At 42.5% G+C, this 124,402-nt stretch overlaps 1 protein-coding gene across 1 annotated transcript; it reads left to right on the top strand.

Moving 5' to 3' along the window:
• Nucleotides 1-32,361: 32,361 nt before the first annotated feature.
• PDZD2 (PDZ domain containing 2) lies at nucleotides 32,362-121,522 on the top strand. The gene is made up of 17 exons (XM_064271018.1): nucleotides 32,362-33,219; nucleotides 43,000-43,142; nucleotides 47,250-47,382; nucleotides 54,574-54,729; nucleotides 84,800-84,911; nucleotides 92,452-92,597; nucleotides 95,907-96,026; nucleotides 96,771-96,885; nucleotides 100,970-101,043; nucleotides 101,185-101,410; nucleotides 102,283-102,400; nucleotides 104,046-104,178; nucleotides 113,471-113,552; nucleotides 115,211-115,245; nucleotides 116,544-116,700; nucleotides 117,477-118,288; nucleotides 120,879-121,522. Exons 1-17 carry the CDS (start codon nucleotides 32,764-32,766, stop codon nucleotides 121,092-121,094), a joined length of 3,234 nt encoding a protein of 1,077 aa, XP_064127088.1. The 5' UTR covers nucleotides 32,362-32,763; the 3' UTR covers nucleotides 121,095-121,522.
• The last annotated feature ends 2,880 nt before the right edge of the window (nucleotides 121,523-124,402 follow it).

A 124,402-nucleotide genomic window follows, 5' to 3' on the forward strand; every position in this document is an offset into this window, starting at 1 on the left:
GGAAAACCCTTTTAGTTGTGCCGTTCGTAAATTCTGACAAAGGCAGAGAGTCACGTAAATTACCACCACACTGAAAAGGAGAACCTTTTCATCACCGCATAAAATAGCCCATTGTAATCATCCCCTCTCCTCACCCCCAGCCTCTGGTAACCACTGCTCTGTTCTCTGTCCTTATTGTTTTGCCTTTTCCAGAATGTATGTAGTCTGGCTTCTTTCACTTACAGTGCATTTGGGATTCATTCATGTTGTTTCATTTACCAGTAGTCCGTTCCTTTTTATTGTCGCGTAGAATTCCATTGCATAGACGTGGCAGAGTTGGTTTACCCATTCACTCTCTGAATGTGCTGTTACATTGGATAGTGGTCCGTGTAGCATCTCAGGAAAGATGGGTTTTCTCTCTTCTCAACCAAACAGCCTCCTGGACATAGAAGTTGTATATTGCGTGTGATCTCTGATCTTCAGTCAAGCTTGACTGTCATCTTTTAGTACCTGCTGAAGCTCAGGGAAAAAAAAAAAGAAATGTATAATATTCGTTCTGGAAAAGACAAAACTGTGGAGACTGTAAAAAAGATCAGTGGTTGCCAGGGGCTCAGGGCAAGAGGGAGAGGGATGAATAGGTTGAGCACAGGGTGTTTTTAGGGCTGTGAAGTTATTCTGTATGATACTGTAAAGGTGGCTCAAGACATTATGCACTATCAAGACCCATAAGACTGTAGAAAACAAAGAATGAACCCTAATGTGAACTAGGGACTTCAGTTAATAATAATATATCAATACTCATTCATCAGGTATAATAAATGCAGTATATGAATGGAATGTAAGACTTTCAGGAGAAACTGTATAGGGAGAAAGGGGATATGTGTGAATCTGTGCTTTCTGTACACTTTTTCTATAAATCAATAACTGTTCTAAAAAATAAAAGTCACTTAAGAAAAAATACAATATTTAGACAGGATGTATGTTTTATTTTTCTTTGCCTGCAACCATCAGCATTAGATTTTGCCTGTTACATACAGATTTTATTTCTATTTCTTATTACATTTTTTAAATGAGTTTAAACATCTCGTTTTTTGGGGGGAGGGGCTTGGTTTTTAAGAAAAATCTACTCAGCATCTCTAAAGGAAATCTGTCACTGTTTTAATATTATGACTTTTTAATTGAATTATAATTATTACAAAAACAGGGATGCCAGATTTTTTAATCTCTTACAAAGTACTGTTTTCAGTTTAAAACTGGACTTCCTCCACCAAGTGTCTGTGGTAATACTGTTGAGGTATCTATGCCAAGAGATATAGTTACATCATAAACACTGCACTCTGAAATTCAGGCTGGGTAGAGAAAGGGATATTACAGAAGCGGCAGTTTGAAAGAATTACATGATGGGAATGTCTGAATTTGTAACCTCTGTGTATCTTTGATTTATGATTTGGTATAAATAACATTTAAAGAAAACCTTCTTGGATTTCATAACTTTGGTTGAAAACTTGTAGGATGCTGATTACAGCATGGAGATTTACTTTAAAGATCCAAAACCAACTATTAGAGCCAGCTAAGTGAATTAGTTGTTTGCTTTTTAATGGGGACAACCTTAAATTATTGCATCCTTAACTACAGAAGAGTTGTTCAGATTGTGTCTAAAATGACAGTTTTAAAAAAAAAAAAGTTCTTGCAATTAGTTAATGGATTCTGCAGAAATTTTATTAAGAACACCAGATTCTGTGGCCTCACCTATTTACAAATAAAAGCAATTCCAATCAAAATCACAAAGTCTTATTTTGAAACTTGAACAAAGAAGCTAAAATTCATCTGGAAGCGGGAAAACTGAGTGAATAGCTAAGAAATTTTAATCAGGAGGGGTGTTTTCTCACCAGACAACAAACTATAAAGCTATGGTAATTTAAACAGTATAGCACAGGAATTGATGAATAGACCAATGGAACAGAGTAGGGAATCACAGGTAGGGTCGTAATACGTCAGGAATTTCATGTGTAAAATGAGGTATTTAAAAATTGACATGTCTGTTTAGTAAATGCCATTGAGATAACTAAAACTTTTAGGAAAAAAAGTATAAAGTTACCTACCTTAAACGCTGCACAAAAATAAATTCCAAATGGGATTAGGAGTTAAACATAAAAATGAAATCTGTGAAAGTATTAGAAGAAAACAGAACATTTTAATCCAAATGGTTTTGTCCAAATGCTTACCGCAGTACACGGACCATGGTAAACACTCATAGCAGCTATTATTATTTCTAAACCCCTTTCCTCACTTAACGATGATTCACATTTAGGAAATGTGACTCTATGTCTAAAAGTATTTTTGTAAAATTCTCTTGCATTTTGACAATTGTTTCCGCCTCTTTTTTTTTTTTTTTTTTAATGCTCTGAGTGCATTTTCTACCACTCCTTGTTACTGCTCAATGCATAACTTAAATGCCTTGACTGTTGACTTAAGAGTGTCCCTGGCAATATGCTGTACTCTCAAGGGGAGTGCACATCAGGGAGGCAGGGACAAGAGATTACAAAAGGGCTTTGACCCTGCTTAAGGTGTACATAGTCTTGTTGATCCACATGACCTACACATCATGTCATTAGAGAGCAATTTGAGAAAGTTTGATCAAGTGCCAAGTTGAGTTTAGCCAGCCCAGTGCTGGGCACTGAAGGATGCCTAAGACCAGAGCCCTGTAGAACTTCCAGACAGGACCTACCTCTCCAGAGGTAGACCAAGGAGCCCAACAGGTGGTAGATATATGTTCTGGAAACTTTCCCTTTCCTCTTTCTCTTCTGAGATGGGCCTTTTCCTAGCTGAGCCCATGCTCTGAGATCGGGGTGATTCCCATGTGAGCCTCCTGAATGCCTGAAGAGAAGGTTGGTTTGCTCAAGCGATAGCTGGTGTCTTAGCTACCTAGTACTGCCATAACACAAATACCACAAATGGTTGGTGGCTTTAAAAAACAAATTTATTTTCTCACAGTTCTCGAGGTTAGGAGTTCAAAATCAGGGTGTGGCTCTGGGGGAAGGGGTACCTCCTTGTCTATTTCAGCTCCTAGTGTTATTGTTGTTAGGTGTTGTCAAGTTGGTTCAGACTCATAGCAACCCTGTGCACAAGAGAATGAAGCACTGCCCGGTCCCGTGCCATCCTTACAATCATTGTTACACGTGAGCTCATTGTTGTAGCCACTGTGTCAGTCCACCTCCTTGAGGGTCTACCTTTTTTCCACTGACCCTGTACTTTGCCAAGCATGATGTCCTTCTCCAGGGACTGATCCCTCCTAACAACATGTCCAAATTATATAAGATGCAGTCTCGGCATCCTTGCTTCTAAGGAGCATTCTGGTTGTACTTCTTCCAAGACAGATTTGTTCATTCTTTTGGCAGCCCATGGTATATTCAATATTCTTTGTCAACACTACATTTCAAAAGCGTCAGTTCTCCTTCGGTCTTCTTATTCATCGTCCACCTTTCACAGGCGTACGATGCAATTGAAAATACCATGGCTTCGGTCAGGCGCACCTTAGTCTTCAAGGTGACATCTTTGCTGTTTAACACTTTAAAGAGGTCCTTTGCAGCAGATTTACCCAAGGCAATGCGTCTTTTGATTTCTGGGCTGTTGATTGTGGATCCAAGTAAAATGAAATCCTTGACAACTTCAGTCTTTCCTCCGTTTATCATGACATTGCTCATTGGTCCAGTTGTGAGGATTTTTGTTTTCTTTATGTTGAGGTGCAATCCATACTGAAGGCTGTGGTCTCTCATCTTCCCTAGTAAGTGCTTCAAGTCCTCTTCACTTTTCAGCAAGCAGCGTTGTGTTATCTGTATAACACAGGTTGTTAATGAGTCTTCCTCCAATCCTGATGTCCTATTCTTGTTCATATAGTCCAGCAGTTTCTCAGATTATTTGTTCAGCATACAGATTAAATAGGTATGGTGAAAGGATACAACCCTGACGCACACCTTTCCTGACTTTAAACCAATCAGTATCCCCTCGTTCTGTCCGAACAACTGTCTCTTGATCTATGTAAAGGTTCCTCATGAGCACAATTAAGTGTTCTGGAATTCTCATTCTTCACAATGTTATCCATAATTTGTTATGATCCACACAGTCGAATGCCTTTGCATAGTCAATAAAACACAGGTAACAAGGCCAGGGGCTGACTGTGGAACAGACCATCAGTTGCTCATATGCAAGCTCAAGCTGAAACTGAAGAATATCAGAGCAGGTCCACGAGAGCCAAAATATGACCTTGAGTATATCCTGCCTGAATTGAGAGACCATCTGAAGAACAGATTTGACTCATTGAACACTAGCAACCAAAGACCAGACAAGTTGTGGAGTGACATCAAGGACATCATACATGAAGAAAGCAAGAGGTCATTGAAAAGACAGGAAAGAAAGAAAAGACCAAGATGGGTGTCAGAGGAGATTCAGAAACTTGCTCAAGAATGTTGAGCAGCTAAAGCCAGAGGAAGAAATGAAAACAGCTGAACAGAAGATTTCAAAGGGTGGCTAGAGAAGACAAAGTAAACTATCATAATGACATGTGCAAAGACGTGGAGATAGAAAACCAAAAGGGAAGAACACGCTCGGCGTCTCTCAAGCTGAAAGAACTAAAGAAAAAATTCAAGCCTCGAGTTGCAATAGTGAAGGGTTCTATGGGGAAATTATTAAACGACGCAGGAAACATCAAAAGAAGATGGAAGGAATACACAGAGTCATTATACCAAAAAGAATTCGTCAATGTTCAACCATTTCAAGAGGTAGCATATGATCAGGAACCCATGGTACTGAAGGAAGAAGTCCAAGCTGCTCTGAAGGCATTGGCAAAAAACAAGGCTCCAGGAATTGACAGAATATCAATTGAGATGTTTCAACAAACAGATGCAGTGCTGGAGGTGCTTGTCTATGCCGAGAAATATGCAAGACAGCTTCCTGGCCAACTGACTGGAAGAGATCCGTATTTATGCCTTTTCCCAAGAAAGGTGATGCAACCGAATGTGGAAATTATAGAATGATATCATTAATATCACATGCAAGCAAAATTTTGCTGAAGATCATTCAAAAATGGCTGCAGTAGTATATCGACAGGGAACTGCCAGAAATTCAGGCTGGTTTCAGAAGAAGAGGTGGAACTAGGGATATCATTGCTGATGTCAGATGGATCCAGCTCCTAGTAGCTGCCAGCAATCCTTCTAGATGCCTGTGTCTCTGTTGTTCTGTCTTCCTCTTCTCCCTTCATATGGCTGTGTCCATTCTTCTCTCTTTATGACTCAGAAGTGATTAGATTTAGAACCCACCCTACTTGGGTATGACCTAATTAACAGAACAAAGAAAACCCTATTTCTAAACAGGATCATATTTACAGGTATAAACCAAAAAAAAACAAATCCATGCCATCGAGTCAATTCCAACTCATAGTGACCCTACAGGACAGGGTAGAACTGCCCCACAGAGTTTCCGAGGAGCACCTGTTGGATTTGAACTGCCAGCCTTTTGGTTACCAGCAGTGGCATATAACCATTATGCCACCAGGGTTTCATTTACAGGCATAAGGGCCAGGATTTCAGTACGTATTGGAGGAAGAGGGGACACAATTGAATCCGTAACAGACAGCCTCTTCCGAGACTGCACAGGAGTCAACTTTCCCGGAGCACGTGGGCCACAGCCCTGTGGCTGGCATCTAGTTGCTCAATATTTTCACCTCCTTTGTGTGGATCTCCATTCTCCCTTCACCAGCGGAGATTTTTATATATAGTTGCCATCTTTCCGTATGCAGATTAGCAGGCTTAGATACAGTCATTATTAACATTTTTCAAGCATTATAATTATGCACCTCTTGCCTTATATCTAAATGTCATTTAGTTCCTAACAACCACCTTTTTCAGATGAGGAGACTGAGGCAAAAAGAAAAGCAAGTAATTTGCTTTAAGTTCACACAACTGGTGAAAGAATGTGGCGTTAAACCCAGGTCAGCCAGCTCCCAAAAACTGCATACTGCTGGCTGTGTTGTTGTTAGTTGCCATTGAATTGATTCTGACTCCTGGCCACCCCACGTGTGCAGAGTACAACTGTGCTTCAAAGGGTTTTTAAGACTGCCTGTCTTCCGAGATATGTCTGGGTGGGTTTGAACCACCAGCCTTTTAGCTAGTAGTCAAATGCTTAACCGTTTGCACCACCCAGGGACTCCTTGTTGGGGCTAGCCCAGCCCATTACCCAGAAACCCTCATATCCTTCCTGAGGCACAGGGAGAACTCTGGAAGATCTTCCTGGCCAGAGTCCAACTAGTTCCTAAAACAGCAGCTGTACCGTCTCTTGTCCTTCTGTGTGGAGGAGGAAGGAGTCTTGGATGAGGAGTCTGGAAGGGCTCCCTGAGGCTTTTTCATCTCTACTCCCAAATTTTATCACTTGTAGACTGACCTACCTCACAACTTTGTAGTGGTCAGACAGTAATGATGATACTACTACTACTAATAGTCTTATGACTCTCCTAAGATATAAAGACTTAATACCAAAATAAGGTGTTAATAATGGCAGTGAAGGTACTAAACTTCTAATTTATCATTTATTCTTCCACTGGTACACTTTGCTTAACACTGTTCTCTTGATCTTTTCCCCTACACTCTCCTGTGTATAAGGCCTTGAGTAGCAAATCCAAATCTAATTGTAGAAGGATAGGAAATTAACCCTGTTTCATGAAGTCATCCATTAGAAATATTGGCATGTCTTAAAGGAGGTGTGAATGGGGACTCCTCCCTTCACAAGGGCTTTTAGGTGAGGCCTGGAAGTCCAAATGTCACTAAGTCTTCATTCTGTTATGTCTGTCCAGGCTTGGCTGACAAGATGGTGGCCCACTGTAGTGCTACAGGAAAATGAAAGCATGCTACCAAGTTAAAACATTTGTTCTGATCACCTGACTGATGCTGTAGGAGAAAGGACAAAGAGGAAACTGAGTCCATCCCAGAGTCAAAGGCCCTTTAAAAACCTGTGTGAAAACTGGACGGTAAACTTTGAAGTCTTTATTGGGTTCGTTTGCTTTTTAAGTAGCCTCTGAAGTATGTTTATTGAGGAGAGAGGCTGAAATGACAGCAGAGCTAATGCCCGTTGGCTCTTTGGCCCAGGAGAAAATGAACAATCACTGGGTGATTTGATCTCTGTGAAGTTCACTGTACCACAGGGTCTCACAGATCACAGCAGAGGCTTCCTGGGGATCATGTAGCTAAAGGCAGGAATGGGGTCAACTTCAAATGTATTACTGAAAATCAGTAAATAACACAATTATGTAAACATTTTCCCTCTGAAACAGAATTGTTTGAGAACCTCGAAGCAGATATAGAACGGGGGGACATGTTGGTTTTCTTACAATTAAGATACCAAATTTCTCTCTCAGATGAATGATTCTGGACACCGTGGTGGTTTTATCCATTGTATGGTTTTAAATGATTTTCCCCATGTTTCCTAGGATTGCCGTAACAAATTACCACAAAGTAAGTGGCTTAAAACAACAGAAATGTATTGTTTCACACTTCTGGAGGCTGGGGTCTGAAATCAAGGTGTCAACAGAGCTGTGCCCTCTCTCTTTGAAGGCTCTAAGGTAGATCGTTTCTTGCCCATTCCCAGTTTCTGGTGATTGCCAGCACTCTCTGGCATTCCTTGGCTTGTGGCAGCATAACTCCCATCTCTGCCGCTGTCTTCATATGGCGTTCTCCTTGGGCGTCTCTTCTCTGTATCTCTTCGGTGAGGACACCAGTTATATTGGATTAAGGACTCACCCTCCTCCACTGTGACCTCATGTTAACTACGATAACTACATCTGCAACAACCATATCTCCAAATACGGTCACATTCTGAGGTACTAGAAAGGACATGAACTTTGAGGGACGCTGTTCTCTCCAGTATACCCCACTTGGTAATATCTTGTTTTACTGTGCCCATAACGGACACTGGTGATTCAGATTAATGAGGAACTTAATGGTGACGGTTCTCTACATTCTCCTTACGGTGATCTTCAACAGATCTTTCCATTACTTTCATCTCATCAAAATTCGTACATGATGAATGTCTCTTGTTCAGTCCAGATTTGGCTGCTTTTTATTGGTGTAAAGTGATGGTATTGCTGTTGCTAACCAAAAGGTCAGCAGTTCGGATCCACCAGCCACTCCTTGGAAACCCTATGGGGCAGTTCTACCCTGTCCTATAGGGTCGCTATGAGTCAGAATTGACTCATCAGCAATGGGAGAACAGCAAATCGCACCTGGAAATCTCTCTCATCTTGTTGTTTAGATACCAGACATCATAATTTAAAAAATCAGGAGATTTTACAGAATTCAAAATGTGAAAATTCCAAACATCCAAGCAGATTGCTTTTGTTTGTTTCTGTTTGGCATGCCACTGTTGTTGTCGTTAGGTACCATCAAGTTGATTCCAACTCATTATGACCCTATGTACAACAGAACGAAACACTGCCTGGTCCTGTGCCATCCTCACAATTACTGCTATGCTGGAGCCCATCCTTGCAGCCACTGGGTCAGTCCATCTCGTTTGGATGCCATAGGTAATTTTTCTCTGTATCTGTAAAATACACATTTAATCCCCAAACCAAAGGATGTGTGTTATTTAAATTTTAGTTAGCAAATCATGTTTGTTCTAATGGATTCATCTGAAATAAATGAGACAGCATGCGTGTCTTGTGAAACAGGGATGATGAAATTTGTCTTCATATTTTTGAAGATTGAATCCAAAGGGGTTTTCAAAACGCTCACTTTAATAAAGCTTCTAAAATAATGTAGTTACTTAAGTCACTTGTTATGCAACCATACAAAACATGATAAAATTATTTTAAACAGGTCTTAGAGGTTTTGTAAGATTATGTATTATTGTGATATAAGTTTAAGAGTCAAAAATGTTTGGAAAAGCTAGAGAAAAAGCAGGAAGCTTTCTAAGACTATGTGGTCAGTTTGAACCAGAGTTAGAGTTATAGTCAAATCCCTGGCCTCAGGGCCTTAAACAAAGTGTTAACCTATACCTGCACTGCTGTCCGCTCCACTAAACCCAGACCTCACCCCCGTTTCCTCCTAGCCTTGCTGACCAAAGGACCTTCTCAGATCTTGGCGGGGCGGGAAACAAGTGAGAGTTTTCCATTGTGGACCGAAGACCACTGTTAAACCGGTTGCCGTCAGGTTGATTCCAACTCTTGGTTCTATTCTTCAGAATAGAACTGCACTCCATTGAGTGTTCAGTGGCTGATTTTCTGAAGTAGATCAGCAGGCCTTTCTTCTGAGGTGCCTCTGGATGGACTCAAACTACTGACCGTTTCATTAGCAGCCAAGCTTATTAACCATTTATACTGCCCAGGAACTCCACAGACCACAAGTACTCCCTGAGGAGAACCTTGCCAGTCCACATTCACTCTTAAGGCCCACTTGCCCCCTTTTATACGTTTTTTGAAATACGCTGTGCTTCTCTTGGAACTTTTTCACACTTTTAATTAATTTGGGTTGACTGTGAGCTCTGTGAGGGCAAGGACTGCCTGCCTTATTCCTTGTGCCACAATGGGAAACTCTCACGTTTCCCCCCACAAGATTCAAGAAGGTCCTCTGATCAAATGCTTATGTTTCTCCCCCTTTCCAAAGCATATTCTCCCTGGTGTGCAGTTCAAGAAATGACTTTTAGGGGTGATTGTTTTTCTAGGCGGCCCATGGCTCTGATTTTGGTTTTGGATGTTTTCCGTTTAAATAGAAGGGTTCCAAGTCTAGTATGTGCCTTCTGCCAGTTATTTCCTGATGAGAACACTTGGTAATGAAGTGAGTTCCTAATATTCTAAGACCCACTCATAACCCAAACACCCGCACCTGCTTGCAGCTCTGAAGCCAGCTGTATAAAAACAGAAGGCTGGCTGTTCATGCTGGGTGTGTTTTCTCCCAGGGATGAAAGCCTTTGTCTGCAGAGACTATCTCTAGACAGTTCAATGTGGATGATCTCATGGCATTATAATATGTTGCCACATTTAATATTAAAACAACCAAGCATTTGGAATGCCTCCCTCTGAAAAGGGAAAGAGACCTTCTCAAGGGGGCAGTGGGACCAAAAGGGAGCAACTGTTATCCAGATATTTGTAATAAATGGAGGAGAGGTAAGAGAGCAGTCCTCCAGGCTGCTGGATCAGAGTGTCTGAGTGGTGGATGTTGGGAGAAGTGGGGTCTCTCAGATACACTGGGACCTGACTTATTTGTGGTAGTTGCTTATGTCATGTGAGCAGCCTGCATATTTCACAGAACATTCAGGAGTCAGCTGATCTCACAGCCAGGCTGGAATGGGCAGCCTCCCAGACTCCACCCTGAATCCTGGGGCAATCCAGGGCCTCAGGGACCTTCCTCTGAGTTCAGGTCAGGCCAGAAAGTTTGCAATTATTCTGGGAGCTGGAGAGTCAGACCCTGGCCAGATGGACGCGAAAGCAAAATAAAAGGCCACCGTTGTTATGTGTTTTTTAAGAGACAACTGTCTTATCCCTCTCTGGCTGAGAGCAGGGCCTACGATGGACTTTATTCTGTTTATTATCTCCACTAGCCTGATCCCCCAACACACACACACAGGAGTATGTACACAAAAGTATGTGTGTACACATGTGCACATGCAGATGCACACGTACACAAATGCAAAAAACATACACAGACACACACACACACACCCATGCATGCACACCCTTCTCAGCACAATGACTTAGATTCCTGCCACCCTTGAGATGCGTTTTTGCCTCAAGGAGTCTCCAGAAACTCTGTCTCTAAGACCTATTTCCCTCCCTTTCCCGATCTTTAGTTTTGGAATCCATTCCTGACTCTCTACCTATCCCCATGAACTTGACTTTTCTGGAGATTCCTCTTCCCAGACACAACTACGGTTACCTCCACCCCATTCCCACCTTGAATCAGCCCTGACCACTCCCCTCTGAGTTCCCCTTCCCAGGATCCCAACCCGGACAAGAGGCACAGACAAGTTTATCCAGCTGACCAGTGATCACCTAGCATTTTAAAAGGGAAAGGAACTAACATTTACTGACATTTACTACCTGCAAGATGGAACTAGCTGTCTCAGCCGATGGTTTCAAATAATCCTCCAACAACCCCATAGGTAGATGAAGAGGCTGGAGAGAGTAGTCTATAAGGTTGTGTCCTGCCCAAGGGCCCCAGAGACAGTGCCCAGAGCTGAACCAAGGGTAATCTTACTCCAAATAGCTATACTCAGGTGAATTTTTATGAAGCTCTTGGAATTCAATAAAGAGAATTCTCAGAAACACCCAATCAGAAGAAGCTCTTTGCTCTCGGTTTTCTCTGCCCTCAGCCAACAATTTAAAGGAAACTTAGTGAATATCCTTCATCCAAGCTTGACTTCTCACAAATGCCTCTGTCAGCATCTTTTATATCTAGATTAGCTGAATCATCTCCATTCCTGGCTGGCCTTTCTCTTCTTTCTTTGTTTCTTTTTTTTTGGCTACTGTTTTTTCCCAGCCAATTTTTTGGGGAAAATGTTTCATTATTCTCATTACATTGCCTCTTTTCACATGGGATTCTCCAGGGAGTAGAAGCTGAGCTGGAGCTAAGAGTGCAAAAGGTTTGCTGGGGATACCACCTGTGAAGGGAAAGGGAGAAGGAGGGCTGGGCAGGGCTGGCTGGCAGACCCTGATAACCACCTTACAGAGTGTGTCAGTGTCAGCCCAACAAGAGCTCTGAGCAAAGGTCGTCCATTAGAGGAGCCCTCTTCCGTCACTTCTGATGCCCTGTTCTTCTTCATATAGTTAGGCATCTTGGATTATTTGCTCAGCATATGGATTGAATAAGTATGGTCAAAAGATACAACCCTTATGCACACCGTTCCTGATTTTAAACCATGTAGTATCCCCTTATTCTGTTCAAATGACTGCCTCTTGGTCTCTGCACAGATTCCTCATGGGCGCAATTAAGTGTTCTAGAATTCAAGGGAAACTGTCAATGAGATAGGCTGACACAAAAGCCACAACAGTGGACTCAAACATACCAACGATCATGAAGACAGCATAGGACCAGGCAACGTTTCATTCTTGTTGTACGTAAAGTCGCCATGAGTTGAAGCCAACTTTGTGTCAACAATAACAACAGCAGCACTGGGTGGAAATGACCAAGCCTATTACCCCTACCTTGTTCAGTCATTGGCCAGGTATCACCCTCCAAAGAGCATCACCTCAACTGAACAGCTGAGGTAGGCTGTGAGCTAACTACTGTCCTCTCCAACTGGGCGACAAGTCCTTTCTTGAAGGAGAATCTGAGTGGTACTTCTCTGCTGGCCACATGGCATAGGGATTTGGCTGCCTCTCTGTTCTGATTTCTGTCTGTCCATCACCACCTGACAGCACATTATCTTCCACAAGAATCCACAGGCACAATGGATACAGTCTTAAGAAGCCTCTTGGCTTACAGCCAGGTGAGCACAGACTGCACACCACCATTGCAGAAGGAGAGGTCTCCAGGGTACAGTAATGCTTGAGAAAGGCTGGCAGAGTGTGGAGAGAAAGGCAAGGCGACCGAGCACCTGGGTACACCTGAGGGGAGAGGCAATGTTGGGAGTGCATGTCACGTGTTTGCCATTTCTTTTGGCTTTAGCTGAGCTGGGGGCCCAGATTCATTCCGTAGTCCTCTGATTCTAGGTAATCTGAGCAAGATGACCCCTAGCATTGCCTTCAGTTTTCCACAAGTTTGATAGATGGAATAGTGCAGTGGCTACTTCAACCCACACACTGAGGAACCGTCCCCAACCAAACCAAACTCCTTGAGGTCAAGTTTATTCCAACTCATGGTCACCCCACCCCACCCACTCCCAAATACTCACCGGTCTAGGCCTGCCTGGCAAATACCTCTTGTTTTCCTCCAGCCCTTTTCTTATGGGTGTGGGGCAAATTCTGGGTGTTAACATACCACTAAGGTGGAATCCCTTATGATGTTAATATAGGGAGAGGCCTTTCAGGCACTTTATTGACCTCTTTTGACTGTTAGAAGTTGCAGCCCTTTTTTTTTTAATCCAGATCTGGTCCTCACATTCCATTGCCCTGTAGTCAGTTCAACTCATAGAAACCCTATATGATAGAGTAGAACTGCCCCCTTAGGATTTCCGGGGCTGTAATTATAAAAAAAAAAAAAAAAATTTTTTTTTTTTAAATCTGTATGAATAAAGTGTTAAAAGGCAAAGATATCACCTTGAAGACTAAGGTGCACCTGACCCAAGCCATGATATTTTCAGTTACCTCATATGCATGTGAAAGCTGGATAGTGAATAAGGAAGACTGAAGAAGAATTGATGCCTTTGAATTAATGGTGTTGGCAAAGAATATTGAACATACCATGGACTGTGAGAAGAATAAACAAATCTGTCTTGGAAAAAGTATAGCCAGAATGCTCCTTAGAAGTGAGAATGATGAGGCTTCCTTCTGCTCACTTGAGACGTATTATCAGGAGAGCCCAGTCCCTGGAGAAAGACATCATGCTTCATAAAATAGAGGGCCAGTGAAAAAGAGGAAGACCCTCGACGAGATGGATTGACAAAGTGGCTGCAACAGTGGGCCTCACTGTGATTGTGAGGATGGCACAGGACCGGGCAGTGTTTTTTATTTTACACAGGGTTGCTGTGAATCGGAATCTACTTGACGGCACCTAACAACAATATGGAAGCAGACTGCCGCATCTTTCTCTCGTAGAGCAGTTGGTAGGTTCAAATCACCAACCTTTCGGTTAGCAGCAGAACTCTTAACCACTGTACCACCTTGGTCTTAACATAGGGCTCCTTAGTCTTAACATGAGTATGAGTCTTTGCTGTAAAGAATCCCAAGGTCATTGCCAGTGTGTGTTTGTAGCCAGACAGATGGCAATTTGAATCCCAGTTCAATCTTTTCTAACTCTGACCTTGGGCAAATTAATCTCTCTTAGCATGAATTTTTTTTATCTCTAAGATATGGATCATAATATTTACCTTAATAAGGTTGTTTTAGATTGAAATGAGGTGATGTGTATGAAGCATTTAGCACAATGCTTAGCTTACAGTGACAACTTAATACCGATACGTTCTCCCCTTGTCTATGATAACTCATGTTAGTGTGGGGGGCTTCTAATATAAAACCAAACCCTTAGCCGTCGAGTGAGTTTTGGCTCATAGCAACCCTATAGTACAGAGTAAAACTGCCCCATAGGGTTTCCAAGGCTATAATCTTTATGGAAGCAGACTGCCACATCTTTCTTCCCTGGAGCAGCTGGTGGGTTCAAACCACCGACCTTTTAGTTAGCAGCCTAGTGCTTAACCACTGCACCACCAGGACTCCTTCCTTCTAATGTAAACACACCAATAAAAAGCAAGCTTTGCATTTTTATCAACTTTTATGCTGATGTACCCATTAATTTAGCATTTCCTTAATGCTTTACTTGAAGTTATTAAAAATATCCCAGTAGATAAATTCAGATGCCTCTGCATTTCTATTATCTGAGCATAAATAAAAACCAGGGGGCATGGAGGTATTTGGTGACATTCAACCATGTCACAGTTACAACAGACACATGAAGAATGTCCCTGATGGAAGCCAAGATTTCAAAGTTGTTCTGTCCACATTTGTAAGGACTTGGCTAGGTTTTTAGGCCAAGGCTCTGTTGATTTGGCTCTGTTGAAATTGAAGTCTCTGAACCAAGAAGGGTCCTAGTGGATCATGAAGATGGATAAGCAACAGGGAAAATACCCAACAAACCCAGCTTCTAAGGAGAGCACAGTTGACTTGGGGAGGAAGTTCAAAAAATTTAGCATGTCAGTCTGCTTGAACCATAATGGGTTATGGGACCTGTCCAGCCCAACAGTGCTTGGCAGAGTCTTTAAAAAGAAATAAAAACAAAAAAGAAAATCAGATTAAAAAAAAAAAATTCTAGGACACTGGATAGAGGAGATTCGGGGGAAGAGCAATGCATGACGTTTGCCAGAGCATGTTGACAGGGATTGTCATTTGCAGTTATCTTCTTTCTGCTGACTTTAAAAACAGTGAAAGAAAGTCGGAAAAGAAGCCCACTATTTTGATGGAAGCTGTTTTGACGTAAGTGAAACCAGGCTTGGAACGAAGTAGGGGCAAGCTCTGGCCCAGGCAATGGAACAGACACTGGAAGAATTGAGGCGAGCTGGGAAATTGTTTCAAGATGGAGCTGGATCCACTTGAAAGAGGAGGGAACTGGAGGGTACAGACATTCTGTCAATGTTTGAATTAGTGTATGAAAGGCATCACGTGGACGCACGACGTCTCCCTTCTTCTAGAATCCCCTCTGGAGAAGGGAAGGGGGTGGCTGGCTCTCGAAGGAAGTACTTTATGAGCCTGAGAATTACTCGCTCTTTGTGAACTCTCTGATTTCAGATTTGGCTGGTTTGGGGGACCATCTAGTTGACTCTGACTCATGGTAACTCCATGTGTGTCAGAGTAGAACTGTGCTTCATAGGGTTTTTAGTGGCCGATTTTCAAAAGTAGATCACCAGGCTTTTCATCCGAGGTGCCTCTGGGTGGACTCGAATCTTCAACCTTTCAGTTAGCAACGTAGCATGTTAACCACTTCAACCACCCAGGGTAGAGACTCTGGTTTTGGGAAAGAGGGGCAGAAAGGAAGAATGTATGTTGCTAACTTCAGTAGCTCCCGGGGCTTTCACTGTAGGGCCATATGGGAGATGTGGCAGGGACAATAGGAACTCAGCTCTCGGGTCGTCTTCGACACATTTTTCAGGGCTTGGTGACCCTGAGGTTAGAAAATAAATTGAACGTAGTCTTTAGGACATGGTCTAGCTTCTGTTATCCTTGAGCTTTGATCACAGCCTCTTCTTAGGCAAGGCCAAGCGCAATACCGTGTGTGGACCTCACAGGACAGGCCACAGGAGATGCTCCTGGCAGGGCTTGGGGTTGGACATCAAGCAAGACTCGTACTGTCGTACTGTGGGGGCTTGTGTGTTGCTGTGATGCTGGAAGCTATGCTATCGGTATTCAGATACCAGCAGGGTCACCAATGGAGGACAGGTTTCAGCTGAGCTTCCAGACTAAGACAGACTAGGAAGAAGAACCCGGCCGTCTACTTCTGAAAAGCATTAGCCAGTGAAAACGTTATGAATACCAGCGGAACATCGTCTGATATAGTGCTGGAAGATGAGCCCCCCAGGTGGGAAGGCACTCAAAAGACGACTGGGAGCTGCCTCCTAAAAGTAGAGTCGACCTTAATGACGTGGATGGAGTAAAGCTTTCGCGACCTTCATTTGCTGATGTGGCACGACTCAAAATGAGAAGAAACAGCTGCAAGCATCCATTAATAATTGGAACCTGGAATGTACGAAGTATGAATCTAGGAAAATTGGAAATTGTCAAAAATGAAATGGAATGCATAAACATTGATATCCTAGGCATTAGTGACCTGAAATGGGCTGGTATTGGCCATTTTGAATCAGACAATCATATAGTCTACTAAGCTGGGAATGACAACTCGAAGAGGAATGGTGTTGCATTAATTATCAAAAAGAACGTTTCAAGATCTATCCTGAAGTACAACGCTACCAGTGATAGGATAATATCCATATTCCTACAAGGAAGACCAGTTAATGTGACTATTATTCGAATTTACGCACCAACCACTAGGGCCAAAGATGAAGAAATAGAAGATTTTTATCAGCTGCTGCTGTCTGAAATTAATCGAACATGCAATCAAGATGCATTGATAATTACTGGCGATTGGAATGTGAAAGTTGGAAACAAAGAAGGATCAGTAGTTGGAAAATATGGCCTTGGTGATAGAAACAATGACGGAGATTGAATGAGAGAATTTTGCAAGACCAACGACTTCTTCATTGCAAATACCTTCTTTCACCAACATAAACGGCAACTATACACATGGACCTCGCTAGATGGAACACACAGAAATCAAATTGACTACATCTGTGGAAAGAGACGATGGAAAAGCTCAATATCATCAGTCAGAACAAGGCCAGGGGCCGACTGTGGAACAGACCATCAACTGCTCCTATGCAAGTTCAAGCTGAAACTGAAGAATATCAGAGCAAGTCCACGAGAGCCAAAATAGGACCTTGAGTATATCCTACCTGAATTTAGAGACCATCTGAGGAACAGGTTTGACGCATTGAACACTAGTGACAGAAGACCAGACGAGTTGTGGAATGACATCAAGGACGTCATCCATGAAGAAAGCAAGAGGTCACTGAAAAGACAGGAAAGAAAGAAAAGACCAAGATGGATGTCAGAGGAGACTCTGAAACTTGCCCTTAAGTGTCGAGCAGCTAAGCAAAAGGAAGAATTGGTGAAGTAAAAGAACTGAACAGAAGATTTCAAAGGGCCTCTTGAGAAGACAAAGTAAAGTGTTATAATGACATGTGCAAAGAGCTGGAGATGGAAAACCAAAAGGGAAGAACACGCTGGGTGTTTCTCAAGCTGAAACAACTGAAGAAAAAATTCAGGCCTCGAGTTGCAATAGTGAAGGATTCCATGGGGAAAATATTAAATGACGCAGGAAGCATCAAAAGAAGATGGAAGGAATACACAGAGTCATTATACCAAAAAGAATTAGTCGATATTCAACCATTTCAAGAGGTGGCATATGATCAGGAACCGATGGTACTGAAGGAAGAAGTCCAAGCTGCTCTGAAGGCATTGGTGAAAAACAAGGCTCTAGGAATTGATGGAATATCAATTGAGATGTTTCAACAAACAGATGCAGCGCTGGAGGTGCTTACTCATCTATGCCAAGAAATATGGAAGACAGCTTCTTGGCCAACTGACTGGATGAGATCCATATTTATGCCTATTCCCAAGAAAGGTGATCCAACTAAACGTGGAAATTATAGAACAATATCATTAATATCACACGCAAGCAAAATTTTGCTGAAGATCATTCAAAAACAGCTGCAGCAGTATATGGACAGGTAACTGTCAGAAATTCAGGCCAGTTTCAGAAGAGGATGTGGAACCAGGGATATCATTGCTGATGTCAGATGGATCGTGGCTGAAAGCAGAGAATACCAGAAGGATGTTTACCTGTGTTTTATTGACTATTCAAAGGCATTCCACTGTGTGGATCAAAACATTATGGATAACACTGCGAAGAATGGGAATTCCACAACTCTTAATTGTGCTCGTGAGCAACCTTTACATAGATCAAGAGGCAGTTGTTCAGACAAAACAAGAGGATACTGATTGGTTTAAAGTCAGGAAAGGTGTGCGGCAGGGTTGTATTCTTTCACCAAACGTATTTAATCTGTATGCTGAACAATAATACGAGAAGCTGGACTATATGAAGAAGAACGGGGCATCAGGATTGGAGGGAGATTCATTAACAGCCTGCGTTATGCAGATGACACAACCTTGCTTGCTGAAAGTGAAGAGGACTTGAAGCAATTACTAATGAAGATCAAAGACCACAGCCTTCTGTATGGATTGCACCTCAACATGAAGAAAACAAAAATCCTCACAACTGGACCAGTGAGCAACGTCGTGATAAACGGAGAAAAGGTTGAAGTTGTCAAGGATTTCATTTTACTTGGATCCACAATCAACAGCCATGGAAGCAGCAGTCAAGAAATCAAAAGATGCATTGCATTGGGCAAATCTGCTACAAAGGACCTCTTCAAAGTGTTGAAAAGCAAAGATGTCACCCTGAAGACTAAGGTGCGCCTAACCCAAGCTATGGTATTTTCAATCACATCATATGCATGTGAAAGCTGGGCAGTGAATAAGGAAGACTGAAGAAGAGTTGACGCTTTTGAATTGTGGTGTTGGCAAAGAATATTGAATATACCACGGACTGCCAAAAGAACGAATAAATCTGTCTTGGAAGAAGTGCGACCAGAGTGCTCCTTAGAGACAAGGATGGCGAAACTGCATCTTACATACTTTGGACATGTTGTCAGGAGGGATCAGTCCCTGGAGAAGGACATCATGCTTGGCAGAGTACAGGGTCAGCGGAAAAGAGGAAAACCCTCAATGAGGTGGATTGACACAGTGGGTACAACAATGAGCTCAAGCATAACAACAATTATAAGTATGGCGCAGGACTGGGCAGTGTTTCGTTCTGTAGTGCATAGGGTCGCTATGAGTCGGAACCATCTCGATGGCACCTAACAACAACAACGGCAACATGCCCTGGAAATCTGTATCTCAGGCCTGGCCAGCCTTCAGCTCTCAGGGGCAAGTCGTAGCAGAATACCTCTGTGGTGGGAAATAAGTGTCTTTGGCTGGTTTAGGGAACTGGGCATAGGGGAGGTATGGAAACTTCATTAACACATGATCCAGCCAAAAGAAGTACAGGAGAGACTCCGGAGCCACTAGATTCTGGTATTGTGTCCTGGATAAAAACATGGAGAAAATGAGATGTACAGTAACATGAATATATCAGTGTATAAAATGTATATTACTGAGGGCAGTGGTGATTCAGGGGTAGAGTTCTCACCTTTCATGTGGGATAAAACCAAAAAAAAACCAAACCCGTTGTGGTCGAGTTGATTACGACTCATAGCAACTTTTCAGGACAGAGTAGAACTGCCCCATAGAATTTCCAAGGAGCAGCTGGTGAATTCCAACTGCCGACTTTTTGATTAGAAGCTGAGCTCTTAACCACGCGGGATACCAGGTTTCAATTCCTGCCCAGCACACCTCAAGCGCACCTACCACTTTTCTGTCAGTGGAGGCTCGAGTGGTGCTGTGATGGTGAACAGGCTTAGTGGAATTTCTAGACTAAGCTGGACTGGAAGAAAGGCCTGGCAATCTGCTTCTGAAAATCAGCCAATGAAAACCCTATGGATCACAACGGTCTGATCCTATTGTGCATGGGGTTGCCATGAGTTGGGGGCCAACTTGATGGCAGCCAACAACAGCATATACTATGACCTTAGCATGATGTTTGGAAACTGTTAGTGTTAGTGTTAATGGGGAAAGGTTTCCTTTTGAAGTGGAGCTGGTTTTTGGTAAGGTTGAAACAGCTGGAAGAATATAGGAGACAAAGTGGGAGACATCTTCTCCATTGAAGTGTGCTCACATAAGCAAACTTCCTGATCTGGAATGATTGGTGAGGGTCTCTGTGAGTCAGATGACTTGACGGCAATGAGTTAGAGAATAGATGGTATCACAACAGTTAATCACTCATCTGCTAACCAGAAAGTTGGCAGTTCAAACCCACCTAATGGCACCATGGGAAAAAAACCTCACAATCTGCTTCTGTAAAGATTATAGCCTAGAAAACCCTACAGGGCAGTTCTGCTCTGCCCCGTGGGGTCACTATGAGTCAGAATCGCCTCCACCACACCTAAAAATAGTGACAGCAACAGAAAATGAGTGAGATTCTTGCAGGGCTCTGAGGGCTATCTCCTCAGGCTAATTGGACATGGTGTGAAGGAAAGTGAGAAAGATATCATCAAAAGGGCATGTTTGCACAAATCAAAATTTTGTAGGGGTAAATGGTAGAGAGAATGCAGAGGAGGGAGTTAAAGTCTGGTGACCAAGAGCCTTGTAGAAAGGAGCCACTTGTAAGAAGCAACACGCAGAAGGTCACGTCTTGTATGATTCCATTCATACCACGTATCCAGAAAAGGCAGAGCTATCGGAACAGGAAGTAAATTGGTAGTTGCTTTGGGGCTGGGGGGTGAGAACAGGGACCAGCTGTGAGTGGGCAAGAGGTACCCTCTTGGGGTTATGAAAATGTTCTAAAACTGACTTACGCTGTTGGTTGCACAACTTGGTAAGTTTACTAAAAATCATTGAGTTGTATATTTGAAATGGGTGAACTATTTACATGCAAAATATGCCTCCATAAAGTTTTTTAAAAAACAAAATATTTCTTTTAATAGAAGGAATCTTCTCATTAACCATTCATTTATTGTGGTACTTATTATGTGCCAGCAGGAGGATACCCCCCCCAAAAAAAGGTTTAAAGGACTTAAGTGCACAATTTTCAAAGAAGACAAATCACTGCTAAGAAGTTTGACCTGACTAGTCATCCCTGACTTGCAAACTAAAATGAGGTTGCTTTTGACTATCCAAAAAAAAAAAAAAAGATTGCTGTCAAGTCAATCCCGACTCAGAGCGACCCTGTAGGACACAGTACAACTGCCCCATAGGTTTTCCAAGGCTGCAAATCTTTTTTTTTTTTTTTTTAATAATTTTTATGGTGCTTAAGTTTACAAATTAAGTCAGTCTGTCACATAAAAACTTACATACACCTTGCTACTTTTTTTTTGTCACATAAAAACTTACATACACCTTGCTACATACTCCCAATTACTCTCCCCCTAATGAGACAGCCCACTCCCTCCCTCCACTCTCTCTTTTCATATCCATTTCACCAGCTTCTAACCCCCTTTACGTTCTCGTCTCCCCTCCAGGCAGGAGATACCAACATAGTCTCAAGTGTCCACCTGACACTCCAACCCATTGTCCAATCCAATCCATGTCTGAAGAGTTGGCTTCAGGAATGGTTCCTGTCCTGGGCCAACAGAAAGTCTGGGGGCCATGTCCACTGGGGCCCTTCTAGTTTCAGTCAGACCATTAAGTCTGGTCTTTTTATGAGAATTTGGGGTCTGCATCCCACTGCTCTCCTGCTCCCTTAGGGGTTCTCTGTTGTGTTCCCTGTTAGGGCAGTCATCAGTTGTAGCCGGGCACCATCTAGTTCTTCTGGTCTCAGGATGATGTAGTCTCTGGTTCATGTGGCTCTTTCTGTCTCTTGGGCTCATAATTACATTGTGTCCTTGGTATTCTTCATTCTCCTTTGATCCAGGTGGGTTGAGACTCACTGATGCATCTTAGATGGCTGCTTGCTAGCGTTTAAGACCCCAGACGCCACTCTTCAAAGTGGGATGCAGAATATTTTCTTAATAGATTTTATTATTCCAATTGACTTAGATGTGCCCTGAAACCATGGTCTCCAAACCGCTGCCCCTGCTACGGTGGCCTTTGAAGCATTCTGTTTATTCAGGAAACTTCTTTGCTTTTGGTTTAGTCCTGTTGTGCTGACCTCCCCTGTATTGTGTGTTGTCTTTCCCTTCACCTAAAGTAGTTCTTATCTACTATCTAATTCGTGAATACTCTTCTCCCTCCTCCCTCTCTTAACCACAAAAGAGTGCTTTCTTCTCAGTTTGAACTGTTTCTCAAGTTCTGATAATAGTGGTCTTATACACTATTTGTCCTTTTGTAACTGACTAATTTCACTCAGCATAATGCCTTCCGGTTCCTCCATGTTATGAAATGTTTCACAGATTCCTCACTGTTCTTTATCGATGTGTAGTATTCCATTGTGTGAATATACCATAATTTATTTATCCATTCATCCGTTGATGGACACCTTGGTTGCTTCCATCTTTTTGCTGTTGTAAACAGTGCTGCAGTAAACATGGGTGTGCATATATCTGTTCGTGTGAAGACTCTTATTTCTCTAGGATATATTCCAAGGAGTGGGATTGCTGGGTGGTATGGTAGTTCTATTTCTAGCTTTTTAAGGAAGCGCCAAATCGATTTCCAAAGGGGTTGTACCATTTCACATTCCCACCCAAGGCTGCAAATCCTTATGGAAGCAGATTGCCAGTCTTTCTCCCGTGGAGTGGCTGATGGGTTCAAACCACCAACCTTCTGGTTAACAACTGAGCACTTTAACCACTGAACCATCAGGGCCCCTTTTCTGAAGACAAACTCCTGCCTGGTCTCCCTGCTTCTACACTTGCTCAACCACAGTCTATTCTCAACACAGAAATAAAGGATCCTTTTAAAAATACAGCATATACCATGTTATTCCTCTGTTCAAAACACTTCAACAGCTCCTCTTTTCACACAAAAATCTTTCCAACAACCCACAAGGCTTTGCATGATCTGTTCTCCTGCTAGCTCTCTAGCCTCATTTCCTATTACTCTCCTCCTCCCTCACGCCCCTCCAGCCAGAAAAGCCTCTTTGCTAGTCCCCACTCATACCAGGCATCTTCCAGTTTACCACTTTTACACTGGTTGTTCCCCTCTGTCCAGAATGTTCTTCACCCAGACAGCTGCATGGTCAATTCTTTCACCTTCTTTAAGTCTTTGCTTCATGTATTCTTCCCAGTGAGGTTTTCTTGGCCACAGCATATAAATTTCAATTTAGAGGGAGCCCTGGGGTGCTGACCAAAGAGGTCAGCAGTTCAAATCTACCAGCCGTTCCTTTGAAACCCTATGGGGCAGTTCTACTCTGTCCTACAGGGCCACTATGAGTCGGGATCGACTCGACAACAGTGCATTTGATTTTTTGATTCTGATTGTTATAAAAGCCCTGATAGCGCAGCAGTTAAGTGCTCAGCTGCTAACTGAAAGGTCAGGAATTCGAACCCACCAGCCACTCCGCAGGAGAAAGGTACAGAGGTCTGCTTCCTTAAAGATTACAGCTTGAAAACCTTATGGGCAGTTCTACTCTGCCCTGTAGGGTTGCTATGAATTATTTATCATCTGCATTCCCCTGAGACACTGTAAACTCAACAAAGACAAGGATCTTTGTTTTATTCACTGCTGTATCCCGTGAGTCACTGGGTGATACAAAAACGGTTAAGCACTGGCCTACTAGCCGAAAGGTTGGCAGTTCAAACCTACCCAGAGGCACCTCAGAAGACAGGCCTGGTGACCTGGCTTCCAAAGGTCGCAGCCTCAAAAGCTCTATGGAGCATAGTTCTACTCTGTACACCTGGGGTCGTCATGAGTTAGAATTGACTCAACGGCAACTAGGAACAACAACTATATCCCAAGTGTTAGAACAGTGCCTGGTATATAGTAGGTATTCATTAGCTTTTTGTTGAATTGATTTATTTTTTTATTTATAATGAGCAAGCAGCCATTTTATGAACAAAAAAATAGCATCATGCCCTGAGCAAAATCGTGAAACAAGTTCATTGTATGTTGTCTGATGCTCATCAATTCCCCGAGAAGGTGAGATTGACTTATTCATGTATAGCAAAGTCTGACTTTACCAGCACCCCTGGTTTCCCCCAGGGAGAACGTGACCAGTATCATCAGGACGCATTGGCAAAGCTTTGTGGCCGGAGTTCTGCTTTGATTCTGTGTAGATTGCAGGTTGATCTCATTGTTTATAAGAAACTCTGATGTACTCACAGTAATTTAATGAAGAAATACAATCATTTGCAACTAGAAGCCTGCAAGTTCGCTTTTTAGGGCCTGTCTCTCTGCAGTATGCTTTATAAGGTCAGTTCTCATCATTGATCAGACATTTACTACTTCATTTGGCTCCTGAATTCCTATTTCCAAAAGGCGTGGGAGCTTTGAAAAGCTTTTATTGATCCCTGCAGAAATGAGGCACATGAAAACCTTTGAGGAAAAATGAAATTTTGTGTAAACTTATTGCTATATGACAGAAAGGACCATACTTCCTTTTTTTTTTTTTTTTTTTCCTATTTAGCTATATTAGAGTTGAAAATGTGTGGTGCATCCTAGTGTAGAGATGCTTTGCTATGGAGGTTGTGAATTTAAGCCAATCTTGTTAATTTAAGATATGAACTTTGAAGATACATGTGAAAATCAGTGACACCCTGTTGCGTGGAAGTCCACATCGTTTTTTTCCATTGAACATATGATTAGCGGCTTTTCTGTCCATTGTTCTGCCTGTCTCCCACCCCGTTACAGCCAGAAGCTCTTAAAACCAAAAATTCTTTGTCATTGCGTCGATTTCAACTCATAGCAACCCTATAGGACGGAGTAGAACTGCCGCATAGGGTTTCTAAGGAGCGGCCGTGGATTAGAACTGCCAGCCTTTTGGTTATCAGCCAAGCTCTTAACCATTGCACCACCAGGGTTCACTAGAAGCTCTTAGCAAGAAACAAAAAGAAAACCAGAAAGGTTATCACAGCCAATGATTGCAGGAGATGGAATTAAAACAGGGAAATGGTATAAGGATGTGTATTTAATGCTGATGAACACTGACGTAGCTGCTACCTCAGAGGCTGCCTTGGTTATCTAGTGCTGCTATAACAGAAATATCACAAGTGGGTGACTTTAACAAACAAATTCATTCTCTCACAGTTTAGGAAGCTACAAGTCTGGATTCAGGGCTCTTTCTCTGTTGGCTCTGGGGGAAGGTCCTTGTGTCTTTTCACCTTGTTTCTTGGAGATCTCCTGTGGCATGGCATCTCTCTTCCCCATCTCTGTTTACTTGCCTGGTTGCTTGTTCAATCTGCTCTTTTTATATCTCAAAAGAGGTTAATTTAAGACACACCTCACACTAATAGTGCCTTATTAGCATAACAAAGAAAGCCCATTCCCAAATGGGCTTATAGTCACAGGGAGCCCTGATGGTGCAGTGGTTAAAGCAATTGACTAAAAGATCAGCAGTTCAAAATCACCAGCAGCTCCAAGGGAGAAAGATGTGGCTGTCTGCTTTTGTAAAGGTTTACAGCCTTGGAAATTGACTTCATGGCGGTGGGTTTTTGTTTTTAATAGTGGTTAGGAAGTACAGTACATATTTTGAGGAGGCACAATTCAATCCATAACAGAGGCTGACATGCTAAATTTAATCCACGCATTCATAGAATCAAGGTAGAAAACCCACTTCCTTTCTTACTCTTTTTCATATAATTCTACTTCTGTTTGATTCTTCCCTAAATAGATGTTCAGTATTGGTTTGGTTTAAGATACTGTACGTATTGATTTTTGTTTCTTAGTCACTGGTGCCAAGAATATGATATCATTGAGCTCCTTTTTATAAGTCTGATGTTGGGAAGATCAATTATAAATGAAATTATTTGATGTATTGTTCTACATGTGATTTTACTCTACTAGCAAGGTAACAAGTTATCCTGCCACAGTTTCATGGCTGCTGGCAGAAGATATGAGGTTCCTGGGTCAGAGATGAAAGATAATTTTTCACAGAAATAGCAGTAGCCGGAATATCAGCATTTTTGTACTAGTTCCCCAAACCCCAGTTCCCTTAGGGCAACATGGAACTCTGTCATGGTGTATAGGTGAGTATGATTTTCATTTCACTGCCAAGATGTGTGGTGGCAACAAGTTTTGGTAGCTGATAATTTGGATTGGGTTTGAATGTCTAATATTGTATCATAGATCAGAAAAGAAAAAAATTCTCAGAATAAATATCTACTCTGATTCTTCAGTCTAAACTCATATTCTCCGATCTAAATCTTACGATAAAAATAATTATATGCACGCATTTTATTATAAAGAAAATATCATTAACTCATATTCCCTGCTGGAGGCTCCAGACATAAGGGAGAAGAGGGAAGAGTTAGACCCTGGCCGTTTATGCTTAAATAGAGGAGATGAGGAAACCCTGGTGGCGTGGAGGTTAATTGCTACAGCTGCTAAGCAAAAGGTTGGCAGTTTGAATCCACCAGGTGCTCCTTGAAAACTCTATGGGGCAGTTCTACTGTGTCCTGTAGGGTTGCTATGAGTCAGAATAGATGTGACGGCAATGGGTTTGCTTTTTTATTTAGAGGAGATGAAAAGTAATAAATACTGGCTTCATTAGTCTGCTCCTTCTATCAGCAATTACACTGTTCTAATCACTTCATGGACTGCCAGAGGAACAAACAAATCTGTCTTGAAGAAGTACAGCCAGAATGCTCCTTAAAAGCAAGGTTGGTGAGACTTCGTCTCACATACTTTGGACATGTTATCAGGAGGGACCAGTCCTTGGAGAAGGACCCTATGCTTGGTAAAATAGAGGGTCAGCAAAAAAGACGAAGACACTTAAGGAGAGGGATTGACACAGTGGCTGTAACAATGGGCTCAAGCACAACAATGATTATGAAGATAGCACAGGTCCAAATTGATTTACCATCAGAAAAGAACTTATGAGTGCACCCAGGGTATCAGTCACTCTTACCAGTACAATATTCAGCCAAAAAAATTCCACCTTCAGAGTCCCCAAAGGAGAGTTTGACTCTTTCTAGGGAGGCTCGAGGAATCTGTAAGAAGTGTGTTCAAAATTCAGTGTACCTGGGAGGCAAGACTGAAAAGAGACTGCCCTTGGGGAGCTGGGTTACTAAATGACTCCAGGAAACAGTGTTTGCCCATCTTCCCATCCCCACTTAAGGAGCTGTCCAAACTTGCCTCCCTGTTTCCCAGCCAAGACTTCACTGGGAAATTAATCTGTATGTATTTATCACTTCCTCTCCACCTTCTCTGGGAACCTAAAGATTTACAACTTCAGGCAGCCCTCTGGATTAATTAGGCTTAGCAGGTTTTCAGAAGACCACAAACAGCTTTTTAGCTTCCCGTTGCTTCTTAGGCGAGAGGAAATAATGGGCAAGAATAATTGATCTGCTTGTCCTGTGTGTTATACAGGGTGACTATTAGCAGCTAGTCCTCATCTGTAAACCTCAGACCCTGTCATAATAACTCATCTGTAAACATCCTTTTGCAGTCAGTGTTTATTCTCTTGATGTCTGTACTGGGGACCTGACATACTCAGATGAAGTAGGAATGTCTACTTTGGTGAAGAGTCTGAGTTCCAGAATTCTTTTATGTGCTCTTTGAGTTAAGCAGTGCTTTCATGGCGTTGTAGTACAGGCCTTGGAGTTCTGGGTGGCACAAAGAGTTAAACACTCAGCTGCTAAAAGGTTAGAGGTTCAAGTCCACACAGAGGTGCCTTGGAAGAAAGGCCTGGTGATTTACTTCTGAAAAATCAGTCATTGAAACTCTGTGGAGTACAGTTCTACTCTGACACGCATGGGGTCTCTATGAGCCGGAATCCACAGCAACTGGTTTTGGTAGTATAGGTCAGTACTCGGTGGCGGAGATGCAAGGATCTTTGAATTATACACACATACATGTTCACGTTTCAGCTTGGCGGCACCCTTCAGTGGGTTCACACTGTGTGCCAGGCATCAATAATCCACGGTTGTATGCCCAAGGAGATTTTCAGGGGCACCTGGAGACAGCTGCTTCCAAGGGATTTGGCAGAGCAGTTAAGAATATCAAAATCGTTCTGCTGTTTTAAGCCCTCTTTTGATAGAATCAGGCCATAGATAAATAATGTTCGTCTCTGGCGTATGAACGTTTCCCTGTCTCTGCCCCTCTCTTATCTCCTGCTTTGCTGATTTTCTTGTTCTTCAAACTCTGGGCAGCTTTATCCCTTCAGCGTTTCTGAACACCCAACGTCACCTGCCAATCCTTTCCCAAGCCTCTTAGCCCTGGAGAGCCCAGACTCCAAAATTATGACAGCACATCAAGGAACAGAGAAAATGCTCAAAACTTTCTTTTCTATAAAGCACTTTTGGGCAGAAAGAAGGAGGAAGAGATCTGTTCAGAAAAGGCCAAGTGAAGCAGATAACCTGCGACAGATTTCCGAGGAGAGTTCCAGGCTAGATTTCTGGATGTGCTGGTCTTTCCTCATTTATCTTAACGTCATCCTGGGGTTGTCAAAGTCAGATAAATTTTAATCGAATCGAAGTAACAATTTTACATGCCAGAGGACAGTTTACAATTATTTGGAAGAATTTTTAAAATCGTATGGTTGAGAAGCTTCTGAAAGGCTAATCATACCTGTTGTTTATGAAGATGAAACCTTCCATTTTTCTAAGGTGATTGTATCCCAGTTCTTCTTTCTCAGGTGCCAACTTTGAAGTTTAGTGTAAAGATTCTAATACTGGGTAAGAATATTACTCAACAGAAAAAGGGATTTAGATTATGAATTAGCCAGGAAGGTGCGGGAAAAGTTAGGTTAAGTCATTTAAATACCAATGGATAGGGAATGCGGGGGGTGATATGTTTAAGGGGATTTGAAGAATTTCTTTAAAATTATCCTGCCTAAAAGTCTCTCTCACCAGCTTGGTGTCCATAGTTCATTTATTATACTGTCTTCAGGGTGACCTTAGAAAAGCAGTGTCCAGGAAGGAATAAAATAACCTGTCATATAGTTCCCTTAAAGTGTCACCGTCTTATTTGTTGCTAGGAAGCCAGGAGAGGATGGGGAGATGGTGTTGAACTCAAGATAAACTCTTCTTACTTTGTCATTTTGCTAAGCATGGACCCTGCCAAAGGTGCTACATAGTGCCTCGCTCACTGGCACTTTCCAGAGTTCTTGGAGCTTCCTGGAGTAGAGATAGTCAAGATCTCATGCTCAGAATCTGCAACAGACCAGTCTTACTACTGGCAAGATATCTGCATACAACCCATCGAGTTGTTCAGAGTGTTGGTACAAAAGGCAGGATTCCCCAAAGCAATTTCAAATGAATTGCCTTCTCCAGGCTAAATCTTTTTCAGGTCGATGGTAACTATCCAGGAAGCTTAGGACAATTTGGATATGATGAGAATTTTTCTATGCTATCAGATGTTTTTTTTTGTCCTTGATGCTGGATCAGTATTGTCGGAATGGCTTGCTCCTCTTACCCCTAGAACTCTTCCTGGGAAACTAGCATTCACAATTAATAAGGCTTGAAAGCAACTGAGTCAGGATCCATTCTAACACCCTCACTTTACAGATGAGGAACTAAAGCACAGGGATAATGGTTTAAGGGGGCAGAATTCCGCAGTGGACATAACATAGGGTTTGGAAACAGACACACCTGGTTCTACCACTTACCAGCTGTGCGAACTTGGGCACGTTAATTTATCTGAGCCTCACTTTCTTCTCTTATAAAGAGAGTTCTTGGAGAAATGATGTGTAGAAGCCACTACTCAAAGAATGAACTCAAAACCTGGTCAGTATAATTGCTATTGTTTTACGCAGCTGAACCAAAGCCAGGATTAGGATTTGGGTGTCCAACTATCAACCTGTTTTCACTACCCACACTGTTTTTCATAATATCCAAGCATATGTATTATATTAAAGAGTAGTAGTTTGCTCAAAGAAACTCTTACAGTCTGTCTACTCTTAGGATTTTATACCTTTATAAAAATTTTTCCAGTATGGAAAAAAAAACACACAGTTCAAAGAAATGAAATCTAAACATGGTAGAAAAATTGTGAAGCAAGGTGAGTGCTGAGAGCCAGATTTAATTCTCATTTTCTAGACTCCAGTGGACTGGTGTTGACACTTCTTTGTCTCACTGTATTTCACAGAACTGCCTGGAGTCTGGTGGGCTTTCTCATCTGTCTGCTTTTTTGTATGTCTGTTCGCTCCCAGGGTTCATAGCCCAGGATCAAAGGACGTTTCTGTTGGGTTTGGTTGATGTTTGAATATCCTTTTCTCTTGTTCACTTTACTCCATGGCAAAAATCCAGAATTATTCTATCAATGCATTAACCTGACTGTTAGGTAAGAGGAAGATAAATGCCTTTGGATCAGAACTTGGTACATTTTAAACACAGCAGATCACCTCTGCTTCTCTCTCCTATTGCCTGAGATGACTGTGTTGTTAGTTGCTGTCAAGTCAGCTCCAACTCATGGTGACCTCATGTACAAAAGAGTGAAACGTTTCACAGGCTTGTACCATCTTCGTGATTGTCAGTGTGTGTGAGGCTGTTGTTGCAGCTATTGTGTACTGCCTTCTAACCTAGGGGGCCCATCCTCCAGCACTGTATCTAACAACAGTCTGTTGTTATTCCTTTGGTTTTCTCTGGCTAATTTTCAGAAGTAGATCACCAGGCCTTTCTTTCTAGTCTATCTTAGTCCGAAAGCTCTGCCAAAACCTGTCCACGCATCTGGCAGTTTTTCGTACTGTGATGGCTTGCATGTTGCTGTGATGCTGGACGCTATCAAATACCAGCAAGGTCACCCATGGTGGACAAGCTTCAGCAGAACTTCCCGATTAAGACAGAGGTGACTGTACCTGCTACTTAAGTAAAAGCTGGTCATGATAAGAGAGAAAGACTTTTTTTAAAATCTATACCTAGTTTAGACCAATCATGATTCAACCAGCAGGTCTGGAGTACGTTCGCTAAGTATGTTAATTCCAAACAACTTTTGTGGTTCTTGAAACTAAGGATAAAGGGGAGCGGAGGTGGCTGGTTATGCCTCCAACAGTGCCTGCCTTACACTTGTTTAATCTTGTATCCCGTGCATCTGGCAGTATCAGACACATGGTGGATACGTTTGGAGGTTTCTGTCTAACTAAGAGAGAAGGACTTTAAAGACAGACCTCCTTCCCACACATCTCCTGCCCTCACTCTCAGGTCTCATTTTCCCTGGTGACCAGATAATAATATTATCCTGGAGAAGGGGAGTTTAATGTCTGTTTACCTACAGTCCTTTTTTCTTTAAGGCAACGTCACACCATATACTTGGTATACTTGGAAAGGTTCCCTGTGTTTCACTCACTGAAGGTGTAGGCAGCATACCTCTAGGCCTTGTCTTTGTGGCACTTGGAGACCGGAAGCAGGTTAGGTTTGTTAAGGATTTGGTTGTTGACACTCTTTGCTTGGGAACCAGTAATGTGTAGAATGTGGCACAATTCCAGTGATGAAGGCATTTCCCTGGGTTCATCAGGGACTAGTGCTCTCTTATCTTCGGTGGCACAAGTTGAGGCTCCAGCCCAGCCTGGTTTCCTGACTTTGAGCAAGTGTTTTCTTTGCTAAAGTTTTAATGACCTAGTTCTGAATAGTGCTCACTCCATCTGATCTTCTGTTTTCTTGTTATTCTTTAAGATCTGCAGCGGTAATTGTGTGTTGGGCTTCATGTGCATATCTCATTTATATTATTTCCTGCTTCTAAATATTCAGCAGCCCTCAAAAGTATGAAAAAGCGACTGACCTTGACTCTTGTCTTCTCCCTGCTAAGCACTTCTTGTTCCTCCTACAATTCCTGCAGTCCTGGTTGACACGGTCTCTGGCAGGCTTCTTTGTCCTGGTCACCTGATGTCTGTGTGCTTTCTACTTTGTCAGTGCTCCCCTTAATGCCCAGTCTGGAAATGACGCTCTGTGTGTGCTGTGAACAGCCCACACTAGGACCATTACCAAGAAATGAACTTGGTACTCATGTAACGCAGGATACCACGACCAGAGTTTATTTAGCAGTTCCATCTTAGTACCACCTAACGCCGCCTCTCCATGCCCCCGTTCATTTTTTTTTTTTTTTACTTAACAACTATGAGACAGTTTCCTATTGTTCTGCAGTTGTAGAGAGCAAAACTTTACATTTTTCTTCACTCTGGGGACTTGAAGTATTATTACATCAGAACTGTATGAATCGGGGAGTCCCTGGGTAGTGTAAACAGCTAATGCTCTCAGCTACTAACTGAAGGGTTGGAGGTTTGAGGCCACTGAGAAGTGCATCAGAAGAAAGGCTTGGTGATCTACTTCCAAAAAATCAGCCACTGAAAACACTACGGAGCACAGATCTACCCTAACACGTTTGGGGTCACCATGAATTAGAGTCGACTTGATGGCAACTTTTTTTTTTTTTTAATGAATGGGAGTCTAGCATAATTCTGATGCAAGAAATTGTTGAGGGAGTGAAGAATTTTTTTTTTTTCAAGATATATTGGGATTGGCTCTGTTAATAGGAAAATTCTTCTCTGATTCCCAATCCTTGGGTACTTTTCATTAGTAATTACTAGTTCATGGGTTTGTTTTGGATTTTGGATTATTTTTACTGTCAACAATTATATAGATTAAAAGAATAAATGGAATGTTAATTTTCTTGAGGAAGCTGAGTGCCTCAGTGTGACCAAATTTCGAATCATATGGGTCCCATATGGGCCACTGAAGGCCTCTACCTGCTCCATTGTTCATGGAGGGTGTTTTGAGGTTTTAACCCAGCACTTCTCCTTTTGTTGCAGTTACCTGGCTGAGCAGTGCTGGAATGGCGGCTTCATCTACCTGATCATGCTGCGTCGCTTTAAGCACAAAGTCCATTCTCCTTATAATGGCAACAGCAGCAACAGCTCTGAACCAGGAGAGACACCGACCTTGGAGCTGGGTGACCGAACTGCGAAAAAAGGAAAAAGAACGAGGAAGTTTGGGGTCATTTCCAGACCTTCTACCAACAAGGCCAGTGAAGATTCCAAGAGCAGTACTGGCTGTGAGTTAGACAATGACCCCAGCTCTGAGCTGGACAATGGCCCAGACCCTGACCTTGGAAATGGTCATGTCTTTGAACTAGAAGATGGCCCAGATACCCTCAAGGAGGTGGCCAGATCCCATCTAGAGAGGTCAGAAGTGGGCAAAGGGACAGAGCACAGAATTCCAAAGACTGATGCCCTTCTGTCTACAAGTCATGACAAACGCTGCCTTTCAAAATCTGGGAAGACAGACTTCCAATCAAGTGACTGCCTGGCACGGGTAAGGTTTGGTTTGATTATAGAACCTGAAATATTATTTTGAAGTTGATTTTAAGATTTAGAAAATACATCTAAGATGATCTTGCATTTATAAGCCACAAAATTTAAGATAAATGACCTGCAGACATAACAACAACCAGGTTCAAGTCATTTTATCCTACTTAAATAGCCAGTCAAGTGACCAGCAGTGGAAAATGCAAGTCTTCTGTGGTTATAATTTGAGTCACATGAGACTCAGATAAAGTACTTGAGCTGTGTCATTATTCATCAGCTGCTGTCACCAGTGGAATTGTCACTGCTAGGCCAAGAATTCCTGGTGGCAGTTGATAGCAGAACTATCCCAGCCTCAGTATTACACAGGAAGGATGTCCTGCATTCAGGGAAGCATCTGCTTTTATTTTTAATAGTTCAAAAGCAGTGACATTGTTGTGGGATCATGTGTGTGGCATTGCTGAATTGCAGTGAAGTTTGGAACCTTCCCAGAAACTTTTGACATGATATCCAACTGTGAAGGTCAAGGTTGGCCTTACCTAAAAGTCAAGCATATTCTGTGATATATTCTAAATGGTGGTAACAGGCAAACTTCTAGCCTCACATTGTCTCCCCCATTATAGCCAACATTCTCTCATTAGAGTTACATTTCTTTGGGGTAAGCATGTTCATTCTAAGAATCCTCTTGGCAGATATTCCTATGGGTGCCTAATGAAGCAGTAACTTCCTAGGTGGTTGCTGATTGGTATCTCCTCTGGCTCAGTAGACGCCCTCTAGGGATGAAAGAGAAAGTTGGAAAAGTGGAGAATGATCAGAGTCAGACAAGTAAAACAAAAAAAAAAACAAACCCACTGCTGTCGAGTCAATTCTGACCCATCACGACCCTATAGGACAGAATAGAACTGCCACACACGGTTTCCAAGGAGCACCTGGTGGAGTGAAACTGCCAACCTTTTGGTTAGCAGCCGTAGCTCTTAACCACTACACCACCAGGGTTTCCCAGATAGGTATAGGAGGTGTTCAGTTTTGCATGCTGGGAAATGTTGCCCTGAGAGCAAATGTAGTGTCTGTTAAGGCTTGTTGTTGTTGTCGTGTGCTGTGAAATCGATTCTGACTCATAGAGACCCTATAGGACAGAGTAGAATTGCCATATAAGGACTCCTAGGCTGTAATCTTTATGGGAGCAGTTTGACAAGTCTTGTCTCCCTCAGAATGGCTGGTGGGTTCAAACCACCAACCTTTCAGTTAATAGCCAAGTGCTTAAACATTGTACCAACAGGGCTCCTATAGGGTCACTATGAATTGGAACCAATTCATGGCACACAACAACAACAACTATTAAGGCAACTTAATGCATATTTGTGCATTTTAGCCCATCATTTTTTATGTGATAGATTGAGAAGAATCAAAATAACCCCTCCCTCAAGGGATTATGTTCTTTCATTTGGAGCTGGATGATCTTTGTAAAGCCTTATACAGAAGAGGCAGTCACATTATTTGTAGATGGGGTGTATAAACAAATGTGAAGGAAAACAATTATTAATGTCTCTATCAGTGATTTTCTACCAGTTTATGGGCTTCCAGAAAAGATTAAGGGCAATAAAAAGATTATAATGTGTACCCCAAAAGCAAAATTAAGGGCAATAAAGTATTTTATTGTGTTCCTTATTTTGTAAAAATATAATATACACAGCAAATGCAATATCTCGATATGACTTTTTTTTAATGATTAGGTTGTGAATACACAGGATGCCTAAAGTGAATAAGTAAGTGAGGGAGTGTTGACTCCCTTAATCATTTTGAAGGTTAAAGTACCAGAGAAGGTCAAATCTTACATATAATCCAAGGACTAGGCTTTCTTTTGGCCTAAGATATGGTGGAAATCTTTGGTCTTAATCAGTAAGCGCTACAAGTCCTCTTCACTTTCAGGGAGCAAGATTGTGTCATCTGCATATTGCCGGTTGTTAGCGAGGCTTCCACCAATCCTGAAGGCATCATGCTTGGGAAAGTGGACAGTCAGTGAAAAAGAGGAAAACCTTTAACAAAGTGGTTTGACACAGTGGCTACGACAGTGGGCTCAAACACTACAACAATTGGGAGGATGGCGCAGGACTGGGTAGAGTTTCCGTCTGTTGTACATATGGTCACTTTGAATCAGAACCAGCTCGACAGCACCTAACAGCAGTTGAAATAACTTAGAATGATTTAAAAGAAAAACCCTTTTAAAAGAATATCCAACCTCTGTTCTTCTTAAAAGCACTAAAATAAAATTGAATTTTTGAATTAGACCGTCTGAAGACCACACATACCAGGGTTCCTTTGCCTCGTTTTTGAGTTCAAAGTCAAATGTCCAAACAGGATGTAAATAAGGGTGAAAAAACAAACCCGACCTATTGCCTTTGGAGTTTTTTGTTTTTTTTTAGGGTCACATGCCAATAGAAAGGAGAGACTTGCGTCTGGAATTAGCGTCCTTGACAGCTGTCCATAATCCAGGTGATCATTGGCCCTGAGTCATAATTTTGGTTTTTGTAACTCGGACTGGGCCACACACCTTCTCAAGCACTGCACTTTTAGTATCCTTTTCTTTCAGCCCCAGAAATGCCTTCCTTAGTGGATTTGCCCAGGACTGACACACAGTTGGCAAGAGGGAAAGCTCCATATCCTGGAGACATCCAGATTGGAACCAATAGGCCTTCACAGAAGGTTGCTTAGGTTCTTGTGGATTTTTATTTTTACTCCAAAATAAGTTGAGACCGAGATCATGCTAAAATGGAATTTCCAGGACAACAAAAATTAGCTCTACCTCCTAAGCCTTTGGGGAAAAAATTCCATTCCATTCCATTCCATTTGAATAATGAGAGATGAAACCTGCCAGTGTTGTTTCATTTCTGCTTTATTGATTATTTAATATATCTACAAAGGCTGAGAAGATGGCAGAAAATGATCTCTCAGACCATTTTTTGGTCAGGTGCTTCTTTTTCATAGACTTAATTGTTCTAAGAGAACATTACATTAAAATAAACTTTTAGTCTTTGTTTTCATGTTCTCTTCTCCCTTAAATATGTTTCCTTTTTAAAAATATTTTCTTTTAAAAAATGGTATGTTTCTATGAAATATGAACACCTTTCTTAATGGTGTATATGCAAGCAGATTAATTTAAAAAAATAAAATAGCTGGGTCCCTCTTAGCCAACATAAAAATCTCCTAGGATATAGACAAGCAGTTTTAGAAATGAGTTCAGAGATTTTTAATTACCTTTCCAGTAAAGATCACCACTTATCCCAGATGATCGTGTTTACCAGCCTGTTTATACATAATGTGGTTTTTTGTAATGCTGCATGGTAAAAATGAATACAGCAAAACTTAGCCACATAACATAAAAAAAATTTAAAAATTCTACCATATGCCGTGGAAGCAGCAGTCAAGAAATCAAAAGACGCATTGCATTGGGTAAATCTGCTGCAAAGGACCTCTTTAAAGTGTTGAAGAGCAAAGATGTCACCTTGAAGACTCAGGTGCACCTGACCCAAGCCATGGTATTTTCAATTGCATCATATGCATGTGAAAGCTGGACAATGAATAAGGAAGACCGAAGAAGAATTGATGCCTTTGAATTGTGGTGCTGGTGAAGAATATTGAATATACCATGGACTGCCAAAAGAATGAACAAATCTGTCTTAAAAGAAGTACAACCAGAATGCTCCTTAGAAGCAAGGATGGTGAGACTGCCTCTTACATACTTTGGATATGTTGTCAGGAGGGATCAGTCCCTGGAGAAGGACGTCATGCTTGGCAAAGTACAGGGTCAATAGAAAAGAGGAAGACCTTCAACGAGGTGGATTGACAGTGCTTGCAACGATGAGCTCAAACATAACAACGTTTGTAAGGATGGCGCAGGACCAGGCAGTGTTTCATTCTATTGTGCATAGGGTCACTAAGAGTCGGAACCGACTCGATGGCACCTAACAACAACAATAACACCATTTGCCAGCAGCTGAGTTTATTCACAAGTGGCATGTGTATGTCTATGGGTGCATCCGTGGTCTGACTTGGTGGTTGTAATCCCCCCTGCACAGCACTAGACCTTCCCTATGCCTCTTTAGTAAGTGGCTCATCAGAGACCTCATGAAGACTAGCTCAGATCTGAATCTACAGGAAAAGATGGGAAACGTGAAAGGAAAGTCGGACTCAGGAGAGCCCCCGGGTGGTTCCCAATGTACTGTAAGCAGAGGCGGCCTGAGGAGCATCAGAGGATGATCCTCATATCTAGGAAGTCCCCGTGGTCCTTGAGTGAGCTTATACCCACCTTCATGGTGACATCTAAGTCCATGCTGCACCTTCACCTCTGTCCTGACCCCCGAGCTTTGTGCCAACTGCCTGCAAGTTGACTCCATCTTAGATATTTCGCGTCATGCCTAAAACTTTGATACATCTGTTTACCACCCCACCGAGTCCTCTCCAATATTCTGGATCTCACTATCCACAAAATTGCCCAAGCCAGAAACCTGAGGTTCACCTAGGGTGGCCAACCATCCTGGTTTGTTGAAGGCTTTCCCTGTTTTCACAGAGAAAATCTCGTATCCTGGGAAGCCCCTCAGTCCTGGACAAACCAGTACAGTTGGTCAGCCTAGAGTCAACTGAGATGCTGCCCTCTCCCTTACACCATGCCCAATCAGTCACCAAGTTCTGTCCTTCCAGGTGTCTCAGCTCACTCCACCTCTCTTCCCCCATTTCCTCAAGTTTAGGTCTGGGCCAGGCCACTTTCATTTCTCATCTGCACGGTCATAGTAGTCTCTAACGCTTCTCACTGTCACCACTCCCAAGCTACTCATCCACTGTCCTCCCTGCAGCCAGACAGACCTTTCTAAGGGGCAGATTTCTTACACACACACACTCACACACATGCACATGCGCACACATACACCGTCTTAAACCCTTCTGGCAAGTCCACCTTGTTTTTGGGATAACATCCTAACACCTTGTCTGGCAAGTGTTCGTTATCTAATCTCTGCTCAGCTTTCTGCCTCTAGCTCTCACTGCTTTTTCCCTCCCCAATTTGGACTGAATTAGCTGCAGTTGTTTTCAAAAGGCTATGCTCTATTGCCTTTGAGTCTTGGCAGATGCTATTCTCACTCCCTTGTTTTTTTCCCTCCACGCCGTAGCTTAGCTTTTCCCTTTCCTAGAGGCCTAACCACCTCCTTCTCTAGGAGGCTTTTCTGCCATTCCTGCCACCTGCCCCCATATTTAGGCATCTCCCTTCTGGGCTGCCTCAGTGCCCCCGGCTTGTCCTGACTGTCAACGTGTGAGTCACACATATTTCAGTTACCATTTGGCCTGTTTCTCCTCCCAGTAGACTTTAACGACTAGGGCATTGTCTTTATCACCAGTACTAACTTGGTGCCTGGTACCTGTTGGTGTTCATAAGTGCTTATCGATGAAGGGATTCAAGAGCACCAGGACTGGGAGCCAAGACATCTGCATTCCAGCCCCAGCTCTGCTTCCAGCTCTGTGGTCTTTGGCTGCCATGTCCTTTCTCTGGGCTTCAGTTTTCTCACCTGTAACTGAACATTTTAGTCTGATGACTAAGGTACTTCTGGATCTGAGATTAAGATCACACACCTTTTCCTGTCCTTTTCTTCCTACTGATCATTCTTGCCCTGGTGGCACAGTGGTTAAGAGCTACAGCTGCTAGCCGAAGGATCGGCAGCTCAAATCCACCAGCCACTGCTTGGAAACCGTATGGGGCAGTTCTGCTCTGTCCCGTAGGGTTGCTGTGAGTCGGAATCAACTTGATGGCAATGGGTTTGGTTTGGTTTGGTTTTTTATTTTAAGTAAGAAGGGATAAGCAAAGAGCCTCAGGATTGTTCTGCAGCCAGAGCATTGACTGCAGTGAAATTCTAGTCAGATGATGTGCCTCCTCACATTTGGAGCAAAGATGCGGTTATAAAATTTCACTTTTGGTTCCAGCAGAAGGTGAGGTCATTTAAATGCTGCTGAGGCATCTCCCTCTAATGTGCCACCGCTGTTTTGGTAAATAAATCCCTTCGTTTGCCTCCATGAAGAGATTCATGTGTCACTTCCCACAGTAACTGGTAGTTTACAGGAAAGGGTAACACCCTCACAACTTTAAAACAGAAGTCTATGGCACCCAGTGTTGTGTGATTTGGCTTTTTCTCAACAGGCTGCCAAAATCTCATTGCCTTTAAGCCAACGTACAAAGAAGCAAATGCTCAGGTGTTCTGTCTAGACAGAGTCTGTTTCAGAACTCGGTCATCTTTACAACTGGATCAGTGTTCACACGCTGAATGTTGGCAAACACGCAAGCCTCCCATCTAGACAAGCATCTTAACATCAGTTTCAGGGACTGCCAAAGATGAGCGGATGAACAATCCGTGTTTGTTAACTAGGCACTGTTCTAGTTGCTAGAGAACCTGTGGTAAATAAAATAGACAAGGTTCCTTCTTCCATAGCATTCATACCGTATGTTGTTAGGTGCCGTCAAGTCGGTTCTGACTCATAGCAACCCTGTGTACAACAGAATGAAACACTGCCCGGGCCTGCGTCATCCTCGCAATTGTTGTTATGCCTGAGCCCAAAGTTGGCAGCTGCCTTGTCAGTCCATCACATTGAGGGTCTTCCAGAAGAGGCCACAAACAATAAATAAACAAATAAATGAATCGGAATGCCAGATGGTGACAACAAATACTTTATTATAAATAAAATACAACATCTGGGAAGTGAAAGAGCAACTGGGCAGTGTTGTGCGCAGAGGGCTAATGGAAGTTGAGTGTCAGAGGAGACTTATCAAGGAGGCCATGTTTGAGCTGAGGCCCGAGTGTCAAGAAAGAGCAGCCCTGCAAACCTGGGGGCAGAACATTCCCAGAGAAGGAGCAGCACAACAGCTGCCCCAGGGCAGGAATGGTAGCGTGTTCTAGGAACACAGAGACTGAAGCACGGCGAGTGATAAGGAGAGTTCTAGGAGATCCTGCAGGAGATAGGGGCAGGGCTGGATTACAGAGCCCCACGCGTCTGTCAGTTTGCCATACTGTGGTTGCTTCTGTGTTGCTGTGATGCTGGAAGTTATTCCACCGCTATTTCAGATACCAGCAGGGTCATCCATGGCGGACAGGTTTCTTATTTCTAACGTCCATCAATAGCCCCTGTAGCCCTTGAGAAAGGGATGCACTACTTTTCTGTACTGGGGGAAGGAGAAGCACTGCCCCACATCTTCAAGACCCCAGAAGCCATAGCCTTCCGTGGAAAAAACAAATCAAGCCATTCTGCTCTTGTTTCTCAACTGCACAGCCAGGCTCAGGGAGGCATCCATAAGGCTCCCATGGGATGCCCAGCAAGCTGGGACAACAAAATCATCTCTGAATTTGTTCTTTTCGGTACTATCCAGTTGGCCGTATGGTCTCACATATTGGAAGCATCGCAAGTTGCCATCTTGGTGGCTGCACTGATCCTCGAGGAGGGCTTATTGGAAGTAGTAGCGTTAAGGGAGACAGAAGGCCAGAGAGGCTGTTTCTGAATGAGGAAGAGAAAGGTGTTCCAGAGGTTAGAGGCAGCAAACCAAAAACTACGGGGTCCAGAGTGAGACGACTGGATGATATAGGGATCGTTGACAAGTTCATGAACTCCTGTGGTAAGCCAGTGACTTCTGAAGTTACATTTGGCCAGACAGGCTTCGTTTGTCTGTGGTCGGGGGATGAAGGAGGCAGTTGGCACCACTGCGTGTTGCTGGAGTCATGGAGCCCCACCGAGCAGCACTTACTAGAAAGAGTGGAGGATCCAATAGGTCTCTGTCTGGAAATAATTTCCCCAGACATTCCTATCAGCGCACATCAGTGAGCGTTCAACATCTGGTTTTTTTACCATTGCAAAAGTTTCGTTTTAGTTTCTGACAGCGTGCATTTCAGATTTTCTAAATGTTTCACATTCTTTCTCCTTTTGTGAGCAGCCTGAATGAGCAGGTTGCCTACTTACAGGAGGATGATCACTTTGTCAGTGTTAGACCTTAACTGTCCCATTGGCCCCATGTGATGGACAAAGAAAGCAGATGGCTTTTGCCTTATATGTTGAGGAGTATGTTGTTACCCACACCTATATATCTCAAGCTAAAAAGAGCTGTGGGGGTGAGCTAAAGACCCCAAAATAAGTCACTCTTGCATGTTTTGCTTTCATTTCCCTGAACCGTTAAGTATCTCCAGGAACTCAAATTTTTTTACAGTGGGTATGTTTGTGTCCTTGGAGTGAAAAGGAGAGTCAAGAAGAGAATGAACCAAAGCAGAAAGGTTACCAGCACCCAGAAGGCTTCGCAACATTCATGACTTTTTGAAAAGGATAGGTTTTTTTAGAGGTTGAAGTGTTTTTAGTGTGTTTGAAGAATATATGGCCCAGTGTCTATAGCAGTTGATAACAAAATCCACCAATTAATTAATTAAAATTTGATAATTAAAAGTCGATAACAAAATTTGCCAATTAATTAATTTTCATTTAAATATTTTAAGCTTGAGATTGAATTCAATATGACGTTTTAAGCATATACATGCACATATCTGTATTTATAATGTCAGTAATACATGATTACCTATCAACATGAGTGTGAGTGTGCTGCTGTGTGTTTTCATGAATATCTTGTTGAATCCTAACATCAAGCCTGGAAGTATTAATAATTACCCCAACCACAGAGGCAAGGAAACAGGCATTTAGGGATCGTGTGACTTTCATAAACTAGCAAATGACAGAGCTGGGTGCAAACTAGTTGAAGTCTCCTGGCACCAAGACCTTAGCTTTGTTTTTCTTTCATCTTCCTTCATTAATGAGTAGCTGTGCGTGAATAAAAGGAAGCCAGGCACAGCATGTTTACACACAGCAATATTTGGGTTTCAGGCAGAAGTTTCACTTAACAGGGCCCTGCTCTGGGAACTTGAAATTTATTCTTGCTGCGCTAGCCAATGTCATAGCCACCATAGGTAACTATTTAAATTTAAGTAAAATTAAAAATTCAGTTCTTCAGGACAGCTAGCTACAATTCAAATGCTCAATAACCCCAAATAGCTAGCTAGCTAGACAGGCAGATAGACAGACAGATAGCCGTCATCCAGTTGGCTCTGACCTGTGACAACCTTATATACAATAGAACAAAACATTGCCCAGTCCTGCATCATTCGTACAATCGCCAGCATGTTCAAGTCTGTCATTTTGGCCATTGTACCAATTCATCTCAGCTAGGGTCTCCCTACCCTCACTAGGCCTCTACTTCACCAAACATGATGTCCTTCTTCAACAATTGATCCCTCCTAATGATATGTCCAAAGCAAGTGAGTGAGACAGGGTTGTATTGTGATCCATAAGGTTTTCAGTGACTAATTTTGGAAGTAGATTGCTAGATCTCTCTACCTAGTCTTAGCCTGGAAGCTCTGCTGAAACCTGTCTACTTGAGTGACCCTGATGGTATTTCAAGTACCAGTGGCCTAGCTTCCAGCATCAAAGCAACACACAAGCTACCACAGTAGGACAAACTGACAGACAAGTGATAGACATGTGGCTAGTGGCTCTATATTGGATGGTGCAGACATAGAACATTTCCATTATTACAGAAAGTTCTATTGAACAGCACTGCTGGCTAGAGACTTTGGTCCAACCCACAGAATAGTCCCTTCCTTAATGATTTGCCATGTCTGTTGACAAATGATGGTATTTGGCCTGACATGACAGCTCCACTCTCCTGCGTCAGTGTCCTATCTCTGTCAATATCCTTTACGATGTGCTCACTTTTTCTTCCAAGGAGGAAGTTGGCCGGATATGGAAGATGGAGCTGCTCAAAGAATCGGATGGGCTGGGAATTCAGGTTAGTGGAGGCCGAGGATCAAAGCGCTCACCTCACGCTATCGTTGTCACTCAAGTGAAGGAAGGAGGTGCCGCTCACAGGTGACTAGATAACTCTTCCCCTTTTCTCTGCCTTATCTGCTCACTGTCTCCCCCCCGCCACCCCGCACCCCGCCATGCCCCACACCCTGCCTCTGTTGTAGTACTCTTCTACTTGTGATTTAGGAATTACAATTCTTAAAGATTGTGCTGGAGCACAGAAGGAAATCAGGCAAGAGCGTTTCTAATTAAACACCTCTGAGTACAGGAAGTGACTAATTGCTGAAGATACTGCAGGATCTTGCCATGAAAGAGAGACTAGATTCCTCCCTCCCTCCTTCCCCCTCCCTCCCTCCTCCCTTCTCCACCTCTTCCTCCCTTCCCCTCCCCCTCCCCTCCCTCCCTCTCTTCCTTCCTTCCTCCACCCCTTACCCCCTGCCCTCCCTTCCCTCCCCTCCTTCGCCATCTCCCACCTATCTTCCTTCCTTCCTTCCTTTTTTTTTCTACTTTTAGCTTCAAGTAGATGTATCTTAACTTTCGGAATATTGGCAATGTGGTAGTATGGGGTGACTTATCAAGAATATGCCACTGAAGAGAACACCACATTCCTGACTTCATAACTCCTAGAAGATTGTGGCTAATGACTTGGGAAAGTGATTGATTTTAAATGTGACCACAGTTCATGTGCTGGGGCGTTACTGGTCCGGCCCCTCAGGGTTTTACACACAACTTATATGCACAGGTCTCTGTTGTGCAGATGTGGAGGGAAAAAAAAAAGTACATGTGAATTTTTCTTCTTCTGACCTGAAAACAATTCATATGTCAAAACTTCTTTTTAAATCTGAACAGCTGTCTGAAGTAGGAAGAGAGACAATGCTTAGCCAGAACAAAGAACAAGTTCATTGTAAGTTAGAGGGATGTGGCTACCCCAAATAGTAATGCATGTTCTTGCCAGGCTAGCTAATTGCTTCCATGTACCTAGGGCACCTAAATGGTCCCTGGGTGGTGCAGTTTGCACTTAACTGCTAAGCTAAAGGTTGGAGATTCGAGCCCACTCTGCAGTACCACAGAAGAAAAGGCCTAGTGGTCTGCTTCCATTTAGATTATAGCCAAGAAAACCCAATGGAGTGAGAGTGTTCTACTCTATAACACATGGGGCCACCATGAGTGAGAATAACACAACAACTATTTGCAAGGCACTATGGGGCTTGAGGAGCACTGGTGGTGCAGTGGTTAAGAATTTGGCTGCTAACCAAAAAGGTCAGTAGTTCAAATCCACCAGCCACTCCTTGGAAACCCTATGGCGTAGTTCTCCTCTGTCCTATAAGGTAGCTATGAGTCAGAATCAACTCAGCAGCAGTGGATCTGGTTTTGGGTGTTGGTGGGGCATGTACATACGTTGCATACCCACACAGACATACCCGAAAAACCAAACCCGTGGCTGTTGAGTCGAATTCCAACTCAAAGCAACCCTGTAGGACAGAGCAGAACTGCCCCATAGGGTTTCCAAGGAGTGGCTGGTGGATTTGAACTGCTGACCTTTTGGTTAGCAGCCGAGCTCTTAACCACTGTACCAACAGGGCTCCATACAGACGTAGGAGATACATAAGGATAGTTTCTATAAGGGAAGTGATTGTCTTTGGTCTCGTCTGGAATTTAATGTTCACTTCTGGGCACCCAGATGCTAAGGGGGAATATGCAAACCAGAGCAGTATTGGCCTGCCCAAGACTGAGAGGGAACTCAAAACCATATCTCATGAGGAGCAGTGGAAGGAGATATGGCGACATTTAGTCTGAAGAATGGAAAACTAAGAAGAGAACAAACTAGCAAGCGCCTCATGCTTAACTGTCCTCTTACAAGACAGCAGAATGTTAATAGCTAAAGCAGAGATTAGGATTAACTGTCATTGTCAGTTACAGGGTATGCTGATACACATAGCCGCGTCATTAAACTTCCCAAATGATGAATGCTTTAAGGAGCATTTTCCCAGTAATCCCAGGCCTTAGGTTGTAGTCTGTCTTTGAAAGTTGCCAGTTAGGAACTTCTGTGCCCAGAGATGCACTTCTGTAGAACTGTTCTTGCCTCTTTTCCATCTGAGCCATTTTTAGTGGATCTTACCACTTTCTTTGCATGATCACCCTGGAGTTGTGTGTGTCTCTGTCTATCTCTAGAGTGTGTGACCCACAAGTGGGGAGCCCTAGTTAAAAGCAGGAAATGAGATAGATACAATTAAAGAGTAAAGGGGGGAGAAATAGGAAGAGTATTGGGGTTGGGAATGGTCTCAGTGGTGCTGCAGATAAGTAAACCCGGGACACTCGCCAGAATCATGGCATTTGTGTCTGTTCCTAAATCCTTCTCCCTCTGCAGGAAGCATCTTCTCCTGACGGCCCTCTCACGCACCTCCCTGAGATGCCACTTTGTTCTCTGTGGGTTTCCCTTTCCCTCTCTCTTTCCACTCCAGCAATTGGTGGGGCCTTTGGCGTTTCTCTGATTCAGGGCCTTTTGAAGGACAGACGGCAGAGGATGTTGGAAGTCACTGGTGCCTCCTGTCTTCTATTAAAGCCTAAATTCATAGAAAAGATTATGATGCGTATCCTAGAGGGAGAGAAAGAGAAAAAAACTGCTGAAGGCAGTAACAGAGGTAGGGAAAAATGGAAGGAAAGAAGTTAGTTGATTCACTGGAAGAAAGCAAGAGGGGAGAGAACAGAGTTGGGTGAACCTGGCAGTATTGGCGATGTGAAAAGTCTCCATACCAGTACCCTGGGTGCTGGTGACAAGCCTCCAGAAGGATGGTAGAATCCAGGCTCCCTTGGCCTCACCAGATTTCCCATCCCAAGCTTAGCAATGGTGATAAAAAGCCCCTGGCTCCTTTGGGATCAAGGGTGACTGGACAATTGGAATTGGCTCAGTTAAAACCAATAGGACTATTGACCCACCCATGATTGAAGTGGCTGCCAAATGCTCTGTAACAGTGTACCACCCATACCCTTGACCTACCCTAGGGTAGGCATTCCCATGACAACTGGGTCTGAACCTCCTGCCAGCCCGTGGAAGGATGCTCAGAGTCAGCCATAATTTAAAAGAAATAAAGAAACAAAGAATTTGTATACCCATGTTTGTAGGCCAGGTCTCATGCTTGCAAATTAGGCAATTAATTTGTTCATTTATTTATTTGGCTTGGCTGTGTGGACACAAAGAAAAAATGGCGCTGACAGACTTTATCCTCAAGGTCCTGTAACTGTTGGGGAAGATAAACACAGGCAGTATAATCACAGTTGCCACAGAGGGAACCTGGTCAGGGCCATGTCACATGGGAAGGGAGAAGTAGTGGCTTAGAAAGGGATCCTGGTAAGCGTAAGATAGCTTTGCTCTTTGGGGGCTTAGCTCTGGAACTTATAACTCAGTTGTGAGGGCGGGATGGTAGGTTGGGGAACTAAAAAATGACTTGGACATCCTGAAACATTAGGGTGTTGGTCCCCCTATTACCATCTCCACCTGGATGGGAGACACTTAGTTGGCATTGATGCCAGGTATGCTAGCAACTTAAGAATATTCTTATTACTAAGTGACCATATGAAATCATGAAGCTTTTTACCCCCGTAGTGAAACTCTGGTGGCACAGTGGTTAAGAGTTTGGCTGCTAACCAAAAGGTCGGCAGTTCAAATCAACCAGCTGCTACTTGGAAACCCTATGGGGCAGTTCTACTCTGTCCTGTAGCGTTGCTATTAGTCGAAATTGACAACAGTGGGTTTGGTTTTTGTAATGGAACTCTAGAGGAGCCCTGGTGGTGCAACAGTTAAGCACTTGGCTGCTAACCCAAAGGTTGTCAGTTCAAACCCACCTAGTGGCTCCACAGGAGAAAGACCTGGCGATCTGTTTCTGTAAAGACTACAGCCAAGAAAACCCTATGGGGCAGTTCTACTCTGTTAAATGGGGTCACCATGTGTCGGAATCACCTTGGTGGCACCCAACAGCAACAGTGGAACTCCGGATACAGTGAAACAAACGGACAAAGGAATCCCATTTCAAACCATCTCTGGTCATCAGTATTCTCTCTTTAACCCGTTTTAACTGTTTCCTCTCATGACCCTTCCCACCCCAGGAAATGTCCCTCATCAGGCCCAGAATGTCTTGACAAGGCATTTTGTTATCCTCTTCATTTTCTCAGGGATGGCAGACTGTCCTTAGGAGATGAGCTGCTGGTCATTAATGGTCACTTATTGGTTGGGCTGTCTCACGAGGAAGCTGTGGCCATTCTTCGTTCAGCCACTGGAATGGTTCAGTTGGTTGTGGCCAGCAAGGTAGGTCATTTTTGTTTGTTCTTAATTTTTAATATTTTTATGGATTCTTAATATTTTTAGAGGTGGTGGTGAATTTGGATTGAGCCCTGCCCACTCTACCCCCACACTCACATCCCGTGTACGCACTTGCCCATATGCCTGATGCCATTTAAACATCCATGACTCTACAATTAGCTCACACGGAGGCCCTTAGCTGAAGCACAGTCATTGGATTATTTTGTTTTCCTTCAAGGGTCTTTATGGTCCATGGTGGTGCAACAGTTTGTACCCAGCTACTAATGGAAACGTTGGTGGGCCGAATCTAACCAGCGGCACCATGGAACAAAGGCTTGGCGATCTACTTCTGTAAGATTACAGCCACTGACAACCCTAGGGAGCAAAGTTCTACTCTAACACACATGAGGTCACCATGATGACAACAGGTGTTTAGCGTCTTTATAGATATACATCAGGAGATGGAAAGGTAATAATAGGACCTAGGGAAAGATGAGAACAGTAGGGTAGAGAAAGATGTGTAGAGATTAGCAACTCTCCCTGGGAGAAACTGAAGAGGAGATGTGGAAGTCGGCTGCGCAGCAGGGATGAGAGGGCCGCGAAGATACTCATCATCCAAGTTCTGAAGGAAGAAAGGTTCAGAGGTGGCTGCGGGCAGGCCACGGTCCGGGCTTAGAGCCAGTATTAGAGCTGGAGGCATCCTTGTGCATCCTGTTGTCCATTCACTCCAGGCCCTCTCTTTCTCCCTGATTTTACACATGAGAAAGTGAGGTGACCTTCTGTGACCCATTCACCATCCTACAAAGGTCAAGATGCCGTCAACAGCACCAGGACTGGCCCCCAGTGTCTGTCCTCTCCACCTTGTTGCTGCCTCTTCTTCCTGATCTCTCTCTGTAGGAGGTCCTGAGGTCCCAGGGTGAGGCTTCTTTACCTCCACTCCTGGTGTGTGTTAAACATAGAGCTGATGCTCTGGGTCCCCAACATCTGCTTTTTCCTTTGGGTTCACCAGCCTTGAAGTACTGAATGGAGTCCCTGGGTGGTATAAATGGTTAACGGGCTCGGCTGCTAACTAAAAGATTAACGATTCAAGTCCACCCAGAGGCACCTCAAAGAAAGGCCTGGCAATCTTCTTCTGAAAAAAATCAACCATTGAAAATACTGTGGAGCACAGTTATGCTGTGACACACGTGGGGTCACCATGAGTTAGAGTCAACTCAGTGTAACTGGTTTTTGTTTTGTTTTTTTCTTTTTAAGTACTGAGTGAGGAAAAGCTGAAGGACTCCACTACCATGCGATGAGAGGGAAAAGGAAAGGACCTCTTGTTTCTGATTCATTATCTGATTGTGCTGGTGGTGAGCCCAGAAAAGGCCAGTATGACGGAGGAGGTGTTGAAGTGAGGCCTTGGGATTTCCTTATCCAACGCTGCCAGGCCCACCTCCCCACAACCTGCGGTTAGAACACAGGGTTTTTGTACAGGCATCTCACCATATACCACCACAGCTTTATTTCTCTGCTGACTTCTTTCTGTTGCTAGTTTGCATAATGGGGCAGGAGAAATATTTTCTATGTCAAGCCATTAGCTCCAAGCCACTACAAAAACAAAACAAAAACCAAAAAGGACCACTCATGGGTAAAGCTGATAATTAAGGCACATGCATAGGATTTTGAAAAACTAGTTCCTGTGTGATGCCCAGTCTGTCTCACACCCCAACCTAAGTGAAGAGAGGACACTGACATGTAGCTTATGCCACGGGTGCCAGGGGCTTTTCACCTAATATCTCATTTAATTCTTTAAAAAAAATCCCCTGAGAATAGGTAGTAGTTCTTTTTATTCAAAAGATGAAACCAAAAGCCAAGTGGCTAATTAACTTGCCCCAGGTCACACAAACAGTGGGTAGCAGAAGCTGGTCTCACCCTGGGACCATCTGACTTCAAAGTTCATGCTTCTTCCTCTGAACACCAAGCTGCCCCTCATTTAAATAAGATATAAAGGACACCAGAGGCCAGTGCTGAAGTCCTTGAAGGACTGAGAAGCAGTCTGGAGCCAATGAATGAGTTTCCATCTAAACGAATAATTTGTTTTATAAGAATCAGCACAAAACACAGGCAGAGGCTAAAGATGTCCCAAATGTCTAACTTTCCCAAGCTGCTGTATCACTCCATCATCTCTAACATCAGCTACCCCTTCTCCCCTCAGTACTCTCCCTCCCATCTTTGGGTTCCCTAATTCACTACAACATCTCACAGAAGTCACGAACCATATAAAGGAAATGGCTCGTGCAGCTGTGGAGGCTGGCAAGTCCCAAATTCGTGGCTCGGATGTAGACTTCTCCCTAACAGTCAGTCTCTGCCCCAAGGCACTTAGCTTTCTTACTCCGTGGGCTGGGAAGCCCGCTGCACCATCTCCTGGCATTCTCTGCTGCTGGTCTCTGCCACAGGCCCCTCCATCTTTGGTACTGTTGGGCTCTCTTCTTTGCTCTGGAATTGGCTCTCTTTTAGAGTAAAACTGACCAGTCCCCTCTGTGGGCCACAATTATTTGCACAGCCCCACTCAATCACCTGGAAACCCTGGTAGTATAGTGGTTAAGAATTCAGCTGCTCTCCAAGAGGTTGGCCGTTCAAATCCACCAGGCCCTCCTTGGAAACCCTATGGAGAAGTTCTGCTTTGTCCTATAGGGTCGCTATGAGTCAGAATCAACTCCACAGCAACGGGTTTTGGCTACCCAGTCACCTGGGTGGAAGTCACAGGAGCATTGCTAGAAAGGCCACACACAAAAGTAATCAATCCATCCCACCATCCTAGTTCTCAGTCCATTGGCTGCTGGGCATCTGAACCGAGATATAATCCTAAAGCTGACCCAGACCTCAAAGGAGAAACACCTTTCGCTTCTTCCGATTTGCTCCATTTACGATTAGGCAATAAGCTTCAGCAGCAGCTGCCTGCTGTTTGTTCCTAAGCTTAACCTACATCCTCTGGGATGCTCATCCTTGTCCAAGAAAGAAGAAGCAGGAGTCTTTAGGCTTTTCTTGGCACCTGTTCCTGCTCATTTAGCCAATGTGAGCAAGTAATCCACTGGCTTTGCTTCTGTCTTTGTGCTTGAAGGGGGGAGGGGAGAGCTTTAGACTTGCTGGATATAAACAGTAATAAATATATAAACTTTTTTGTAGATAATAATCACCTAGTCACAAAACTTTAAGGCATTGTATTAGAATTAGGAGCACTGGTGGTGCAGTGGTTGAGTGGTCAGCTGCTAGCAGAAGGGTCAGTGCTTCGAATCCACCAGCATCTCCACAAGAGAAGGATGCGGCAGTCTGCTTCCATAAAGATTGTTGTTGGTGTTGTTGTTAGGTACCGTCCAGGCGGTTATGACTCATAGCAACCCTATGTACAACAGAACAAAATGCCGCCTGGTCCTGCACCATCCTTACAATCCTTACTATGTTTAAGCCCATTGTTGATTTTGAGTACCGTCCAACCTGAGGGGTTCATCTTCCAGCACTATGTCAGACAGTGTTCTGCTGCTATCCATAAGGATTTTTTTTTTATTGTGCTTTAAGTGAAAGTTTACAAATCAAGTCAGTCTCGCACACAAAAACTTATATACACCTTGCTACGTACTCCCATCTGCTCTCCCCCTAATGAGACGGCCTGCTCCCTCCCTCCACTCTCTCTTTCCATGTCCATTTCACCAGCTTCTAACCCCCTCTTGATGGCAATGGGTTTTTTGGGTTAACCCCCTCTACCCTGTCATCTTCCCTCAAGGCAGGAGATGCCAACAGAGTCTCAAGTGTCCACCTGACCCAAGAAGCTCACTCCTCACCAGCATCCCTCTCCAACCTACTGTCCAGTCCAATCCCTGTCTGAAGTGTTGCCTTTGGGAATGGTTCCTGTCCTGGGCCAACAGATGGTCTGGGGACCATGACCACCGGGGTCCTTCTAGTCTCAGTTAGACCATTAAGTCTGATCTTTTTACGAGAATTTGGGGTCTGCATCCCACTGCTCTCCTGCTCCCTTAGGGGTTCTCTGTTGTGTTCTCTGTCAGGGCAATCATCAGTTGTAGCCAGGCACCATCTAGTTCTTCTGGTCTCAGGATGATGTAGTTGCTGGTTCACGTGGCCCTTTCTGTCTCTTGGGCTCGTAATCACCTTGTGTCCTTGGTGTTCTTCATTCTCCTTTGATCCAGGTGGATTGAGACCAATTTATCCATAAGGATTTCACTGGCCAATTTTTTTCAGAAGTAGATTGCCAGGCCCTTCTTCCTAGTTTGTCTTACTCTGGAAGCTCCGCTGATACCTGTCCACCATGGGTGACCCTACTGATATTTGAAATATCAGTGCCATAGCTTCCAGCATCACAGCAACATGCAAGACACCATAGTACAACAAACTGACAGAAGTGGTGGCCCTCAAAACCTTATGGGGTAGTTCTACTCTGTCCTGTAGAGTTGCTGTGAGTCAGAAGTGACTCAACAGCATACAACAACAACAACATTAGAAATAGAGCAGTTATTTTCTTGTGGAGAAGATGTCTCATGTTTCTATATAAGTATGTTGTTTGCTTAAAGTAGAACCTTAGTAAGCTTTTGTTGAATGAATGAACCCAGAATATCTAAGTTAGTTTTGGTATCTCTAAAAGTACATGCATAGCAATACAGATTTCTCATTCTTTTTTTTTTTTTAACAAGTAACATATAGATTTATTGTGTTTAATGTAGAACCCCCACAAAAAAAAAAAAAAATACAGAGATGGTAAAGAATAGGATTGTTCCTAATAGTAGTGCTGTTCATGAATTGGTGTGTCGTTCAGCCAGGTACACACACATGCAGGCACACACATGATATTTTTAGATGGAGTCAAACAGAAGGAGACAGAATACATCCCAAAGGCCATCCCACCTGGACTGAAGTGCCAGCACAGCCCCTTAAACACTGTGGATGGACGAAGTTATTAAACCTGTTGCCATGGAGTTGATTTCAACTCATAGCAACCCTATAGGACAGAGTAGAACTGCCCTATAGGGTTTCCAAGGCTGTAATCTGTACGAAAGTAGACTGCCACATCTTTCTCCCGTGGAGCTGCTGGTGGGTTTGAACTGCTGACTTTTCGGTGAGCAGCTGAGCATTTACCCACTGCACCATCAGAGCTCCTAATAAAGTTATAATCTCAGTTTTCTCATCTGTACAGTGGGAATCAATAACTACCTTGTGGGGATGTTAGGAAGATGAAGTGAGATATAAAGGGCACTAAGCAGTGTAATTGGTCATGGTGAGCACTTAAGAAATGTTTGCATTTATGGTCATCATACATTAGTACATCCAGCTTATCATTACATGCTTTCTTAATACCATCACTTCTGCATATTGCTTTTAACCTGCTCAAATAGTATACTGTAAGAGTCTTCCCACATCAGGAAGTACATTTCTATAGCACCATTTGTAATGGCCCTGGAGAATTCTATCCTATGACTATTACAAAATTTACTCAGCCACTGAGTAAATGTCAGAGTAACAAATAGTTTTGTAACGTCCATTGTTTAAACCATTGCCATCAAGTCAATTCCAGCTCATAGTGACCCTGTAGGACAGAGTAGAGCTGCCCCATAGGGTTTTCAAGGCTATAATCTTTATGCAAGCAGACTGCCAAGTTTTTCTCCCTAGGAGCAGCTGATGGGTTCAAACCGCCAACCTTTCGGTTAGCAGCTGAGTGCTTAACCACTGTGCCACCCAGGCTTCTTACATTGTTTAAGATGGGTATTTTTTTTGTTCTCTGTCAGCCCTAAAAGGAATATGGTGATGAAGCTTTCCACGTGTTTTCTTCCTTGTAGAAATGACAGGTGGGGAAGAATGAGGGAAGGAGACATTTCTCTCTTTGCTGGCCTTGAGGCAGCCCCATAGCCCTGGTTCCTCCCCTGGTCCCTAGCCTGCTGTGCTGTTGGCTCCCCTGTGTGTTCGTCATCTGCCGTCGGGATTGTTATGTGGCCTTGATGGTCTCACCTGCATCCCACAAGCCATGCTGACTTACCTATGCATGGGAACAACAGGTTATATTGATGAAGCTCCCTTTAGAGTCTAATCTTAAAATCTGGTTCCTTGTATTTTTGTTGACCTTTAAAACTCGTTTAAGGTCTGCTTTCATTGAAAATACATCATCAGTCTCTACTGCAGCATTTTGATTCAAGAGCCAATCTCATCTCTTTCCGATGAACATACGCTAGTGAGATGAGCAATGTCGGGCAGGGGATAGAATGGATAGTTGAGCTCTGTGGTAGGCCTGGGAATAAGAGATAAGTAGAATGGCGTTAAGTTTGAGGAACTCCCAGACAAGCAAGGGAGACAGATAAAGTTAGATATATTCTGCTGTGGGAAAAATAGAGAAAGGAGGGACAGTGGGAACACCGTCTAAGGTGATTCAGGAAGTCTTGGAGAAGGAGAAGGAGCTCAAGCTCAAGCTTTGCCCAGGGAAGTAGTTCCTAGTCATGGAAGAAGAGTGGCCTAGGCAGAGGTGAGTCCCAGGGTTACAAATTTTTAACGCACTGGACTGCTAACCAAAAGGTTGGAAGTTTGAGTCTACCCTGAGGCACCTTGGAAGAAAGGCTTGGCAGTCTGCTTTCCAAAAAATCAGGCGTTGAAAGTCCTATGGAGCACAATTTTGCTCTAACACACATGGAGCTGCCTTGAGTCAGAATCGACTCAACAGCGCTTGGACTAGGCAGAGGGTACTGCTGGTGGAGGCAGCGGGGCACAGGGAGCCTTGTGTGTTTGGAGATCAGTATGGCTTGAATAGAAGGTGTGGGGTGGAGGGGAGAATGGAAGGAGATGAGTTTGGAGACCTAGGCAGAAGCCAGATATTCAGAATGCTGGCCCAGAGCAAAGGGGTTTGGACTGTATCCTGAAAGCAACAGGGGGAAGGCACCGAAGGGTTAACGTTCAGGAGGCTGGTGTTGTCTGTAAAAGCACTGATCTAAGAAACACAGCTTCTTCGAGGAAAAACAAATGGTCTGGGTTTAAATTGGGTCCATACCCATGGCATTTGAGGCAGCCTTGCAAGCCTGGAAATGCAGAAGGCATATTTTCATGTAGTCTGTGGATGGGCTGTACATAGCCACCACAGCCTGACTCTGCCTCAGCCTTGACCTTTCCCTCGGCCAGAACTGTGTTGTGCCCTGGGATAATCCGTGGGCCTTTATGTCCCCGTAGGAGAGCTCTGCAGAGGACATCCTCAGGTTAACATCCAAGAGTTTGCCAGATCTGACCAGCTCGGTGGAGGATGTGTCCTCTTGGACCGACAATGAAGACCAGGAGCCAGATGGGGAAGAGGAGGAAGGAACCGGCTCATCTTCTGTCCAGGGAGCAGTAAGTGTGCCTCTGGGCCTCTCAGGCTGTCCTGAAGACATGGGTGCCAGGATCAGAGGAGAAATGCTTGAGATGGGATGATAGAGATGTGGGTGGAATGGTACCTAGAAGGTGAGGCCCCTGGGAGAACCAAGCCTGGTCCAGTGCTGCTGTATCAGGAGGCAAGAGAGGGGCAGCCAGTACAAGACTTTACAGTCCACCAAGGGTCTGCTCTGCTGTGACTTATAAAAGAGCTGATCTACTAGGGAAATGAAAGAAAGAAAGAGGAAGAGAGGGAGAGAGGAAGGTGGGATACATTCTGGTCATACATTCACAATCCAGAACTCTTTGAGTTATAATTTTTTAAAATTGAACCGGTTCCATTAAAGAAACCTGGTATTGACTTTTAATCAACTAAACCTCGAAAGCTTTTTATTTCACAGATGGCAGTGATTAAACCTGCTGCCAAATTCCGCTCTGCCATTGACTGTTGCTACACCTGTAAGTCATGGTGGGCTCCAAGCACTTAGGTTGAGCAAACGTACCACAAATACTAAGGATCTGCCATGAGTACCCTTATTGTTTATTTTTCATTATTTATTTTACAATAAATGGTAACGAGACTTTCTGTTCAATAAGTTTTTTTTATGCTTAGAATAAAACCATATGGTGCATGTCAAGTTTGAGGAGTAGAGGAAGGAAAAGAGCAGGAATGGTGAAATTCCAGGTGTTTGCATTAATTTCCATCCATCTCAGTGGGTCTGGCTTTAGTGATGACGCACCCTCACCATCACCCCCACCACCACCACATCCAGGACTGAAGACTAAAGCTTGGTCTCAGAAATACCTAAGTTTAGCCCATCCTACCCACTCCCCCATGCCAGCTGTGGTCCTGGTCCCCCACTGGCCATTCTTCCTTAAGTCTCCTCTCCAGGCCATCTTCTGCTCTGCAAGGACAGTAATATTTTAATTGAGAATCGGGCCATGTCACTTAACTGTTTAAAATCAGTAAGTGGCTCTCAATCATCCTGAAGTTAAAATCCCAGCTCCTTAATATGGAGTTGGGGTTTAAACCTTAACTAGATTTTAATTTTAACATGGGCTGCCTTCTCTCTTGGAATATGCTCCCAATGGCCCTATATACACACACACACACCCACATGTGTGCATACACAGTCTCTCTGTCAGCCCCCCACACACAGACACACTCTGCTCCCATCAGCCCCCCATACACAGGCTCCGCTCCTAACAGCCCCCCATACACACACTCTGCTCCTAACAGCCCCCCATACACACACTCTGCTCTTAACAGCCCCCCACACACATGCTCCACTCCTATCAGCACCCCCACACACAAACACACTCTGTTCCTAACAGCCCCCCCCACACACAGACACTCCGCTCCTATCAGCTGTCCCCCCCTACCCCCACACACACGTACTGTCTCTCCCCTCCTAACACCCTGAGCAGCGCTCCACACAAACATGCTCTGGGACTATTTGTGCCTTTGCTTCTGCTGTTCCTTCTACCTCGTACATCCTCTCTGCTTCTTTGCTGGGCAAGATCCTTGTCAGCCAGCCCAAACATCACCCGTCTCCTACAAATAAACCTTTCCCTGGTCCCCTAGAGTTACATGGTCTGTGCTTTGCCCTTGAGTAGCTCTGTGTATATATTTTTGTGATCGCACTCACCACCTTGCTTTCATAATTTATCTGTTTACATAATTTATTTATTCTGTCTTCTTCATTAGATGTAAGCATTTCAAGGGCAGGGACTATGATGCCTTAAGCACCTCTCTATCCCTAGGACGTGGTATAATGCCTAGAATATAATGGGGTGCTGAAGGGCAGGAAGGAGGGTCTCTCCTGTGACTTCGTGTCATTCCTTGAACACTTCCCATCCTTCCCTTAAAGTTCATGTGGTTCTCTGACGTTCCTGAGGCCCAAGCTGGGTCCCTGAGTCTCTGGCTCTCCTGCCTCACTCCTCTTGCATCGCACCTGTGTGGGGCAGTTCTACTCTATCCTAGAAGGTCGCTGAGTCAGAATCGACTTGACAGCAACAGGTTTTTTTTTTTTTTTTACCCTAAAGATTTGCCATTCAAACCCTCCCAGTGGCACCACAGAAGAAAGGCCTGGCAATCTGCTTGCATAGAGATTATAGCCAAGAAAGCCCTATGGAGCAGTTCTACTCTGTAACATATGGAGTGGCCATGAATTGGAATAGACTCAACAACAACAAGTTTGGTTTGGGGGTTTTCTCAAGTGTAAACAATTACAGTTCATCTGAAAAATAAGATTTTTCAGGAAAAAAAAAATAAGAAGTCCATGCTCTGGCCTTCAGTGAGAGTGAATAAAAAACGAACAGGAAGAGTTTCAGTGGAACAGGGCATGAAAGGGGTGATACCTCCTCAGCGATTGGGAGCCTGACTCCCTTTGTATATTTTTAACAAAGACCAAAAAAATAAAAACGGAAGTAATGGTTGTCTTTGCCAAATCTGCAATTGTTGAAGCTCGGCCAGGAAGAGCTTGTTTAGCACATCCATCAGGAGATCTGTATCTGGCTTCCTTTGGTATCAAGGGAGTCAGTTCTAACATTTTTTAAATCACCAGTTTGGGACAATCTCAGAAAAGTTCTGGGGCATTCAGGTTTGAGAAGGAGTGGTTAAAGGACCTCGCCTCTCACAAGGCAAGAAGAGCAAAGCTGGACCTTATGATTCTGTAAGTCTGAGATCGGTGGTTGATGATTTATTCTTTGGTATGAGAACCCCAATCACAGTGTTGTGGGAAAAAAAATGAGATTTTCCAGGAGAAAGAATAAACATCGTTGGAGTAAGCTATTGATCCTCATGTGGAAAGGAGAGGACCTCTTGTGTTTTACTGGGATTGAGTAATGGAAGAAGCATGGCTCTGAATGTTTCGAAAGGTGCCTGCTTATGACAGCTTTTTTTTTTTTTTTTTCATTATTAGCAGCTTTTACTGCAGACCTGGTGGCACAGTGGCTAAAGTGCTCGGGTGCTAACCAAAAGGTTGGTGATTCAAACCCACCAGCCGCTCCACGGGAAAAAGATGTGGCAGTCTGCTTCCATAAAGACCATAGCCTCGGAAACCCCACGGGGCCGTTCTACTCTGTCCTATATGGTTGCTATGAGTCGGAATCAACTCAACGGCGGTGGGTTTGGTTTTTTTTTTAGCTTTTTACTGCAGCATCCGAAAGTATCATTTCTAGTTGATTCAGCCTGCCCTGGGTTAGAAACTGTCTCTTGTTTGGGGAATGAATTAGGTTTTTCTGGCCAATTAAACTTACAGCCTAATGCAAAGAACAGTGAGCACCAAGAGCGTACAGGTATGATTGTTTTTAAAATGGGAAAATTCTAGTGTCTGCTTTGAAATCAGATCTTTACAGAATGAAACTTTTAACGCAGAGGGACACCAGTACTTGCTCCCTGAGGTTTTGTAAGGGAAGTGAAGGTTCTTTCTCTAAAGCCGTGAGGGTAGGGTGTTAAGCCTGGAGAGCTCAGGCTGCTGGTATGGATGGTAGTGGGCTGTGTCAGGGAGCCTTGTTGCCTCAGGGTCCCTCTGAGCACAGGACAATCTCAGTGACTGCTTATAGACCTCTATACTCAGCTCCCTGGGTTAGGAGTATCTTCCCTTCTCCCCATGCTTCCACTTATCCGACCTCAAGACTCTCTTCTTCTAACAAGTCTTCTCACATACACGTATCCTATATGCTTGGGCCCCAGTATGTAATGCACCTTGTATTTTCCTTTCCTGGAGCCTTGGTGGCATAGTGGTTAAGAGCTCGGCTGCTAACCAAAAGGTTGGCAGTTCAAATCCACCAGCTGCTCCTTGGAAACCCTGTGGGGCAGGTCTACTCTGTCCTAAAGTGTCGCTATGAATCAGAATCGACTCGATGGCAGTGGGTTTGGTTTTTTGGTTTTGCTGGTACACATGGTTAATGAACTCTGCCACAAACTAAAAGGTTGGAAGTTCGAGTCCACCTAGAGACACCTTGGCATAAAGGCCTGGTGAGAGAGAGAGAGATTGAGCCGTTTTAAGGAAATGGTTCATACAGTTTTGGGGCTGGCAAGTCCCGAGTTCATAGGTCAGGCAGCAACAGGCTGGAGACCTCTGTTGGCTGACGGTATTGTGGAGGACCTCATGGGATTATGGGGGGCCAACAAGTTCAAGAAGAGTACAAGGTCGAGAAAGGGAGCAAGAGCGAGCTTTGCCAGAACATCTATTTGTATTCTGGAGGCAGACCAGACCTCGAAGGAAACTCCCCTTTTAACTGGATTGATCATATCAGATCACATCACAGAAAGTTGTTGGGTTACATCATGCCACGGCATGTCATGTCACATGTCATCAACCAGCCCAATGTCTGCAAAACCACTGAGAATCATATCCTAGCCAAGATGACACACCAGGTGATGCTGAAGCTTACCCAGGTTTAAGAAGCAAACCTTGGAAGCTAGTAGCTGTTGAAGAAAGCAGTAGGTTCCCAACACACCCTTTGTTTGCCATATGGCGGTTTCTGTGATACGAAGCAAGGTAGCAGGGCTCCTAAGAGCCTGGTGGCTGGGAGCTGGCTAAAACCCAGAGGCCTGTCTTTGCATGGCTTTGGGATAAGGGGAGGTTTTAAGCCCTCAGCTGCCCGCCTCCTTTCAGCAGTTTAGGGCCAGTGAGCGAGGCCATGTGTTTGCGGTGCGTGGAAACTGGGGAACCCAGATCCTCCAGCTGGTGCGGTTCCCTCACAGCACAAGCTTGCTCGTCACCCTGGTTCCTCTCGCCTTCCCAGATGCCGGTTTCTGGTACATAGACTGAAGCTGTCAGTGCAGAAACTATATTCTTCCCTGGCCCCAGCCCGAGGCAGCTAGCGACACTCCCTGACCCACAGTGCCCTGCCTTTTATGCTTTTCTCTCCACTGCCCCAAACCGTGAGCTGCCCTCCCCTTCCCCTCAGTCCCACGCTTCCCAAGTAGGTCTCAGCTCACTCAGATGTTCCTTAAGCAACACGTCAGCTGGCACTGGACATTGATAAGAGGTGGCGTGAAAATGCAGTGTAGGATGTAAAACTGGCAGGGTGGAATAAGACAGAGAAAGCTGCAATTAGTGCTGGTCTAAAAAAACAAGATTTTAAATTGGGGGTGGTTTTTGTTTGGTTTGGCTTCACTTTTAAGGAGATGAAGCAATTATTTAAATAGATGGGGTAGGGGAAAGAAGATAAGAATAATTATTTGGCCTGGATGAATGGCCTAGAAAACTGCTAAAATTTGAATTAGATTCTCATGGCACATTTTCAGGGCCCTGTTCCAACTAGCTACCTGGCTCTGTGCTGCATTTTCACCCAAGCAGTTTACAGTTTTTAAGGAACCAAGCAAGTCAAGTGATTTGCACGGAAAAGTAAATATTGTACCAAGCAAGTCAAGTGATTTGCACGGAAAAGTAAATATTGTATACCTTAGGCGCATAACGCAGAGATCTCCAGAGTGGGTGTGCACACCAGGGAGGGACTGGGGAGCAAGAGGGTTCCTTTGGTGTGGGAGGAAATTGTTAGAACTTGTGTATATTTATCTTATTTTAGATTGCTTTGTGTTTTACAGTGTATGCATTAGCATAGTCGCATCTGTTCATAGTTTGTAAATATACGCTGGGGTGCTTGGTGGTAACCCTTTGTCATTAAGACAATTGTGACTCATGGTAACCCATGTGTTACATAATAGAACTGCTCCATAGGGTTTTCTTGGCTGTAATCTTTACAGAAGTAGGTTGCCAGGCCTTTGTTCCATGGCATCATTGATTGAGTTTGAACCGCCAGCCCTTTAGGTTAATACCGAGAGCAAACCATTTGCGTCACCCAGGGGCCTGGTTGGTGGCTACACAATCTAAAAAGTCTGACATAACAGCATTGTCATTAAGTTCATCTAAAGAAACCCCCCTTAACGTGCAGTCAACTTTATTATTGCCTTTCGGGTTTGAAAAATTCCTTCAAATGTCAATGAAAATAAAATATGGATTACTAGCGCATGTAATAAAGTTTCCTTGCCCTCAAGTTTATTTCTTTTATGACAATCATACTGGAAAAGTTATTAAAGTATTGAATTTATTTCTTCAGGTAAGTTGCTTCCTGTTTTTGCATATTTCATTACAGTATCCAAGTATGCCTTTTGACCCTGCCTCCTCTTACGGATTTCCCTCTTAAATATACGCCTATTTTTTTAAATTTAGTTTTACACATCCTTTGTGGATTTGAGTCTGCGGGCTGCACATTGAAATGGAAAGTAGCCTATATTAAGACCTGAAGGAAGGTGGCAGTTCAGAAATGAAACAGAAATTAGAATATCTTCAACCGTAGCCAAAACGATGGCAATTGCACAGAGCAAAAGACTAGATAATGTGACTCAGCTTCGTTCATGAGCTTTGCTAAGCCTTGTAAAAAAAAAAAAAAAGCCTTGTAGGTGGCAGAAATCCTTGAGATGTATGTTGGTGTTTTTTTGGACTGTAAATGGAGATTATGCTGATACACACATCCAGATTCTTGCTTTCCTGAGAGAAACAGGATGTGTCCGCTTAGTTTCAATTCCAGTTATTATGTTGGTTTTTAGGCAAATGATGAAATGACCTTTGACATTGCATAGGTGAGTTAGACAAATGGGCATTCAGTGTTGGAAGAAGACCCAGCTCATGTGAAGACTTGGGAGTTTGGGCGGTGTGTTTCTCTTGTGGTTGTTATTGTTAGCTGCCAGTGAGCTAGCCCCAAATCATGGTGACCTGAATGCGCAGCGAATGGAACCAAATGCTATGTGGTCCTGTTCCATCCCCATGATCATTTTCTCTTTGTACACATCTTATGCAGCGTGTAGTAAGAGCATGGGAAATAAAAACAAAGCCAAATGTAAGAGGTCAGAAGTTTCCCTGTGGAATCCAGGAGAAATTTCACAAATAAATAGAGCTATTCAAAATGACTAGAATTCTCCCCACCCCTGCCCCCTATTGTTACTGTTTGCTTGCCCAGCTTTTTATTTGTTGTTTGTTTGCTTGTTTTTGCTTGCCTGGCTTTTTCCATGAGTGCTGATTTAGCTCAGCAAATGAAATTTGCGGAAAATGAGAGGCATGGATCTCCCTTCTGGTTCTTGTTCTTAATCCTTCACTTGAAATATTCTTTATTCCCCTCCTTGACTCTCCAGATTCTGAAGCCTCTCAGCCCTCATTCCTCAAGGAGACTTTACTAATGACTCCAGGCTTCACTTATCTCCCCTCTGTCTACCAATTTCATTTGTCTCTTTGTCACATTTTAGCACTTAAAATCAGAAAGATAGCCCCTGATTTATAAATGGGTAGGTATTTTCAAAAATTTGTTGGTAAAACTGTATTGTTTGGGTGTTTCCCTCTAGAAACAATGTTGTTTTTCCATCATATCGATTCCAACTCATGGAGACCCCATGTGTTACAGAGTAGAGCTGTGCTCCATAGGTTTCTCTTGGCTGCGATTTTTATGAAAGCAGATCACCAGCCATTTCTTCCACAGGGTCGCACGGTGGGTTTGAACTGCCAACCTTTGGGTTAGCTAATCGCAAAACACTTATATCACCAAGGCTCCTTAGAAACAAATATATTTACCCTATGAATCCTTGAATCCTTGTGGAATTATCTTTTGAGATAGTGGTGGCAAAAGATGGCCCACATGCCACCCCCTCCCCTAGTTCAACTCCTAGAGCAGACATCTCTAATCATTCCTACTGAATCCAGATATAGTCTCAGAGGTCTTATTACAGGTCCCTGCAGATGCTCAAAATCAGTTCATAATATGAGTCAACATTGTACTGCGGCTGGCTTAACATCCCCGTCAACATGCTGAGCACTGTGCTGAGTGCTTTAGGGAAACAAAGGCGTGATGGATACAGTCTTTCTTCCTCTCTTACAAAGTTTGTTATATTCCATATTGAACTCTACTTATCTATATACTTTTCAAATGCCCCTTTTCTGTATAACAGCTCCATGGGACCCACACGGCTGTGTTGACTTTGAGGAGGGAAATCTGGTTCCTTCCAGGGACCAGCGAAGATTCAGTTGGTGGGGGGGAAGGGATATCTCTGATGGTTCCATAGGATTCCCACAGGAACAAATGGAAATTGGTGGCACTCTAGAGCAGAAAAACTAACAGATACAATGGTCCAGAAATAGAATATTTTAAGAGCTGTTCAAGGATCAACTGATAGTCTATTAAATACAAATGTTCAACTCATGCTTTTAGTTCCAGTCTAAGGAATTACGACTTATTTCACAATTAATGTGACTCCCTGGTGGTTTTTGAGTATAGTGACAGGGTCAGAGTTTGTGCTTTAAGGTTACTCAAGCAGTGGGGTAGAGGAAGAGTTGAATCAAAGAACGGCGGGATGGAGGTAGAGAGATGGTTTGGAGGTCTTTGTCACAGCCCCACTGAGACGTAGACACAGCCTGTACTGGAGGAGAGGTGGCCATGAAGAAGGAAGGGTGGGAAGCACTTTGAGTGACTGCAGGTCACTGGGAGGGAGGGATCAGGGCCAGCCTTCCAGGTGGTTGCTGGGAGCAAGGGTTCCTTAGTGGTTGAGGAAAGGATGAATAGAGTTTCCTTCCTTTTTCTCTGGGGCATGGATGACCCTAAACAAAATTTTGAGTGGGATTGGGTTTACATTTGGAACACTCCTACCCGCTACCATCCACTCCTTTTCATTGGCTAGTACCTCTTCACAGGTTTCCTGGAGCCTAGTGCCCTCACAAATGCTCTACACACGCCCACTGAGTACCTGCAGTCTCCTACCTTCTAAGGGGTTCCAAGCTCCTTTATTATAGAAACTTCTCCTTTATTCTTCTTGTGACTATTCTCTCCCTATTTCCCACCATCACCACCACCACCAACACCAACAAAATAATGATAGTAATAATAAGCAAACAAAACCCTTCCATTTCTTCTAACCAGCTAGTCCTGGGTATGTTTGCTAATAAAGCAATCTGATTAAACCAATTTAAATGGTAGCCAATAACCCTATCATACTTAGAAAAGTATGCACATTTTTAAAAGAGAATCCTTGTTATTCCAAATGAGCTTCTAATTGGTATCATTTCAAAGTGAAATTTAAAGATAAAATCACATAGCCTGAATGACAAGGATGTTTTTAGAGGAAATACCATGGTAAACCAGTAAGCTTCACCTCCTGTAGCAGCTTCCTTAAGACATCCCTACTTGTCAGTCTCTTCCCTTCAACTTGTTATATTTTCTAAAAATTGCCAAGTTTCTTCACAATGACTTTGAATAGGGATGGAGGCAGGAGAGTTGGGTAGGCCTAAGATGTGATTTATTCCTGCAGATCAGGGTTTGGTAGAATTTTTCTGTAAAGGGCTGGTTAGTAAATATCACAGGCTTTGTGGGCCATACAGTCTCTGTTGCTACTGCTGAACTCTGCCATGGTAGCACAAAAGCAAGCATGTTGTTGTTACTTGCTGTTGAGTTGGCTCCAGCTCATGGCGACCTTATGTATAATGGAACGAAAAGTTGCCCGGTTCTGTGCCATCTTCATGATCACTGATATGTTTGAGTCCATGGTTGTGTCTGTTTTGTCAATCCATCTCATGGAGGGTTTCCCTCATTTTCACTGACCCTCTACTCCAACCATGGTGCCTTTTTTTTAGAGATTATGATGATATGTCCAAAGTAAGCTAATTTTTTTTTTTTTAAGCTAGCCCAAGTCTCTCTATCCTCGCTTCTATGGAGCATTCTGGTTGTATTTCTTCTAAGAATGATTTGACCATTCATCTGGCAGCCCACAGACAATACATAAACTAACGGGCATAGCTGTGGTCCAGTGAAACTTTATGACACTTTATAAAAACTGGTGTTGGACCAAATTTGGCTCCTAGGTGGTAGTTCGTTGACCCCTAAGACAGAAATTATTCTGCTTCCTATGTGGATTCCACATAGCACATCTCAGCTTTCAAGTCATTTTCTTAAAGAAGTACATACCCTTGGAGATATATATCAGCAAATCAGCAAGAACTCAGCACCACTGCTGGAAAATAAAGAATTCAGAGTACAGCTTGTATTGGTCTGGAAAAGGCAGCAGAAGGCCTTAGGTTGCTGCTGGGAACTTAACAACAGACCAAAGTTTAATCACAACGTGACCAGTTACTCTTCATCTGAAACCTACCTAAATGGTATGCCTGGCTGAAACAATATTTTTCTGTTACAATAAACCATGTAATAACATGAGACTCCCTCTAAAAGGTATGTATAGAAAAAAGAAAGGCCCTGTGGAAATCTGGTATGATTCACTGTTATTGCTGAATTGGACTGGACTCAGCTACAGTATTAGGGTTGTTGTTAGTTGCCATCGAGAGGATTCCTACTCAAGGCAACCCCAAGCATGTCAGAGTAGGACTGCACTCATAGGGTTTTCAAAGCTGAAAAGCATTTGGAAGTAGAGCACCAGGCCAGTCTTCCAAGGCACCTTTGGTGGGTTCAAACTGCCAACCTTTTGGCTAGGAGCTGAGCTAGTAACCATTTGTACCACCCAGGGAATTCTTATCTTAGGGTATCTCTGACACTTTGTCCCTTACTTGCTTCTCTGCCAAACCTCCTGCTTACTCCTTAGGTCTCTTATACGTGCTTTCGTTTTTTGACTGCTCTCCCATGTCTGCTTTTTTTTCATGTCTTGAGATCTTCCTATAAGCACACACACATACACACACACAGCCCTCTGATTTCACCCTGGAATTGAGAATAAAGCATGTCATAGTTCTGCTGCCAGAGACATGTCCAATGCAAGTGAACCCAGCAACAAACTCCTGCTGAGAAACTCCCAAGGACCTGCCTCTAGTAGCCAGCCCATAAACCCAAAGAAGAGCTCCCCACGCCACAGTTTTCTCACCCACTGGGCATGGAAATAAGACCAGGAGGAGGGATGCCTACTTCATAGAGAGTTTCTTTATTTGCCTTGCCTCAATTTGAAAGCTCTTCCAAAGAGGGACATAAGTAGACTTTTTTTCTTATGACCCACATCCCCTGTTATTTTCCAAGAATTGAGTCACTTGAGGGCACTGTTCTCTCTTTGGGAAAGTGACACATACAAGCACACCACCAAGGGTCAGATGTGAGCTAATGATCGATTACATTCCTGAGCCCTAAAAGGTGATTTCTTTCCCTCCATTTGCTGAGGAACCAGGAGATCTATTTCTTTGTATGCATACAAATCATCCACGTAATCATCAACGAAGTACGCTAAGCCCATTCAGATTGTTTGGGGATGATGAATGGGAGGAAACAGGAAATGGACTCAGAACAAGGGCAACATTATTCCATCTGCAGAGCCGCTGCCTGAGCGTCTCTGTGGGCATCAGCTGCAGCCTCCCCCAGCCGCCTCTGATGACCTCTGTACATATGCACTCTGCGTGTCCCACAGCTTGCTAAGCTTTTCCAAGTGTTCCTCTTTAGTTCTATTGTCTTTCTCCTCACTTCTGAGTTACTCTCTGTTGGAAAGCAGTGAGTCTACTGTAGCAGTAGATTCATGTTTTAATTTCTCCATGCAGCTTGCAAACTTCTTGTTCCTTGGTGCAGATGCATTGTTGCTCTGGTTCCTCTGTTCCGTACAGTCCCTCATGCCCAGCCCTGGCCTTTCCGATGGCCGTCTGGTTCTCCTTTGGTCACTCAAACATCTGCCCCAGGGATTTGGAAAATCAGCTTCCTTTGGCAGCCTAAAAATAACCTTAGTGTGACTGAAAGGGAAATGGTCATGCTCCACCATCCTGTGGATACTGACCAGGAGGATGAGCCGACCAGGCTTCCAGGGAATTGGGAGCTTGAGTGCCTTCTGTTGCATCTGCAGATCCTTGTTTTTCAAGAGCTGGGGACCATAAAACGTGGCATAAACTGGGTGCAGCCAGTCCCCCTGAAGTTTTCTTGGGAGCAGATATGCTTGTATGATAGAAATGGGTAGAGATAAAAGCCACACTTTGTGTGGTTTGTTTGTAGGTCTTCAGGAATTAGATGAGAAAGACAGATGATGCTCAGAAGTTAAACAGTATATTAGTCACAGTGTCTTCCAAGCGATCAAATAAATGCTTTGAACGCCACTTATATGACATTTTTAAGTACTAGACTTTTAGCTTGGGCCAACGGCCTATCTGGTGGGTAATGATGATCTCCCCACCCCTAGAAGGCCAAGATTTTTCAGAAGCTAAAGCTCAATTCCTGTACTGTCTCTCATCTGAAATTATGTCCAGTTGCTTTGCCCAGTACAGACTTTAGCGGTTCTGCAATGAGATACAATGTCAACATAATAATCTTCCACTAATGAAAATGCCAACAATGTGTTGTTGTCAGGTGCCCTCCAGTCAGTTCTAACTCATAGCGAACCTATATGTACAACAGAAGGAAACACTGCCTGGTGCCGTGCCGTCCACTCAATCACTGTTATGCTTCAGCCCATCGTTGCAGCCACTGTGTCAATCTATCTTGTTGAGGGTCTTCCTCTTTTTTGCTGACCCTCTACTTTACCAAGCATAATATCCTTCTTCAGGGACTGATCCCTCCTGATAACATGCCCAAAGTATGTGAGACATAGTCTCGCCATCTTTGCTTCCAAGGAGCATTCTGGTTTTACTTCTTCCAAGACAGATTTGTTTATTCATTTGGCAGTTCATGATATAGTCAATATTCTTTGCCAGCACCACAATTCAAAGGAGTCAGTTCTTCTTTGCTCTTCCTTGTTCATTGTCCAGCTTTCACATGCATGTGATACGATTGAAAACACCATGGCTTGGGTCAGGCATACCTAAGTCTTCAAGGTGACATCTTGGCTTTTCAACACTTTAAACAGATGCTTTGCAGCAGATTTGTCCAATGCAATGCGTTTTCTGATTTCTCGACTGCTGCTTCCATGGCTGTTGATTGTGGATCCAAGTAAAATGAAATCCTTGACAACTTCAATCTTTCCTCCATTTATCATGATGTTGCTTATTGGTCCAGTTGTGGGGTTTTTTTGTTTTGTTTATGTTGAGGTGTAATCCACACCGAAGGCTGTGGTCTTTGGTCTTCATCAGTAAGTGTTTTAAGTCCTCTTCACTTTCAGCAAGCCATGTTGTGTTGTCTGCATATCACAGGTTATTAATGAGTTTTCCTCCAATCCTGCCTCCCCATTCTTCATATAGTCCAGGTTCCTGGCTTATTTATTCGGCATAAAGATTGAATAAGTATGAGGAAAGAATACAACCCTGACACACACCTTCACTGACTTTAAACCATGCAGGATCCCTTGTTCTGTTCGAACGACTGCCACTTGATCTATGTACAGGTTCCTCGTAAGCGCAATTAAGTGTTCTAGAATTCCCATTCTTTGCAATGTTTTCCATAATTTGTTATGATCCACAAAGTTGAATGGCTTTGCATAGTTAATAAAACACAGGTAAACATCTTTCTGGTATTCTCTGCTTTCAGCCAGGATCCGACATCAGCAACGATGTCCCTGGTTCCACTTCCTCTTCTGAATCCAGCTTGGGTTTCTGGCAGTTCACTGTTGATATACTGCTACAGCTACCTTTGAATGATCTTCAGCAAAATTTTGCTTGCATGTGATATTAAAAAAAAAAAAAAAGAAACCACTGCCATCGAGTCGATTCCAACTCATAACGACCCTATAGGACAGTGTAGAACTGCCCCCATAGAGTTTCCAAGGAGTGCTTGGCGGATTCGAACTGCCGATCCTTTGGTTACCAGCTGTAGCACTTAACCACTATGCCACCAGGGTTTCCCGATATTAATGATATTTTTCACTAATTTCCACATTCGGTTGGATCACCTTTCTTAGGAATAGACATAAATATGGATCTCTTCTAGTCGGTTGGCCAGGTAGCTGTCTTCCAAATTTCTTGGCATAGGCAAGTGAGCACTTCCAGTGCTGCATCTGTTTGTTGAAACGTCTCACTTGGTATTCCATCAATTTCCGGAGCCTTGTTTTTTTTTGCCAATGCCTTCAGTGCAACTTGGACTTCTTCCTCCAGTACCATTGGTTCCTGACCATATGCTACCTCCTGAAATGGTTGAATGTCGATCAGTTCGCTTTGCTGTACTGACTCTTCGTCTTCCTTCCATCGTCTTTTGATGCTTCCTGCATCGTTTAATATTTTCCCTGTAGAATCCTTGAATATTGCAACTCGAGGACTGAATTTTTTCTTCAGTTCTTTCAGCTTGAGAAATGCCGAGTGTGTTCTTCCCTTTTAGTTTTCTACCTCCAGGTCTTTGCACGTGTCATTTTAATACTTTGTCTTCTCAAGCCACCCTTTGAAGTCTTCTGGTCAGCTCGTTTACTTCATCATTTCTTCCTTTTGCTTTAGCTGCTTGACATTGAGGAGCAATTTTCAGGGTCTCTTCTGACATCTTTTCTTTCTTTCCTGTCTTTTTAATGACCTCTTGCTTTCTTTGTCCTTGATGTCATCCCACAACTCGTCTGGTCTTTGGTCATTAGTTACTGTTCAGTGAGTCAAATCTGTTCTTGAGATGGTCTCTAAATTCAGGTGGGATATGCTCAAGTCATACTTTGGCTCTTGCGGACTTGCTCTAATTTTCTTCAGTTTCAACTTGAACCTGCATATGTGCAGTTGATGGTCTGTTCCCCAGCCGGCCCCTGACCTTGTTCTGACTGATGATATTGAGCTTTCCCCTATCTCTTTCCACAGATATAGACAATTTGATTCCTGTGTATTCCATCTGGCTAAGTCCATGTGTACAGTCGCCGTTTATGTTGATGAGAAAAGGTATTTGCAGTGAAGAAGTCATTGGTCTCACAAAATTCTATCATGCAATCGGCGACATTGTTTCTGTCACCAAGGCCATATTTTCCAACTACTGGTCCTTCTTTGTTTCCAACTTTCGCATTCCAATCACCAGTAATTATCAATGCAGATTTATTGCATGTTCAATTTCAGACTGCAGAAAGTGGTAAAAATCTTCAATTTCTTCAACTTTGGCCTTAGTGATTGGTTTGTAAATTTGAATAATAGTTGTATTAACTCATCTTCCTTGTAGGCATATGGATATTATCCTATCACTGACAGCATTGTACTTAAGAGTAGATCTTGAAACGTTCTTTTTGATGATGAATGCAGCACCATTCCTGTACAATTTGTCATTCCCAGCATATGACTGTCTGATTCAAAATGACCAATACCAGTCCATTTCAGCTCACTAATGCCTAGTGAGTTTATGCGTTGCATTTCATTTTTGAGGATTTCCAATTTTCCTAGATTCATACTTTGAGTGTTCCACGTTCCGATTATTAATGGATATTTGCAGCTGTTTCTTCTCATTTTGAGTTGTGCCACATCAGCAAATGAAGGTCCCAAAAGCTTGACTCTACCCGCATTATTAAGGTTGTCTCTACTATGAGGAGGCAGGTCTTCCCCAGTTGTCTTTTGAGTGCCTTCCAACCTGGGGGGCTCATCTTCCAGCACTATATCAGACAATGTTCTATGCTATTCGTGAGGTTTTCACTGGGTAATTCTTTTCAGAAATAGACTGCTGGGTCCTTCTTCCTAGTCAGTCTTAGCCTGGAAGCTCAGCTGAAACCTCTTTGCCATGGGTGACCCTGCTGGTATGTGAATACTGGTGGCATAGCTCCCAGCATCACAGCAACAAGCAAGTCCCCACAGTAGGACAGAGTTGACAGGCGCATGGGGGCCAACACTGTAGATGCCCCAAATTTTAATGTACACCTTCTCTGTTATCAAATTCTCAGGAAGTAAACATCCAATTATTAAATCTCCTTGCGAGTCACAATCCAAAGATATTAAAATCTGAGGTAATTAGCATCCAAACTTAAATTTCATTGACGTTTTGAGTTAAAAGACCAAAGCACTTAAAGGTGCCTTTGATGTCTTCTATTTCTTATTTTGTTCCATCTTAGCTAATTAGATTCTTGATGCTGGAGAGTGGTTATGATTTTCAGTGTCTGCAGCCTGGGCTGTTTTCCACTGGAATAAATGTGGTTCCTTCAGCTCCAAGAAAGTTAAATTCATTCAACAGCAAGTCTTTCCTGTGTTTTATTCATTTATAACTTATTTTTGTTGTTGTTGAGAATATATACAGCAGAGCATATACCAATTCAACAATTTCTACAGGTACAATTCAGTGACAGTGATTATATTTCTTGGGTTGTACAACCATTCTCACTCCTTTTCTGAGTTGTTCCTCCCTCATTGACATAAACTCACTGCCCCCTAGGGTTCCTGTCTCATCTTTCCAGTTGCTATTGTCAATTGGTCACATAGAGATACTCTTAAAAGAGAGCAGTGCTCAGGGCAGACATTCTTTACTAGTTAAGCTAAACTATTGTTTGATTTTAAGAAAACTTCAAGGGACATTTTTGGTTTAAAGTTTAAAGATTATCTCAGGGTAGTAGTTTCAGCCTCCATGGATCTATAAAGTCTGGATTCCATGAGAATTTGAAATTCTATTCTGAATTTTCCCCCTTTTGATCAGGATTCTTCTATAGACTTATTTGATCAAAATGTTCAGTAGTGGTAGCTGGGCACCATCCAGTTCTTCTGGTCTCATGGCAAAGGGGGCAGTTATTCATGGAGGCATTTCCTCCTTCTATTCCTGACTGTCCCTCCTCTGTTGCTCTAGGTGAATACAGATCAATTTTTGTATGTTAGATGACCAATTGCAAGCTTTTAAGATCCAGGTAGTATACAATAAACTAGGAATAGAACAGGAGCACTAAATTAGGCCAATTAACTGGGATGTCCCATGAAACCATGACCTTAGAACTCCAAACCAAGAAACCAGATCCCGTGAGGTGTTTGATTGTACATAAGCAGACTCAGCAGCTACTCTGGTTTGTTGTTGTTGTTTTGGTTTTTGAGTTTTTTTTTTTTTCAACATTGTTATAAATATATCACACAACTTTTTACAGGTATACAATTTATTGACAGCAATTCTGTTAATCAGCTGTGCAACCTTACCCTTAATGTTATTTTTCCATCACCATAAACCATAAGTCGGTACTTCCTAAGGAATAACGCTTGTGTCTCTCTTCCCCCCCACCCCTGGTAACCAGTAAGAAACTTTGGTCTCTTTACATTTGCCTTTTCTTGTCTTTTTATATAAGTGAGATCATACAATATCTGTCCTTTTGTGATTGACTTATTTCACTCAGCATACTGTCTTCCTGCTCCATCCATATTGTAGCATGTATCAAGACTTCATTTCTCTTACTGCCTGGGTAGTATTTCATTGTATGTTTATGTAGCACATTTTGTTTATCCATTCATCTGTTGATGGGCGTTTAAGTGGTTCCCACCTTTTGTCTATAGTAAATAGTGCTGCAATGAATATTGGTGTACGAGTATGTATTTGAGTCTCTGCTTTTAAGTCTTTTAAGTGTATACCTAGGAGTGGAATTGCTGGGTGATATGGTTCTATTTTTAGTGTTTTGAGGAACCACCACACTGGTTTCTACAATGGCTGTGCCATTTTTTATTCCCACTGACAATGGATAAGGGTTCCAACTTCCCTACACCTTTGTCAACATTTGTTATCGTCTGTTCTTCTGTTTTTTTGCTTTTTTTTTTTAATCTTAGCCGTCCTAGTGGGAATGAAATGGTATCTCTCTGGTGGTTAATGATATTGAGCATCGTTTCATGTATTTGGTGGCCCTGTGAATGTCCTCTTTGGTGATCGTGTGCTTTACTTTTTAGTGAAGTATAAATGACCCAATGAGTAAATGCACCCACAAATGGTATAGAACATTGACCCACACCCTTGACATTTAGAAAATGAGCCGATCTCCAGCCCCTACACAGATATCCCAGACAAAATTATAGTCTTGAGACCTTATTTAATTTTGCCAAAGACAAAGTCAAGGATTATAAAAAGCCTGAGATTTTACTCAACAGTTTCATAGATGGTGGCAGAAGACATGAGACTCCTGGGTCAGAAATAGATAATTGTATTCCTCATGGTACAGGAAGTACCACATGATTCATGTCCACATCAGTTCTCTCTTGCTTCCCAAGTGCCATGCGGGGAATGAAGTAGGGCTCAGGTGGATGCATTCATAGAGAATTTGCATCATAGCTGAGGAGTCTGAGCTTAGGGAACGCAAATCTTTTATAATGGGCTGGAAGAAAATCTGCCTGGCCTTTGCTCCAAAGGGAGACATTATCTGAACAGCAAACAAACTTACCCTTTTCTCTAGAGAGAGGCACTATCTCTTTCAAGGCTGTTCACTATACAAACATCTTTGGAAGGGATTGGGAGCAAGGACAGCCAGTGCCTCTATTTGAAAGTCTTACAGAAATGCAAGAGACCCATGGAGAATTATCTCCTAACAGACAACAGCACAGACTCAGTAACATCAAAAAAATTTTTATGGTGAAAATCTTGACTCGAAGATGCCAGTCTATGTCAGTTGTTTGGAGTCCACGATTGTGAACTTAAACTCAACTGGCAGGAATCTTCTCCCAGTCTGGGTTGAAAAATCAACCTGGTCCTACTTAAAGTGCTTCTCTTGCATATTTAAAAACCTCTCAATTTTCATTTATACATTGAAATACGAGCATAGAACTCCCTGGCACTGCATTGGGTGTAGACGGTGCTGGTGACGCAGTGTCCACATTCTCGGGAGCAGGCGTTTTCAGTCCTGGGCCATTTTTCTGTTTCCACTGCCTCTTGGTACAAAAGCGCTTAGACTGAAGAAAGCTACATCCCTCCTCCCACATTTGTTTGACTGGAGAATCACCCTCTGCAGGTTCATGAACCAGATCTGCTGTTGATGATTCTCAAGCCTATGCCCTCAGTGGGCTAGTAAGGGCCAAAACCTGTACCACCTGCTTCTTGAGATTCCTCTATCCTCAGGTTTTAAAAGTTTCACAGGTCAACTAGCGTTCCTTTCAGCTACTTTTTTTTTTTTTAAGTAATTGGATAAACCACTAGTGTTTCATTTCCTTCTCATTTAGGGAAAGGCTCACTTGAGTTTCTGCTTAACCTGATACTTAACTTTGTTCCTTTTCTTCTTTTATAGCCCTGCTTGATGAACCTGCATACATGTTTTTGTTTTTTTACTTCTTTTCCTTTGCTTTCTGGCTCAGGCTATCTTTCTCCCCGCCCCCCCACCCCCAACTAGAATACTATTCTAGATTCTGTCCCTTGGGGCCCATCATAGTGAAGGAAATGAATCCATGAGTCCTCTGCTTACCCAGAGCATCCGTTATTCAATGCATCTTCTCCACCACCCACCTCTGAGTTGGCTAACTCCGCCCAGGAAATATACTTCCCTCAGACCAAAATCAAGTTCAGGCCTCCTATTGTCCTGCCTGGCTCCACTTTGATATTTCTTATGTTTCCTTCCTTTAGAGTCCTAATTTCATACATTTCTGAAGCCAGTTCCATCAGGGCATAACAATAACTATGTCCCTTTAATACTCAACCTGGAAAGTTTTTGCTCTTCATGGTCTTCCTCATGCCTCACCCTAGACTTTCTGATCCTTCTTGAGGTAAAAAACCAGAAAGCCAAACCTGTTGCCGTCGAGTCAATTCCAACTCATATCAACCCTATAGCTGTCCCAATTCCTCTTACTAAAGCTCACTAGCTGACGTTTTAAAAGGACATCTCTCATGGAACATTACTCAGCTATAAGAGAAATGAAGCCCTAATGAGTGCCATAATGTGAAAACATGCTTAGCAAAATCGCAAAAGGACAAATACTATATGGTCTCACTTATATGAAATAAGCAAATATATAACCTGTTGCCATCAAGTCAATTTCAACTACCCTATAGGACAGAGTAGAACTGCCCTTTAGGGTTTCCGAGGCTGTAAATCTTTATGGAAGCAGACTGCCATATCTTTCACCCATGGAGCAGCTGGTGGGTTTGAACTGCCGACCTTTCCATTAGCAGCCGAGTGCTTAACCACTGCTCCACCAGGGTTCCTTGAGCAAATATATACAAACCAAAAATTATTGGTAGTTACCAGGGGTGGGACGATCCTGGTGGTGCAATGGTTAAGTACTCAGCTGCTACCCAAAGGGTCAGTGATTAAACCCACCAGCCACTACATGAGAGAAAAGACCTGACAGTCTGTTCCCATAAAGATTTACACACACCCTAGGAAACCCTATAGGGCAGTTCTACTCTGTCCTATAGAGTCACTGTGAGTTGGAATCAACCTAACAACAACAGGTGGGAAGAAAGGGAGAGTTTTTGTTTGTTGTCGACATTGTTGTAGGTGCCTTCAAGTCACCTCTGACTCATAGTAACCCTTCGTACAAAAGAATGAAACACTGCCCGGTCCTGTGCCATCCTCACAGTCACTGCTGTGTTTGAGCCCATTGTTGTACCCACTGTGTCAGTCCATCTCGTTGAAGGTTTTCCTCTCTTTCACTGACCATCTACTTTACCAGCATGATGTCCTTCTCCAGGGACTGGTTCTTCCTGATAACGTGTCCAAAGTACGTAAGATAAAGTCTCACCATTCTTGCTTCTAAGGAACATTCTGGCTGTACTTATTCCAAAACAGATTTCATTCTTCTGGCAGTCCATGGTATATTCAACATTCTTTGCAAACACCATAGTTCAAATGCATCAATTCTTCGGTCTTCATTATTCACTGCCCAGCGTTGGCATATGTGAGGCGACTGAAAATGCCATGGTGTGGGTCAGGAGCACCTTAATCCTCTAAGTGACATCTTTGTTTTTTAACACTTTGAAGAGGTCTTTAGCAGCAGATTTGCCCGATGCATACATGGTTTAATTTCTTGACTGCTGCTTCCATGGATGTTGATTGTGGATCCAAGTAAAATGAAATCCTTGATAACTTCAGTATTTTCTCCATTTATCATGATGTTGCTCATTGGTCCAGTTGTGAAGATTTTTGTTTTCTTTATGTTGAGGTGTAAGCCTTACTGAAGACTGTGGTCTCTGATCTTCATCAGTAAGTGCTTCAAATCCTCTTTGCTTTAAACAAGCAAGGTTGTGTCGTCTTAGTTTGTATTTTTTCTGGTCATCTTGAGTGTTGACTTTGCCAGGGGCTTGCAATATATGTATTAATTTTCCTTCAGAGTTCATTTAGCAGCAATGAGAATAAAAATCATTTGTATTTTAGTTGGGGGTTACTCATCCGCTCCCTTACCCCCAGCCTTCTCTCCCCACTGCTGAGAGCTGAAACCAGCTGTCACTCCCTGCAGCTCAGTAACATGAACAGCAATGCCTGTAACTCCTCTGTGGCTACCAGCCCAACCACAAAGTGCCTCAGTGAAGTTCTCTAAGGCCACATGACCCCAGAATTAAAAAGCTAGGAAAATTTCTTAATTCAAGGGGATATGCCCACAAAGCTCCTTTCTTTGGAATGGACACAAATATAGATCTCTTCCAGTCAGTTGGCCAGGTAGCTGTCTTCTAAGTTTCTTGGCATAGACGAGTGAGCACTTCCAGTGTTGCATCCATTTGTTGAAACATCTCAACTGGTATTCCTTCAATTCCTGGAGCTTTGTTTTTCTCCAATGCCTTCAGTGCCGCTTAGACTTCTTCCTTCAGTACCATCAGTTCATTTTTTTTGTTCTTTAATTTTATTGTGTTTTAGGTGAAGTACCATCGGTACTTGGTCATATGCTATCTCCTGAAGTGGTTGAATATCAACCTAATTCTTTTTGATGAAGTGACTGTGTATTCCTTCCATTGTTTTTTGATGCTTCCCGTGTTGTTAAATTTTTTCGCCATAGAATCCTTCAATATTGCAACTTGAGGCTTGGATTTTTTTCTTCAGTTCTTTCAGCTTGAAAAATGCTGAGCAGGTTCTCCCCTTTTGGTTTTCTAATTTGCACATTTCGTTGTAATACTTAGTTTTTTTGAGCTGCCCTTTGAATTATTCCGTTTAGCTCTTTCTTTTACTTTACCATTTCTTCCATTCACTTTAGCTACTCTGCATTCAAGAGCAAGTTTCAGAGTCTCTTCTGACATCCGTTTTGGTCTTTTCTTTCTTTCCTGTCTTTTTAATGACCTTTTGCTTTCTTCGTGTGTGAGGTCCTTGATGTCGTCCCATAACTTGTCTGGTCTTCAGTCATCTTCATGACTGTTGGTATGTTTGAGTTCATTGTTGTGGCTATTGTTTCAGTCCGTCTTATTGAAGAATTCCCTTGTTTTTGCTGACCCTGTGTTTTACCAACCTTGATGTCCTTTCTGGCGATTGCTCTTTCCAAATGACGTGTCCAAATTAAGCAAGCTGAAGTCTCACCATCCTTACTTCTAAGGAGCATTCTAGTTGTATTTATTTCTTCTAAAACTGACTTGCTCATTCTTTTGGCAGGCCACAATATATTCACTATTCTTCGTCAACATCACAATTCGAATGCACCAATTCTTTGTCTTCCTTTTTCATTGTCCAACTTTCACATGGCTATGAGGTGATTTGAGGGACTAATAAATGATACTCCAGTTTTCCCCTAATATAAATTTGGTACCAACTGAGGAGCACAAAATTTAAGCAGCTGGTGATCAAATATAACCTTTATTATTGGTGAAGCTTTTTAGGAGAACCAAATGCCCTTCCTAGCACTCCCTTCTCCAGTCTAAACCTTGGAATGTATGGTAGGCAGAATCACACCCCTCCAGAGATGTCCGTGTCCTAATATCCAGAACCTGTGAAAAAGTTACCCTACATGGCAAATGGGAATTAAGGTTGCAGATGGGATTAAAGATTTTAGCCTTCTGACTTTAAAATTGGGAGATTATCTGGGTAGACCCAGTGTAGTCCAGGATCCTTAAAGGTGGAACCTGTTGCTGTTGAATCGATTCCAACTTACAGTGACCCTATAAGACAGAGAACTGCCCTATAGGGTTTCCAAAGAGTGGCTGCTGGATTCAAACTGCTAACCATTTGGTTAGCAGCTGAGCTATTAACCACTGCGGCACCAGAGCTCCTTAAAAGTGAAAGAGGGAGACAAGTCAGAGTGGTATGATGTGAGTAGGACTTTACCTGCTGTTGCTGGCTTCGAAGCTGGAGAAAGGGGACCATGAACTCTAAGAAATGTGGGTAACCTCTATAAGCTGGAAAGGGCAAGAAATGCATTTTCCCCCAAAGCTTCCAGAAGGGAGCACCTTGATTTTCATCTAATAAGACCCGAGTTGGGCTTCTAATTTTTTTTTTTTTTTATAGAACTGTTAAATAATAAAGTCGTGTTGGGTTTTTGTTTTGTTTTGTTGTTGTAAAAAAATGTAAGTGTTGCTTTAAGCCACTGAATTTGTGATAATTTGTTACAGCAACCATAGAAAACTAATACAGAATGGCAATCCCAAAAGAAAGTTTTCATCAGCAGAGCACTGGAACTTACCCAGAAAGAATTACCCTGGATTTTTGTGAGGAGGAGAGGGAAGAAGAGAGAGATCCTCCGACCTTATGAACCTTTGATGGATTGGCCCTACCCAGTTACAAATTATGGGCCGTTAAGCTATTACCCACTGTATTAATTTCCTAGGCCTGCTGTAACAATTAACAGAGGCTTATTTATTTATTTATTTATTTTCTTTAGAACAACAGAAATTTATCCTCTCACAGTTCTGGAGGCCAGAATATGAAGTCAAGGTGTCCCCAGGACCATACTTCCTCTGTAGGCTCTAGGGAAGAATCCTTCCTTGCCTCTTCTAGTTTCTGGTGGTTGTAGGCAATCCTTGGTGTCCATGGTGTGTGGCTGCATCACTCCAGTCTTGACCTCCATGTTCACATGGCCTTTTTCCCTGTGTGTCCATGTCTCCAAATCTCCCTCTCCTTATAAGAACATCAGTTCTTGAATTGGGGCCCACCCTGATCCACCAGGGATTAGGATTTGAATATATCTTTTTGGGAGGGGGGGCACGATTCAACTCATAACACCCACCAACAAAGTAAACAACTTCTGCTCCCTGGGATGGAGCAAGGGCACCAGAGTTGGGGATCTAATGGAGATCTCATCACATGGAAATGTGACACAGAGGGTGAAAAATGGTCCCCCCTTGTATATGTGCGTGTGTGCTAACATATATATGGAATATTCTTATTTCAACTAAATCTTCATTGTACCCCTATGGTACACACTAGGTACTCTACTAGTACTTTCAAGTACCTTCTCACTGAATCCTCACAATAACCCTTTAAGACAATTATAAGATAATTTTAACCTTTAAAAGTAAATACTCCAGTTTCTATATTACGTAATAAAAAACTGCCTCTGACATCAATGCTCTATTATTATGGGCACAATCCATGCCACTTCCTATTTACATGTGTGGCCCTGGTGGTGCAGTGGTTGCAGTGCTCAGCTGCTAACCAAAAGATCTACGGTTCTAACCCACCAGCCGCTCCACTGGAGAAAGATGTGGCAGTCTGCTTCCATAAAGATTACAGCCTTGGAAACTCTATGGGGCAGCTCTACTCTGTCCTGTAGGGTCGCTGTGAGTCTGAATCGACTTGACAGCAGTGGTTTTGGTTTGTGTTACCTGTAGGTTGCACTAAACTGCAGAATGTACACACGTCATGTATTTGCAGTTCATACAGAAAGTGGGACAGAGTTTCCACAATTGCTAATTAAAATACTATTAAAGTAAATTTATAAAATAAAAATTATTGAATAATTACATCGTGAATAGAGAGCAGCATGATGATAGCAATTGTCTCTCCTTCTTTGGCTGATGGGCTACTTTCACTGTTGCTGAGAACCTCCCATCCTTCTAATCTCCATCTCCGCAGTAAACTCAGAGAAGGCAGAATGGGGAGCTCCTCCTTTGGAGGCTGGTTCTTTTTGGTCCTTTCCTTAAGCCTGGGCTTCTGTGTTCTCTCTCAGCTCAGCAGATGATTCTCGTACGCACGGAAGTTTGAGAACTGCTGCTCTAAGTCATTTATGACCTCTGGGAATCTCCCTCAAAAGCAGACCCACTCTAAATACCAGCAGCCATCACCTCTTTCAGCAGGTTCACCTTATATTCATTCCGGCTCCCAGAGCTCCTTGATGGCCAGCTGCTGAGCCTTTGGGGAGTTCCCTGCAGAGATCTGGTTGTGTTTTGGCTTTCTTCACTCCCAGTTTAGGATTCAGCTTCCTCAAGTCAGCTTTACTACCAACATTCATCTGCTTACCGGCTTCCAGAGTATTGTTGCTGTTGTCTCCTATTCTCTTTGCCCTTCTGGGATTATTATGTCCTTTTTTTTTTTTCCTTAATCCCTTTCCTGTCATTTTAGTGTGATTTCAAGAGAGAAACTGAGGCAAATCTGTACCTTTAATCAAAAGCGTATCATTTAATTCTTCAGTCAGCCCTTGTTTTTCAGATGAGGACATTGGCGTGCAGAGATTGAGTAATGTGCGTGAACTACTGATAAAATGGTACAGTCAGGATTGCACCCAGGCAGCTGAACTCCACAGTTCAATTCTTAACCACTCTGCCCTATAGCCCTGCTATAAACCAGAAGCTACAGGTGATAGATCTTCATTGTGAGGGAACAGCATAGGTTACAGATGTCGAAAATGGTGCAGAGAGCCTCTGACTTGGGAATTGGCAGTTTGTATAAGATTCCATTAATATAATGGCATTGTTTTATAACACAGGGATTAGAAATTGCTCATGAATAATAGATTGCATCTATTTCTCTGAACCAAAGGCCTTCCAGGAGAACTTTTTGCATATTTCATTTTAGAACAACTAAAATGATGTCATTTCCAGAACATTTTGGTTTTGTGTGTGTGTGTATGCGTATCTGAAAGAGAATGCACCCAACCAAAGGATTCTCTCATAGTGTGGGCATTTTCAGACAACAGTCACGTGGCTGAGGAGTGGCTCATTGTAATCAAAATCGCACTTTTTATTTTTCTGTTTCCTGAAGCAATCTGACACAAATGTGATTCAGCCACCGCTTCCTGTTCATTGAGTTACCAAAAAAAAAAAAATAACAAACCCATCGCTGTAGATTCCGACCCATAGCGACCTTATAGGACAAGAGTAGAACTACCCCATAGGGTTTCCAAGGAGCAGCCGGCAGATTCGAACTGCTGACCATTTGTTTAGCAGCCGAACTCTTAACCACTACGCCACCAGGGCTTGAGTTATAAGCCACCTAAAATCACAACAAACCAGTTTTCTGTTATAAGAGGCAACAGTTCCGTTTAAATTCAGAACCCTATGCTAACACTTTTAGTGAGTTCTGAAATAAGGTCTCTCCCCTGCCTTGAGCTCAACCGTGTACCCTTTGCAAGCTTTGAACTCTCTCTAGATCCATTCTTACTTATTCTAGGTACAGGCTTTCAGTAGTAATGTGTAACATACACCATCTTTTGTATGAGATTTCTTTGGCGTAAGAAATTTTATCAGTATTTTGTAGATCATAGAAACTAAATCTTATTTCATTCTTTGGTGTACTGGAGGGATTAAAAAAAAATCGTTATTTGAGGCTGGGCTTCTCTTCTAAACCACCTCACTCAGATTTTGAAAATTAAAAAAGTTTACAGCATTTTTGTTTGCATCATAAGGACTTAACGATTTGATGCAGTTATATGTGTACTCGATATAACTCTACACCGCTCCACTTCCTACTCTTACTTTTTTCACACACAATCTCTCCTAGATCCCAGATATGTTATTTAAAAAAAAAAAAAAAAGTATTAACTGTTGCTTCAGTTTTATTTCTTCATCTGTCAAGTGGATGTAATGTTATTTTCCTTTGTATTCACTTCTTCAAGTTTCTGTAACGAAGTACCACAAACAACACAAATGTTTTTCTCAGGGTTCTGGAGGCTAGAGTCTGAAATCAGTGCTGAGAGGCCATGCTATCTCTGCAGCCTCTAGGGGAGGATGCTTCCTTGCCTCTTCCTAGCTTCTGGTGGTTGCCAGCAATCTTTGGCGTTGCTTGGCTTATAGACAAAACACTTCAATCTCTGACTCTGTCGTCACGTAGCATTCTTCCTCATTGTGTGTATGTGTGTGTGTGTGTGTGTGTCTTCTCCTCTTTTAAGGACACCAGTCATATTGGATTGGGGCCCACTCTCAACCTGATTACATCTGCAAACCATTTCAAATAAGGTAGTAGGTGTTAAGACTCAGGTAGTAGGTGTTAAGACTCAGCATATCTTTTGCGGGGACACAATTCAATCCACAATGGCTTGGGACACATGTTTGTTGTGAAAATAAAATAAAAAATTGAGGTGAATAAACTATACGCTTGTATAGTATTGATTATCCAGATTATTAAGTTAATTAAAAAGCGTCTTGGGATGGAGGGGAGAAATATTCTGGAAGGGCGGGCACTAAGCCAGAAGTTAGAAGAGCGAGAATCAAGTCACAACTTGTCTGTAATGACCCGAGAAGCCTTGAGCAGCCTACTTTCCTTATTGGGTACTCATATTAGCAATTACATCATCGCCTAAGTATCTCTGATTCTATGAAAACCTGGAACTGTGTTGGGAAAATGGGGGAAGAGGAAGGATAGAAGGAGAAACTTCTTAAGTCTGGCAACAGCAGGCCAATTTGTTTACCTCCCTTTCCATGGAGGACCCTTAGTGGCACAGTGGTTAAAGCACTGGGCCGCTAAGTGAAAGGTCAGCAGTTTGAACGCCCCAGCCACTCCACGGGGGAAAGATGTGGCAGTCTGCTTCGGTAAAGATTTACAGACTCGGAAATCATATGGGGCAGTTCTGCTCTGCCCTGTAGAGTTGCTATGAGTCAGAATCAACTTAATGGCAACAGATTTGGTTTGGTTCCCTTTCCATGAGCGTCTCAGTCAGGATTTCTGATTGTTTGAGCCACCCACTTAATGGGCACCAAGTGAGATAATGTCATACAAATCAGAGAATTCCCTTCTCTGTAGGTTGATGAAGGAGCCCTGGTAGACCAGCGGTTAAGCGCTTGGCTGCTCACTGAAAGGTTGGCAGTTCAAACCCACCAGCTACTCCGCAGGAGGGAGAAAAATGTAGCAGTCTGCGTCCGTAAAGATTTCAGCCTTGGAAACCCTATGGGGCAGTTCTACTCTGTCCTGTAGGGTTGCTGTGAGTCAAAATGGACTCGACAGCAATGGATTTGGTTTTGGATTTGGTAGGCTGATAACCTGGGTCAGGTGGTATAATCAAAGAGAACCAAGAATTTAATTCTGTCTTCAGTAATAGCTGTTTACAGTCTGAAGACAAGTTCTTTTCATAAAGTTTGTAAGCAAAGCAAAGGAGAAGCCCTGAGGTCCCATCTGGGTTAATCCTATTTGCATGTCTCCTCTCTGGCAGATCTCAAAGAGGGTTCTTTTTCAGTGTGTGTGATTGATGTCATGATTTGGAGCTGGGAAAGACATCCTCTCTAGAATCTCCAAAATCATCCTGGAATTCCATTCTTTTTCTTAGTAATTTAAGCCTTGAGACCTACCAGCCCCTGAGATTGTAATATAAATTCACCATATTTCTTACCTTTCTTTTGCATATCAGGATTAATTTGTTTTCCCAATGCTCCATCGTCAACTTTGCCTACGTCTCCTCATTTCTCACTTTTTTCCCTCTTGCCCATCCAGAAAGATACTTGAACTTGGTGGGACAAGCCTGAGATATATAAAAAACAAAAAAACCAAACTCGTTGCCATCAAATGGACTCTGACTCATAGTGACACTGTAGCACAGAGTAGAACTGCCCCACAGGGTTTCCAAGGAGCCCCTGGTGGATTTGAACTGCTGGCCTTTTGGTTAGCAGCTGTAGCTCTTAATCACTAAGCCACCAGGGTTTCCTTAGATATGTAATTACCTCTTAAAAGAGGGATTCCCTGGGGGATTACTCTTATTGCTTACTTAATTTTTCATATACTGAATTTGATACGTAATGTATAATTACCTGTTAAAATTCGGACTTTTTTTTTTTAACATTCTGATGACATGATTTTCTAATAGCTGCTAAGTGTTAAAGGATATCTTCTGTCTTTCTAAAGTGTGTATATATGTTCCTTAGCAGGAATCTTTTCTATTTTAAGACTTTTTTCTCTGGAACCTCAAAGGAAAATACGATTTCGAATGGAAAGACTCATTCTATGATGTATGTCATAAGTTTTTGTACATGTAAATTTACCCAGAATTGTCCTTTATAAGCACTCTTACATACGTAAGGAGCCCTGGTGGTGCAGCGTTTAAAGAGGTCAGCTGCTAACCAAAAGGTCGCTGGTTTAAACCTGCCAGCTGCTCCATGGGAGGAAGATGTGGCATTCTCCTTCTGGCACTCTGCTCCCGTAGAAATTTACAGCATTGGAAACCCTCTAGGGTCGCCATGAGTTGGAATAGACTTAACGGCAGTGGGTTTGGTTTGGTCTCAAATACATAAGTCTGCTTTTCCTCCCTGATAAATGTAGTGTTTTGGGTTTTTTAATAGCATGCTTGACTTTTCTAGAATGTAGGATGCAATGAGCCTTAGGATCGTCTTTCTGCATCCCTTCTTGGAGGCGGGTAGGCTAGACATACAATTTACAGATGCATGGCTGGCTCCATGTCAGCGCTTCTGTGTCGCCTGGACAGTGCTTGGTTCTGGGAGGTGTTTAATCAGTACTCAAGAGTGTAGTACAGGGAACATCTGGCTCACTGGAGAATGTAGTTACTTGGCTTCTACAAAATCAATTTTTTACTGTATTTCAGGAACCTTAGAATTCCCTGGGTGGATAGGATTTGCCTTTCAAGTTCTAGTTTAATATTTGTTGCAACTCGCATTGTAGAAAAAAGTTCTAGCCACAAGTCAAGAGGCCAGGGATCTAGTTATGAATTTGCCCTTGACCACGTGTGTGACCACCTGTGTGACCTTGACCAACAAGCTTCTTCTTGTGTAGAATGAGAGACCAAATGGCCCTTGGGGCACTTTGCAGTTTGAAATCTCCCTGGTTCTATCTGGCAAGAGGTATGCTAAGGAGGAATTTGCCAGCATGAGGCTTTGTGGTTCCAAGTGTCTCCAGGCCTGGGCTTTGACCCTGTAAACCCTTTTTCTCACATGACTCCTGTTTGCTACTCCTCAAGGCTTGAGATAATTCTTGAAGGGCATAACAGTAAGTAATCTCAGGATAGTCTGTCCCACCAGCTCTGTGCTCTCTGCTTTTCAGATGCCTAGGACAGACGGTCCCCAAGATCCGTGCGGCCCTGAGGAACCCAAGGGGAACTTGGAAAGTCCCAAACAGGGCAGCAATAAAATGAAACTCAAGAGCCGTCTTTCAGGTAAGTGGAAGCTCTTTGCCTGATATGACCTGCCTGCAAATGAGCTTCCAGCCTCAGGACTGGGGAGATGGGGGGGGAGGGAGGCAGTGCGGGGTAGCCTTTGTTTCCCTAGAACCTCTGAACTGTTTTCCATTTAGATAGCGGGTGCCCCAGGCATAAGGACTGAGTTCAGCTTGGCTGCCCACGTGAATATTTTCATCTGAAGTACAACAAAGCAAGTGTCAACATCTCTGTTTGTTTCCACTTAAACTTAAATTTCCTGTATGTTTGGTTCATTTATTTCAGTAGATGATGCTTTCACTGTGGAGTATCTCTGATGGCCAGCAAACACACCTCTCCCCAAACCTTTGGTACGCCCTTGGTTCCAAATGGAAGAGAGCCATTTATCTAATGTCAAATCTGCCTGTTAACTAAGCCGGGGATAACATGGGATGGAGCTGCAGATGTTGGAGCAAATAGGTTCCGTTTCTCCTGGACATATCCTTAGAGGAGCTGGCCTGTGCCCTGAGAAAGAAAGTATTGCCAGAGGCTATATGTGCAGGGTCTCATTATGACTTTTGGGGGCCCTAGGTACTTTTGCCTTCATAAAAAATTTTTTTGAAAAATTATACCAACTGTGTTGTATATGGAAACCCTGGCAGTCTAGTGGTCAAGTGCTACGGCTGCTAACCAAAAGGTTGGCAGTTCGAATCCACCAGGTGCTCCTTGGAAACCCTATGAGGCAGTTCTACTCTGTCCTATAGGGTTGCTATGAGTCGGAATCGACTGGACGGTAATGACTTTGGTTTGGTTTTGGTGTTGTATATGTTGTGTATATAGGCTAGATTAACTTATATTCAGCATCATTATGTTCACCTGTTTTCCTTCTGATCGTAAAAGAAGTTAAAATGTTTTCATGGGCCCCTAAAAGTGCTGTTGTGCCTAGTAGAGAAGCCTGCCTGGGTATCCGCACATGAAAGACAGCTGGGATGACAGGAAATGCGAGAGTTTGTACCTCAGCTCTGAGTTACTGTGTGACCTTGAGCTGGTTATTTAACCTCTCTGAACTTCTTCTACTCCTTCACCTGAAAAAAAGGTGTGATCATTTCGACTTTCGAAAGGTCGAACACATTTTTTAAGCACACATAAATGCGCCCAGCACAGCTTGTAGTATGTTTAAACTAAAAAAAAAAAAACTGCTGTAGAGTCAATTCCAACTGATAGAGACCCCCATTTGGGTTAATTCGCTTGGCTGCTAACTGAAAGGTTGGCAGTTCAAATCCACCCAGAAGTGCCTCGGAAGAAAGGCCTGACAATCTCCTTCAGAAAAATCAGCCATTGAAAACCCTGTAGAGCACAGACCTACTCTGACACACATGGGTTGCCATGAGTCAGTATCAACTCGACAGCAACTGGTTGGTTAAGGTACAAGGTATAGGACTACAAAACGCATCATTTTAAAAAACCTGAGTAATGAAATGAATCATTAACTTGTATTTGTAACTTGGAACAATTAGGCAGTATACATCTGAGCAAGTGTTAGAATGTGGACTTGTGACCAAAAAGAATGGTGATGGCCAGAGGCTGAGGAGAAGCCTGAAGGTAGACATGGTGCTGTGGGCCTCACATAGAACAACCAGCTCCCCTGAGCCCTGAGGAACATCAAAGGGGAAGAAATGTAAATCCTGTTTGTGTGGGTGAGGAGTGGAGAGAGTCACAGGGACACAGAGGAGAGATCTTTAGTTCAGCTATCTTGAACAGAGTTGATGGAAAAAAAAAAAATTTTTTTTTTTTTTTGCACCTTATAAATGCCTTCCCAGAGCTCTGAGGAAATAGAGACCTTTGAAACCAGTGTGATCACATTCCTCATTTTATGGATGAGGATGGAGAAGTTCAGGGAATCCCAAAGGTCACTCATGCATTGCCAGGAAGAGGCTCTTTTCAGAGAGAGCTCTTTCTACCCACCTCTCTGCTCCTTGGGAATCTCCAAACAAATTTTGTTTCCCCCATCTGGGGCTTTATAGCTACTGACACAGGAGTTGAATATAGCTGGAGGACCTTCCAGATCCATGATTGTCCTACTTTGTTCATACTGTCAATTAAAATTGAGCGGTATATTCCATTGACTAGTAAATCCAGGCCTGGCCTCTGTTTGCCACCAATGGGTACACCTTCCCTTCCTGTGTCCTTCTCAGATGTTCAAGGCCATAGCAAGGAAATGTGGAATAGGGGAAGAAGTACACACATGAAATCAGGTAGAACTATGTTCAATTCCCAGCTCAGCCACGATTGGCTGTGTGACCTCAGACTAGTTACTTGGTCTCTCTGGGTTTCAGTTTCTTCACCTATAAAATGAGGAATATACTCTGCATTTATTCTGCAAATAAACACGAGTGGCTACCAAGTGCCAGACCTTCTTGAAAGGAACAAATCAAGAGAATGTATATGGCATTGCCACTCCAGATGGGATATATCGTTCAGCCCTCATCATGCGGTAGTCGCCGCTGTTGTCACCATTGTCATCATTAATATCATTTCATCATCATCGCTGTCATCATTATTGTTCTCTCCTCTCAAGAGGGGAGAATGCTTGAATGGGTTCAGACAAGAAGGCCTTCTTCTGAAGAACCTGTAGTCCCAGTTGGGAGATGACACACATGTACGTGGAATGGTGGCTGACAGTAAGGCACACACGAGAGTTATAAAAACGTGAAGCCTCTCTGAGTTGTGGTACTCAGAAAGGCTTCCAGAGGACGCAGGATGAAAGGAAGGCCAGAACCTCAGCAGGACTTGGCAGAATAGGAGAACAGTGATCTAGACTTGGAGCGAAATGGATGAGAGATATTTACGGACAATGAATTTAAAAAATAATAATTGGCTAGCGATTTGCTTGGCAACTTTTTTTTTCTCCTCAGCCATCTGAGAGACCCAATATAATGTGGCAATGACAATAATTCAATCCACAGAGCTTGTCAGATTAGGGGAAAGCATGAAGGAGAATCTTGGAGTGGGAAATGATGATGCAGGCAAGTTGTCTAAAACCTCAGGTAATACTTACACACGCCCCACTTTTGGGAAGGAGACAAGAGGAGGACAAATCCTCTCCTTTGAGAATCATCCGGATATAGCAAAGGATTCCTGTAGCAGGGCAGTGGGAGAGAAGGCTGGAAAAGTAATTTGAAGCAGGTTAAAGAAACTTAAGGAATTGGGTCTTCATTCATGCTGTGCAATAGACTGTCTAAAGACTTTTGAATACAGGAGATTTTAATGTGATCAGACCCTAATTTATCGGTCCTGTAAATCTAGACATTTATTTCATGTTTTCATAAAGCAAGTCACTCTGGTATTCACGTGTCATCGTATTATCAAAAGACACAACCGTATGTGGTTTCTCATCTGTTCATGGCAAGTGTCCCTGTCAGCTCAAGAGGAATTTTCTTTGAATAAATCTTTTTCAGAGGAGTAGGCATGCCAAGAGAGATTAATCTGGCCATGAGTTTTTGAGTCATGAATTATTAAGGAGGTTCTGTAAAGAGGTTCCAGTCATTTCCTCTAAGGCTTTGCCCAGTATGCTCCAAAATGACTACAGCAACGTCATCTGTCATTTCATGGAACATTTTTCTGATATTCTAACCTGGCATTTTCTTTACTTCATATCTCCCTTTGTGCCCAGAGGGTTCCCTTTCAATTTTGGTATTTTTTATTTATTAACCTTAATAGCTTAGGGTAGTAATTTTTTTTTTAACATTTTATTGTGCTTTTTTTTAGGTGAAGGTTACAGAGCAAATTAGTTTTCTGTTCAATAATTTACATACAAATTGTTCCATGACATTGATTTCAATCCCCACAATGTGTCAGCACTCTCCCCATTACCACCTTGAGTTCCCCATTTCCATACATCTGGTTTTCCTGCCCCTTCCTGCCTTCTCAGCTTTGCTTTTGGGCATATGTTGCCCTTTCAGTCTCATATGGATGATTGTTCTAAGGAGCACTTTCCTCACAGGTGTTATTGTTTATTTTATAGGCCTATCTATTATTTGGGTGAAAGGTTATCTCTGGGAGTAGCTTCAGTTACAAGTTAGAAGGGTGTCTAAGGGCCATAGTCTTGGAGGTTCCTCCAGTCTCTATCGGACTCGTAAGTCTGGCCTTTTTTTATGAATTTGAGTTTTGTTCTACATTTTTTCCCCCACTGTAACTGGAACCTTCTATTGTGATCCCAATCAGGACAGTTGGTAGTGGTTAGCTGGGCACCATCTAGTTCTTCTAGTCTCAGGCTAGTGGAGGCTGTGGTGCCTGTGGTCCATTAGTTCTTTGAACTAATTGCTTCCTTGAGTCTTTGGTTTTCTCCACTCTCCTTTGCCCCAGATGGAAAGAGGCCAATAGTCATATCTTAGATGGCTGCTTGCAAGCTTTAAAGACTCCAGGCATTACTACCAAAGTAGGATATAGAACATTGTCTTCTTGAACTACATTATGCCAGTTGACCTAGATGTCCCCCAGGTAGTTACCTTCTGAAATGCAAACTTTCTCTTTGCTGCCAAGGAATTCAGGTGTTTGAAAATCTGTATCGTAAAGTTAATAGTTGGCTTTTAAAAAACCAAATCTTTAGTGATATCCATAATATAACTGTATCAGCACTATTTTATCAATATTTAAAACTCATCAATGTTATTTTTAAGAAAGTACAGGATCTTTTTATTCAATGAAATCATTGTTTTATTTTATGAAAAAGTGTCTGAGAAATTGTTAGGTAAATAGGAATTTTAGATCATCAAATGAAACATTACATAGTCTAGGAGAATTTGAAATTCAAAAATCATATGTATATATATACACACAGACATACACACACTCATATATATACATACACACATATATATTCTGTATAATGTTAACTTCATAATGTGATTATAGATATATTCCTATAAAATTGTTCCAGCATTTAAGATTAAAGTTCCTTAAATTATCTTATTTAAAATAACATGTAATATAAATTAGGTATTGGTAAAGGTATTTTTAAAAATCATTTACTATTAAGAATTTCTTAAACAGAACACAAAAACACTGAACAAAGAAAAATTGATATATTACATTAAAATTATGAACTTTTGTTCATTGAAAAATATGATTAAGATAGTAAAAAGGGGGGGGCGTGGGGACCATGGTCTCAGGGAACATCTAGTTCAATTGACATAACATAGTTTATAAAGAAAATGTTCTACATTCTACTTTGGTGAGTAGCATCCAGGGTCTTAAAAGCTTGTGAGTGGCTATCTGACATACTCCACTGGTCTCACCTCATCGGGAGGAAGGGAGAATGAAGAAAACTAAAGACACGAGAAAGATTAGTCCAAAGGACTAATGGACCGCAACTACCACAGCCTCCACCAGACTAAGTCCAGTACAACTAGATGGTACCCGGTTACCACCACCAACTGCTCTGACAGGGATCACAATAGATGGTCCCAGCCAGAGCTGGAGAAAAATGTAGAACAAAATTATAATTCACAAAAAAAGACTCGACTTACTGGCCTGACAGAGACTGGAGAAACCCCTAGAGTATGGCCCCTGGACACCCTTTTAACTCAGTAATGAAGTCACTCCTGAGGTTTACCCTTCAGCCAAAGATCAGACAGGCCCATAAAACAAAATGAGACTAAAGGGGCACACCAGCCCAGGGACAAGGACTAGAAGGCAGGAAGGGACAGGAAAGTTGATGATTGGGAACCCAAGGTAGAGAAGGGACAATGTTGACACTTCATGGGCTTGGTAACCAGTGTCACAAAACAATATGTATACTAGTTGTTTAATGAGAAGCTAGTTCTGTAAACCTTCATCTAAAGTACAATAATTAAAAAAAAAAATTTATCTAAGGAAAGATATAGAATAGTTTGTAAAGATGTATGTAAAGGGATCACTGCACTACTTAATTACGTGAAGATATTAGAAACAAATTTTCAGCAATAGAGGCATGATCAAATAAACTATGCTATATCTTAAAACGATTTTTTCTTAAAAAAAGAAAAAGAATAAAAAAGGTAAGCCACAGAGTGGGAAAACGTATTTATAATACATGGATCTTACAAAGGATTCATATCCAAGATATATTGAAAATGAAAACTGTGATAAATCAGCAAGAAAAAGCCAGAAACCCAGTAAAAGAATGGGCAAAAGTCTTGAACAGGCACTTACAAAGAGAATAGTTAAACCTCCAATGAGTATATAAAATGAAGCACAATCTCATTAGTCATCAGGGAAATGCAAATTAAAACCACAATGAGATTACATTTCATACCTATTAGAATGACTAAAATTAAAAAAGACTGACACTACCAAGTGTGATGAGAATACGGAGAAACTGGAACTCATTCATGCTGCTGGCACAGCATGGACAAGACTGAATATATGCCTGTGATCTAGCAATTCCACTCCTAACTATGCATCCAACAGAGGTGATGTGTACAAGGGAAAATTACAAGAATGATCCATAGCAGTATATCCTAGATCAGGGAAGGGATCAGCAAACTATGACAGATTGCTGTTTTTGTATGGCCTGCAAGCTAAGAATGACTTCCACGTTTTTAATGAATTCTGGGGGAAAAAAAAAAAAACAGGTAACACAAACCATTTGTGGCTCACAAACCTAAAATATTTACTACTTGACCTTTACAAAAAAAGTTTGCTGACTCTGATTCTAAATCTAAAATGGAAAAAAGCCAAATGTTCAATCAATAGTAGATTGAACAAATAAATTGTGATATGTTTATACAATGAAATATTATACACAAATGGAAAAGAACAAACTATTGCTTCATGCAACAACATAGTTGACTCTCACAAACATAAATGCAAAGGACAAGAAGGCAGACACAAAAAAGGACATATTGTATGAGTTCATTTATATACAGTTGGAAAGCAGCCAAAATTAATGTGTAATATTAGAAGGCAGGATAATGGTTACCCTTGGGTAAGGGGTGATTAGTGGTGCAAAAGTGGCGTGGTTCTGGTAATATTCTATTTTATGATCTGGGTATTAGTGCTTTCATTTTGTGAAATTTTATTGAACTGCACATATACTTACGATTTATGCACATTTCTATAAGTTTTACTTTAATAAAAAGTATATTTAAAAAGTCCATTACTATATAAAAGTCATTCCGATATGTAAAAAGCACCTTCCACAATGATGGAACTATACCAACCACAGAATCACATTTCTCCACCACTAGAAAACCATCTACTTATAGCATTTGCACTATTGTTTATAGCATTATCAACCACAGCTGCGTCTTAGTTGGATCAAACATATACACTGTCCCTTATCCAGTCTGGTCACTTCAATAAACATCAGTGTCTTCATAGCCTGGCATTAATGGCCTTAACCCATAGCCAGCTTATGGTTAAACTTGGTGAGCTTGGAGCCTTGAATGTCTTGGTTGTCAGGCCTTCTGGAAACCATGAATGTGGGTATAAATGCAACAACTTTATGTTTACTGCTTCTATGATTCTTTTTGTCCCTTATAAAGCCATGTTTGTTTTTTTCCTTCCTTCTGGTTTCAAGGGGGTGTACACCGTCTTGAATCTGTTGAAGAGTATAATGAGCTGATGGTGCGAAACGGGGACCCCAGGGGTAGGATGTTGGAGGTCTCCCGAGATGGCCGAAAGCACTCTCTTCCCCAACTGCTGGACTCTTCTGGAGCCTCACAGGTCGGTCAAGTACCACGGAGCCTCTTACACAGACATAGTTGCTGGTAGGGATAGAAGAGCATGTTTCTAGCCCTTGGGTTGCTAAGCTTTTTTTATTTTCTCCTTCAAAGACCAGCAAGAGCTTTCCTGTTCTGAACAACGGACCATTGATGTGGGCCAGGAGTAGTATTTGGGGTTAGGACGCTCTGAGAGATATAGAAAGAAAGGTTTATCCAGAGAGGCTAGGAGGAAATCAGCCCAGTATTTGAAAATAGTAGGAAAAAAATCCCTTATTGGATCCCAGCTTCTTGACCCCCTTCCTACTATGTGTTTTGGAACTAAACGTTGCACTCAATTGCCAGGAGACAATGGCGTCTCACAGTCTGTGGTTGAACCACCATCGTTTGTTTAATGGGAGTGTCATGTGTCAGTGTAACAACTGTGTGGGTGGGTATGGGAATGTGTGTGAGAGAGGGAAAGAGTGCGTGTGTGCCTGTGCCATGCTTGGAGTCCCACCTGTGAACACCATGATGACTCAAGACAGCCAAGGTCCAAGGGACTGCAGAGAGAGGTGAAGTAGCTGGTTATGTTGATATTCTAGGCCTTGTCCCCTCAGAGCTCCGGGCTCCATAATCCTGCACTGGGGCTGCTCCTCACTTACATTATCCTTAAACCAGTAGAAATTGGGTGAATAGTCTCATAACTAAGTTGGAAGCAGGCTCAGTGACTGGGCTGAAGAGGAACCATTGGCATCTTGTCTCGAGGCCTAAGGTAAAGCAGAGATGGACGAGGAGAGTATGACAGCAATAACACCTCAAGTACTTGGAGATTGATAGATGGTAGAGTTGTAAAGGACCTGATTCAGGTCATCTGGGTCATGCCTTTACTTTTGGTGTATTATGACTGTTTTATAGATAGGACAACTGAATCTCAGAGAGATTAAGTGTTTTGCTCAGGATGATAAGCCAGAATCACTGTGAAGAAAGGTACATTAATATAGTTGGTTATATATCATGAGGAAGTATTTGTGTTGTTTCTAACACTGTTTACCTGACCGGTGTGTCCATGACTCAGAGGCAGTTTGCTGACCAAGCTGTTCTGTGTTGAATTCAACCAAAGGCAACTTGAGGGGGAGTTGTTTTGTTAGGTGCTGTGGAATCAGTTCCGACAAATAGCGACCCTCTAGGGAGGTGGGCACTGAGAAAAAGCTCAGCAAAAATCGTGCTCAGGACATGGTTAAAACTAGCCTAGACCTGTGACTGGAGACAGGCCTGCGGCCTCCTCAGAATGGTCCAGTTAAACCAACAGGGCCAGGTGGAGATTAGAAAGTTGTAGCAGAGCCACGTTGTCAGGCAGAGGTTGTTGTGAAAGACAAGGGAGGCTTGTACCGCCATCACCACATGGATATTTCATGTTCTGATGGTAATTTCTGAACCGAGCCACTGAGGAGACCTGGCCATAGTTTCAGCCTAGAGCCATCAATTTCTAACCAGGTGCCCGGGAACCAGCAAGCATGGACTAATGAAGAAAGTTTTAGAAAAAATAGGGTTTTTTCCTCTTAGATTTTCCTTTTTTTCTCTTCTTTTCTTGTTTTCTAGTCTTTTCTTCCAGAATTCACCTTTCGTTTTTTTGTTCTCTCTCCGTCCTCCAAACTTATTATGTAGAATTGCCAGTTCCCATCAAGTCTGCTCTGACTCATGGTGGGCCCATATGTGTGAGAGTAGAACTGTGATCCACAGGGTTTTCAGTGGCTAATTTTTTGGAAGTAGATTGTCAGGCCTTTCTTCCAAGGTTTACCTGAATAGACTCAATCCTTCAAGCTTTTAGTTAGCAGTTGAGCACAGTAACTATTTGTACCTCCCAGGGACTCCATTGTCTACAATATCCAATAGGACTTTCTGCAATAATGGAAATGCTTTGGACTCATACTGTCTAATATGGTGGCCACTAGCCACATGTGCCCACCAAGCTCTTGAAAAACAGCTAGTGAGACTGAGGACTACCCTTCTTATTTTTATTTTAAGTTTCGATAGCCACAGGTGACTAGTAGCCATCAAAATGAACAGCACAGGTCTAGAAAGTGCAAGAGAACTCCTGAAACTCTTCAAGAGATGAGTGACGTATGGTTCTCACTGGTTCCCACAAGGGAGATAGAGTGAGGTCCCGGTGGAGACTGGTGATCAGAGAAGGAATTCCCTTTTAAGTCCAAGCATGAACTTCTGTATTCTAGGATTGAAAACCCATGAGGTATGTCTCACCATCTCTACGATGCTTCCAGGAAAGGGGTAGTAATCTTGCCAAGCCTGCATCATGTCTTTAATGAATCAGAGCCTGGGAGGCCAACATTGCTGGCAGATATTTTATAAAACTGAAAAATATAATTGTCCTAAGCTGCCAGGAATATAAAAATATGATTGGCAGGCATCTCCTTTCACCTTTGAATGTAGAATACAGACATTAAGAATACAAAATATTTCGTGATATTCACTTCACGGATGTGAAGTCTGAACTGATTTTTTGTTTTGCTTATGCCAGAATATCTGCATCATTTAAGAAATTTATTATTCTAAGAACAATAGTAAGGAGCTAGGCAGTAAAAGTGCTTTAGCAGTAAATTCACTTAATCTCTTGTTTGTTATAAATAATGCACCCTGCTTCCACACGTGTGTATTAAGGGTGATGGACAGGAAAAGGGGATGGAGATTTGATCTGCCGTGTGCCAGGAAGGGAGATTGTGGTTTACGGGAAAGTACTCTATTTTCCAAATGTGAAGGATTAAAACTGAAGCCGCTGCTGTTTCTCAGCAGGACGTTTTATGTGGAATAACAGTTGTCTGGGTTTGTGGTCTGGGCTTTATGAGGAATAAGGGCTTGCTGCGTTTTTCAGTGAGTGATACAAGCCTGAAATGGTGATACTTCTCAACCATGATTTTGACCTTAGGATTGGGGAGGGAGGTGGCTGCCAAGGGAGAACCTGACCACAGGTGATCATTTTATGTCCCTAAGGCTCTTAGTTTCTGGTTCCTCCATTCCAGAAGGCAAAAAGTAGGATCTGTGAAATGCGGTAGAGGAGAGATAAACACAAGGTACTTGTGCTCTGCAGGCATTTCTTTCTGTGGAGGAAGAAAGCATGGCAATCTATTGCAGTAGGGCTACTCCTCCAATGTTAGTGATAATAAACCTTTAAGCCACTGGAAAAGGTAGACCAGAGGGAAATGACTGTCCAACACAAAAGGCAACTCAGATTTTCAAAGTCTGAGTATATTTTTATGCCAGGGAGCACAGCAGGATAAATGAGACTACGTCTAGCTTGCCATGTGCTGCCTTTTAGGAATACCACGTCGTGAAGAAGTCAACCCGCTCCCTAAGCGCTACTCAGGTGGAATCCCCGTGGAGACTTATCCGGCCGTCGGTTATCTCCATCATTGGCCTGTACAAAGAAAAAGGCAAGGTGAGTCTTTGCGCAGGCTGTTGTGGGCTCCAGGTGAACGTGAGCCTATTTTTTTTTAATGAATGTTACTTTTTATTGTTGTTGTTTTTACAATATAAGAGGGTTAAAGAGAAATAGATTAACTTATGTTTGCATGGATTTGAGGGCATTCCCTGGCATTTCTTTCCTGTGGTTTCAGATTGTGCAGTGGTCACATGCTCTTTGTTCTTCTGCTGTGGCCCCGTAGCACAACCGAGGATGGAACGAATGCTTCCCGTTTTTACCTTCTATTACCAGTAAAGCAAAATGTGCAGCTTCAGGGAAAACTCCCAGTTTTCCTTTTAAATGAATTTCATGGCATTGCCATTATCATAAATGAGATGCTAGAAATAAAAATCAAAACAAATCCATTTTGATATTATGCAAAACAAAAAGATGAAAATGAAAGAATAAAACAAATGATAACTCCTGCATAGTGTGAAATGACTCTGATGAGCTATTTAGTGGATCCATATGAAATTGCCATTTTGGGAGGTCAGAGATGGTTGAATATTGGCAATTTCATATGTCCCAACCTAAAACTTTCCCCCTTTAGTATAACACATGTCTAGTGCAATGCATATAGATCCAAGGGAGGAAATGGAGAAGGATATGCAAGCTTGAATTTATAGCAAGTTGCTTAGGTTAACCCTGAGCCTGGTTGGAAACGACACCCTCAGTTAATAGTGCAATGTCAGCTTGGACCCCCATCTGCTTTGGGTGTAGGGCCTTGGCTTTAGCATTGCTGGAGGTCGAGACTGCATTCGAGGACAGATGGGGATTTTTGTCAAGACCATTTTCCCAAATGGATCAGCTGCAGAGGATGGAAGACTTAAAGAAGGTAGGAGAACGCTTCTTCGTGTCCTCAGTGACTGTGAGCTTTGATTCTATGAGAATCTGCCCCTTGCAAGATGCGGCAGGTGTGGCTCAGCAGCCAAGGCTGGGGAGTCCAGTAGACCTGGGCTGAGTCCAACACTTAACCACAAACACATCCAGACCTTGGAAAATCGATACAACCTGAGCTTCAGTTTTCTCAGTTGTAAACTTGGTATCTTTATACCTACCTGAATAAGTTGTTGTGAGAATTAAATGAAATATGAAAAGTGTCTTGATATTTTCATTAGGCTGTTTAAGTGACTATATCGTCCTCTAGGTTCTCGATGGTGTTCCTTGCATTGAAAATTCCTGAGCATTTGAGATCCATTCTTGCATCTGGGTTGGGATAGAAGCAGAGCACCTGATCATAAATGGACATTTAATACCTTGCTGCTGAAATCAACCAACGTATAGTTTTGTTCCTAAATGAACATATTTTACATTCTCCTTAAAACCCAAAACCAAACCCACTGCCGTCAAGTCGATGCCAACTCATAGTGACCCCATTTTGTCACATATAAATATACTAGACAAATGCCTTTAAATGCAAATTAAAGCAATATTGAGGTACCCAATTATAACTGGTACATTAAATATTTTAAATGCTTAAATAAGCCTTATATTTTACAGTGTTTTAATATTTATGAAATATTTCCACATATTTAAATGATCTCATTAGTCCAATTATAATCTAACTACAAGTAGGCATTTTGAGGTGAGCACTTTACAAATGAGAAATCTGACACCTGGAAATGTCTACCCTTAGTAAACTCGCCCCAAAAACCAAACCAATTGCCATTGAGTCGATTTCGATTCATAACAACCCTATAGGACAGAGTAGAACTGTCCCATAGGGTTTCCAGGGAGAGCCTAGTGGATTTGAACTGCTGACCTTTTGGTTGGTAGCCGTAGCTCTTAACCACTATGCCACCAGGGTTTCCTTAACTTGCCCCACCCTTAGTAAAAGGGCAGAAGTGAAAATTAAACCCAAGCTTTCTAATCCCAAATTTTGTTCATCTTCCTGCTTTGAGCTCACTTAAAGATCCAGAGACCACAGGATCAGAACTTTTTCTTCCTTCTTGAGCTTATCATGATACTTCGTAAAACAAAATTTGAATAGGTCAAATTATAGACATAGTAGCTGCTTTAATAAAAAGAGAATCTTCTATAGTCGCAGATAACAAGTAAACCCCAAACCAGACAGACCTTTATATAATGATACGTTATACTACATTACCATTTAAGGGATTTTCGTAAATGAAGTTGTTGTATATATTTGCATATTTGTATCTTTGTTATGAGGCATTGGTGGCTCAATGGTAGAATCCTTGCCTCCCATGCAGGAGACCTGGGTTCAATTCCTAGCCAACGCACCTCATACAAAGCCACCACCCATCCGTCAGTGGAGGCTTGTCGGTTGCTCTGATGCTGGACAGCCTTCCAGACTAAGATGGACTGGGAAGAAAGGCCTTGTGATCTACTTCTGAAAATCAGCCAGTGAAAATCCTGTGATTCACAACAAAATACTGCCCGATCCCCAAACTCTAGGTGCTGTTGTGTTAAACTGACTTATTTCTTTAAACTGAGAAGATGAGGACGCCAGTGCCCTATCTCATGCAGAGGGGACAGTAAAAATGCATACGCAGACGATAGACGTGACCAGGCTTTCCGCTTCCCCAGCAAAGTATTTCTTCCTCACTCCTGGAGGAAGAGTTAACTCCCAGGTGGTGTTTGTGTCTAGCTTCAGAACAATGTAAAATTCAAGCAGAGCGTTTTTATAATGGATCTGCCATGTGTTCACTTGATTGAAATCCATCCTGCACCGCTGGTAGAAGCCAGCAAAATGGAGGAGAAAAAAACAAAAATCAATAGTTAGGAAAGGTTAATCGTACTTGATTCTCCTAAATACGGCTTTTTCATATATGTTCATTTCCAAGAAATGTAAGTCATCGAATGGATTTTCAACCTGTTGAATGATATGTCTAAATCTTATATAAACTTTAAGAGCGTGAGCAATCATTTTCCTGCTTCACTCCTTTCCCCATGTGGAAACAAGCAAACCAAAAACATAAATTTCCTCAGCTAGTTGAGGAATTGATAATGCCAGGTGATTTTTCAGCAGATTTTTTTTCACTTATTTTACTAATTACCTGAATGAAAAAGCATGTAAGAAATGTACAGGAGCTGGGGCGTGTTTGTAGATCATCTATGCAGCCTGTAGGTGGGTTAATCAGACTGCACAGTCTGCTTTAATCGAATGAATACACAGTGTGCTCCTGGACTGACCATCTTTTGAGGGGTGGGGGGGGTGTGTGTTCTTAGGCTGCTTTGCACTTTGTCGTAGATGTAGGAAGTCTCTCTTCTGGTCTGTGCTACACATTTCACCCATTCTTGTCTTTGGGCCATCTTTTTTCAGTGTTTTTGATGAACTGTTTTCTGAAAAACAGACCCTGTCTCAAGAGTGCAGATCAGAAACGAGCTCTGAGAAGTCAGCAGGTTGCTCAAGGTCTTTCATATTCCCAGAAGACTCTATCAGCAGTTTGACAAATGACCTGACTATAGCAGTTCTAATCCACCAGCTACTCCTTGGAAACCCTATGGGGCAGTTCTGCTCTGTCCTATAGGGTCGCTATGAGTTGGAATTGATTTGATAATAACAATAACAACAATATACCTTCTTAGAGTTGAAGATGAGCCTGGGATAGTTTGAGACATAGAGACAGATAGAAAGAAAGAGACGAAGAGAGACAGCAATTTGAGACATTCCCACCAACCAACCAGTTGCCACGGAGTCGACCCCAATGTGTGTCAGAGTAGAACTGTTCTTCAGAGGATTTTCAGTGGCTGATTTTTCAAAGTAGAGCACCAGGCCTTTCTTTATAGGTGCCGCTTGGTGGACTTAAACTGCCAACCTTCCGGTTAGCAGCCAAGCTTGTTAACCTTTTGCACCACCCCAAAACAATACCCAACTTGTTGCCATCGAGTCGATTTCAACTCACAGCAACCCTATGGGACAGAGTCGAGCTTCCCCGTGGGGTTTCCAAGGCTATAAATCTTTTTGAAGCTGACTGCCACATCTTTCTCCCACAGAGCAGCTGGTGGGTTCAAACCACCAACCTTTTGGTTAGCAGCCCAAGTGCCTAGCCACTGAGCACCAGGACTCTGTTTACACCATGCCACCCAGGGACTACCAATTTGAAATGTTGTTGTCTTTGTATCCCATCGAATCAATTTCAACTCACAGGAACCCTGCAGGACAGTAGAACTGCCCTATAGAGTTTCCTAGCTATTAATCTTTATGGAAGCGGATCACCAAGCCTAGTCTCTCAAGGAGCTGCAGATGGGTTCAAACCATTGACGTTTCAGTTAGTAGCCAAGCGCTTAACAATAGCACCACCAGGGCTCCTTCTTTGAGACATTACCTTACGATAATCTCTTAGATAGAAGCATATAGTAACTTGGCAGCGTAATGTCTGACAGCATCAATAAGACCAGACATCTAGACTGTTTCTGGAGGTGGGGCTGCCGTTTCTCAATCATCTCTCAGCAAGTTTTTTGTCTCTGTCTTTGAACCATTTTCTGTCCACCACAGTGATTCTCCAGGCTCAGGCAGCTTGTGTGTCTGCAAACACAGGAGTGGCTTCTCAAATGTTGTGTGTGTTCATACTTCATTGCCTGGGTTTAAGTTTTGAAACAATGACTGTGGAGAAGCCTTGGGACTCAGTTTTTGTACTTTAGTCTCCAAATGTAGAGTGTCTACTGTTAAGTTTGGTAGTGGCTAAAGAGTAAGCTCTTGATGCTTCCCAGAGTTGTTTTCATTAAAGATTGAAATGAAGAATTGCTGGTGAAGAATATGCATTGTAATTAATTGTCCCAATTTGTGACGTTCCTGGGAGCATAGCTGATGAAAGTCAATTGGAACAATAGAAGATATTTTGTAGAGTGGTAGATCAGGAACCACATGGTATACCATTCTGGTGCTGACCGAGCACTTGGATTCCCCTAAACGAAAGCTCGATGCTAATGTAATTCTTGTCTTTTGTCACTAGGGGATGAAATCCTAGATGTAAATGGCATACCAATAAAGGGCTTGACATTTCAAGAAGCCATTCATACCTTTAAGGTAACAGCATTCTTATTGATCTACTTTATCCTCTTTTTCTTCCTTTACTTCCTTCTGGCTTTGGTTTCATGAAGTTTTTTTCACTCTTTGACAAAAGGACAGTCTGCATGTTTTAGCTCTACTTTCTTCCTGTTTTCTCAGCAAATCCGGAGTGGATTATTTGTCCTAACGGTACGCACAAAGTTACTGAGCCCCAGCCTCACGCCCTGCTCCACACCCACACACATGAGCAGATCCAGCTCCCCCAACTTCAACACCAGTGGGGGCACCTCGGTGGCAGGCTCCGATGAAAGCGGTTCTTCATCCCTGGGCCGAAAGACCCCTGGGCCCAAGGACAGGATTGTCATGGAAGTAACCCTCAACAAAGGTGACATTAACAATTCCTCAGTCCCATTGCATTCTCTTGAATAACAACTAGTAAACTGTCCTTAGCTTAACTTTTAAATAATTTTTCTATGAATTGTCCCTTTGGAACCACCTGTTATCAAAAACACATGGTGTTCCCTAAATGGACAATGAGATCAAAAGTAGAGATTTAAGTCATTGTACAAAAGTGAAAGAAAATTACTGGTAGCACAAAGCTCTTTAAACTCTCTCCCAGATGAATCATTGTGGGTCAGAGACCTGTATTTAAAAAAAAACCAAAATCACTGAATAGTTTATTCTAGGGCGAATGGGAATTTTTTAAGGTGGCTTTTAAAGAGCAAAAGATGATCGTTATCTTTCGGATGCAAATGTAAGTTGAGACTGCAGTTAACACCAGTAACTAAAAGTCCTAAGTGATCATCAGACCTGACTGGCTTTCTCAGCTTTGTTTCTCTTCCTTCCCCACCTACTGTGGAAATGTAATGAGCAATTAAATAACCAAGAGATTGGTTGCTAAGAAGAGAAGTAAAAGAAAGCCTAAAGTTGTGTATCCAGAATCATAACCCATTTATAGATACTCCGCCTGTTTCCAAAGACAGATTTGAGAAGGCTCGTTAGACTAAGCAGAACATAGACCGTTGGATAATTCACAGTCCATAGTTACCCCTGGCCCAGCAGTGTCCTCACCTCAGTAAGAGACTCTGGCAACATTGACAAAGAAAAGCAGGATAAGTACTGTAATTCGAAATCATAATAGGTGAAAATTAAATGGTTACTGGTCTGAATATATATAATGTGGTTTCAAATCAGTTCTTCTCTTCCAGTTACGATGTAATTTTTCTCTTTGTTTTCTTTGAATGATGCCTCCCACAGAGCCAAGAGTTGGATTAGGCATTGGTGCCTGCTGCCTGGCTCTAGAAAACAGCCCTCCAGGCATCTACATCCACAGCCTTGCCCCAGGATCAGTGGCCAAGATGGAAAGCAATCTGAGGTTTGTTGCAAATTTGCTAGTATAAGGCTCTGGCATGTTTGTGAATATGTGAATACACACAGATGTCAGATATCTGCTCTATTACATTCCTTTGTGGGATTCTAAGTCTTTGTCTCACAATAAATGTAGCTGGAATTACAATTAATAGCATCTCCAAACATGAAAAGCTAATATAGATTAAATTTGGTTTCATTAGGAATTAGAAAACTGCATCTTGACTTATATAGCACCCGCTCCTACCTATTTTTTTCTATTTGCACTCAGAAGCCAAGTTTCGGAAACTTGGCAAAACACAACTCTACACAGATATCTATGATCTTCTGAATATTTCCTTTCACTTTTATATTCATTTATGAAAAATTCACATGAGCTACTGGGAAGTGTTCAAAAGGATTCAGAATCATTGGACTCAAGAGGCCTGAAATCATGCCCTTGAATGGGAAGCCTTTCTTATTAGGTATTATCTCTTTAACCTTTTCTGTTTTCATTCCTTTTTTGTATGATGATGTCCAGTTGTCTGAAATCACTGGATGTCTGCTTTCTCAATCCAGATCGTTGGGTTGTAGCATTAGAGAGATGTATGGGTAGTCTGTTTATGCAGGAGATGTATAGGTGCTCTACAGAAAGAGGAATTGCAGTGGGTCTCTGCCCACCTAAACTTCACAAAAATGTGCTCACATGGCACAAAGCACCCTGTACAAACACTATCACATTTCTCCTCTATAAGCTTCTTAGTCCTGGAGCTAGCAAGAAATTGTCAAAATGCCATTCCTTGAGGTTGCCATTTTTGAGCTCTGTTAATAGATTGTATTACATTTTTAGTTAATCATCAGAGTGTATTTCCATAGGAAAAAAATTAGCAAATCATCCAAAGTACATTAAAGAAAATATACTTTTAGAACCCATGGAAAAAAATCCTTTAATGACATCCCAAAATGATGTTTCTTTCTTGAATGGTTCCATATGTCTAGAGGCTGCCAAATTAACATTCTTCAAACCCCATATAAAGAGTCTTTGTTCTCCCACGTTGAGTTCTCTCCCTATAATTTTAAGCTAAAATGGGCAGCTTGTGCCCAATTTCTCATTTGTTCAAATTTGAAATGTTTTTACAAATTCTTGAGTAACCTTTGAGCTTCAGATATTTCCTCCTTAAATTGTATTACAACAATCATTTCAAGATGGTAGGAAGAAAGAAACGGTGGTGTTCAAGGAGCTATCACATATGGTGATCAAGAGTCAGACAGACCTGAGTATGTGACATCTGGTTGACCTCTTTGAGCCTATTGCCTTATCTATATAATGGCAGTAATAATACCTATTCAAAGCGTTGATGTATAAATTGCTGACCATGGTACTTGGCATACAGTATGTGCTTAGGAAATGGTAGCCTTCATTGTTACCTTATTATCAGTTTAACATTACCGTTTCTGAAAGTGTCAATAGACACACCTCATGGCTTTGCCAATTTAAAATCGAATTTGTTTTTACGAATGAGTTGCTTTTTTACATGTATGCAAAGGTGAAAGGATGTCATTTGCTTCTTAAATATATTTAGAAAATATTTCATATCATAAACCTCTCCCAGATGGAAATCTTTTACAAGCTGACTCTTACCTCAGAGTGTTGGTTATGTTGCCTTCCTTAGCCGTGGAGATCAAATCCTGGAAGTGAACTCAGTCAATGTTCGCCATGCTGCTCTAAGCAAAGTCCACGCCATTTTGAGCAAGTGTCCCCCAGGACCCGTTCGCCTTGTCATCGGCCGTCACCCTAATCCAAAGGTGAAGTATTTCATACTGTTTTCAGTATGGGGAGTGGCTTCATTATTTATCCAGTAACAGTGGTACATTTGGCCTGGTCCCTGTGCACACATACTCTGGTGGGACGGTTCACCCAGCTGGGAATGGAGGTTCAGCCTGTGGCTGCAGAGTGACGACAGTAACTGATTGTTGTTGTTAGACGCCGTCGAGTTGGTTCCAACTCATAACAACCCTACGTACAACAGGACGAAACACTGCATGGTCCTACACCATTCTCACAATCGCTGTTTTGCTTGAGCCCATTGTTGCAGCCACAGTGTCAATCCATCTCATTGACTCTATACTTTTTTGCTGACTCTCTACCAAGCGTATTGTCCTTCTCCAGGGACTGGTCCCTTCTGATTACATGTCCAAAGTATGTGAGATGAAGTCTTGCCATCCTTGCTTCTAAGGAGCATTCTGGCAGTATTTTTTCCAAGACAGATGTGTTCATTTTCTTGGCAGTCTATGGTATATTCAGTATTCTTTGCCAATGCCATAATTCGAAGGCGTCAATTCTTCTTCAGTCTTCTTTATTCATAGTCCAGCTTTTGCATGTATATAAGGAGGTTGAAAACACCATGGCTTGGATCAGGAGCACCTTAGTCTTAAAGTGACATCTTTGCTTTTTAAAATTTTAAAGAAGCCTTTTGCAGCAGATTTGCCCAATACAATGCATCGTTTGATTTCTTGACTGCTGCTTCTGTGGGCTTTGATTGTGGGTCCAAGTAAAATGAGATCCTCAACAACTTCAATCTTTTCTCCGTTTATCGTGATGTCGTTTATTGGTCCAGTTTTGAGGAATTTTGTTTTCTTTATGTTGAGGTGTAATCCTTGAAGGCTGTGGTCTTTGACCTTCATCACCAAATGCTTCAAGTCCTCTTCACTTTCAGCAAGCAATGCTGTGTCATCTGCATAGCGCAAGTTCTTAATGAGTCTTCCTCCAATCCTGATGCCGTGTTCTTTGTATAGTCCAGCTTCTGAGATTATTTGCTCAGCATACAGATTGAAAAGACCAAAATGAATGTCAGAAGAGACTCTGAAACTTGCTCTTGAACGTCAGGTAGCTAATGCGAATGGAAGAAATGATGAAATAAAAGAGCTGAACAGAAGATTTCAAAGGGCGGCTCAAGAAGACAAAGTATGACAATGGCATGTGCGAAGATGTGGAGTTAGAAAATCAAAGGGAAGAACACACTCAGCATTTCTAAAGCTGAAAGAACTGAAAAAACTTTTTAAGCCTCGAGTTACAATATCGAAGGATTTTATGCGCAAAATACTGAATGACACAGGAGGCATCAAAAAAATGGTGGAAGCTTTGGTGAGAGGCATCTGGGGTCTTAAACACTAGCAAGCGGCCATCTAAGATGCATAAATTGGTTTCAACCCACCTGGAGCAAGGAGAATGAAGAACACCAAAGGCACAAGGTAAATATGAGCCGAAGAGACAGAAAGGGCCACATAAAACAGAGACTCCATCAGCCTGAGCCCCAAAGAACTAAATGGTGCCCAGCTACCACCGATCACTGCCCTGACAGAAAATCCCTGATGGAGTAGGAGAACAGTGGGATGCAGATTTTAAATTCTCATAAAAAGACCAGGCTTAATGGTCTGACTGAGACCGGAGGGACCCTGATGGTCGTGGTCCCCAGACCCTTTGATAGCCCAAGATCGGAACCATTCCTGAAACCAACTCTGCAGACAGGGATTAGCCTGGCCTGTAAGACAATGATGCTGGTGAGGAGTGAACTTCGTGGCTTAAGTGGACACATGAGACTATGTGGACAACTCCTGTCTGGTAGCAAGATGAGAAGGAAGAAGGGGACAGGAGCTGGTTGAATGGACACGGGGAATACAGGGCGGAGAGGAGGAATGTGCTGTCTCATGAGGGGAGAGCAGCTGGGAGTGCACGGTGGGGTGTGTATGGCTTTTTGTATGAGAGACTGACTTGATCTGTAAACTTTCACCTAAAGCACAATAAATAAATAAATAAATAAAGGAGGATTAGGGTGGGATTGTAACACCCTTACCAGGTCACTTCCCTGATCCAATGTAAAGGGAGTTTCCCTGAGGTGTGCCCTGCACCACCTTTTATATCTCAAGAGATAAAAGGAAAGGAAAGCTAGCAGAGAGAGGGGGGACCTCATCCACCAAGAAAACCGTGCCAGGAGCAGAGCACATCCTTTGGACCTGAGCTTCCTGCACTGAGATGCTCCCAGAGCAAGGGAAGTTGATGTATCACAAGGACCTTCCTCCAGAGCAAACAGAGAGACAAAGCCTTCCCTAGGAGCTGGCACCCTGAGTTTGGATTTCTAGCCTACTAGACTGTGAGAGAATAAGGTTATCTTTGTTAAAGCCCCCCAAAAAAGGTGGAAGAAATACACAGTCACTGTACCAAACAAATTGGTCAATGTTCAGTCATTTCAGGAGGTAGCATATGATCAAGAACCAATGGTACTGAAGAACGAGCCAGTCTAAGCTGCACTGAAAGCACTGTCGATAAACAAGGCTCCAGGAATTGACGGAACATCAATTGAGATGTTTCAACAAATGAATGCAGTGCTGGAAGTGCTCACTTGTCTATGCCAAGAAATTTGGGAAACAGCTACCTGGCAAACTGGAAGAGATCCATGTTTATGCCTATTCCAAAGAAAGGTAATCCTACAAGAATGCAGAAATTATGGAACAATATCATTAATATCACATGCAAGCAAAATTTTGGTGAAGATCATTCAAAAGTGGTAGCATGAGATAGGGAACTGCCAGAAATTCAAGCTGGATTCAGAAGAGGATGTGGAACCAGGGATATCTTTGCTGATATCAAATGGATTCTTGGCTGAAAGCAGAAAAACCAGAAAGATGTTGACCTGTGTTTTACTATGCAAAGGCATTCAGCTGTGTGGATCATAACAAATTGTGGGTAACATTGTGAAGAATGGGAATTTCCGAACACTTAATTGTGCTCATGAGGAACCTGTACATAGATCAAGAGGGAGTCATTCAAACAGAACAAGGGGATACTGCCTGATTTAAAGTCAGGATAGGTGTGCGTCAGGGTTGTATCCTTTCACCATACCTATTCAATCTGTGGAAACCCTGGTGGCGTAGCAGTTAAGTGCTACAGCTGGTAACCAAAATATTAGCAATTCGAGTCTACTAGGTGCTCCTTGGAAACTCTATGGTGCAGCTCTACTCTGTCCTGTAGGGTCGCTATGAGTCGGAATTGACTCGACGACAGTGGGGTTTTTTTTTTTTTTTCTAATTCAGTCTGTATGCTGAGCAAATAATTCAAGAAGCTGGACTCTTATGAAGAAGAACAGGCCAACAGGATTGGAGGAAGACTCATTAACAACCTGCATTTTCAGATGACACAACCTTGCTTGCTGAAAGTGAAGAGGACTTGAAGCACTTACTGATGAAGTTTAAAGACCATAGCCTTTAGTATGGATTATACCTCCACTAAAGAAAACAAAAATCCTCACAAATGAACCAATAAGCAACATCACAATAGATGGAGAAAAGATTGAAGAAGTTGTCAAGGATTGACACAATTCTCCTTAGAAGCAAGGATCACTGAGACTTCATTTCACATACCTTGGACATGTTATCAGGAGGGACTAACCCCTGAGAAGGACATCATGCTTGGTAATGTAGAGGGCGAGTGAAAAAGAGGGAGACCCTCAACTAGATTGATTGACACTGTGGCTGCAACAGTGGGCTCAAGCATAACATCAATTGTGAGGATGGTGCAGGACCATACAGTGTTTCGTTCTGTTGTACATAGGGTTGCTATGAGTCGGGACCAACTTGACAGCTCCTAACAACAACAACATACAGATTGAATAAGTATGGTGAAAGGATACAACCCTGATGCACACCTTTCTTAACTTTAAACCACGCAGTACCCCCTCATTCTATTCAAACAGCTGTTGCTTGGTCTACGTACAGGTTCCTCATGAGCACATTTAAGTGTTCTGGAATTGTCATTCTTCTTAATGTTATCTATAATTTATTATGATCCACACAGTTGAATGCCTTTCCATAGTCAATAAAACACAGGTAAACATCTTTCTGGTATTCCCTACTTTCAGCCAAGATCTGACATCAGCAATGATATCCCTTATTCCACATGGTACCTGATATACATAGGCTTGCTTCTTTGACTTCACACTCTAAGAAAATGAAAAATCCATTTTTTACAGTGTTACTGTTGAATTTAAAACTTGGCATGCTGGAAGGTAGGAGTACTGAATTCTGAGTAACGCCCAGCTAACTGGTTGATCTCTGGTGAGATAGCGTTGGACTGGATGGTCTATATAACCCTTCTGTTCCTAAGATCTCTCTTCCTTTTTTTTTTTTTTGGTGCCATAATCTTCTATTTGCCCACATGTTGGAAATTTAAGTTGAAAACTAAGTAATTAATTTTTAAAATAGATTCAGTGAATTTTCAACTATTTTATTTAAGTAAGAAATGAGAAAGCATCAAAACTGGAATAGTATAAAAATAAATTTTATAAGAGCTAAAAGATAAGTATAATTTAAACTTGGGTGATATACTCAATTTACATAAATTATTGACCATCTTTGCATTTGTGTAGAATTCCTAGAGTGCTAACTTCTTTAGACAATCTTAAAGGGAAAATAAATGTCTTAAATCTGAGGAGAAAAGTGTCTATTTTAATGTTCATTTAACTGTTTGTTGGGTAAAAAAAATACCTCTTTACCTTATAAAGTGACTGACAAAGTTTAAGTAAGTGAAAATGAGGTGAAACTTGGCTTTGCAGTCTAATTGCTTATTTTCCCCAAGATGGCCCTGAAGTAAAATGGGGTGGAGGGGTAGTATCAGGCTGACTTTCAGGCATCAATACAATAGAACAGAGAGACTGTCCTTTTCTGTCTCTTCCCAGCTTATGTGATACAGATTGGCAACCCTTAACATAAATTTATGGAGCTTCCACTGGGGCTGGGTAATGCCCCATGTGTCAGGACTACACAGATTAATTAGAATGTATTTTTACTCAAGGAATCTACAATCTACCAGAGGAATTCTTTTTTATTATTACTAATTTGCTTTATTTTTGTTGTTGTTGAAAATATACACAGCAAAACATATACCAATTCATCCATTCCTGCATGTGACATTGATTGTATTCTTCAAGTTATGCAACCATTCTCACCCTCCTTTTCCAAATTATCCCTCCACTATGGAATGTTAACATGGATTCACTGCCCCCTATGCTTCCTATCTAACCTTTCGAGTTGCTGTTGTCAATTTGATCCCATATAGATAGTTCTTTAAAAGATCACAGTGCTCAAGGCAGACATTCTTTACTTTTTAAGCTAAACTATTATAGAACAACACCACTGTTTGGTTTAAAGATGACTCCAGGGGATATTTTTGGTTTGAGGTTTAAAGATTATCTCACGCTAATAGTTTTGGAAGTTCATCCAGCCTCACAATGGCTCCATAAAGTCTGGATTCCATGAGAATTTGAAAAATCTGGTCTGCATTTTCACCCCTTTTGATCAGGATTCTTCTATAGAAGAATCTGAAGTCCATGGACCCTTACGGGGACTTCATGAATTATGTAAATTGAGGGTGTATTTGCATTTATGTCTGTGCAGTCAATAGCTTGTATCAAATTCTGTTATTCATGACCCAAAAATGTTAAGACCCATTTTGTTAGGATGTGAGGACGTTGCAGTTGCTAGACAGATGAAAGAAGAGACCAGTTTAAAGAGTAGCCTCCGCCTCTATCTGACTGGCTTTCCTCCTCTGTCAGCCCACTGGCGACCTGAGGAGAACTTTTCAGTTAGAGCCTAAGAGCTCACTTAATTGCTTTTCAGCATCAGTATCCCACTGTTGACCCATACTGAACTTGCAGGTGATCTCGACCACTAGATCATTGGCCTCTGCTGGTATTTGGTCATATTTCTTCTATACTTGTACAGTTGCTTTTTCTTTTTTTTTTAAGCTAACCACAGACTACTTCATTAAGTCCAACTGAATGTCATCAACCCACGCTGAGTACAATTTTTTGTCGTTGCTTTGAGTACTTGAGGTAAAAACTCTTTTTAAAGTGGCTTGTCTCTGACTTTGTAATCAGGTTGTAGTCAACAAAATTTAACCTTTTCCTTTAAACAACTCAAGCACTCGTTAGAATGTTATCTCTTACCCACGTCTATAATATGGCCACTCCCCTTGTATCATTTGTGGTATTATTTGATTATATCCTAAATAGTCCCAGGCCGCTGTCTTGATGAACTTGTGCACCATTTTAAGAGTAAGAAGTCTTTGCCAAAAGACCTTGTGGATTGTCTTATGTGACAAGCCTGAGATTTCTTTAGTGTATTGGCTTTATTTATTAATTTACTTTTAGCAGTGTGTGTTTGTACTGGTTCTCCCCAGTACAGATAAGTACCAGGGAGCTGTGACTCCATACCTTGATCTGGGAATGTGATGTCAACTACAGTGTTTGGAAAAAGATTGCTATTTTGACGAGTTCAAAATCAACTGCACTATGTGTTTTTAAGATTGTTTTTATCTGTATGCATTCCCAGAAAAAGTCTTAAATAAAAATTTCTTGACTAAAAATCATTACTGTAAAATCAAGTCCCACTTTCACCATTGTCCTTTTTTTTCCTACTTGTCACTTCCCCTTGTTCTCTCTGGAGCCTTCCCTTAGAGTATGTGACTTTGTTCCTCTGCTGTCCTCATGGCTTTCTTCAGGTCACTTCTAACTACTCTTGGCCTCCTGTTCACAGCTAGAGCAGTTCTCAGCCCTTTCCTCCAGGGCCCCCACTTGGAGTCTACCTCCCACACCGCCTCTTTTTACCTCAGGAAGCAGTCCAGTAGGCTGTGGCTGACCTAACAGGCCACTTAGCAGCACTATAAAAAATTAAATTCTCAGTGGTTTGCAATCATCAGCTCCGAGGTATGTCTGACTTCAAAATCCTTTCAAGTGTAACATGGGTCGTGATGTGTTCGGAGGTCCAGTTTATGTCAGCCTGAACACATCTGCCTAATTTGCCAGTACAGACATTAAAGTGGCATTTTGGTGCAAAGCATAATAATCCTGATGGACTGGAGGTCTGTGGGCCCACTGAACGCATTAGGTTGAGTCATGTTTCTAGCCACAGTAAAATGGTCTTTTGTGTTGGGATTGGAGATATGTCTAGCAAAACCAAATTACAGTGTTTGGCTGGATTTCACATTTCTTCCTAGGTAAACATGGTATTCTTAGTTGTAACATCATACTATATTTTTCTTTCGGTCAAGACTCCATTTTATGTTTAATGTATTTTTGTACCAATTACCCCAGCATTTCATGCCAACAGTACCATTTTGATACTGACTGTATGTGCTTCCTTGATTTTCATGTTATTCCAAGATAAATACCACAAAAAGTTTTCTTCTGTTTCTTATAACAACGAGACCAATAGCTGCCCTACTGGGATAGTCAAACCCTCTAGGTCTAGACAAGCTAAGATTTGGACCTGCTAAGGTAGTAGTAGCTTCTAGCTTATGCTGAACAGAATAAACCAATAGAGATCCATTTTTAATTAGCCCTGGAGGTTTCAGCATGTTTAGAATTATCCAGGAAACCCTTCACTTGTTTCAAATCCCAGATGTTTTTTCGCACTCAGAAAAACAATTACAAATATTGAAAATCTAGTATCAAGAAAAATAGCAAACACTGTTTAAGCTGACATTTCTCCTGGCTCATTCATGCAGTATTATACTTCACTTTCTGTAGGTAAATGCGTGTATGTATATGTGTATGTGTGTGTACATATTATTTTCCTGTGAACCTTTTTAGAAGATATTACATAAAGGCCGCAATATAATTATGATTTAACCATTAGGTTAAAATGTAATGCCAAATTCTGTATAGAAATATTTATTAACTGATTAAGACAAATTGCTCTGCTTATTTATGCTAGATGTTACTTTATTACACAGAATTACCATTCTAAGTGTAAAATATTCTTACCTTGAAAAATGAAATTCTATAAAGCTGCCTAGTTGTCTCTTAAAATATACATTTCAATATGAATCTGGCTTAAAAATCTTCTTCTAAGAACAGTCATAGATAACAACACATTAAAAAAATCCATTAATCTATTGTGATACCAATAAAGATAGAAGGAAGAGCTACAAAATTTCTATTGTGAAAACTTCATAGTAATAATTGATTGAGGAAAGAGTAATCAATGGATGCTAAAACCATTGGGTAAAAATGTCATGATAGACAAAGTCTAAGGAACCAATTCAGATTAAAGGAAACCAAAGACATATGACAAATATATCCTGGGTTGAGTTCTGAATTGCCCCCCAAAAATTGCTATGAAGCAATACTAAAAAAAGAAGGTGGTCCGTGGCAGTCTACTGCAGGTCCGTAACAAGATAAGGAGCTCACACCAGAATGGGAATCAGTTACATCTCTAAACACACCATTTAGTCCAGTTAACGTTTTTTCCATAGCAAGACATTGCTCATGAAGGAAGCTGCATGTCGATTTGCATCATGAAGCAAAGTTCTTATCTCATCGCAGACCAGCAGCAAATATTTTATGAACCAGTTCCAGTCTACAGACATAATTTGAGTCACACTTCTAAAGGACAGTATTAGGACAATTGGCTAAATTTGAATATGAAATGTATATTAGACAATAGTTTAGTATCAATGTTAAATTTCCTGGCTGTTTAAGAAAACACCCTTGTTCTTAGGAGATACATGCTGAAATATTTACAGTGAAGGATGACGATGTCTGCAGTGACTCTCAGCTGGTTTAGCAAAAAAAAAAAAAAAAGCATGTATGCATGTGTATATATAAAGAGAGAGGTCATGTGTATAAATGTGGCAAAATGTTGACAGTGAATCTGGGTGAAAGGCATACTAGTCTTATACCACCCTTGTACCTTCTGTGTAGGATTGAAAATTTTAAAATAAAGTTAAAAAAAAAAATTAGAACATTCTAGAGAGTGGCTGATACCAACGATGTTGTTCGTAGTCATAGCACCTGAATGCTTTGCTTAATGAACTTGGGAACCAACTGAAGGACTTGTTACGTACGTGTTGTTTGAAGGAATCTCTTAACTCAGGCATACTTTTTATATGCTCTAAGTTATCGTTTCTGAGGATGACCATAATTGTTGACCTTGTGGTTTGCTTCTTTATCTACATTCAGCCTCTAATTCTGGTTCTAGCTGCCGGTATTGGGGGAAATAAATAAATAAAACCATCTAATTTGTGCTTTCTGCTGAAAATCAGGTTTCTGAACAGGAAATGGATGAAGTGATAGCACGCAGCACTTACCAGGAGAGCAAAGAGGCCAGTTCCTCGCCTGGCTTAGGTACAGTAATGCATGTTTTCGTTCAACATTTAGAAGAGTTTCCCATTCAGTTTCCCCATGGGGCACTTCCTGGTGCGTAGTATTAGGTTCTTTGTAATCATCAGATTAGGCAAAAGTAGCCATCAAAGAGATTCTGTCCTTCCTCTTGGGGGCTGTTTTTGATTTCTTCTGTTATTTAATGGGTTTCATCAAAGACCTAATCATGCATGCCTCTTACACTGCTTGAAAATCGTTTCCAAAAGTGAGCCGGCAGCGTTTCACGTGTTTATGCATGGTTCATGTGTGTGACAACGAAGTGATACCGAAATGATTGGTTGTTTGGTAGATGCACGGAGTGTTATCTGTCCCAAACGTGAGATTTCTTTACATAAATTAATAAAGGTTTCAACTCGAATAGAGTAATAACGGGTACAAAAATCATAATTTTTCATCTTAAGTGGAAAAGGTCCCGCAGAGAAGGAGTAAGATAGTGGGCATTTCATATGAATTTAAACTATGAAACACTGCTTCAAGTTTTACAACTACTGTTTCTTGTAGCATGGGAACCTGAGGGGACTCTGTAAACATTTCTGAGCTTGAGACTTTACCGATGTGAAGATCCGTGTGCAGGAGGAAGAGAAGCTGAGACATGAGTTATTGGTTGTCAGAGGAAAAGCGGGCGTAGGAGTTTTTGGCAACCATGAAACACCTGATTAATTTGCATCCATAATTAATATGTTTAAAGTGAGCGCAGACATCATAGGCTTTTTATTCAGCCGGTTCATTATCCTGACCTGCCTGAAGGTCATGCTCTGACAACCTCAACATTTCCACCTGATCGTTGCTGAAAGATTTTATCCAGCCTTGATCCTCATGCCCAAGAGCTTCTTGCCGACGGCATGTAATTTAAAGTCTAAATGCTGAGCCTTTTCATTCTGTAATTAAAAACCTAAACAGATATTCAAGCCTCTCCCCAGTTCTTTCAGGATTTCCTTGGAGCATGTTGATTTGTTCATTCATCCTTCCGTCCATTTAGCAGATTATCATGGAACACTTTCCAGGTACCCAGTGTGATGCTGAGGCTTGTGGGGACAATACCCAGATTAGCAAACTATCAGTTTAGGAAGGGAGATGAGACACATCCACTTTTAATTAAATTATACTACTTTTATGGAGGAGCCCTGGTGGTGCAGTGGTTAAGAGCTCGGCTGCTAACCAAAACGTCTGCAGTTCGAATCCACCAGCCACTCCTTAGAAACCCTGTGGGGCAGTTCTTCTGTGTCCTGTAGGGTCGCTATGAGTCAGAATTGACTTGATGGCAATGGGTATGGGTACTTTCATGGAAACTGATGGATGAGTAGTACAAAATACTTTGGATATTCAGAAGAAAAAATTACTTCCAAATGGGATCATCATAGAGGCAGTAGCATCTGAATTAGGACTTAAAGGATGAGCAGACTCTTGGGAGGTAGGATGGGTTGAGTGTTGGGTACCCAAGTAGATTGCATGTATGTCAATAACCTATTTACATGGCCCATCAGCACCAGCAAAGCAGAGGGAGTTTTGTTTAATGAATTTTGCTTAATATGTCTGGCTCCTTCTTTTTTAGTTAAGAATTTGAGTCTATTTGTGATTTGAGCTTCATTATTTTGACAATACGGTGAATTTTCCCCCAACAGGTACTCCCTTGAAGAGCCCTTCCCTTGCAAAAAAGGTGAGTCAAGGCACACTTGCTGCCTCACTCAGACTGACCTTGAACCACTTCCCACCAGTAAACCTACTCATGACAACCCTATGTCTGTCAGAGCAAACTGAGCTCCATCAGGTTTATAATGGCTGATTTTTCGGAAGTAGATGAGCAGGTCTTTATTCTGAGGTGCCTGTCTTTGGGTGGACTTGAACCTCCAATCTTTTGGTTAGCAGTCAAGCATGTTAACCTTTTGCACCACCCAGGGATTACAAAAACTCTTCCAGGAGCCCATAAATCAAGCCTTGAGGGCCCAGTCCATATTTTTTGCCTATAAGTCAATTTTTGCTACTCTATACAGAAGACAGTAACGATGCTTATTTGGGAACCAATATACATGTGTGTTTCTTTTATTAAATATTTACCCAGGACAAGAACAGAGCAACAAAGTAAACTGCAGTTGGAAAAATACTTGTTTATTTTCAGACTGCTCCATGATAATGAGGGCCCAAGTTGGCTTCTTTGAGACTTGAGCACTGAGAGGCTATGGAGTCCTCAGCTGGGCTCTTCCTAAATCCAAACGGACCAGGATGCTCGCTTCAAGCTCCTCTGTTTGTGTTTCATCAGTTGGCCAGACCATTGGCTTTGAGTTTCATTCTGTTTTCCTACACACTCCACCCTAAAGTTTTTTTCTGGGATGGTTAATACGCTGTTGCTGGAGCTTTCCTATTCATTGCCACAAATTCGGCCCCCCCAAAAAATCTCTAGAAAGATTACCTGGCAGGAACAATGGCCTTTTTAATTATTAATAGTTTAATTTCACCAACCTGAGGTAAATGAAGGTGGACTTTATATCACAGCTGTCTCAGATGGCCATGAGTTAGAACAATGTGCTCTTGGAAAGATAGAACATAACTACAGGTAGACCCCTGATTTACAATGGGATTCCACTCTGACAAGCTTCTGTTCTGACGACTCTTGTCATAAGTTTGTCCTGACGTAAGTAGAATACCTTATTTTTTTGTTTGTTTTCATTATTATTGCCTTCTATTACCAGCGTCTTTATAAATCCATCCTTATTTGTCTTTGCATCTGAGAATGATAACATTAGCAAATTACACACTGCAACATTGTATGTGGTACAGATTACTAACGGTAAGATGTACCCAAAAAAAAAAAAAGACAGTCCTAAGTGCAGTTTGACATAACTCGAGTATGTCGTAAATCTGGGACTACATGTACTATTTAAAATAATCTTACTGTTTAAAAAGGATTTGTGTCCGTTATGCCTTTTTCAGTCATCCAGCATTTTCTTATTCCAACAGGACTCTCTTATTTCTGAATCTGAACTCTCCCAGTACTTTGCCCAAGACGGCCCGGGCCCCTTGTCAGACTTTGTGGTGGCCTGCTCCGAGGACGAGGATCACCCGGGAGGTGGCTGTAGCACTTCAGAGGATGGCAGCCTGCCCCCCAGCACTCCCCGTAAGCAGGAGAGCCCCACAGGACTCTGGGTTCTGCATTCCATTCAGAATTACGGTTTCTGGGTTTTCTGACTCCACACTGGAGGCCATGTTGCTATCATGTAAAAAGAGATATAGAAACCATGCTCCTGGTTAAGTAGAAGGCATCTTTCTACCCTGACTAAATATAGAATTTATTCTTGGAAAATATGGCCACTGTTAACATTACATGGTAACGGGGTGAGTGCGCATTCTATGACCAGGTATTGAAGGAGGCTAAACCAGACCCCCTTTAGGTACCATTTACATATCTTAGTCTTTAATTTTATGGCATCAAATCAGGCTTGGCAACTTTATGGCTTTACCTGTGAGAAGAATCCCAGCCAAATTTCAGGTTCCAGGTGTGTGAGACCTGAATGTAATTACAGGTAGTTGGTCCCCAAGCACACCCTCTGAATAGGCAGTCTTGGGAGCAGCATTTAGATCGACCTCAGCAACATGTTAGATACCATGAAGGTTGAAGGAGGTCTCTAGGCAGCACACTTGCTTAAGTGAGGTAAGCAATCCAGAGTTTGGGGCAAAAAAAAAAAAAAAAACAAGGGAGGCCAGCAGGAAGACAGGGCAGTAGCTGTCCACCCTGTGTAGCTCTCAAGTGTCCAGGGGCTGGGCTTGTGTATCTGGCCTTTGTGAAATGCTCGTGTGTAATGAAGGGGATAGACTGTAAGCCCAGGCAAGTTGGGAAACTCGATTTCATTTGACTTTTCTTTCCAACCCTCACCTCCATCCTCAACCCACCAGCTCACAAGGAACCAGGAAAAGCCAGGGCCAACAGCCTTGTGTCTCTCGGAAGCCAGAGGGCCTCTGGGCTCTTCCATAAGCAGGTGACCATTGCCAGACAAACCAGCCTCCCTGGAAGCCCACAGGGCCGCCGAAACCCTCTCCTCCGTCAGAGAAGGGTGGGCTGCTATGATGCTGATGATGCCAGCGATGAGGAAGATTTTGATGGAGAACAGGACTGTGTTTCACTCCCAGAGACCCTCTCAGGTCCCAGCAGGCCTCAGACAGAGGATGACCCTGGGCATGTCATTACAACCTTGCCCAAGGTCCTGGATATCAACGGTCTGGAGAAACAACCCCAGCAAACCCTGGTCAGCAAGGCCTCTTCAGCACCTTTCCTTGGCAGCTTGTTGGACATAGAGAAGAGTGCTCCAGGGGATGTGGTGGACTCTTCTTCCCACGTAGCTAACCTGCTGGACTCTACAGAGGCCCCCAAGGGTGGCCCTGGCTGCCCAGGGAAGAAGGAGCCGTCAGAATGGAGGAGTTCACCCAAATTGGAATACAAAGCCAGTACAGGTGCCCAGAGTCTCAAGAGGATGGAGTGCCCCAGTCCCCCCCAGCAGAAGAATGAATACCTGGGGCCCAGGCACAAGCCGGTGGCCAGGATCAGCCCACACTGCAAGAGGCCCACAGCAGAGGCTAGGCCCAGTGGCTCGGAGACAGCAGACCTGGCTGACAAAGTCGATGAATCGTGTGCTCCGGACTTGAAGATCCAGGCTACTTCCTTAAAAGTGACCATCGCTGGTTTTCAGCCAGGTGGAACTGCAGAGAGGGTAACTGACTTTCTCTTCGTTAGTGTGATTCTAAATGATTATGGTGTGGTAAAGCTGAGGGTCATCTGCCTGAAGGAAAAGATAATGATTAGAGAATTGTCTTTTAACAGTGTCGCTCCTTTAAGTGCACTGACTGCTTGGGAACCTATTAATATATCGCAGGTGGTTAGCAGGAAGGTGTTCTGGTATTGAGTCCTGAGATCACGAGGCCAAAGTTGTGCAGCTTGTACCTGTACACAGGCCCGTGGTTGATGAGGGAAGGGCAGTGTGATGTTGGTGAAGTCAAACTCCGGGTCTGGCACTGGCTCCGCCACTGACCCGTTGGAGGATGATTTGGGCAAGTCCTAGAACCTTTGTGAGCCTCAGTCTCTGGGCTAGAAAATAGGGAAGGTGCTCTCTGCCCTGAGCACCTCACAGAATTGGGGTAACCATCAAAAATGTTAACGGTTATTTGCCACTGATAAGATTGTGCGTAACCCCTCGTTTTTTCATATATTCTACCATGATTATGTATAATTATAGCTACGTGTACCCTTATCGTTTCATATGAATTAATGGGGATACATTCACTTTGAAATTTAAAGCATTCCATATTTAAGGCAAGTTGGCCAAACTTGTTGCCATTGATTTGATTCCAACTCAAAGCAACCCTATAGGACAGAGTAGAACTACCTCACAGAGTTTGCAAGGAGTGGCTGTTGGATTTGAACTGCTGACCTTTTGGTTAGCAGCCTATATAGCTCTTAACCACTGTGCTGCCAGGGCCCCTTCATGCTACTAGTTGGTTACAAATATGTTAGAATGTTCCAGAATTATCAAAATGGTCATTTTCTAAATTTCAGTATACCTCTACTTTAGCAAGGTAATGGAGCCCTGGTGGCGTGGTAGTTAAAGCGCTCAGCTGCTAACCCAAAGGTTGGTGGTTAGAACCCACCCGCTGCTCCAGTGGAGAAAGATGTGGCAGTCTGCTTCCGTAAAGTTTTACAGCCTCGGAAACCCTATGGGGCAGTTCTATCCTGTCCTATAGGGACTATACGAGTCGGCATTGAATTGAGAGCAGTGGGTTTGGTTTGGGTGAAAAATTTGAGCAAGGAACAAATAAGAAAAATTAACATTGTTTATGATCTCCTCAACATAAATAATTTTGCTCCCTTTGAACAAAGAATCCAGATGACTCGTAAGGCCATATTTATTAAAATGTGTATTCAAGTGGCTTAGATAAACACATATGTAAATAAATCCAGAACATGTAACATCATAAAAACTATACTATGCAGAAGGTTATATTTTAACCTTATTAAAAAAAAAAAAAAAAACAAGAATAGAATAAATAAATAAATCCAGAACATGTAACATCATAAAAACTATACTATGCAGGTTATATTTTAACCTTATTAAAAAAAAAAAAAAAAACAAGAATAGAAACACACACCTTTTTCCCCCTCCTCAAAAAGTATATTATCACCTCCAATCACCATATAAATTTAATGTTCAATGTCTTAAAATTTAATGTTGAGCCAATGGGTAAATTCCTTTTTAAATTCTCTTTTTAAAATATCATCAAGAAGTCTTGGATAACCATATAAAGCCAATTCAGGTGTTGCTATTCATATAATTTCTCTCTATTAAAATAAGAGTTTCTGTAATTGTGAATAAGTATTCCTCAATGAGAACTATTCAGCAGAATTGAAAGCTCTTTCATGAAAGAGGCCTGCTTTTTCTTGCAAAAATTTTAGTTCCAAATGGAATTGCGTTTATACATAAGAAAGAAACTCAAATGCCTTACCATGAAGTACTAGTTGTCAAATAATGAAAGCTTAAAAAAATTTTTCTTCTATTTTGGTAAATGGGTTAACTTCTACTATTTTTATGTGATCTTTATGCCTTACCAGTAAATAGAAAATAAACAGAGTTAAAACCTGTGTAGCTTTCCCTCAGCAGTCAGTAATTGATATTTTACTAAATGAGGTTTTACAAGAGTGGCTCCAAGACACTTGACCCGTCTCCACTTTTCCTCTGCTGCCACCTATGGGCTAGAGGTGGTAACTCAGACGGTAAATTTCAAAGAAATCAGATTTAACTTTTTGAGCAATTTTTTTTTTTAATTTTATAGTGAGTATCAGACGAAAGGAAGAAAAAGTAATTGACACTTGGCTAAAGTGAAATTTTGCAATATTAAATGTTGAGTTCATTTATCCAGGTGAGTCCCCTTCCTCATGACCAAACTGAGTTGAATTTACAGTCTTGGCTATCACTGTACAATACCATAACAAGAATATCTTACATATACTTAGCCTTTGATATGCTGGACTCTGTTTTTATCACTGCTGTCTCATTTAATCATCTTTTTAATGTCTATTAGTTAGACATGGCAAGTCTTTTCATCCCCATTTTAAAGTTAGGAAAACTGAGGCTTAGGGAAGAGTGATGAGACCATGTAGTTTCTAGGTGATGTTAGAATCAGAATCTGAATCTTCTGGCTCCTCTTCCAGAGCTCTTTTGAAGTTTCTCAAATTAGTCCTTCTGTATGTTTGATGTTGCATCATGCTGCCGAAGACCTGAAAGTGACTTACAGTTGTCATTGTGCCAGGAATCTCTGGGAAAGCTGAGCGTTGAGGATGGTTGTGTCCCTACCGAAGGAGAGCCAGCCAGGGCTCTGTCCCACCCGGAGGCCGACCACCTCACAGAGAGCCTGCCTGCAGCTATACCAGTGGGGGTGCAACAACCTGTGACGGGTAAGATTGTTGTATCATTTGTTAAGCTTAAAGATAGGAGAGTAGACATTATCCTGATAAAAGCATTGTGAGTGGAGAATTTTGAGTGGAGGGGGGTGTGGAATCGCTAAAGGCAAACTAAGGACATGTAAAAGCTACCTGCATTTACTAGTGCCTGGGCAGTGCAAATGATGAATGCCCTTGGCTACTCACTGAAAGGTTGATAGTTTGAGTCCATCCAGAGGTGCCTTGGAAGAAAGGCCTAGCAATCTACCTCTGAAAAATCAGCGCTTGAAAACCCTATGGAGCACAGTTCAGCTGTGACACACACGGGGTTGCCATGAGTCAGAACCAACTGAGTAGCAATGTATTACCTGCATTTAACAATTTTGTTCGTGGTGGTTGCCATCAAGTTGATTCCAACTCGTGGCCACGCCGCATGTGTTACAGATAGAACTGCTCCACAGGGTTTTCTTGGCTGTGATCTTAACAGAGAGGAACCCTGGTGGTACAATGGTTAAGCACTCAGGTTGGCAGTTCAAACCCACCCAGAGGCTCTGTAGGAGAAAGACCTGGTGATCTGCTCCTGTAAAGATTAGAAAACCCTATGGGGCAGTTCTACTGTGTCACATGTGGTCGCTATGAGTTGGAAATCAACCTGATGGCACCCAACACCACCACCAATGCCTTCGTTCCTCATCGTTCCAATGAAGATGGTAGCAGGACCTACCTCCCATGAAACACTTGTAGCACTGCACTAAATCCTTAATTTAATTATTTTTAGAAACACTCTTAGCATAGTGCTAAGTCCTGATAATTAGTTCTCCCTTATTAACCTAGGAACTTCAGGAGGAAAACATATATGCCACTAAGATGATGACATTTGGGGAATATGGAGCGGCTATACTTTTTATACCAGTTGGAGCAGACACACTCCTCAAACCAAGAGCTGTCATTGTGACTGGGTTTTTCACTGCAGCCTCAGACCCATAGCTCCTAAGAAAATAGCTAACCCGAAGTTTTTTTAATGCCAGTTTTTGAGTGCTTTTTTTTCCCCTGTTCCATTTCAAGATGCTATGACCCAGAGGTGGGCAGGTGAGCTGGCGACCACGCGGGGCCTCATGAGGAGGCACTGCAGGCCCAAGTGGCTCTGGGAACCCACCTCATGGAATGACTTGACTTCCCACCGTCCCTTCGTGCGTCTTCCTTCCCTGCTGCCTCTGAGGTTTCCTGCTCTTTCTTGCTTCTCTGCTTTCATTTCATTTTCTTCCTCATCTTCTTTCTTAATGCATTCTGGCCAAACTCACCCTCCTGAACCCCACTCAAGGCCCCACCCTCGCTTTGCCGTTGAGTCAATTCTGACTCATAGCGACCCTATAAGACCAGAGTAGAACTGCCCCGTAGGGTTTCCAAGGCTGTCATCTTTACAGCAGCAGACTGCCCCATCTTTCTCTCGTGGAGTGGCTGTTGGGTTCAAACTGCCAACCTTTCGATTAGCAGCTGAGTGCTTAACCACTGGGCCACCAGGGCTTCGTCCCCCTGTTGAGCCTCCCATAATAATCTGGCCTGTCTAGGTCTCCCACCCTGCTGAGCTTTGTCAACACAGACCCAAAGCTCCATATAGGCTCATATCCTGTCTGTAGCATTCTGTGTGGCTGCCTAACGTAGCCCCAGCACTGGGCTGAACAGTAGGTCCCTGAAGTTTGGAGATTGGACTGTTTACATGTTCTGCCTCTCACAGCCCACAGCCTGGGGCTGAACCCATACGGGTGGGATCGCCAGATGCTGGAACTGAGAAGCAAGTGCAGTCTCCACAGAAGCGAAGAGAAGCTACAGAACGAAACAACCACAGCCCATGGCCTTTACCATGTGTGAATGCCAGCGAGTGGATAGCATAAAGAAAACCATTTCTGGTGACCCCCAGTCCTTCGAAAGAACCAAAAGGGAAAGGAAGGACAGAAACAGATGTTCGTTCTGCCAGCCCCTAGGAATTATTTTAGAGCATCTTAGCGTAGTGTTTGTTAGAGGTGGGTCCGCTGTAATTGTAGAGACAGAAAAATTAAACACAAAAAGGCTGGCATTTAGGTTGTGGAATATCTTTCTGAAAAAGAGTTTAGATTGCTTATATTTTTTTTTTTTAATTGAGAGGTTTCATATTTTCTCAGGTTTTTCCCCTTATGTCTCCTACCATCCCACCTTTTGTTTAAATCCTCAACACAGGACTGGACAGTGCACCAGAGCTCATCACATCCCCAGGGAAGAAGGAGGCTCACCCTGACCTCAGCAAGGCCTCAGCAGATGCAGGCGAAGCCTGTCTGCCTGAGAGCCCCAGCAAGCCAGCATCGCCCCAGGTCTCCAAGTCCGAGGACAGGCCTCCAGTCAGGCTCCCCCAAGACTTTACCCAGAAACCAGGAGCGTCAGAAGCCAGAGTGCCTGACAACACCAGGAAGGCAGCTGCCCTCAAGGGAGTGGAACCCAAGGCAGAGGGAGTGCCTCAAGCTAGTGCTGTCCTGTCACAAGACCTTGTCACATCCCAGGAGAAGAGACAAGGAGTTCAAGGTAACCACAGCAAGGCTTTGGAGACGACAGAAATCCGCATTCCTAAAAACTCTGGGGAGTCTGCCCTGCTCAAGCGAAGAGATTCTGTGTCTGAGAGGGCACCACAGGCCAGGGCCTCCCTGGCGTCATCCACTGACAAGACCGAAGAGATGTGTGGCAGTGGTTCAGGACACTGCTGCCCAGGGGAGAAGAGAGAAAGCCCTGTGACTGACATCGACACATTTATCACGGAGCTGGATGCTTGTGAAGCAAGACTTCAGTCCTCTCAGAGAGAGGACCATGTGAGACAAGAGGGCACTTCCCAAGGTCAACCTCCAGCAAAAGCTGAAAGCGGAAGTTCCTGCCATGCCAAGCCAGTCTCGGGGGAAGGAACCCCCTCCCCAAGGAGGGCCCTGGCTGCTCGTCCACCCCCTCACCCCCAGTGGACCTCCCAGCCTTCAGTTTTGGATTCAGTTAATCCTGACAAACATTTTACTGTGAACAAAAACTTTTTGAGCAACTACTCTAGAAATTTTAGCAGTTTTCATGAAGATAGTACCTCCCTGTCAGGCCTGGGTGATAGTACGGAGCCATCTCTCTCTTCCATGTATGGAGATGCTGAGGACTCGTCCTCGGACCCCGAGTCCCTCACAGAAGCCCCACGTGCTTCCACCAGGGAGAGCTGCTCACCACCTCATTCTCGTAGGTCTCCTCACAAGGAGGATACTACAGAGTCTGAGGAAGAACAAATTGAAATTTGTTCCACAAATGGTTGCTCCTGTTCACCCTTGGCAACTGCTCACCCACCTTCCCAGGCTGCACCCTACCCTGCTTTAGCCAAAGTTCTGCCATTAAAACACAG

Source organism: Loxodonta africana, chromosome 2 (assembly GCF_030014295.1).
Source record: "Loxodonta africana isolate mLoxAfr1 chromosome 2, mLoxAfr1.hap2, whole genome shotgun sequence".
Classification (NCBI taxonomy): domain Eukaryota; kingdom Metazoa; phylum Chordata; class Mammalia; order Proboscidea; family Elephantidae; genus Loxodonta; species Loxodonta africana.

What these genes read in the sequence shown, in the direction of transcription:
- PDZD2 (XM_064271018.1), top strand. Translation starts at nt 32,764, where the DNA reads ATGCTGCGTCGCTTTAAGCACAAAGTCCATTCTCCTTATAATGGCAAC. An exon ending in AAGATGGAAAGCAATCTGAG is followed by an intron (nt 102,401 to 104,045) that starts GTTTGTTGCAAA and finishes TGCCTTCCTTAG; the next exon opens with CCGTGGAGATCAAATCCTGG. An exon ending in CAGGTGGAACTGCAGAGAGG is followed by an intron (nt 118,289 to 120,878) that starts GTAACTGACTTT and finishes TCATTGTGCCAG; the next exon opens with GAATCTCTGGGAAAGCTGAG.